At 41.5% G+C, this 144,179-nt stretch overlaps 1 protein-coding gene across 1 annotated transcript; it reads right to left on the reverse strand.

The window, feature by feature from the left end:
- Nucleotides 1–35,541: 35,541 nt before the first annotated feature.
- Nucleotides 35,542–104,325, reverse strand: LOC126256149 (uncharacterized). Its single transcript, XM_049955458.1, has 3 exons — nucleotides 104,062–104,325; nucleotides 102,901–103,066; nucleotides 35,542–36,739 (listed from the first exon to the last, which is right to left on the reverse strand). Exons 1-3 carry the CDS (start codon nucleotides 104,187–104,189, stop codon nucleotides 36,704–36,706), a joined length of 330 nt encoding a protein of 109 aa, XP_049811415.1. The 5' UTR covers nucleotides 104,190–104,325; the 3' UTR covers nucleotides 35,542–36,703.
- Between the last annotated feature and the right edge of the window lie 39,854 nt (nucleotides 104,326–144,179).

Raw genomic sequence — 144,179 nt, forward strand, 5'->3', positions numbered from 1 at the left:
CCATTCCTAGACCGGCAAGGGAACTTGCTGTTCCAACAGGACAATGCACGTCCACATGTATCCCGTGCCACCCAACGTGCTCTAGAAGGTGTAAGTCAACTACCCTGGCCAGCAAGATCTCCGGATCTGTCCCCCATTGAGCATGTTTGGGACTGGATGAAGCGTCGTCTCACGCGGTCTGCACGTCCAGCACGAACGCTGGTCCAACTGAGGCGCCAGGTGGAAATGGCATGGCAAGCCGTTCCACAGGACTACATCCAGCATCTCTACGATCATCTCCATGGGAGAATAGCAGCCTGCATTGCTGCGAAAGGTGGATATACACTGTACTAGTGCCGACATTGTGCATGCTCTGTTGCCTGTGTCTATGTGCCTGTGGTTCTGTCAGTGTGATCATGTGATGTATCTGACCCCAGGAATGTGTCAATAAAGTTTCCCCTTCCTGGGACAATGAATTCACGGTGTTCTTATTTCAATTTCCAGGAGTGTATACATACATGTATATAGAGGTGTAAAGAAAGAATTGTAGCAATCAACTCATGTGCTGAGAGAGAGGTGCAGAAGAGCTTGTGGAATAATTATTAAACAGTGATAAGCAAGGTTGGAGTTAATCGTGATAATCATTTAAGAAAAGTCAGGGTAGCAAACACACTGATGAAGTGATGAGTCATAGTGAAGTGGGACTTGATCATATTTGTAGACATAGTATCTACTAAGAGTTGATTAATACAGGTAGACATTGTATCTACCATGAGTTGAATAATATGTGTAGACACAGTATCTACTAAGATTATAGAAGTTGAAAAGTGGAAGAGGACTCTAGGGTATTAGAGGAGGTACTAAGAAGTGAGAGTGAAGTGTAAAATAGATTTTATTTTTACCAGGAAGTATTTAATAATAGTGTACATAAAGGTGTATACAAGGGCAGTGAACCATGAGGCCTACTCATAAATTTATTATTTATTTATCGTATGGCAATAAAGACACTAAGAAACACACAGACAAATCACTAATATAACAAATGTTAATAATTGCAAACCAACATTACTAATATAACAAATTTTACAGATTACAAACAAACATCAAGTCTATTAATATAATATATCGACTCTGGAGTTGCGAGCAGGAAGTCATCGGGGCTCCCATTATAGGCTCTTCTGGAACACTCCTCAACAATGTGGCTGATGGTCTGACTTTCTCCGCAGTCACACTGAGGGGATGGTATTTTACCCCATTTATACAGGGAGTAAGCACATCTGCCATGACGAGTTCTAATCCTATTTAGAGTGGACCACGTTTTGCGTGGTAGGTCAAAACCAGGTGGCTTTTGTGTGATGCAAGGCATGTTATGATTTTGCCATGCGTTCCATTTTTCAGACCATGCGTTTGTGATACTGAAACCTTCTTGTACACAGTTCCTTGCTGTTCTTGTTGGCGGGTTCCTAGATCGAAGCCTATTAGTGTTTGCAGCCTCAATGTCTTAGTGGATTGGCAAGCTTCGATTTCCCATGATGTTTTTGTATTCACATACAAGGGCGTCAGTACATCGCAGGTGTGGCGGCGGGATGTGGCTTAAAATTGGGAGCCATTGCGTTGGAGTGGGTTTAATTACTCCAGAAATCATCCTTAGAGTGTTATGCAACTGGACATCCACCTTTTTTACATGTGGGCTGTTTAGCCAAATCGGAGCACAGTATTCGGCAGCCAAGAATACAACTGCTAAAGCAGAGGTGCGGAGAGTGGAGGCTGCTGCTCCCCTGGTAGTACCACAGAGCTTTTGAATAATGTTGTTTCTTGTCTTTACCGGCAGTCTTTGTTGTTGTTGTTGTGGTCTTCAGTCCTGAGACTGGTTTGATGCAGCTCTCCATGCTACTCTATCCTGTGCAAGCTTCTTCATCTCCCAGTACCTACTGCAACCTACATCCTTCTGAATCTGCTTACTGTATTGATCTCTTGGTCTCCCTCTACGATTTTTACCCTCCACGCTGCCCTCCAATGCTAAATTTGTGATCCCTTGATGCCTCAGAACATGTCCTACCAACCGATCCCTTCTTCTAGTCAAGTTGAGCCACAAACTGCTCTTCTCCCCAATCCTATTCAATACCTCCTCATTAGTTACGTGATCTACCCACCTTATCTTCAGCATTCTTCTGTAGCACCACATTTCGAAAGCTTCTATTCTCTCCTTGTCCAAACTGTTTATCGTCCATGTTTCACTTCCATACATGGCTACACTCCATACAAATACTTTCAGAAACGACTTCCTGACACTTAAATCTATACTCGATGTTAACAAATTTCTCTTCTTCAGAAACGATTTCCTTTCCATTGCCAGTCTCCATTTTATATCCTCTCTACTTCGACCATCATCAGTTATTTTGCTCCCTAAATAGCAAAACTCCTTTACTACTTTAAGTGTCTCATTTCCTAATCTAATCCCCTCAGCATCACCCGATTTAATTTGACTACATTCCATTATCCTCGTTTTGTTTTTGTTGATGTTCATCTTATATCCTCCTTTCAAGACACTGTCCATCCCGTTCAACTGCTCTTCCAAGTCCTTTGCTGTCTCTGACAGAATTACAATGTCATCGGCGAACCTCAAAGTTTTTACTTCTTCTCCATGAATTTTAATACCTACTCCGAATTTTTCTTTTGTTTCCTTTACTGCTTGCTCAATATACAGATTGAATAACATCGGGGAGAGGCTACAACCCTGTCTCACTCCCTTCCCAACCACAGCTTCCCTTTCATGCCCCTCAACTCTTATAACTGCCATCTGGTTTCTGTACAAATTGTAAATAGCCTTTCGCTCCCTGTATTTTACCCCTGCCACCTTCAGAATTTGAAAGAGAGTATTCCAGTTAACGTTGTCAAAAGCTTTCTCTAAGTCTACAAATGCTAGAAACGTAGGTTTGCCTTTCCTTAATCTTTCTTCTAAGATAAGTCGTAAGGTTAGTATTGTCTCACGTGTTCCAACATTTCTACGGAATCCAAACTGATCTTCCCCGAGGTCCGCTACTACCAGTTTTTCCATTCGTCTGTAAAGAATTCGCGTTAGTATTTTGCAGCTGTGACTTATTAAACTGATAGTTCGGTAATTTTCACATCTGTCAACACCTGCTTTCTTTGGTATTGGAATTATTACATTCTTCTTGAAGTCTGTGGGTATTTCGCCTGTCTCATACATCTTGCTCACCAGATGGTAGAGTTTTGTCATGACTGGCTCTCCCAAGGCCATCAGTAGTTCTAATGGAATGTTGTCTACTCCCGGGGCCTTGTTTCGACTCAGGTCTTTCAGTGCTCTGTCAAACTCTTCACGCAGTATCTTATCTCCCATTTCATCTTCATCTACATCCTCTTCCATTTCCATAATACTGTCCTCAAGTACATCGCCCTTGTATAAACCCTCTATATACTCCTTCCACCTTTCTGCCTTCCCATCTTTGCTTAGAACTGGGTTGCCATCTGAGCTCTTGATATTCATACAAGTGGTTCTCTTCTCTCCAAAGGTCTCTTTAATTTTCCTGTAGGCAGTATATATCTTACCCCTAGTGAGACAAGCCTCTACATCCTTACATTTGTCCTCTAGCCATCCCTGCTTAGCCATTCTGCACTTTCTGTCGATCTCATTTTTGAGACGTTTGTATTCCCTTTTGCCTGCTTCATTTACTGCATTTTTATATTTTCTCCTTTCATCAATTAAATTCAATATTTCTTCTGTTACCCAAGGATTTCTATTAGCCCTCGTCTTTTTACCTACTTGATCCTCTGCTGCCTTCACTACTTCATCCCTCAGAGCTACCCATTCTTCTTCTACTGTATTTCTTTCCCCCATTCCTGTCAATTGTTCCCTTATGCTCTCCCTGAAACTCTCTACAACCTCTGGTTTTTTCAGTTTATCCAGGTCCCATCTCCTTGAATTCCCACCTTTTTGCAGTTTCTTCAGTTTCAATCTGCAGTTCATAACCAATAGATTGTGGTCAGAATCCACATCTGCCACTGGAAATGTCTTACAATTTAAAACCTGGTTCCTAAATCTCTGTCTTACCATTATATAATCTATCTGATACCTATTAGTATCTCCAGGATTCTTCCAGGTATACAACCTTCTTTTATGATTCTTGAACCAAGTGTTAGCTATGATTAAGTTATGCTCTGTGCAAAATTCTACAAGGCGGCTTCCTCTTTCATTTCTTCCCCCCAATCCATATTCACCTACTATGTTTCCTTCTCTCCCTTTTCCTACTGATGAATTCCAGTCACCCATGACTATTAAATTTTCGTCTCCCTTCACTACCTGAATAATTTCTTTTATCTCGTCATACATTTCATCAATTTCTTCATCATCTGCAGAGCTAGTTGGCATATAAACTTGTACTACTGTAGTAGGCATGGGCTTTGTGTCTATCTTGGCCACAATAATGCGTTCACTATGCTGTTTGTAGTAGCTAACCCGCACTCCTATTTTTTTATTCATTATTAAACCTACTCCTGCATTACCCCTATTTGATTTTGTATTTATAACCCTGTAATCACCTTACCAAAAGTCTTGTTCCTCCTGCCACCGAACTTCACTAATTCCCACTATATCTAACTTTAACCTATCCATTTCCCTTTTTAAATTTTCTAACCTACCTGCCCGATTAAGGGATCTGACATTCCACGCTCCGATCCGTAGAATGCCAGTTTTCTTTCTCCTGATAACGACGTCCTCTTGAGTAGTCCCCGCCCGGAGATCCGAATGGGGGACTATTTTACCTCCGGAATATTTTACCCAAGAGGACGCCATCATCATTTAATCGTACAGTAAAGCTGCATGTAAAGCTGCATGTCCTCGGGAAAAATTACGGCTGTAGTTTCCCCTTGCTTTCAGCCGTTCGCAGTACCAGCACAGCAAGGCCGTTTTGGTTAATGTTACAAGGCCAGATCAGTCAATCATCCAGTCTGTTGCCCCTGCAACTACTGAAAAGGCTGCTGCCCCTCATCAGGAACCACACGTTTGTCTGGCCTCTCAACAGATACCCCTCCGTTGTGGTTGCACCTACGGTACGGCCATCTGTATCGCTGAGGCACGCAAGCCTCCCCACCAACGGCAAGGTCCATGGTTCATGGGGGAAGTCTTTGTTAGGTGCTCTTTAAAAGATAGTGTTCTGTCCAGCGTCATGCCCAAGTACTTCGGAGTTTTATTATGCCTGAGAACGGTGTTTTCAAATCGAATGTTGAGTTCCTTTTCAGCGAGTTTGTTGTTGAGATGGAAGCAACTAACCTCTGTTTTGGAAGCATTTGGTTGAAGTCTCCACTTACGGAAATATTCACCCATTATCTTCAGGTCTTTCGTTAGGATATCCTCAGATGCTTGAATTATGCTGCATCTTGTAGCGAGGGCCCAATCGTCAGCATACCGGAACTTTCTCGATTGTGTTTCCGGCAGGTCTGCTATATAGAGGCTAAACAGCAGTGGTGCAAGCGCTGATGCTTGTGGTAAGCCATTCTTTAGTTTTTTGATGGAGCTGTAGTCAGTGTCCATACTTATTTGGAACACCCTATCATTGAGTATGCTGTCTATTAAGCTGTAGTCAGTGTCCATACTTATTTGAAACACCCTATCATTGAGCATGCTGTCTATTAAGCGTGCTATAGATTTGCAAGGAATTACTCGAAGAATTTTGTACATGATGCCTTCTCTCCACACAGTGTCATAAGCTGCTTAGAAGTCAATAAAGGCGACTGATGTTTTCAATTTTCTCTGGAATCCCGCCTCAGTGTAAGTAGTGAGTGACAATACCTGGTCAGTACAACTTCTCCCTGACCGAAAGCCTGCCTGTTCAACTGGGATCACCCTGAACAATTCTGGGCTAATTCTGTTATATATAAGCCTCTCTAGTAATTTGTAAATTACAGACAGCAGGGCAATTGGTCTGTAGTTTTTTGGGTTGTCCGCTGGCTTCCCAGGCTTTAGAATAGCTATTACCTTAGATCGTTTGAGTTCTTGTGGGATATTGCCAGTTTGCATTATGTTTGTGAAAAATTGAGCCAGCCATACTTTTGTATACTTGCCACAGTTTATTATGATTTCAGGGTGAACATTGTCGAAACCTGGTGCCTTTGTTGGTTTGACATCTTTCAGAGCTTTTTCTATGTCTACGCTAGAGAAAGGGTGAGAGTGTTCAGTTTCTGTGGCTTCATGTTTTAAGATTTTGAGTTCTCGCTTCACTTGGATTGTATGAGTTTTATCCTTTGGTGTCCTAGACGTGTTAACTAGATGTGCAGCTATGGCATTTGGTCTTACAGCTGCTTTTTGTCATTGTGCTAGTGGGCTGCTACCTAGTTTTCTCAGCAGAGACCATGCTTGCCTGCTAGATGTTTGGAAATTGAGGCTTTCTACAGTTTCCATCCACTTTTGTCTTCTGGCAGCATCCAAGCTGTGAAGCAGTTCATCCGCTATTTCCTGATCTCCGGATTCAAGGAAGCTCTGGTATAGTTCTTCGCTGGTTTGGGACCATCCAGGGATGTATTCTTTGTGGTACCCTCTTGGTATGTGCTTCTTGGCCATGCTTATCATGGCACCAACAAATCTTTGGTAATTTTTGCTAGTAGGTGGTATCCATCCCAAACATTTGTCCAGATCTGTGGAGAACCCAGTCCAATTGGCTTTTTTAAAATTCCATCGTGGGCGAGGTATAGAGGTAATTAGGGGAACTTGAGATCCTACGTCTATTATGATTGGACGGTGTTGACTGTGCGGAAAGTTGGACAGAACTCTACGCCAGGCCATGAGAGGTTGGTCTCTGTTGTTGGACGAGACGAAACAAGGTCAGGGTTGTATTCCTGTCTCCAGGCAGCTGATCTAAACGTAAATCGATCCTTAGCATCGAATACATGGTATAAGTATTCGTCTTCTGCCCATTTTGCTAGTGCTTCTCCATTTGCATCATTGTCTTTATACTTCCACTGTTCATGATGACTATTGAAATCCCCAACGTATGCAGCAGGATGTGGATGAGTTTGAAGAACGTGGGCTGGCCAAGGTGTGGCAGGTGGCTTATAAATATTGGAGACGGTAATGCTTCCGATTTTTGTGACAACGTTATGAATGTCTTCGTTGGTGGATGTAGAAATTAGGAAAGCGTTTTCAATATCTTGTTTGACATATGTGGCTACTCCATAAGACCTATGATAGGTCGCTCCCAACAGTTCATAGCCTGGTATTTTGCCCCTTTTATTTAGTTGTTGCACTGTATCACAATGAGTTTCCTGTATAGCAACCAAGTCAATGCTGTCATTTTTTAATAGTTTTGATAGAAATTGGCACTTAGCATAGCTTATACCTTCTATGTTTATGTGACAAATTCGAACCTCGGGTCCGAGTTTCCTGGTCAGAGGGACCTGAGAAGGGCCATTTGGTCTGTCTGGTGACATAACTATTACTGAAAGTTTCTTATAGTCAGGAGATCCTCAGATTATCTGACTGCCAGTATGTGCTAGTTCATTTAGCGTTACCCAGGGTGCACATGTAGTGTTACACTACAGACGCGAACTAGCTTTACACCCCCCTACTCATAAAGGATAAGGGGGATGTACCTGGCATTTGCTAAGGATATAGGCCAGGTGTACCTACATAGAGATAGGACGACCTGTGGCCTGATGAATAGGGATGTTTTTATAAAGGGGCGTACCTACCAGAATGGAAGGAGGAAGACGCACTCATAGGGTCAACCCATATGTAAGGTATAGGTACTGATCCTAGGGGAAAAAGATAGTATCACGGCAGAAGCCACTCATTTAATAGGAATTATTCTGGTTAGTTTGAATTCTATATACCACCAGCTTTATTATGTTTTATGTGAGTTTACAAGGGTAGAAAAGAACTCTTTCATTTGCCCTGAGTTCCTGCAGACTACGAACTACTATAAATAATGATACTAGTACATACTAAGGAAAAAACAGCACAAGGAATTAGAATAAAGTAATCAAGTGTCATGAAACCTGGAATTTACGATTGGATAAAGAGCAGAAATAAGGGGGGAAAAATGGTCCTCACGATTTTTTAGATACTGAAAGAGCTAACTCCAACATTGATTGAAATATTTACGTTTTATAATTAACATAAAATGAAAAAAGTACGGAATAGCTAAATAATAAGAAAAAGGGTATTCACAGTTATTAAAGGAACAAGGTATACTGTTGAAATATGAATTGTTGTTATATGTGGTATAAATGTACACAATGATGATGTATAGTGCTTTGAGAATTTCCGTGTGTATTCTAGAACCACTTGTTGGCCTTCCTCCATCTCGAACCCACTACACTTTAAATAGAAGTGTGAGAGAGACAAATCCGACGAAGAGAGTCTAATGTTTGTCGACTTGGTTGACTCGCACGAGTTCGAATATTTATATGAGAATTGGTGAATTTGTTTTTTGTGGAAGTTGAAATATACAATGACTAAACTAAAAGTATTCTTTCAGTACCAAATTATTTCAAGATTAGAGAGAGAGTCTGATAAATTCCCTTAACCAGCATTATTCTTCGGAGAAGAAGTTGTTGGAGATCGACATGGCCAGCTATCCAGAGAAGAAGATCGGCTTTGCATACCAAGTAAGTCAAACTGTGGGAGAGAGGTGGGAAGTTTGCAAACCAGCTCCACATCGCTTCTTGTCATCTAAAGCGTTAGAATGGTACCTAAGAACTGCTTGTGCTATTGAGCTTTAAATGTAATCATTTCATATACTCAATGTGCACTGTTGCTGGGGTAAACTGTGAGTAAATTGGAAACCCTTCAAAAGCTGTATTGACTTTTCCCAGCAGTGTATATGCTTGCTAATAGCATCTATCATGGTGTAGGTTCCAGGGTTTCACAGCAATGTGGAATCCAATTAATGTTCCAAAGGTGAAATATAAAGAACATTGTATGCAATCGAAATCATCTAATTCTCATGAAGACTTACTGTGGAAACATAAGCAGAAATTGTAAATAACTCATGATTCCATGAATTATTGTATGAATGATGATCATTGTGCCAGTAAGAATCCAGAACAAGAATACCTTCCACCCCAAAGAAAACCTTCCAGTGATAGATTTCAGTGACAAAGAAAAGGCTGTGAACTTTTGTGTAAACAAATGAGGGAGAAGCGCTTAAAGTTAGTGTAAAAAACAAGTTTTGTTTCTTAAAATCTGGATGTGAATTGTGTAAATGGAAATCAGACTTATGCGAAGTATGAAATACCCACCTAAATGAAATTTGCAAAAGTGTGAAAGGAAAACTGATTGAAAGATTTAGATTTGCTAGAGAGAGAATGCACCATTACCAATGGAGATCTATAAGACTGGCCCCCCTGAACTGCAAGCAGGATGAACTCTGCTGATTTTCATGCACCTTTTTAAGGACATTCAAGGAATGGTACAATTATGAAGTCACAAAAATACGAAATTTATTGAAAGAAAACATGTAAAGGAGATGTCATTAACAGGAAATATTATAGAGGAATTCATATCTGACATGAAGACTTAAGATGCTGTTACACGAGCATCGGCTGTGTATAAAGCAGATAAGTCAGGTTTCGTGAAAGAACTGCATTCAAACAGCACTACCATTTTGGAGTGTAAAAAGACCTGAATCGTGCATTCGGTGAATGCTGTACATATTCTTATACAATAATGCCAGTGACATGTATGAGTAGATTACTGTTTACACAGCCTTTTATCTGCTTCCAGGAACCTCATGACAAATTAGGACCAAAAATTAAAAAAAAATTACTGTTTCATTTCAGAAATCTGCAAAAATGGGGAAGATTAATATTCAACATGTCTTCTTAAAAACTCCAGAAAATAATTCATTGCTTTAGTTGTACTCTTTGCCCTGGACATAACAAGACCTCTGTCTTTCAGGACAATGGAAAGACTTGATATGACATGACACATTACATATTGACCTACTAACATGATTCACCCTCACAATAAAACTTTTCTCTTTCCTGACAATGGAGAACATTTTTTTGGGGAAACCACTGCACAATATAACTTCCGATAAATCTGTACCATTTCAGGTTTATCAGCAGAACTTGCATTACAACATAATATGATTAGGGTCAAGTATGCCTTGTACCCAGCACAATAAGCAGAACAGCTGGGGTTATTTCTTACACCATCCAAATACAGCCCAAATAAAACTATAGTGAAGACAGTGTAAGAAAATCCCTGACAGCTTGCAGCACTGTTGCCAGCTTTCAACGGCAGGCATGAACAGTAGCCCTCTACAGAGCTGTGACTACACTGAGATGTTGCCAAGGAGACATTTACAAAATCACGTTGCATTATTGGTAGAGGTAGGCTTGCTAGGCTGCCAAACCCAGCCCACTGCAACTGTCAAGGATCAACTTATGCTGAATCAACTATAGTGATTACTGTGAAGTGCTCGACTGCAGTCATTGTTCTTTTATCAGGTATGCCAGTGTAAGGAAAATCAATGTTTTCGCCATTCGACGGAAAGTTTGCTTGTGATCACTACAGGAAATAAACAAGGATCTGTTACATTGTTAGTGAAATACACATTACTCAAAAATTATCATAAGCATTGGGGTACAAGAATTGTTATAAAATTTTGTGTGTATAACAAATATTTAATTTCAACAAATTAAACTACTGATCAGTAGAAGTAGTTTGCAGTGTAACACCAAGCAAATTAAAAAATGCATGTGTGTACCCAAGTTTTTGTATTAAGTGGCATTACACTTGTTGCAACTGCATCTTCTGACTGACTGATTTATAAGTAGGCAATTGGTTATAAACAGGTCTTTGTGCATATTGCATGCACTTTAACAGTTAAAATTTTGTTCATTCCTTTTTTTACCTCTGTATTCTTTGTGTATAAGAAATTTCAGAGTACATTTTGACATATTTGAATAGACCATTTCCTTGTTAAATGAGCACAGAATTTAAGTTTTGTGCCAGAAAGACGGAACTTTATTTACTGTATAGAATCATGACCAAAAATCATTAAAAATATAAAATGAAGTAGAGGAATTTGGAACATTATCAGACATGAAGCCAATGACCTTGTTCCAGTGATCACAAAAGTTCCTGTCAGATCACAGATGTTAAGTACTGTTGGACTCGGGTCTGCCGGGTGCTGTTGGCAAGCAGGGTGCATTCAGCCCTTGTGAGGCTAATTGGGGAGCTACTTTGTTAAGAAGTAGTGGTTCTGGTCATGAAAATTGACAATGGCTAGGAGAGCAGTAGAGCTGTGCAACTGCATGGCCTATCCATGTGGCCTGCACTTGCCTATGGTGTGTGACAGAGAGCTAATACACTTTGCAAACACTGACGGAAGTTGCTGAAGATTGCTGTTGCTAATGACAGCCATGTGAGCACAAGACTTGGGTGATATTTATATGAAACATTACTCATTTGTACAAATAAAAACACTTATTCACCATATGTAATAAAAATGGTAAGAATAATAGATAAATCTGAAATCCAATTGTATTTATAGCTCCAATTCTTTGTCATTTATTAAATGAATATACTCTTCATTTCTCTTAAATTAGTTTTCAGAACAATGTTTTTCTGAAACTTCTCGTAACAAACTTTGATTTACGGATATTTACCATTGTTTACACTAAAGAAAATACATTCTACACATGTAATGCACCCCTGAATTTGTCATTAGTTAAGACTTCAATGTGTGACTTTCAGCTCATAATATTCTTCAGCAAAAATTGAGAAGTCATCACTTCTGCTTTAGTTTTTGGCAAATAATTCATTGTGATTCCACTTTAACTTCACTTTGCACCTCACATTCCAAATAAAGTCATCTTTTTACGTCATAATGTCATTCAAAACTTAAGATCCAATTTAACTAACATTTCTTTGCCAATTATATGTCTGAAGTTTGTTGTAAGTCACCATTGGTCATGGACAGTAATGGATGGGAACTACTTGATTTTAAATCATGTGTAAAACTTTGCTACAATAATTGTAGTTGGTATAGAAAGACGACACTTTCATGATACACAAGTCGCACGTGTGCTGCAATATTACGAACTCTTTTATATATTTGAACTGTCTCTCTCCCAAAATTTTTAAACCTCAAAGCTGTACGTAATTGCATAGACAAAAGTGGAATCAAAAAAAATTTCCATATTCTAATGGTAAGCTCAAGCATTCCATAAGCAATTTAGGAGTCTTTGGATTAAAAGTCCAGTGATGTGAATCATTAGAAACCTCCGAGTTCTTTCTTCGTTCACTCATTCTGTAGCACTGCAAACACAATTTGTGCAATTATATCAAGGAGACACGTCTGTCCTATAGTGTCAGCAATCAAAGAAACGCATTTGAAGATGAAAGTTTTTGTCAGCTGCATTCTCAACATTGGCTGCTTACGTAAAGTTATTGCACCATGTTAGCAGTAGATTCTGTAGCACTGCAAACACAATTTGTGCAATTATATGAAGGAGACACAACTGTCCTATAGTGTCAGCAATCAAAGAAAGGCATTTAAAGATGAAAGTTTTTATCAGCTGCATTCTTAACGTTGGCTGCTTATGTAAAGTTATTGCACCATGTTAGCAGTAGGAAGGGAAACGTATGGGCAAGTGCAGAGACAGATGAAGGGGGTTGAGTCACTAGTATAGTGGTGCTGTAAGGCACTAGGCAGCCCATCTGCGGCAGCCAATAAAAAAATTTCGTGCATTGTAACCCTTGTACTGGGCCACTGTGACAGCCAGCTGGCTCCGCGCTGCCAGTTGTGAGCAGGCTGTCTGGTGGAGAATGTATGTGCCTGTCTTCAGAATCCGTGCATGTGCAAAAACAGCCAGACCTACCTTGCATCCTGAAACATATTTCATGAGTTTTGATAACTTGCCGGCGTTGGGGAATTACCAGTTGTGGAGTGACTTACAATATGTCTTCAAATTTATAGCCATCTTTTTCTTTGTCAGCTCCTCCTTCCATAAGGATTCATTAAATTTTCAGATATACCAAATGCATCAACAGCAATGACGCATGACATCGGCACTCCCTTGTTTGATATGGGGCTTTTCTCTGATATTCATAAATTTCTACTAATGAGATTTTCATGCAAAATTAATTGCATAAAAAACAGATGAGTCAGTATATTTTCCATATGCTTCGATATCTAGGTAAGTGAACTTATAATATGCAGCGCATACAGCAAGTAAAATGATGGAAAAATAATTTTTATAGTTATAATAAAATGTGTTTGTTATGATAAAAAAGCATATCATATTCCATGTCCATCTCGCTCAGCTGATTGGTCATGACTGACTATCAGCTAGCTGCCTAAATTGGCCGCTGAACATTGTGGCTGCCTAGTGCGTTATAGCCCAAACTGCTGAGGTCAGCTGCCTACAAGCATTCTTTACTTTTCATTTGCAATCCTGTAAATGAAGCAAAACTGTGTTCAACTTGGAAGGACGGTTTCAGCACAGCAATGATTTACTGGGCATGGTGGTGTGCCCTTGATTTCTTCCCATCTCTGAACAGACTTACACAGCCAGTTATAGGGGGATTTACGTTTCAACACACACTCTGAAATACAGTGCAACTTGACTTGACACTATTGTCATTGTTACAGGTGAAAGAAGTGACAAGATCAGAGAGAATCATAGGACCAATCGGGGATTGAACCCCAAGGCTAAGTTTTGTAGGCTGGAACAAGCCACTGAGCTACATTTCTGGACAAACCATGAATAAGTTATTTATAAAAGAGAAACTGCATTGGGCCAAGGGAACAAATCTTAATTCTGTAAAAGAAGTAAACAAAGAAAATACAGTGGCATTATATGTTATATATTTTACAGCTAACTTATTGGCAAATAAATCTGTTTGAATGATCCACTTATTTGAATAATTATCCAGATAGAAATCTATTTGAATAATACACACCTCTTTTCACCACTACATCTTATGCTTCCTTTCTGTTCATATTATCAAATATAGGAAGTTCTACACTAGTTCATTTGTTCGATATACTTGTGAAAACTTATGATGTAGTTTAATTTTTTTTGTTAATTACAAACGAAGTTGACAATTATGGTCTGTAATCACACTCCCAATATAAATCTCTTTAATCTGTTCTGTTCATAATACATCTAAATGTTAGTGCGATTTTAGCAGCTGATGGAAAGCGAGCCGTAATTCATCAGATTTATTTGATGAAAATGTACAGTTTCACAACTGAAATGATGACGTTCAGTAACATTCATTATTCAATCATGACTTTAATTTTTGTTATATTGTGGTAACACTTGGTGAAACTCAGATATACAGCACACACTTTCACCATAGAAAACATGAAAAATCAATTGCTAAAAAGAAATTCCAAATGCATTTAAATGCTTGCCGGGCCCATTAGTGCCGCTACATTGTGTCCAAGTTGTGTGCATGCGGGTCTTGCCATCACACTGCAAGAGAGCGCCGTTTGATACTGAGTGAGTGAAATGCCAGCCGCATGCGCGTTCATAGTGAATGATGTAGATGCGCACTACTCACACAGATGCAGTGCTCTAGAGTGGTGTGCTGACCACATGCCCTTCTATATCCACATCCAGTAATGCCTGTTGCCTGAGGATGACACGGCAGTTGGCTAGTACTGTTGGGCCTTCCGAGGCCTGTTTGGATATTAAACTCTCTGACGGCAATAACTGGGATAAGTGGTACTGCATTCAGATCATTGCTCACAAAATTTTATTTCTTCCCAATAGCAGGAAAGTCTGCTACGAAACATGGGCCATCAAAAATGATAGGTCTTGGCAAGCAGTAACTTTCTTCAGTAGGATGGTGTTTCAATCACAGTATTAAAATTTTGTAACTTAACAATGCTGTCTACTATTCCCAGCTTATAACTATTTAACTAGCTTTTGGACAGCCATTTACAAAAAAATCATCCCTACATACAACCTCTTAAATTACCAGGTTATCTATATCTTGATTCCATGGTGCATACCTTATCAGCCTATCCCATTTTATAGTCAGGTTTTACTATTAAGTTCTTTCACCCCAATTTGTTTCAGTACCTTTTCATTAATTTCTCAATATAGCCAGCTAATTTTCAGCATTCTTCTGGAACACTGCTTTCCTAATGCTAATACCCATTTCTGATCTGTACTGTTTATCATTTCAAAAGTTCATCATTCACACTTCAGTTTGGTATAAGGTCCAGACAAATACCTCCCTCCTTTATCCAACATTCTTTCAGTGTCATACTTTGCATCCCTTTTCGCCCTTCTGTCCTTGATGACTTTGATACTGGTCTAATTCTGTCCTGGAAATTTAAAGCTGTCTGAATGGGAATCATGGAAATGCCTACTGTTATTTGGTGTATGAATATCACATTGTAATTGAAAAGGGGGCAACATACACAGCAATATTTAAGAGAAAGCTTGTGAGTGACTATTTTGAGGGGTCATGTAAACCAGACCAGAATTAGGAGAAAAATTTCCTGTGCACAGCTTAAAGGTACAACATATTTCTGTTTGCAGGTGGATTTTTATTATGTTATGATTAATAATTTTCTTGCCGTTTCAAATGCAAGATGCTTCCATTCAGCTTGCCGTTGTACCTATTGCGGTGTAGAAAATATGGGTGTAAACCATAACTTTTTTGGTTACATCCTATGTCATTACTAATGAATGCTCCTTTGTTTTTGTCAGTCATAAGTTTGTAAAGCAATTGCGTTTTTTAACTGGAATACATGTGAGGTTGTGATGGAGCATAGTTGTCATACCAGCATGCTGTCACTGTTGTGATTTGTGATAAGTGCCTAGTGACAGACTATGTCCTGTTGTTGCGAGTAGGGGGAAATAAAATGGGAAATTGCATGTGAATGCTTTATACTAAAGCAGCTTTCAACAAATGCTCAGATTTAATAATGACTGGTGTTTGTTCTGTTTATATTATTATGTATGTGTGTATATGTATATTATATTATATTATATATAATATATATTATATATATTATATTATATTATATTATATTATATTATATGGGATATGGGTGTGTGTGCGAGTGTATACCTGTCCTTTTTTCCCCCTAAGGTAAGTCTTTCCGCTCCCGGGATTGGAATGACTCCTTATCCTCTCCCTTAAAACCCACATCCTTTCGTCTTTCCCTCTCCTTCCCCTCTTTCCTGATGAGGCAACAGTTTGTTGCGAAAGCTTGAATTTTGTGTGTATATTTGTGTTTGTTTGTGTGTCTATCGACCTGCCAGCGCTTTTGTTTGGTAAGTCTCATCATCTTTCTTTTTAGATATATATGTATATTTGTATTTATATGTTATGTTATGTAAATTTAGGATGTCAATACCGCACTTGCACTGGTAAAGCCATACGATAAATAATAGTAAAACAAATGAACTGTTATACCTGTTACTTAAGTTCGCAATGGTACATTACTGTAAGTTGCCTTCCTTTGTTATGATTTCATCCATGTCTTAATTTTTGTGTGTATACAAACATGTAGATAGTGGAACAATGTGTGGTTTTTATGTCCTTGTATTACTGAACAATCCAGCACAAAACGTAACAACTGGCAATGAGAAATTAAAGAACAGCACTATGCACGCACCTTTGTTTATAAATTTTCACTGATATAGTGTGTGTGGGGAAAATTATCTGAATTAACTGCCAGCTGCTGCATGTTGGACAGCAGTGAACATGAAGACAAATAAGCATAAGAAGATCAAAAGTGTTGTGGGTAATCCCAATGGCATTGCAGTGCCCAAGTTCTCAAAACAAGTGCAATGCGGTGTGTGTATTTCTATTATGAAAAATAAGTTCATTGTGCACAAGACTTCAGACAACTTGCAAATGAACTACCTACTGAGTCTCATATTTGAGTATGCAGCTCTTATCATGGACCTAGAATATCCTTAAAAGCCATAGGACATGACTTTTGATGAAATAGTGAAAGACCATATAGAGCCCGCACCTTCAGTGACTTGGGAGTGCCATCAGTTTCACATGAGAAACCTACATCCGGAAGAATCCATTCCACATTACATATCAGTTGAAATCTGTGGCACAATAATGGGAGTTTAAAGATAATCTGCAAGGACCGCTACGAGACAGATTAGTGTGTGGTTTAAGAAGTGAAACAATTGGGGGGGGGGGGGGGGGACTGGAGAATGCAAACTGACAGTCAATAAATGTCAAGATATTGCAGTGACTATGGAGATGCTGCAATGGTTGGTCCTGTATATAATCAGGCTTGTGGGGCAGAAGGTGAGGAAGTAGTATTAAAAATATCATGCTTAGAAAACTGGGTGCCAAAAAAGGTGATTTAAATGAAGAAAATGTCAGTAAGAGTGAGGACTGTTACAGTGTTGTTGTGTGTTCCAATGTATAAAAGTGGTGTCATTGAACAAATAGTTAATAATGATGCATGGGTTTAGAGCTAGTTGTGGCTGGAAATAAAATTTCTTTTGAATTGGACACAGGTGCACATGCCACTTGTATGACATGTCAGAAGTGGTGCAAATATTTCCCAAAGACAAGTTGCGCAAAGAGATAATAAAAAAATTATTCAGTATTATAACACATGCATGAAGGGCTCTGTATATTTAGTTAATGTTGCTGTCGAAGTTGATGAAGAAAGCTTTTCATTGCCTTCATAAGTTGGGAAGCCATCACCCACTTCTACTGAACTGGGGCAATATTGTCAAAATACATCAAGTTAAACAATTATTTTTCCACCCAGTAATAGATTGTGCAGAAAAACTTGTGAAGACATATCCTGAAGTTTTCACAAAAAGGCCAGGGACCTTAAAAGATGCCAATGGTACCCAAGTGCTAATAGAAATGGCTCAAACTGTGCCCTTCATGCCAAGTCAATTCTCCTACTTCTTGTAGAAAATAAAATGCAGATCATGGTTGATGAAAAAACTCTTGTCAATTTGTCAGATGATGTGTTAGGGCACAATAGGTGTACCCCCATTGGCTTTGGCTATCATTCAGCAGGCTAAAGGCCAAACACTTACAAGTAAGAATTTGTGGGGATTTTGAGGTAACTGTGAACCCAAACCTTGTCATTCCTCAATACCCTTACCAAATTTAGATGAGATTTTTGCTAAACTAGGAGGAGGTGAGAAATTCACCAAAATTTACTTAAATATTGCCTGTTTCCATCCCAAGATCTGCAAATCATTCTTACTCCTTGGGGATTGTATAAGTTTACTAGACTTGCTTTTGGAATTGCTTCTGCCCTAGCTATATGGCAAGAAAAAATGGGTAATATTCACCCTGGTCTTAAGAAAACATATTGCTGTCTTGATGTTACTGTCATCACAGGCTTCTCCCTGGCAGAGCATTGGTTCCATTTAGCTGTGTTAAAGGAATGGTATAAGAATGCAGGACTAACAGTGAATATTGAGAAAAGTAAGTTTTTTTCAAAATGAGATGGAATATTGTGGTCAAATTATTGTTAAGATTGGATTTAATACTACTGATGGAAAAGTAGAAGCATGTAGAAAACCCCAAAGCCAACAACTCGAACTCAGATCCCGTCATTTTGTGGTATGGAGAACTATTATGGAAATTTTTTACCAAACTGGCAAAGAATTCTAAGTCCTCTGCATTCATGTGGCAAAGCATCTGAAGAAGCTAAATGTATGTTGCTGTCGCACAGTTTTGTGTTGTCATGACCCATCATTGCCACTAGATCTAGCTTGTGATGCTGCTGAGTCAGTCATGGTTGCATGTATTTCCTGATGGACCTGAAAGACCTCTAATATTTGCTAGTTCCCCCTGAAGCAAAGCAGAAGAAAATTATTGTATCTTGGATAAAGGAGCTAGATACATTGTATGGAGTGTAAAACAGTATGATTTAAGAGAATGTCACTTTGCACTGATAACAGACCATAAACCACTCATCTATAGTTTGTCCCAAAGCTTCGCTATCTTGTATTTGTGACTGGAGATAGCAAAGATAGGCTGAATCTATATCTCTGTATGATTATGACATTAAATATCATAAAACCAATGAAAACTGTAATGCTGACTGTTTTATCAAGATTGCCATTACCTGGGCAGATTGAACCTGATGACGGTGCTGGTATGTAAATTTCCTCATGGCTTGATAGTGCCCTTGTTACAGCTAAAGAAATTTCCAAAGAGGTAGCCAAAGATAAAATACTATCTGTTGTGTTGAATTGTGTCAAAAATAACCAATGATCAGATAAGGTGCCAGACGTTCTCACAGACTATTCAAGGCATTGCAGTGAATACTCTGTTGATCATAACTGTGTTGTCAGAGGGAGAGAGTTGCAATCCCAAGTAGCCTAAAACATTGGATTTTGAAAGAAACTCGGCCCGCTGGGAATCCCAGCTGTTTATGATGGTCTGGATTGAATAAAGAAATAGAACAAATCACAGTTGTTTGCAGTGGATGTTCGTAGTGTCAATAGGGATCAGTCAAGGCCCCTTACCACCCGTGGGAATGTGCTAGTATGCCATGGAAGAGGCTTGATATTGGTTTTGCGTAGTTTTTGAAGACTTTGTACCTAGTCGTAGTGGATGCCCACAGCAAGTGGCCAGAAGTGCTCAAGATGCCCTCTACCAACCTGTCTGCTCTAGCTGATGCATTAATCCCTTTGGTTTGCTCAGTTTGGCCAGCTTAAAGTGGTTGTGTCAGACAATGGGTCACAATTAATAAAAAAGTGAACCTAGGCATTTAACCATTGCACCTTACCATCCTACTTCATATGGTTTAATCTTATGTTGTCCAAAGTTTTAAGCATGCACTGAAAGCCAGTATGTTCGATGAAACATCAAACCTTGATAAATTGTATACACAGTTACTTGTGTACTGGACTGCAGAACACACACTCAGAGGCCCACCCTTGATTACTTTTGGGAGGTACCTAAGCACTCAATTAAGACTAACCAAATCATTTAATATCCAGGCAAAGGAAGATCTGAGATAATACTTGGGAAGAGTCCTACATGCATGCATGCATGAGAAACGGTATTAACTCTGATGCATAAATGACGAGTGGACATATGTACACGGTACAAGATCTTAATGGTAACACTCGTAGGAAATATGGACCAACTCTTCTCATCCATTTCTAGTGATAAGAGTGCAATTTCTGAAACTAATGTAATGCCAGTAAGTGATTATGATGTAGCTGATCAACTCTGATTCTGGAACCAACAGCCTTATTGACAGTGAACCATTACCAACCTCTGTTGTAATGGAGCTACCTGTAGCCATGCAGAATAATGAGCCTGCTGTGACACCAGTTGTTCAGCAAGAAGTCTAGAATATTAACAGTGTTGCAGCATAACTCACAGATTATTAAAAATCAAAGAGACTTAATCTTATGTTGTCCCTGCCTTAGATTGGTAGTTAGTGAAATAAAATGTTTGGCTTTTATATCTGTGTATTACTGAACAAACCAGTATAAAACCTAACATGAATAATTAAATGTACTGTAAATTTTAACAGTAAAGGAAAAAATTCTATTAACTTGAATAAATTTTGCAGGAAAGAATGATGAATGAAATAAAACCTACCTTAATTGCTTTTAATGCCAACTGAGAGCTCTTTGTAACAGTTTTCAAGTTTGTGCACATGACCTAATTCCTCCAGATACTTGGGGATGCTGTCCAGAGCAGAGTGACACAACTGTAAAGTATTATTTGCCTTAAATTCTTGTTATCCTTTGCTATCTTGTTTGTGGCAAACACACAGATAAAGTAAAATATCATTTATCTTGTAATTCTTGTTCTCCTTTGCTGCCCTCTTCTTGGCCATGGACTAAATAAGCTCAGTGGCATTGAATTTGCAGTGCTACACAGGCAACCACAGAAGTTTAATTTTATCATCAACTTATTTCAATATATAATCCAAAAGGTGTTCTTGTAATCTGAAGTGCAGTCGTGCATGTTCCAGTAGTCCTGTTTTTGTAAATTCCTCTTTTGATGTTACCGATGGAAGCTCTACGTTATTACTTTCCTTCCATTCAATAATAGACTCCTTTGTCCATTTCACAAATTGATTTTGTGATACTGGATTTATTATCGTATGGTAAGGAGCCTGATGTATAACAATTGCAATTGCAGATCTGTTGGCAATTTTTCAAGATCACTCCTGGACTAGATTCTGGCATTAATCTGAGTGTTAATCTGTATCTTTTTGCCCAATAAAACATAAGCCTGCATTCTGCATGAACCTCTATTTGTTCCAAATGTGGCACATTGTAAGCCCCTTTCCACGCCCAGATGAAGTTTGAATTCTTCTTTCCAGTCATTACACTCTTCAACACTTCCCCTGTGATAGTTATATGTGTTTCCTGGTGCAAGGCATTTTAGTTCCTACTATCTAAATTTTCTGGAATAATTTGCACCATACCAGATCTCATAAGTGCTGTTTAACTTTTCCAGTACGGCTACTAGTCTACTACTGTTGGAAATTCCTTTTACATGCTGACATCTTGGATTTTCCTTCCAATGACTCTTTGTAAACTCACCCAATGCAAACTTCTGTCATCTGCCAGTACTCGTTTTTCGTGATATACAACATGAAATTTCTGTTTATTCTCTGAAAATTCGATTCACTACACTTTCACATGCACAATTGCCCACACCCTGTTCTTTTCTGGGCCCCAAATTAAGCACATGGTCTGATCACCATGGAATTTTTACAGTTCTGTAAATGATGCAAAGTTTCACACATATAAAATGCAGTCCTATCTTAGAAGATGTGACAAACCTACTAAAGGGACAGCCTACATTACACCTGTCCGTCCTCTTCTGGAATATTGCTGCGCAGTATGGGATCCTTACCAGGTAGGATTGATGGAGGACATCGAAAAAGTGCAAAGAAGGGCAGCTCATTTCGTGTTATCGCACAATAGGGGCGAGAGCGTCACTGATATGATACGCAAGATGGGGTGGCAATTACTGAAACAAAGGTGATTTTCTTTGCGGTGAGATCTATTTACGAAATTTCAGTCACCAACTTTCTCTTCCAAATGTGTAAATATTTTGTTGACACCCACCTATGTAGGGAGAAATGATCATCATAATTAAATAACAGAAATCAGAGCTTGAACGGAAAGATTTAGATGTTCCTTTTTCCCACGTGCCATTCGAGAGTGGAATGATAGAGTAGTAGTATGAAGATGGTTTGATGAACCCCTCTGCCAGGCACTTAAGTGTTAATTGCAGAGTATCCATGTAGATGTAGATGTATGTGAACACTGCAACAATGAACAACAAAATAGAAGTACTGTTCAGAAGTCTGGCAACATTTTATATGCAAGCACGTGACGAACAATCAAATAAATTAAACACATGATGATGGTGCTTTATGCAGAATTACTATAAACATAACCTGTGAAATGCAACAACACAGCTATCAATTTACACTTTTCTTCTTTGTTCTATGTATCATCATTAGGCAAATTGCGGCAGTCTACAAAAACAACTGGGAAGCAGTGCGCCCTTGCAGGTATGGGGGTTAGAATACGCCCGAGGTATTCTTGCCTGTCGTACGAGGTGACTAAACGGAGTCGCCCACTTTTTGGCCTTATACATTATGGTCCCCTTTCACAGTTTGATCTCCACATTGTCTGAATTTTTCCGCAGTGCGGGCTATTTGGAAGAGGACGGCTTATGTGATGCACCATATATCCCTCATGCATTATGATATTGTGCATCTATTATTGTCACGACACTGCTGCTCCACCCATATTCCAGCTATCTGGGCAAGAACACCTTGCAGGATGCATAATCTCCATCGATTGTCCGCTGTCCTGTTTTGCCCCCATGACAATAGAAGATTTCCATGCATGCAGTATCCAGCACAGTAGCCAGTCTGTCATGTGGGGCCATTTTGTACCCTCTTGGCCATAGCCCCGTGACAGCACAGCGACCGCACTGCCGATGCCTGAGCTGCAACCTCCCCACGTATGCCAAGGAGTGGATGCCTGTCTTCTTGGAGCATTGGGACTTCCGGCAACAGCCATCATGCCAGGTGTCCTTTGCTGTGGCTGGATGGCACCCATGGGGAGAGCCCCTGATCGGAGTGGGTGGGATCAGGGTGTATGCCCTGCAATGAAGCGGATCAAGTCCTATTTTGCTGGGGACCAAATGGCCCCAGCAGTCTATAAGAAGGGGAAGATTGAATACAATGCTGCAAGATATTCCCCCAAGCACAAAGAAGGCAGCCATATTTGTCTCATTAATTAGTGTGCAGCAGAACTGATGGAGACTCCTTTCTGGCTGCCAAGCCACTCTTTTTTGTAGAACACCAGGAGGATAAGTTTGATGAAGGTGGCTGCACCGTCCAAAATGCACAATGGGTCAATCCTGATTCAGGCAGCATCTCCAGCTCAGTCATGAGTGTTACTCACATGTGACAATCTGGGTAATATTCTTGTTTCAGTCAACCCCCATAAAAGCCTCAACATAGTCCAGGGGGATTATTTTTCATCATGACCTCCTGTTGCAGTCTGACGATGAGCTACGTGCCAATTTAGAATGTAGGGTGGCATGTCTATAGGGGACCTAAAGACAACGGGGTTGCTACCAGTGCCTTCATCTTGGTCTTTGAGTGTGTTTTGTTACCTGAAAAGGTCAATGTGATGGTCTACTGATGTGATGTCAAACCATACATCTCTCACCCAATGTGGTGCTGTAAGTGCTGGAAATTTGAGCACATGTCTTCCCAGTACCACTCTAGCACCACATGTCGAGACTGCGGACGTCCACTGCATCCGAATACTCCATGTGCCCATCCTCCCACCTATGTCAACTGTGGAGAGCACAGTACTCCCAAAGTAGAGGAAAATTATGGAATACAAGATCCTGGACAGATAACTTACAGAACAGCTACACTGAAATATGAAAGGTTGCACCCCATTCAATTACTCTCATCTTGTGCTGCTGCCATGACGTCGTGCCCCTCATTAGTAACAACACTCTCCTCATCTAAAACTTGCTCAGTGGGCCCTCCCGGCCATCCAGTTCCATCCCATCCCCTGCCCCCCCTCCAACCTCAGTGGTTGGGGGCACTTCTTCCAGTACTCCCAAAACTTCTACTTTGGGGGCAATGCCTTCCCAAACACTCGGGACATTAGTCCCCACACCCCAACCAGAGAAGCAACAGCCTCCTCCGGCTCCTCTTGCACGGAAGTGGTCTCTCAGGACTCTCTCTTCCAAGGTTTCTACAAGTGTCAAAGAGGACGCAGCCAGTGGCTGAAGGAGCCACATGCTACTGGTCAAAGGGCTTCATGCTTTTACTCTGTCCATGATGCTACTTCAGAGAAGCCCTCCCAGCAACCCCTAAAGAGAAGCAAGTGCAAACCGATGAAGAAGAAATCAGTTAAGAAATTTGAGACTCTGGTTCTGTCTGAGGACAAGGTGGACAGTCTATTGTCCCCCCGAGGACCTAGATCTTGCCGACATTTCAGACACAATGGCTGTGGATAACTGCATTCAACTGGTGGTGGCAGGTGACCCTGAGGTGTAAACTGCCTCCTTGGTCCCTTCATGCCTTCCCAGACAACCGACAGTGTCATTCTCCATTGGAACGGCTGCATTTTTTTTCTCCCATCTGGCTGAGTTATAACAAATTTTAAGCATTACAGTTGCTTTTTGTGTTGCCCTTCAGGAAACCTGATTTTCCGTAATGCGGACCCCTGCCCATCGTGGCTATCTGGGGTACTACAAAAACCATACTGACTGTAACAGAATGTCAGGTGGAGTCTGTATCTGTGTCATTACCTTGGTCTGTAGTGAACACCCCCCCCCCCAAAAAAAAAAAAAAAAAAAAAAAAAAAAAAAAAAAAAAAAAATAAATCACCTTTAGAAGCTGTGGCTTTCAGGGTGAGGAGAACGCAGGAAATTACTATCTGTAACATCTACCTTCCTCCATATGGTGAACTGCTGCACTATGTATTGGCTGCACTAATTTCCCAACTCCCCCCATCTTTTCTACTTCTGGGTGATTTTAATGCCCAATACCCTTTGTGGGGTGGAACCAAGATTACTGGCCATCGTAAAGATATCGAGGATCTACTAAATCAACTCGACCTTCACCTCCTAAATACAGATGCTCCCACTCATTTCAGTGTGGCACATGTCACATACTCGGCCATTGATTTCTTTGTTTAGAATCCTACCCTTCTCCCGTCTATCCACTGGAGAGCTCACGACAACTTCTGTGGTCGGGAATCTCCGTTGCATGGCAGCATTGATGAGGTGATCCAGACCATCACTACCACCATTGTTGCCGCAGCTGTATTGGCAGTCCCTTGTTCCTCAGGTTGCCTCCGCAAAGCCTTGGTGTTTGCCAGAAATCACTGCAGTCATCAGAAACAGTAGGCGGGCCCTCCAACATTACGCTGATTGTCCTGACACATCCCCTGGACCAGACCGCATCCATTCCCAAATAATTAAACATCTGTCAGCAAATTACCAGCGCCACCTCCTTGCCATCTTCAACAGCATCTGGAGTGATGGCAAATTTCCTTCACATCGTTCCAGTGCTAAAACCTGATAAAAACCTAATAGATGTGAATAGCTGTCGTCCTATCAGTCTCACCAAAGTTCTGTGCAAGCTGGTCAAACAAATGGTAAGCTGGCAGTTTTCACCGAGGTCACTCCACTACTGACAACTTTGTCTACCTGTAGTCTGCCATCCAAACAACCTTTTCCTGGCATCAGCGTGTTAGTGCCATCTTTTTTGACCTGACGAAAGCCTACAATACCACTTGGTGACATATCTTCATTACATGCATGAGTGGGGTCTCGAGTCCCGCTCCTGACTTTTATATGGAATTTTTTGTCACTCCATACTTTCAGAGTTCGAATCAGTGCTTCACACAGTTTGCCCCACCTCCAAGAGAATGGGGTCCCACAGGGCTCTATACTCAGCGCCCCCAGCCTTCCCCCCTTTTAATTGCCATTAATAGTCTTGCAGCTGCAGTGGGGTCATCTGTATCCCCTTCTTATATGCTGATGATTTTTGCAGTTCCTTTGGCTCCTCTTCTATTGGTGTGGCTGTATTCCGACTGCATGGAGCCATATGAAAGGTGCAGTCATAGACCCTCACTCACGGCTTCCAGTTTTCAGCCGTCAAAACTTGCCGTCATGCACTTCTGCCATCATCGTACTGTCCATCCACATCCGCAACCTTACTTTGATGAACAACTACTTAATGTGGTGGAGACTTACCAGTTTTTGGGACTGGTCTTCAATGCCCACTGAATTTGGCTTCCCCATCTTCGTCAGCTTAAGGACAAGCACTGGCGGCATCTTAATATTATTCGATGCCTGAGTCACACCAACAGGGGTGCTGATTACCCTACACTGCCCTTGTGCAGTCCCGTCTTGACTAAGGGAGCCTGGTGTATGGTTCAGCATCGCCCTCAGCATTGCAGCTGATGGATTCTATACACCACTGTGGAGTTTGACTTGCGATGGGAGCTTTCCGAACGATCCCAGTGAAAGCCGCCTTGTGGAAGCTGGGGTTCCTCCACTGCAGATCAGGTGACAAAACTGCATGTGAATTATACCGCCCATGTTCATAGTTTGCCTCACCATCCAATTGACCGTCTCCTTTTCCCTAAATGGTGATACATCTACCACAATGACGGCCCAGATCGGGGATTCCAATTGCAGTCGGCCCAAAAGGCTCAGTTCCACCTGAGGCCCTCTGCCAGTGATTTTTCTCTATACTTGATGAGTTCCAGGGCTCAGAAATAGTCCACACTGATGGCTCAATGGTCATACTGGTTTGGCTTACGCTTATGTTGGACATAATGAACAGCTCTCCTTGCTGGATGACTGCAGTGTTTTCACTGCAGAATTGGTAGCTAGCTCTCACACTCTTTAGCATATCCCCTCCTGTGCAGGCGAGTCCTTCGCCATCTGTAGTGACTCTGTAAGCAGCCTGCAAGCTCTCAACCAGTGCTTCCTTCACCATCCTTTGGTAATGACTATCTAGGAGTGTCCTTGAGGTTTAGTGTCCATTTTGACCCAGGGACATGTCAGGATCCCAAGCAATTAACTTGCTGTCAGACTGGCCAAACAGGCTACCAGGTAAACCAACTCTCGAGATCGGTCCACCAGATTATGATCTCCGATCGGTCTTGCACTGTAAAGTTTTTGGGATATGGGATACTGAATGGTGCACACTCTAGAGACAATCCATGCAAGCCTCTTGCGGGGACTCCATTGCCCTTTGCTGTCTCCGCATTGGCCATACTTGGTTAACTCATGGTCATCTCCTCCGTCGCGAGGTGTTGCTATGGTTCCCACTTGACTGTCATCCACATATTATTGGACTGCCCAATTTTAGCTGCCCGTCACACTGCCAATAGTGTTTGGAGACAATGCCTCAATGGCTGATATAGTTTTACATATTATTTGTGAGAGGTTTTTATCACACAATCTAATGGTAGGCGTTTGACCTTCTCCCCCAGGCTTCCACCTTTAACTCCTCCTCACTCTGTCTTTGCTGTTTGTTTACCTTGGTGTTCGTCTTTTCTCTATCTATATTCCTCTAGCCTTGTCTTTTAGACGGGAGATTTTAGTGTGTTTCAGAATGGCTGACTCATCCTTGTTTTTTATTGTGATCAGCCACCCCACTTTATCTACTATATTCTTTTAATACCTTCTACCACTTTTTTCCTTTCAGTGCATTTTCTCCCCTTTTGTCTTGCCTCTTTCATTTTCTCTTTCAGTGTGTTTCCCAGTTAGTTTTGTGCCTTTTTTACTTCCCAGACTCTTTTCTTCTCCGTGACCTGTTTGAATGTGGAAAGACCCTGTAGTTTGGTCCATTTCTCTCCGAACCAACCAATCTGAAAGTAGTGAAAATCCTCTTGTAGTACAAAATGGTTATATGTACATACTGTGCAGAGGCTATTGTTAACATAAATAGGTTTCATTTCGGTGACTCTTTGAAGCTGACACTCTACAAAAAATATTAAATATTATCACGTATGTCACCTCTCTTCAACTACAATATTCATACACCAAATAAAAGTAGACACTTATAAGATTCCAGCACGGGACAAAACATCGATGTTTGTCTTAAGATGTAACTACAATGTAAGCTCAAATTTAGGTGTCAGTCATTATGAAATGGATAATACCAGCTATCTTTTTGTGTCATATAATGTATCTTCTTGGCAGATACCTGTGACTCTGCATTAGCTGCTTGTCTCTTGTTTGATTACACAGCTCTAACGATTCCAAAAATGTGACAATTTTGTAATTGAAAGCCAGATGTTCTACCATATTCCTTTTTTCTTGCATCTGTCCTACTCCACTCACTCACTCCTAATGATCCTCGCTGTCTTTCTCTGACCACCTTATCAGGGACACAATTGAAGAACAAAGGGGAGAGTGCCTCCATGGACTCCAGTTTTTATCTTCAAGCACTATGAAAGCCTACCTTAGATGTTGCGTTGCTGAAGGTCTGTTTCCTCCAAAATTTGAAAATTTTTGGTGTCCACTGAATCTGAGACTTTCGTCAAGTCTACAATACAAAGGTGATGTGAAATTCTTACTTCTCTGTTTTTGATATGTGATTACATTTCAGATTTAAAATTTGTTCCTCATACGATCTGCCCTTTCCGACTCCTCCTCGGCACTCAACAATTTCTGCTCATTTTACGCTAATATGAAAAAGTGCATCATGAAGGAATTATCCGATTGGGACAAAAATCAATAGATGAGATGTACATTGAGGTGATAAAAGTTGTAGGATACCTCCTAATATTGTGTCGGACCTACTTTCGCCTGACTTAGTGCAGCAACTTGACGTGGCATGGACTCAAGTCGTTGGAAGTCCCCTGCAGAAATGTTGAGTCATGTTTCCTCTACAGCCATCCATAACTGCAAAAGTGTTGCCAGTGCACGAGTTTGTGCACAAACTAACTTCTAAATTATGTCCCATAAATATTCAGTGATCTTCATTTCGGGTGATCTTGGTGGCCAAGATTATTCATCAATTTGACCGGAAACCAATGTGAACAATTGTGTCCAGCTGACATGGCGCTTTGTCATTCACAAAAATTCCATCATTGTTTGGAAACATGAATGGCTGCAAATGGTTTCCAAGTAGCACAACAATCATTTTCAGTCAATAATCAGGCCTGAGGACCTAGTCAGTTCCATGTAAACACATCCATCACCTGCTTGCGTAGTGCCTCATTGACAATTTGGGCCTACGGCTTCATGGGGTCTGTGCCACATTCGAAATCTACCATCAGCTCTTACCAAATGAAATTGGGACTCATCTGACCAGGCATGGTTTTCCAGTTGTCTAGGGTCCAACTGATACCGTCACATGCTCATGAGAGGTACTTCAGATGATGTGCTATCAGCAGGGCACTCTTCGTCAGTCGTCGCTGCCATTAATGCCAGATTTCACCACACTGCCCCAATGGATACATCCATCACACGTCCCTCATTGGTTTCCATGGTTATTTCACACAATGTTGCTTGTCTGTTAGCACTGACAACTCTACGCAAATGCCACTGGTCTTACTTATTAAATGACGGCTGTCGTCCAGTGCATTGTCTGTGGTGAGATAATGCCTAGAATTTGGTATTCTCAGCACTCTCTTGACATATGGATCTCGAAATATTGAATTCCCTAATAATTTCCGAAATGGAATATCCCTTGCATCTAGCTCCAACTATCATTCCGAGTCCAGAGTCTGTCAATTCCTGCCATTTTATACTTTGTGTCTGCAATACTACTGCCATCTGTATTTACATATTGTTATCCCATGACTTGTCACCTCAATGTACATGTGCAGACAAAAAAATGATTGCAACTGAAGAAAAATTGGATGATTTATGCAAGAGAATGACCTTCACAAATTGAGCAAGTCAATAACGTGCTGGTTCACCCCTGACCATCATGCAAGCAATTACTTGGCTTGGCATTGATTGATAGAGTTGTCGATGTCCTCCTGAGGAATGTAATGCCAAATTATGTTCAACTGGTGCATTAGATCATTGAAATTCTGAGCTGCTTGGTTGTATCCCAGTTGGGGAGAGATCTGATGACCTTGTTGGCCAAGCAAGGCCATTATGGGCAGAGTTCTCCAAGCAGCATGGAATTTTGAAGATCTAACATGTCAGTTGGACAGAATTTAAAATGACATACCTCATGGGGAAATCCAGCAACTCTACCAGCTGAGTAACTGCTTGCATAAGGGCCAGAAGTGGACGACTGCATTATTGACTTGCTCAATTTGTGAAATTCTCTCTCTTTCATGAAATACATTTGCAGTTGTGAATGTCGGCAGCCATCAGCCATATAATGGAATGACAACAATGAATATTTATGCCAGAGCAGGACTCTAACCCAGATTTACCGCTTATTACACGCATGCATGTCAGAAGGAACATTGCATCATACTTCTGAACAACACAGGTACTGCTGTATCATCTCTCTCTCTTTCTCTTGAATAAATCATCCAATTTTTACAAAGTTGTAATCTTTCTTTTTCTGTAGTTGTATATAACATCCACCAATTTCTGTCCCATTTGGATAATTCCTTCATGGCGCATCATTTTTAAGAATCTGTCAGTTCAATGATAACTATCTCTTTTAACATACTTCAGGAGTTATACAATGATCCCACCATCCCAAGGAGATTTACTGTTCTTAAATATACTTATAATGTTCCTTATGTCTTCTGCAATTTGGTGGTTCTGAGTTGTAATTTACTTCTTACGGATAATGTTGAACGTCTCAGTTTAGCAGATCTTCAGAGTACTTTGCGACAGCTGGTATTTTTCCATGTCACCATGTACTAACTTTCAACACCAACTGACTCTCACTTACTGACACTCTGTTTCTCCTCCTGCAGTTGACCACATATATCTCCTTTCCCCCAGGTAAACTGTTTCCTTTGCAGGATACAGGTACACTATGTGATCAAAAGTATCTGGAAACCTGGCTGAAAATGACTTTCAAGTTTGTGGCACCCTCTATCAGTAATGCTGGAATTCAATATTGTGTTGGCCCAACCTTAGCCTAGGTGACAGTTTTCACTCTCACAGGCATATGTTCAATCAGGTTCTGGAAGGGTTTCTTGGGAAATGGCAGCCCATTATTCATGGAGTGCTGCACTGAGGAGAGGTGTCGATGTTGGTTGGTGAGGTCGGTTTTCCAAAACATGCCAAAGGTGTCCTATAGGATTCAGGTCAGGACTCTTTGCAGGCCAGTCCATTACAGGGGTGTTATTGTCATGTAACCATTCCGCCACAGGCAGTGCATTATGAACAAGCGCTTGATCGTGTTGAAAGATGCAGTCGCCATTCCCAAATTGCTCTTCAACAGTGAAAAGCAAGAAGGTGCTTAAAACATCAATGTAGGCCTGTGATGTGATATTGCCATGCAAAACAACAAAGGGTGCAAGCCCCCTCCATGAAAAACACGACCACACCGTAATACTACCGCATCTGAATTTTACTGTTGGCATTTCACACTCTGGTAGAAGATGTTCACCTGGTGTTTGCCATACCCACACCCTGCCATCGGATCGCCACATTATGTATTGTGATTCGTCTCTACACACTATGTTTTACCACTGTTCAATCGTCTAATGTTTACACTACTTACATCAAGCAAGGTGGTGTTTGGCATAAACTGGCGTGATGTGTGGCTTATGAGCAGCCACTTGCCCATGAAATCCAAGTTTTCTCACCTCCTACCTAACTGTCGTAGTACTTGCAGTGGATCCTAATGCAGTTTGGAATTACTGTGTGATGGTCTGGATAGATATCTGCCTATTACACATTACGACCCTCTTGAACTATTGGCGATCTCTGTCAGTCAACAGACGAGGTTGGCCTGTACGCTTTCGTACAGTATGTGTCCCTTCACGTTTACACTTCACTATCACATCTGAAACAGTGGGCCTAGGGATGTTCAGGAGTGTGGAAATCTCACGTACAGACATATGACACTAGTGACACCCAATCACCTGACCATGTTTGAAGTCCGAGAGTTCCACAGAGCACCCCATTCCGCTCTCTCACAATGTCTAATGACTACTGAGGTCGCTGATATGAAGTAACTGGCAGCACAATGCACCTAATATGAAAAACATATGTTTCTGGGGACGTCTGGATACTTTTGATCACTTAAGTGTATCTCAGAGCTGTCATTTTGAATGCCCTTTTCGGCTTGTCTATCACCACGTGATTACCCAAACAAACAATCCTAGAAGAGCATTGGGTGATATCCATGTTTTTGTTAAAGATGTTTAAATTGATATTTGTTGTTTTCTGAAAAGCTTTCCTTGCCATTGGCAGTCCGCATTTTATATCTTTAATTTCGCTGTTCACATAGGGACTCATTTACTGCATTTAGTGCCTCATTTCCTAACCTGATTCCCTCAACATCCTCTGAGTTTATTTGTCTGCACAACATTACCACTGTTTTAATTTGCTGATGTTCACCTTATAACCTCTTTTCAAGATACTATGAATTCCATTCAATCTGCATCCGACTGTTAACACTACCAATGGAAGACCTTTCTCCTCACGGAACTTTAATCAACTTTCTGAATTGCTCTTTGGTGTTATTTACATTTTGTACGTAACGTTTGACTCCCTGTATTCAAAGTTTATTCAAAAGTTTTTTCCCCTAAGTATACAAATGGTATCAATGTGGATCAGGCTTAACCAAATTTTAACAAAACTTGTCAAGATCAATGGGTACACAGAAAATTGTGTAATTCCTTGGCTTATGAAAAGGTAATAAACTGGCCTGGCAACAGCACATCAATTAATGGAAAGTACAGTGTCCCATTCAAAAAAGGTCCCCACAAACATATAGTAATTCCTCCGAAATTGCACCGTGTAACTTTTGACGTGGCAACATTGCAACATCATTTGATGCAACAGGGTGTTTCTGTGCATCACGGGGGCTGGAGCTCAGTGTTTAGTGACAGTGTATTGCTATTTTCTTGAAGGAGTTTCTTGTGAGACAATATTGGATTAATGGTTCCATCAAGGCATGTCAGCGAATTTTTATTGAACCCTTTGGTGACTAGCATATACCATCTAAGTGTTGCATACAAAAGTTAGTGAGCAAGAGTGGTGGAACAGTGTCGAATCTTCAGAGTGGGGGATTGCTGCCCTTATTGGGAAAAAAGTGACTGATGTGAAACAATTGCTGACCTCTCCTGCAATTCTGGTCAACGTTTTATCTCAGGAATGTGGGACGTCATTTTGCTGTTTATTTCTGCAGTTTATTGCTCAAGCCAGGAATATTGTGGTACAAATGGTTCAGTGACGAGGTGGGGTTCCACACCTTTGGCTATGTAAACTCTCAGAATACACGTTTGTTGTGTAACGAAAATCCACATGCATTTGTTGAGAAATCCCTACATTTACAAAAGATTGGCATGTTCTGTTTAATGTCACATCGTCGGCTCAATTTTTTTTTCGACTCTACTGTGACAAGTGAAGTTTGGATCAAAATGCTTCGGGAATTTGTGAACTAGTTGGACAATGAAAAACTTGCCATCTGCTGATACCACCAGGATGGCACAATACACTACATGTCTCGAGTGACAATGGCTGAGGTCTAATCATTTTTCCTCCGCAGAGTGATTCCAAAAAGACTGTGGCCCCCAAGGTCACCTAATTTAAGACTACATGACTTCATAATCTGGGGTGGCCTAAAAGGTGAGGTCTACACGAATAAACCACACAACTTGGAAGATTTATGAGCGATCATGATACTTTAAATCTAGGCAGTAACTCCAGAGGTTCTAGCAGCAATTTTTGAGAACCTGCAGAGTTGTGTTCAACTGTGTTTACAAGTTGAGGGCAGTCACTTCTAGCACCTTTTGTGATTCACCTTTACTTTCCCATGAATAAGGTATGGCAGTATGGCATGTCGATTTTTATGCAAAGCCTTTAACAGATAACGAAAACAAGGTGAAACTACGTCCAGATGACATGAGGTTGGGCGGCCACCCCTCAGTAGTAGATGTCAGATGTAGGCCGGGCAGACTGGTAAAACAGGAGACACAGGAACCTGGGTGGAACTAACATCAGACTTTAATGCTGGTCAGAGTAAAAAATGTGTCTGAACACACAGTACACCCAACACTCCTAACAATAGATCTCCGCAGCTGACGACCCATGCATGTGCCAATGTTAATACCACGACAGCGGCAACTATGACAAATGGGCATGTGACCATTGGCACAGGATGTTGGCACGGTGGCAGAGTGCTGCATGGTCTGATGAATCACAATATCTTCTTCATCATGCCAATGGTAGGGTGCGAACCCTATGTCTTCCAGGGGAAAAGCTGCTTCACACCTATACTGTGGGGCATACATGGGTCCAGTGGAGCTAGCGAAATCCATCATGATGGCCAAGGAGCATCATACACTGGTTGCAGACCAAGTACACCCCTTCATGATGGTCATGTGGCATTTTTCACAAGGCCAGAATTGAGACGGAATGGTTCGAGGAACACAGTGACAAGTTCCAACTAATGTGCCGGCCCGCAACTCGCCAGATCTGAAACTGATCAAACACACCTAGGATGTGATTGAACATGGCATCAGAGCTCACTGGATACCCTCCCCGGCATTTATGGGAATTAGGTAACTTTCGTGTGCAGATGTGGTGCCATCCAGTGAAGTACAAAGACCTCATTGCTCCCTTGCCACGATGCGTCGTCGCTGTTATCAATGCCAAAGGTGAACACACTGGCTATTAGGTAGGTGGTCAAAGTTCTGGCTGATCAGTACATAAGAAACAAAATGTTCACATAAACCATCACTTCCTATCTAGAATTCAGAGTGGAATCTTATTATGGTGCACAAGTCTACCACTTTGCCAGTAAAGATCAGGCATGTATCATTAAACCTCCACTAATCAGAAACAAAACATTTACCAAACACTTGAACTCTGTATTGTAAACCTAGTTAAGATTAATTTTCATATTTAATATGTTTTTAAATTATGTAGTATACAGATGGGTGTTTTGAATCTGTAAAGGTCCATAAACAATTATTACGCAGCTGCAAATAGAAGAAGTAGCTCTTTTTTAATAAGTAACTGCTTTCCTCCTCTAAAGCTGTCTGTAATCCAAAGGTTTGAACACATCACTTTACTAGCCATGGTTCCTACACATTTTCAACATTAAAGATTAAATGGCAAATTGTAGGACCAACTGGGAATTCATGAACCATAAAAGGTTACTGAGAAACGTGAGATAGGAAATTTGAATCCACCAATATTTAAGAAGAAAGTAAGAGTACCTTATTAGCAATTTTAATGTGTGTGTGTGTGTGTTTTTTTTTTTTTTTATTTTTTTTTTAAAGCAGTCAACTTCTTGTTAGCATACTTTACAGAAGTTGCTTGCAAAGGTGACTGCTTCTTTTGATTAATAACTTAACTCATTCCACATCCTAGAAGGTATTTACAGAGTATAATGTGTGACAAAAACACCATCCGGCCACCAAAGGTCCCAAACAATGGAAGAAAAACACCGTTACATCAAAGAAAGACAGGGCTAAAATTTACAACTCCTCTGAGGATACATCAATCCAAGGTGTTCAGTCATTTATTCATAACAATGTGAGGTCAGATAGTGCTGGACACTTACTACGAATGCAATTGGTGTGTCCTCGAGTCTTGCAACATTACACTTTTAATATCTTAAATTCAGACAAAGACACAGTTCAAGTGACATTTCAGAACAATGATATAGGTTTTAGAGAGAGAGAGAGAGAGAGAGAGAGAGAGAGAGAGAGAGAGAGAGCGCTAGTTGGTTATGGTTAGCCATCCTCCCTTTTAATGCAAGTATCAAGTATGAAGGCCTGTTCACACATGCAAACGCTAAGGATTAAGTTACAAGAAACACTCATATCTCCAGATCTGGCCTTTTACACAACTTTTGTGCTAGATGCAGACAATTTCTGCTTTAACTGAGGAATCCCTAAGGTATGACACCACCGTTAGTTAACAGAAACAATGTTGTGTTGTTGCAAAGGCATCATGGTCTACTGCTGGGAAGTAATGGTATTAAAAGAAGATTTACAGATGAAATATTAATACTCATTACCTAGTTTCAAACTGTTTGAGTAATGGATGCTATGCATTGTTGCAAAATATGCATTTGAAGTCCTTAGTTTCAATTTTAGACAAATTATGAGGGTTTTAGTTTCACTAAAAACTATCTTTTTTGTACTAATGCAAACAAAGAATCTTATTTTTTTCTTATCTGGTAGCAATATGTCATCTTAATAACCAGAGAGGAAGCCTTTAATAAAACTAATATTACAATTATTTTGAAATACAATTCAAATATCTCAGAATAAAATTACCAGTTCCATATGACACATACAAATAGTAACTAAAACTTTGTTACTTTCTATACAGTTACAGCTGTTAGAGAATCTATCTCTAAATAGTGACTTACTTCCTAACAGTTTATATTATTTTTACACACAAATGTTGGTAGAATTAACATTTTTAAAAGTTTGTATGCCACATTTGTAAGGAAAAAAAAAAGAGAAGAAGAAATTAAGGAACACTGATGAGCAGCCCAATATAAATGTTGCAAACAAGTATCACAAGTATCACATTATCAATTTAACACAAGTATCACATCAATTTAAATTCATGATATAAAACATGAATTTTATCACTCCAGATGTCAAGGCACTTTGTTTCTCACGCAGGCTTCATGCATAAAGGACAGACCGGTCTCTGGAAGAAGGAAAAAAAGAAATGATAATATAGTATTAATTTCAAGGTGGAAAAAGAAACCTGCAGACAAAAATGTGACCCATGAACTGTTAAACTGTCACTGCATTTGAACAGAACATAAAAATAGTAAGGGTCGGTAAAGCTGAAACAGTAAGAAGTACTTATCCAAACAGAGAACAAACAGCGGTTAAACATTGCATACCTCTTTTTTGCAATTCTGAAATCACAAACTGTACTTAACATAACTGATTCTGAAACTTCTGACTTGTGCCGTAAGATGCAGTTTCTATTATCAAGTCTCAGACCATCTTGTTTTGCAGAAGTGCATAACAGTCACAAAAACTGAGATTAAACATGTGAAATGGCAATGTATAGCTTACTAAAGAAATTTATGTACAGATCCCTAAGGAGGATTTTGACTGTAATTTTAAACTTCAAAGGAAATTGTCATTTTCACAGAAAGGGATTTGGTGAAACTCTCACTCCAGTATCAATATAAAATCAATTTGGTGTTACTGTCTGGGTCACATTTCTTAACCTTGTGTCAGTCAGAAAAGAGTTCAGCATCATCATCTTTTCAACTATTAAAAGGCCTAGTTAAAGTTTTAATTATCACCTCAATGGAAAAAAAAAATGATTTGGTATGTATTTAATTTGTATGTACATGACTACAAGTTCAGGTACACATCAAAATTTGTGCAAAAATATCCTAGTATGTCATTAATGGAGCTGAAACAATACGATGCATCACATTGACAAAGTGGATAATGAGCTGTGCTGTTTTACTTGGACTCCTCTGCTGGCATACTATGTTACTGTGGGTTTCAATGTGTACTAGGCCAGCAGACATGTATCTGCAAACAAACGAAAAAATTACAGTATGGCTACGAAGTCTTTCGCGACGTATTTCTTGAGTAAAAATCTCTCGGTGTACATGACGCGGCATGTACACCGAGAGATTTTTACTCGAAAAAATTACAGGATTTATTTTATTTTATTTTATTTTTTTTAGATGATGCTTAAAACTTAATGAATACCCCAATATTTATTTGCAAACTCAAGTTTGGATTCTTATCCAGACATTTCCAATATGTCTTTGGAAGGAAGAAACATTTCTCTGCTCTTCTTACAACACAATGAGCAATTTTTTTCTCTCCACGTGCAAGAATTATGATAGATGTTTTAACATGTACAATATTTAGTTTGTCTGACATTTACACCAGTCTCAATAAATGAATATTACTAATGCCTGTAAGATGTCCCCCCTCCCCATGGCTTTGTATGGAACCCTATTTGCCTGCAAATGTACATACTTGCAAGTGTTAGTTTACTATTTAAAAGTTGGTCATTGAGACAGAAAGTGAAATTTAAATGGACATAAACTTAAAAACTATTTTGGTGGTATTCATTTACAGCTCCTAGCAACTGACCACTAAACTTTAGAAAAAGGGGATGTGTTCTGAGGAATCTGATGGCCAGTAATTTTGCAAGCCACATATCATGTCATCAATGAAAGTGTTTCATACAACCATAAGAGAATTTAAAAATCTATAAACTGAATTAAAAGCAGATTACAATGCAAAATGGTTGTACTAAACATTGTGAATGCCCTGCAGATTGATGTGGTTGGTATCCTGAGAGGATTGTATTACATTTACATGCTGAGAAAACAGACATCTGTCAACCACAAAAATGCATAGGAACCAATTGTTCAGGTAAATTGATAATTCTGAGAAATATGAATGTACAACATACTGCTCAATGTTAAAGAAAAGCAGCATCCAGTTTTACCATTTAGTCATGCAATATTTTGATTCCAAGACAGCAAACCTCTTTTCCAGCTTTACACACACATTTATTTTAAATAAAAAAAATAATGAAAAAACTATTCCGTATCAGTTACCAACCTGTAGTCACCACAACAGGCTTTAGAGAACATGAGCCTTCTGAAGGTAGAATGCTAAAGGTTGGTACACCACAACAATCAGTTTCTTATAACAGTATGTGTTCAGAAAATAAAGCCTCCTAATTCATTCTAATAATGGAATCTAAATTATAAGAGATTGTTAACTGTTATGCAGTGTTAATATTAGTGCTTCCTCAACATTTCTTCAGCTCCATGTGCAAGAACGTGAAGTAATTGGGGAATATCTTAAGTGGAGGACTTAAAGGAACCATATGGTCAGAGCTCAGGATACGCAAGTCCATGCTTGCATACAGTATGAACAGGAAACATCAGCACAAACAATTCACAACCTAATCCATACCAATCAAATAATGAAATGAATAAATAACTTTGCTGGACCGCTATTAATTAGGGTGTGTAAGTTGCCTTATTTCATAAATATACCTGGAACAGGTAAGAAGGGCCAGCCAATGAAACTTTTTGAACATTATGATCAATGGTCACCAACAATGGCCCAGTTCTCACTGCAATTCTGTGACTTCTGCCAACAATGTTTGCACCTCACTTTTGTTTCATTCCATCTCAAGACCAATAGAAAGCTGGATGTATGGAGTGAGCTTCGAGCGAGTCATGCTGAAACAGTTGCACTTAGAGGGATGAGCCTTACATTAGTCTATTCTGAAACACAACATAGATGCTAAGTACACAGTCAGTCCAGTGGCATATTGGTTAACCTCTTGTTTGGCTTGTTGATTTTTTTTTTATATCTAAGATGGCTTTTGCTAACTGCCCATGCCACACAATTGCTGGATGTAGATTGGTCACGGAGGATTACATACAGTTCACTGTATCACCATGGGCCCATGCAGCAATCTGTACTAATATCATTAGCACCCACTGTGAAAGGGATTTTCCTCTAGCAAGATGCAGCTGACTCTGCTACCACTGAATTTTTATGTCATACCAGCCCTCTACATAAACATCAAAGGCATTGCCAGACCAAGAGCACAACATATTAGAGAAGTCCCATTGCTAAGACTCACATTACAGCCATCGTTTTTGCCATGAGGATACTGCACCTACTCAGTAGAGGAGAATTTTTTTTTTTTTTTTTTTTTTTTTTTTTTTTTGTGGTTTTAGGGTGCACAACGTCAACGGTCATTAGCGCCCAGACTACTTTAGGAATGCACCGCGAGTCACAAGTTTAAAACAGAAACGAAACGGAAAACACGATGAAAGACATACTGACAGGCATAGGATTAAAAAAGAAAACAGCATAATCAAATGTCCTTTGAGAGGGTTGTCAAATTGATAAAATGAAGAACGCGAGCAGCTGCTCGTGGGTCATCTGCTAAAATGGCTTCTACAGTACATGGCAGGCCAAGATCGAGATGCAGGGTGTTAAAATCCGGACACGACGTTAAAATGTGGCGGACCGTCAGCAATTGCCCACATGGGCAGAACGGCGCCGGCGCAGCCGTCAGCAGATGGCGATGGCTGAACCGGCAGTGGCCAATTCGCAACCGGGCCAAAACTACCTCCTCCCGCCGAGAAGGGCGTGAGGAGGACGTCCAAGCCACGGGAAGAGCTTTCAAGGCCCGAAGCTTGTTGCCTGGAAGTGCAGCCCAATCGGCATGCCACAGCGATACAATGCGCCGACAAATTACCCTGCTACAATCTGACGAAGGGACACAACAAGAAGCTGTCCGAGGCTGGAGGACCGCAGCCTTGGCCGCGGCATCTGCAGCTTCGTTCCCAGGGATACCGACATGGCCAGGAACCCACATAAAGCTAACCGGAGAACCGACGTCCACCAGCTGCTGAAGAGAGCGTTCGATCCGGTGCACGAAAGGGTGAACCGGGTACGGATCACCGAGGCTCTGGATAGCGCTCAGGGAATCGGAGCAGATGACATATGCAGAATGTCGGTGGCGGCAGATGTAAAGGACAGCCTGGTAGAGGGCAAAGAGCTCAGCTGTGAAGACCGAACAATGGCCATGGAGCCGATATTGGAAACTTTGTGCCCCGACAATAAAAGAACACCCGACCCCGTCATTGGTCTTAGAGCCATCTGTATAAATGAAGGTCATATTAATGAACTTCGAACGAAGTTCGACCAAACGGGAGTGGTAGACTGAACCGGGGGTAACCTCCTTTGGGAGTGAGCAGAGGTCAAGGTGGACGCGAACCTGAGCCTGGAGCCAAGGTGGCGTGTGGCTCTCGCCCACTCGAAAGGTGGCAGGGAGTGAAAAATTAAGGTGTTGAAGGAGGCGACGAAAGCGAACTCCAGGGGGTAGCAGGGCGGAGACATACAACCCGTATTGACTGTCGAGAGAGTCATCAAAAAAGGAACGATAAGACGGGTGGTCGGGCATTGCCAGTAGCCGACAGGCATACCGACAAAGCAGTATATCGCGCCGGTAGGTGAGTGGCAACTCACCAGCGTCAGCATGAAGACTCTCGACGGGACTAGTATAAAACGCTCCGATCGCAAGTCGTAAACCCCGATGTTGTATGGAGTTGAGGCGGCGTAAGATGGATGGCCGTGCAGAGGAGTATACGAAGCTCCCATAATCCAGCTTGGAGCGGACGATCGACCGATATAGGCGAAGTAGGACGGTTCGATCCGCTCCCCACGACATACCACTGAGAACACGGAGGACATTGAGAGAACGGGTACAACGGGCAGCCAAATAAGACACATGTGGAGACCAACTAAGTTTCCTGTCAAATGTAAGACCTAAAAATTTTGTTGTCTCCACGAATGGGAGAGCAATGGGACCGAGTCGTAAGGACGGTGGGAGAAACTCTTTGTAGCGCCAGAAGTTAATACAGACCGTCTTCTCGGCAGAAAAACGGAAGCCATTGGCGACACTCCAGGAGTAAAGATGGTCAAGAGAACGCTGAAGACAGCGCTCCAGGAAACACGTACGCTGCGCGCTGCAATAGATGGTAAAATCGTCCACGAAAAGGGAGCCTGATACATCAGCTGGGAGGCAATCCATTATTGGATTGATCGCTATGGCGAAGAGAGCGACGCTCAAAACTGAGCCCTGTGGCACCCCATTCTCCTGGCGAAAGGTGTCTGACAGGACAGAACCCACACGTACCCTGAACTGTCGATCCATTAAAAAGGAACGAATAAAAAGAGGGAGGCGACCGCGAAGGCCCCATGTATGCATGGTGCGGAGAATGCCCGCCCTCCAACAGGTGTCGTAAGCCTTCTCCAAATCAAAGAACACAGCCGCGGTCGGGCGCTTCCGCAAGAAGTTATTCATAATGAAGGTCGACAAGGTAACCAGATGGTCAACAGCAGACCGGCGCCTACGAAATCCACATTGTACATTGGTAAGGAGGCATCGAGACTCGAGCAGCCAAACCAATCGAGAGTTAACCATTCGCTCCATCACTTTACAGACACAGCTGGTAAGCGAGATGGGTCGATAACTGGAAGGCAAGTGCTTGTCCTTCCCCGGCTTAGGAATCAGGACAACAATAGACTCGCGCCAGCATGCGGGAACATGTCCCTCAATCCAGATGCGATTGTAAGTACGAAGAAGAAAACCTTTACCCGCAGGAGAAAGGTTCTTCAGCATCTGAATATGAATAGAATCAGGCCCTGGAGCGGAGGACCGTGATCGGCCAAGTGCGTTTTCGAGTTCCCGCATGGTGAATGGGGCATTATAACTTTCACGATTTGAGGAGCGGAAATTAGGTGGCCTAGCCTCCTCTGCCTGTTTGCGGGGGAGGAAGGCAGGGTGGTAATGAGCGGAGCTCGAAACCTCTGCGAAAAAGCAGCCGAAGGCATTGGAGACAGCCTCAGGGGCCACAAGGACGTCATTCGCGACCGTCAAGCCAGAAACTTGTGAGTGGACCTTAGTGCCAGATAGCCGGCGCAGGCTACCCCAGACAACAGAAGAAGGAGTAAAACTGTTGAAGGTGCTTGTGAAAGCAGCCCAGCTGGCTTTCTTGCTTTCTTTAATAATACGACGACACTGTGCACATAATCGTTTATAATTGATACAATTCGCCACTGTAGGGTGGCGTTTAAAGGTGCGTAAAGCACGTCGACGAGCACGTAAAGCGTCTCTACATGCTGCGGTCCACCAGGGGACCGGTACGCGACGTGGAGAAGAAGTAGGGTGAGGGATGGAATATTCAGCAGCAGTGAGAATGACTTCCGTGAGGTGTGCGACCTGACTATCGCAGCTTGGGAATGTTTGATCCTGAAAGGTCGCCCTGGAAGAGAAGAGCCCCCAGTCTGCTTTGGAGATGTTCCAACTAGATGAGCACGGAGAGGGGGTATGCTGCAGGAGATGGATAACACACGGGAAGTGGTCGCTCGAATATGTATCAGAAAGTGCATACCACTCGAACCGGCGTGCAAGTTGGGGAGTACATATAGAGAGATCTAAATGGGAATAGGTGTGAGATGTGTCCGAAAGAAAAGTAGGGGCGCCAGTATTGAGGCAGACAAGATTGAGCTGGTTGAAAAGGTCTGCTAACAGGGAGCCCCTCGGGCAGGATGCTGGAGAGCCCCAAAGGGGATGGTGGGCATTGAAGTCTCCAGTTAACAAAAATGGTGCAGGTAGCTGAGCAATAAGTTGCATCATGTCTGCCCTGGTAACGGCAGACGACGATGGAGTGTAAACGGTACAAATGGAAAATGTAAAAGTGGGGAGAGTAATGCGGATGGCAACTGCCTGCAGGCCGGTGTGCAACGTGATGGGATCGTAGTAAATATCATCCCGGACCAGCAACATAACCCCTCCATGAGCTGGGATACCTACCACAGGGGGTAGGTCAAAACGCACAGAGGTGTAGTGTGCCAAGGCAATTTGATCGCATGGGCGTAGCTTCGTTTCCTGGAGGGCTACGACGAGCGGACGGTGCAAGCGGAGCAGCAACTTCAAGTCCTCTCGGTTGGAGCGAATGCTGCGAATATTCCAGTGAATAAGTGCCATCGTAAAAAAAAAAAAAAGAGGAGATGAAAGAAGGGGTCACCTCGAAGGCCGCTGAGGGCCTGGCTTCGAGCGAGCACTGCCGCCGCTATCAGTAGGCGGACAGTCAGCGTCCATTGGGTCTATAGGTTCATCGGCCATCTTGGGAAGATGGCCGGGAGGGGGAGCTTCCTCCACCGGTGAACGGCCAGATGTTCGGCTACCAGCGGTGCGGCCAGGCGAAATGGATGACGGCCTGGGGCGGAAACCGCTGGGTGGCGCAGGAGAAGAAATGCGCCGCGGCGGAGAAGGAGAACTGTGCTTCCTATTAGCCTTCTTGGAAGGTCGTTTGGTGGAAGTACCGGTCGAAGGCTGGGAGGTCGAAGTACGTAGGAAGTCTGCACGGGACGGTTCCTTCTTGAAGGCCCGTGCATCTGACTTCTGGGTCTTCGTCTTAGCAGAAGCTGATGAAGGGGCTGGTGTCTGTGGGGTGATGGGAGGAAGAGGAGACGTCGACCGCGCGATCTTAGCACTGGCCGAACGGACGACCGTGGTGCTGAAGGTCAGATCGCATGTCTGGGTTGCCACCTCCCTGGTAGTCCGAGGAGAGGCGAGGACAGTACTGTATTCCCCGCTGGGAGCAGCGTGGGCTTCCTACTAGCCAATAGCTTGCGAGCAGCCGAGGTGGACACTATCTCTTTGATCCAAATTTCTTGGATACAGCGTTCTTCCTTATAGACAGGACAGTCGCGGGAGGATGCGACATTGGTCACCCTGACAGTTCACACAACGAGGAGACGGAGGTGGACAGTCACCCTCATGGGCATCCCTGCCACAAGTGACACATTTAGCCGCATTGGAACAAGACTGGCGAGTGTGATTGAAACGCTGACACTGGTAGCAGCGCGTAGGTGTCGGGACATAGGGGCGAACAGAAATAACCTCGTAGCCCGCTTTGATGCGCGATGGCAGCTGAACACTATCGAAGGTCAAGAAAAGTGTCCGGGTCGGTACAAGGTCATTGTTGACCTTTTTCATGACCCTATGGACAGCCGTCACGCCCTGCTCAGCGAGGAAAGATTGAATCTCCACGTCAGTCAAGCCGTCGAGGGATCTAGTATAGACCACACCACGAGACAAATTCAAAGTTCGGTGAGCCTCCACCCGGACAGGGAATGTGTACAGGAGTGTGGCCCGAAGCAGTTTTTGTGCCTGAAAGGCGCTCTCAGTTTCTAGTAATAAGGTACCGTTACGCAACCTGGTACAAGATTTGACAGATCCGGCTATGGCATCGACGCCCTTCTGGCTAACGAAAGGGTTGACAGAGGAAAAATCCTTTCCGTCCTCAGATCAAGAAACGACGAGGAACTGTGGGGCAGGCGGTAGTACTTTTGTCACTGGTAGCTGGTCACGTTTCCGTTTTTGGGCAGAAGTCGAGAGAGATGGAGTGAAATCCATTGCGGAGGAATCCCCCATGATTGCCAGCGTCTCCGATGGCGCGCTCCTTCCTTGTGGGGACCCTCTCAGAGGGCACTCCCGCCTTAGGTGAATGTTTACACCTCAGGTCACACCTCCCGAGAAACAGACGGAGGGACCAATCGGCATGGTCAGAAGGTATCAGCTCAGGCAATCACCCCTCCCCGAGCCTGGCCTTTACCAGGGGGTACGCGCGTGCCTTACATGTCTACCCAGGGCGGGGAATTACGCGTTACCCCGTCACCGGCTATGCGTGCGAACGCGTGGGTCGGCCTTCAGGCGCGCACAGGGAGGAAGGAAGAAGAGGAAAAAGGAGAGAGAGAGAGAGAGAGAGAGAGAGAGAGAGAGAGAGAGAGAGGACAGTGTCTCAAACGCCGAGGCGGAGACCAGAGAAGGCAAGGAGAAGACGGCAATGAGAAGGCAAGGAGAAGAAGGCAAGGAGAAGAAGGCAATGAGAAAGCAAGGAGAAGAAGGCAATGAGAAGGCAATGAGATTATGCAGGGGAAAGAGTAAGGAAGACAGTGAGGTGGAGAAGAGCAAAGAAAGGAACCAACCAAAGGAAGGAAGAAACAAGAAGTGAAAAAGCAAAATGACCGCAAATAAAGATCGTGGAACCGTCCGTCTCCGGACGCAGGCGCTAACTACCCCCTTGAGGGGGAGGGACTCCTTTTAGTCGCCTCTTACGATAGGCAGGAATACCTCGGGCCTATTCTTTCCCCGGACCCGCAGGGGGGAGTAGAGAGGAATGTTCCACATTCTCATTACATGGATAAGCATAACCAGTTCAGTTCAGGCTTCCACCATCAAGTGACCAATATCCACAATGTGCACACTCGGAAATTCGAGAACAAACACTGGAAGTTAAGTGGGCTACTATTTTCTTTTAGCTTAAAAACTACTCCAGGTGGATCTGTGAGCAGAGCACAAATCAAGAGGAGGGGAGGGGAGGTGTTCATGGATGTGTCCTAACAAGAGGCTTCAGTAGGGCATGACGAAGTTCGCAAGAGACTGAATGTGGACTGCTGTTGAGACTCTGTATCCAGGACTCCACTGAGTGGCGTCAAATCCCCCCTCTGGTGCTGTTCACTAAAACGGCCGATAACTCGGATGGGAAACACAAACGGGAACATAAACGGTCAAAAAAGAAAAGGTCATTATGTCAGGAAATAGCGGACAGTTAAAAGTTGGGGGCAATATGCACAAAGTGGTGAGGGAGCGCCATTTAACAAATGGCAATGGCTAAAAAGGCAGTTCCCAATATGCAACATAGTTAAAATGATCTCGCAGCGGGAGAGCTGAGAGGAGGTCATCCAAGCTGCTGGGAGAGGCTTAATAATGCGGAGTTTATTCTCCTGAAGGGAGGACCAGTGGCGATGCCAAAGTGACACCGCTTCCTGACATAATGGCGACACAGAGATCATCAGAGTGAATGTAAGAACCAGCGGGCTGAAGTACAAGGACTGCAGCCTTAGCAGCAGCCTCGTTTCCTGTCAGACTGACATGACTTGGAACCCACATAAACACCACAGTGGCTCCATCAAGGGTGAGATAGTGAAAGCTTTCCTGGACCTGTTGCACTAAGGGATGGATGGTGTACAGCGCACAGAGGCTTTGAAGGGCACAGAGAGAGTGAGCAGGTGACACAATTGAAAAGCCTCTGTCACTGGATGTGCTCCGTGGCCTGATACAGGGCAAAGAACTCTGCTGTAAATACTGAGCACTGTGCCAGAAGCCAATATTGAAAAATGATGGCGCCAACGACGAAGGCACACCCGACACCATGGTCAGTCCGAGAACCATCAATGTACGCACACAAAGGTACTGTCGTGAAATTATGTGTGAAAGTCGTGAAACTAAAGGCAATGGAACAAGGCTGGTGTAGTGTCCCTAGTAAGCGAATGAAGGCCAAAGGGAACACAGGCCGTTGCATGAAGCCAAGATGGTGAAAGGTTCACATCCACCAGGAAAGTTGCAAGGAACATGAAGTTAATCTGCTGGAATAAGAGATAAAACCGAACTCCAGGAGGTAACAGAGAAGAAGAATGCGCCCCGTACTGGCGATCAAAGGAGTCATCGAAGAAAAGGCATGGGATGGGTGGCCATGCATGGCAGACAAACGGCATGCATACCTGCTAAAGAGAAAGGCACGATGGTAGGACAGCAGTAGTTCAGCAGCTTCTGCATACGGACTCTCTACCGGGCTAGTATTCAAGGCGCCAGTTTGACACCTCAGAAAAGTCAGAACGATAAAAGGGAAAAGGCTAAAAAATGTAAAAGTGCAGTCGTGTCATCAATGGTAAAAACAAAATGAGGGAAGTCAGCAAGAGAACGACCACAAGGCCATGCTAGAGGCAGGAAATATCCCACCTCTGAAGCAGTAGAGGCAAGACCACCTGCTATTTAAAAGTGTTCAACCGCTACAATGTAGAAGTGCGTATGGGGAAAGGAGACTAACCAATTCTAAAAAGTGATAAAAACAAAGTAAAAGGGGAAGAAAAGAGGATCTTGGCCAGGGAGGGGCGTCGGGAATCTCCAAACACAGCTTACAGTGGGAGATACCCCAACCCTCACCGCCCTGCCCCAACACCAGAGTGAGATTAAAAACCTTAAAAACTGAGAATAAAAACCACTTTCCCAGAGGAAACAAAGAACCAGTTCGACTATCCGGGAATCATCAGCCAACATTAAAGGTAAAGTGCGGGGAAATCTGTACTTAGAACGCAGAGCCAAAAGGAGGGTGCATTCCACCAAAATGTGGGCTACTGACTGGAAGGCTCCACAACCACAAAGTGGGGGTGGCTCATTACGCAAAAGAAAACCATGCGCCAGCCTGGTATGGCCGATGCGGAAATGACACAGTGTGGTCGAGTCTTTTCAGGAGAGGCAGACGGAAGAACGCCACGGGCCTGGTGTCACCTTAATCACACAAAGTTTATTAGACAGGGAGGTAGCCTCCCAAGAGTTGGCCCATGATTGTGCAGAGTGGGATTTGATGTGAAGCTGTAAATCTGCTGCAGAGGGGTTACAGAGAACGGGGTAAGTGACTGCTCCCTCAGCCAAACGATCAGCAAGCTCATTACCTGAGATACCCACATGGCCAGGGACTCAAAGGAAGTCAACGAAACAAGCAGCACAGTGAAGATCAGCGAGATGGTCATGGATGGCCGAGACCAATGGATGGTGGGAAAAACAGCGGTCAATAGCCAGAAGGCCACTCATTGAGTCCGTACATAACAAAACGCGGTTGTGTTGGGACTGTTTAATAAAGGTAAGGGGCCTGGGAAATTGCCATCAATTCTGCAGTAAACACCCCACATGTAGGTGGCAGGAGATGATTTTCCATGCCAACAGAGGACGTGAAGGCATATCCCCCACGATCAGCAGATTTAGAGCCATCGGTGTAAAAAACAACAGCATCCCGAAACTTCCATAAAATTCGGCGGAAAAAGCAACAGAACACCATCGGGGGGATGGAATCTTTTGGACCTCGGTAGAGATCCATCCGAATTCTGGGCCGAAGAACTAAGCGGGGGAGGGTGGAAGACAGGACTAAGAAGGAAGCTGAAAATCACAGCGAAGAGACGCAAAGCGGAGCCCAACTGGTAAACCCGCCTGAGGGCGGGAATCAGGTGGGCGACGTCCATGGTCTGGGAACAGGATAGAATAGGAAGGATGAGTGGGAGAGGAACGAACAGCGATTGCATAAGAAACCAGAAGCTGGGACTGCTGAACAGAAAGGAGGGGGGGAGGGGGGGGGATCCCAGTTTCAACCAGGAGACTATCAACAGGGCTAGTAGGGAAGGCACCGGTGGCCAAACGGATACCACGATGGTGGACTGGATCCAGCAGGTGCAGTGTGGAAGCAGCAGCCGAACCATAAACTTGACAACCAAGTCCAAGCGAGACAGCAGTAAAGCACGATAAAGGCGGAGAAGGATGGAGCGGTCTGCACCCAAGAGGTGTGGGCGAGGAAGTGAAGGACATTGAGTTTACAGAAACATCCTACCTTCAGAAGTCTGATATGAGGCAGCCAAGTGAGCTTGTTGTCGAAAAGAAGACCCAGGAAACGAAACTGTGGGACCACAAGTAATCGTTGTGCATCGAGATGGAGCTCCGGATCATAGTATGGCGACGGAAGTGGACCACCCACGATTTTAAAGGAGAGAATTGAAACCCATGTGAAAGGGTCCATGCAGAGGCACGCCGAATACCCTGGAGCTGCCGCTCTGCAGAGGCCATCGAAGACGAACTAACCCAAATGCAGAAATCATCCACATACAGAGCAGGGGCCACCGAAGGAACGACAGAGGCCACAAGTCCATCGATAGCAATGAGGAAAAGAAGTACACTCAATACAGAACCCTGTGGGATGCCAGTCTCTTGGGTCCATGGACAACTAAAACCAGTACCAACCTGAACCCTGAACGACCGATGGAACAAGAACTGGCAGATAAAAATCGGGAGTGGGCCCCGAAGACCCCACTGATGAAGTGTAAGTAAGATGTGATGGCACCAAGCCATGTCATAGGCCTCGCAAAGGTCAAAAAATAGTGCAACCAAATGGTGGCGCTGGGAAAAAGTCTGCCGAACTGTGGATTCCAAGCGAAGTAAATGATTGATCGGAGACCGGCCCTCTCGGAAGCCACACTGGTAAGGGGACAATACATCCCGAGATTTTAGGACTCAATTGAGCCAACGGGCTACCATCCGTTCAAGTAACTTGCAAACAACATTTGTCAGACTAATTGGCCGATAGCTTTCAACAAACAGGGGGTTCTGACCAGGCTTAAGCACAGGAAGCACGATGCTATCCCTCCACTGAGAAGGGAAGTCATCCTGGAGTCAAATATGGTTAAACACCCACAGAAGATGTTGCCGTTGTTGAGCACTGAGATGTTGAAGCAGTTGGTTATGAATGGAGTCTGGGCGAGGGGCTGTAACATGAGAAGAATGTGCGGAAAGAAATTCCCATTCAGTAAAAGGTTTGTTGTAAGATTCTGACTGACAAGGGGTAAAACATAAGGCGGAAGCTTCGGCCCACTGTTTCTGTAGGAGGCTGATGCTGATCCCATTGCAAAATGGTTCGCAAGATGTTCTGTGAGAATCAGTGGGTCCGTACAAAGGCCATCCAGGAGGTGAAGGCCTGGGAGGGTGGACTGCTGATGGCAACCTTGGAGAGAGCGAATTGTAGCCCATACCTGTGACGTAGGGACAGTAGAACCAGGGGGAGAAACAAAGTGCTCCCAACACATCTGTTTGCTCTGTTTGATTAAGTAACAGACTTTAGCACGAAGGTGTTTAAAGGTAATAAGGTTGGCAACGGATGGTTGCCTCTTAAGGTGTTGCAAAGCTCGACGGCGATCACGGATGGCAATGGCAATGGCCGTGCTCTACCACGGACTTGCCGGCAGCAAAATGGTCCAGATGAGTGCGGTACAGCAAAGTTAGCAGTGCGAACAATCGCGTCAGACATGTCATGTAGATATCATCAATACAAACTGACAAAGAGAGAGAGAAAACACTACCTGTGCAGTGTATAGAGGCCACTCGGCGCGTTGGAAAGACCAACGAAGTAACTTGTCCATCGGGGAGTGGGAAGGGAGCAGAGAATCAACGGGAAATGGTCACTATCACAAAGGTCGTCATGTGGTGACCAGTGTAATGAAGGGAGGAGGGAGGGAGGAGAAAGAGAAAGATCAATGGCAGAAAAGGTACTATGACTGGCACTGAAATGAGTAGGGGAACCATCTTTAAGAAGGCACAAAGCCCTTGACTGGCAGATGCCGAAGAAGTGGGACACTTCTCTGGCTGGGGAGGGGGAGCAGCACCTGGAGGAGAAGGTGTGGGAGCAGGGGAGGAAGGGGTGAAGGTTTAACTAAAGCATAACTAGACGTCATGGACACAGGGTGAAGATGTGCATACTTCTTACAAGCCTCAGTGTAGGTTAAACGATCAAGGGACTTATACTCCTGTATCTTCTTTACTTTATATACTGGGCAATCTGGTGAACATAGAGAATTATTGCCATGACAATTAACACACACAGGAGGGGGAACATAGCAACTCCCCTCATGGAGTGGATGTCCACAGTCACCACAGAGAGGGGCCTGCGAACAGCGGAAAGACATGTCCAAAACGCAAGCACTTAAAACACCTCATAGGAGGTGGGATGTACGGCTTCACATCAAATCGATAAACCATAATCTTTACTTACTCAGGGAGGGTATTCGCTTCAAAGGCCAGGATAAAGACACCAGTATCAATGCGATTGTCCTTCAGACCCTTCTGAACACGCCGAACAAAGTGAACACCCCGGTGTCCGAGATTGTCCCAAAGTTCCTCATCAGTCTGAAGGATGAGGTTCTGTGAAAAATCACACCTTGAACCATATTTAGAGACTGGTGTGTGGGGCGGGGGTAATGAACACAGGAACTGTGCCAAGATGGTAACAGGCACGAAGCGCTGCAAACTGGGCAGCTGAAGCTGCTTTGATCAACAATGAACCCGACTGCATCTTGCTCAGAGTGTCCACTTCGCCAAACTTGTCTTCAACATGTTCCACAAAAAATAAAGGTTTGGTATTGGTGAAAGTATCCCCATCAGTCCTGGTGCAAACCAGATAGCGGGGGAAAGGTTTCGCTCCTAGCCGACGGGCCTGACCCTCCTCCCAGGGGGTAGCCATGGAAGTGGAGCCCGAAGGGGCAGTAGAAGCAGCACTAAAAGAGGGACGGTCGCACAAAAGAATGGCCTGAGTTCTGGACCCATATGCATTTCATTTGTAAAGTGTCTGCCCTGATACCACCCACTCCGATCAGGGGCTCTCCTCATGGGAGCCACCCAGCCACAGCAAGGGCCGTCTGGCATGGCAGCCATTGCCGTTAGTTCCGATGCTCCAGGACGACAAGCAACCACTCCTAGGCTTACAAGAGGTGGTCACAGCTCACGAATCAGAAGTGTAATCCCTGTGTGTTCAGGGGGCTCAACCAAAAGGGTACATAGCGACCCCACCATACGGGCTGACTACCGTGCTTGCTATGCACCCTAGCATCAGACAACAATGTGAAAGAAAAGGTGGAATGAACTAGGAGGGTACACGTCAGACACTAGGTAAGGTGCTCTTCCCCAAATGGCTCACACTACGGAACAGAAATTTAGTAATGGAGGTCAAACCCCAGAGGGAGACCAGGGAATGCCAAAAGGATGAGGTGATTACGCAACAAAACCAAATTGCAAAACCTACATAACCAGGAGGATAGTGGGGCCAACATAAGCAAGGACACCAAGAGAGGAAGAGGAGAGGGCGAAGGGGAAGGAGCAAGGAGAGGAAAGGAGGGGAAGGGCAAGGAAATGCAGCTCTAGAAAGAAGGAAGGCTGCAATAGCTCGGGGCCTGTGCTTGCCACGCACGTACTCACGAAAGAACCGTGAGACCCCTGGGGCATGTCTGTGAAGAACTGCAATAGATGGCAAAATTGTCAACAAAACAGGAGCCGGAGATGCCCGGTGGGAAACAAGCCATTATAGGGTTAATGACAATACAGAGGATGACGCTCAGGATGGAGGCCTGAGGCTCGCCAATTTCCTGGATAAAGGTGTCCGAGAAGGCAGAACCCACACGTACTTTGAAAACTCTGTCTTTTAAAAATTCCTCCAGGAAATGGGGCAGGTGGCCCCCAAAAGCCCCACGTGTAGAGAGTAGAGAGGGTACCAGTCCCTCGGGTCCCTCGGCAGGTGTTTTAAGCTTTCTCCTTATCGAAAAACACACCCAAAATCTGGGATTTCTGCAGAAAACCATTCATGACCTGAGTGGACAAAGTGATGAGATGATCAACTGCAAGGTGGTGCACTGAAAATCCACACTGTGTAGTGCTTAATAAATTATGAGACTCAAGCCACCATACCAGCCAGGCATGAATCACATGTTCCATCACTTTGCAAACACAGCTAGTGAGAGAGCTGGTGCAGTGGCCACAAGGAAAGTGTTTGTCCTTACCGGACTTAGGTATGGATATGTCAGTGGCTTCACATCAGCGTCTGGGAAATGTGGCCACCTGCTATTGTCAGGCTGGACACTGGGCAATGTATCTTGGTTCCAGAGAGCTGCCAGAGAGGAAGTGGGGATGGAACTGTTAAAAGGACTAGTGAACGAAATCCAGCTAGCTTTTTTGTTATCCTGAATAACATGACAGCACCGTGCATGCGTCTATTTATAATGAATGCAGTTTGCCATGGTAGGATGACAGTTAAAAACACAGACAGCGAACCTCTGCACGTGAATTGCATTCAGGCACTCATCAGTCCACCAAAGGACTGGGACATGGTCTGGTAAAGAGGAAGTGCAAGGAATGGAACTGCGGTGGTAAGGATAATATTTGTACAGCATTCCACCTGGTCATCACAACTGGGGAAATAGTGTTTGTCAAAGGTCATTAGGGAGGAGTAAAGCCTGCAATTGGCCTTAGTAAGCTGAGATTTGGGTGTGCACAGAGGTAGGGTAGGAATCAGCAAATGGACAGCACATGGGAAACGGTCACTCAAGTAGGTATCAGGAAGAACGGACCACTCTAGATGATGGGCAAGATGTGCAGTGCAGAAGGATAGGTCCAAATGGGAATAGGAGTGTGAGGAGTCTGAAAGGAACGTGGGTGCTCCTATGTTAAGGCAGGAAACATTAAGTTGATTAAGGAAGTCAGCCAAGAGGGCACCTTTCGGACAGGTTCTGGGACAACCCCAAATGGGATGGTGAGTATTAAAGTCACTGAGCAGCAGAAATGGATGAGGTAGCTGTCCAATAAGCTGGAGGAAGTCGGCCCTGGTGACATTGAATGGCAGAGGGATGTAAACGGTACAAAGGGAAAAGGTCAAGTGAGGAAAGAAAAGGCAAACTGCAACAGCTTGAAGACAGGTAGTCAGGGAGACAGGTTGACTATGAATGTCATCCTACAGGATGAGAGCATGACTCTCCCATGAGATGGAATGCAGACCTCAGGCGGAAGGTCAAAACGGACCAGGGAGAAATGCGAAAGCTCAAAGCGGCCATGAGAACGCTATTTTGATTTCTGAAGGCAGAATACAAGTCGATGCTGCGATTCTCAATGCAGTCTTAAATCCTCTTTGTTGGATTGAAGGCCACAAATGTTCCAATGGAGCAGAGTCCTGATGAGGAAAAAATGAAGAGGTGACATCTCAGCAGCTGCAGGGTGCCAGTCTGCAAAGACACGCTGCGACAGGACACAGAGGCAGGAAGATTCTGCTCTATGAGGTCCACAGAAGTGTCTGCTTTCTTCTGCTGTCAGCATGTGAAGTCCAACACAGAAAAACGATTGGTGGTGCGCACCGGCGACACAGGGCTGGCCAGGCAAAGGTATCATGTGGCGACACCAAAGAGGATCTTAGTGTCGGTGAAGGAGAAGACTGTGCCTTTGTTGGACTTCTTCGAGCCTTTCCGATTAGCAGAGGAAGACACAGGTTTTGGTTGGCTGGAGGGACATAGGAAGTTTTCACGGGAGTATTCCTTCTGTCCTTTCTGGCCTGCCACTTGTGTAGCTAGTGACTTTGCCCCACGAGGCGAGAGTTTGATGGCTTGTTGCACAGCTGGATGAGGGGCCTGTGATGCTACCATAACACTGGGCGATTTCACAATCTCAGAGGTGAATTTGAGGTCGCATGTCTGCGTGGCCATGACCTTCATGGAGCAAGATGTAACAAGAACAATACTTTTAAGTGCCAGATGGTAGAAAGCAAGGTTTGCGACTAGCCAAGAACTTGCAAGCGACCTGGTAAGGAACTTTTTCCTTTACCCGGACCTCTGAGACAGTCCGCTCATTGAGATACATAGGCCAATCTCGAGAGGAGGTGTCATGGTTGCCATTGCAGTTGATACAGCAGGGAGGAGGCGGCACGCAATTGCTCTCATGCACATACCTACCACAGGTTAACACATTTGGCTGGGTGTCAACAAGACACCTGAGTGTGGTTGAAATGATGACAGCAGCAGTGCATTTGCTTCAGAATGTACAGTCAGACTTTGAGAAGCTCATAACCTGCTTTGACCTTGGACAGAAGCACCTCTCTATCAAAGATGAAAAAAAAAAGAGTGCGTGTGGGCACTAAGTAGGCATAGTCCTTTTTCATCACTTGACAGATGGCAATGACACCCTGATCAGAGAGGTATGTTTGGATATCGGCCTCAGTCAAACTGTTGAGTAGCCTAGTGTAAATAATACCAAGGGAAGCATTCAGAGATCTATGGGTCTCAACACGAACAGGACAGCCATGGAGAAGTGAAGCGGCAAGCACTTCTTGTGCTTGAGAACCACTAGTAGTCAATCAAAGTGCCATTTCATAAACGAGAGCAGGATTTCACAGGGCCGGCAACTGCATCAACACCTCTCTCAATAATAAATGGATTTACCGTTGCGAAGGACTGACCGTCTTTAGTACGTGAAACCACGAGGAATTGTGGAGCTGGGAAGGTCCTTGAATTGTTAGCCTCATTCAGTTTATATATTTTAGACATTGACTGTGAAGATGATTGGCTCATTGTGAGAAAAACCCCACAATTGTCAGCAACTCCAATTGCGCACCCCTTCCGAATGGGGGCGCACCAGCCTTAGGTGATTGTTCACTCCTCATGAGCACCTGACAGAGGGACCAAATCATCAATTTCGGAAGGTAGCAGCTCACGTAATGGCCCCTCCCTGGGCCTGCTCTTTACCAGGGAGTGCATGCGAATCCCACCTGTCAACTCGAGGCTGGGAATTACACGTTACCCAATCACCTGTTACATGTCAGACGCTCGGGCCGGCCTTTAGGGGCATTGAGGGAGGATGAAGAAGAAAGAGGAGCCTCAAACACCGAAGACCGAAGTAGAGGAAGGATAGGAGAAGGCAAACAAAGAAAAGAAAAAAAGAACAAAAAACTGTTCTTATGCCAGCTACAGACAGTGCAGAACATTCCCAAAAACACCCCAGACATGTTCCGAAAGGGATGGGGAAAAAGAATAGCGAGAGGATAGACATGTAGCATGGAAGGGAATAGATGCTGCAAAGGCTGGGGCCCCATGGTAGATTTCTCCCCTGCATGAGCAAAAATCTTAAGTACTAACATCAACATCTTTTGTAATGAACTGTTTTTAGATGTAGAAAGCAAGGCAAATGATACATGTGTTTCATTAAGGTAACTCTTTGTTAATTTATTTCAATAAAACAAAACATTTGTGACAAAAATACGCATTTCCTTCGAGTCGAGAGACAGATTTAAATTACTTTCACTGATTTCAGAAATAACCTCAGAAAAAAGTAGGCCTCTTGAAAGAAGTGCAGGGCAGGAAAGAGTTGTGCAAACAAACACTATAGGTGACCACCAATAAAATGTTGGTTCTACTATGTTCATTATTGTCAGTTATTAGTCACTGCATTATGGCTATTATTTTACAAGTATTAAGTGATTTTTCTTTCAAGACATAAATGAGAACGTAACGTACAAACTACCACAATTATATCCTCCTTATTGCCCATACTTTCTAAAATATGAATTATTTTCCAATGCCAAAATATACTACAATAAATAAAATGTCTATAAAATGCCGCACTGTATAATGTACTTGCGGTAAGACAGTTGCAACTCCTGAAATCCATCGTCTTTGGCAGGAGCACCGCAGTCCCGAGTCCTTTGACAAACCGCAAAAATCCGCTGCATTGTGCCACACACGAACAGACCCAGACTGCAGGCAGATCGATGAAACTAGATCCGATGGGCTGGGCTTGCACATTAGTGAGAAATGATGGGCTTCAGATTGGCAGGCCCGATCCGTTACACACACTCACAGAAATGGCCTGTGGTTTCGGCCCATTGTGGAAGTCCACTTGTGTGGCCAATTGGCTATTCACGTGTCACAGACACCACGTTGTTGAAACGAGACCATGCTGATCAATCCATGCAACAGAGAACTTGCACAAATACTCTGAGAATCAGTACAAATGCGGACAGGTATCAACTCACTGTAAAGGTGATCACTGAGCCGCAGACAGGCACGTAGAAAAGAATCACACTCTGAGAACTAAATTTTCAGCCATAGCCTTTGTCAGAAAACAAGAGCACACACACAATCACAGTGTCACTCAAGACACAACTCATGCATGCAAGACCGCCAACTCTAGCCACTGCGTCAACAATCTGAGAATCAGATCCAAACAAACCACACCTCCTGCCTACCTGCCTCTCATCGGCAGCTGCTAGGCTAATGGCAAGAAGTGGTGGTAGCACTGACTGCAAGCTGAGGGGAGTGGTAGGATGGGGAGAAGCAGTAAGAATGAGGGTGTAGGGAAGTAGCGCACGTACTCAGCTGCGCCCAGCCAGTAACAATGCATGGGACATCTCAGTAAACAAACCATTTCATCTACTGAAACAAAAATGAGATTTTTCCTGTGTTTTTTTTTTCCAAATTTCCCTGAAATGTTTGAAATTCATTGATATTCCTTGATTTCCAGAACTTGTGGCAACCCTGCAATTACAATGTCATTGGCTAACCTTGAAGTTTTTATTTCTTCGAAATGGATTTTAATTCCTACTCCAAATTTTTCTTTTGTTTCCTTTACTGCTTGCTCAATATACAGATTGAATAACATCGGGGATAGGCTACAAACCCGTCTCACTTTCTTCTCAACCACTGCTTCCCTTTCATGCCCCTCGACACATATAACTGCCATCTGGTTTCTGTAAAAACTGTAAATAGCCTTTTGCTCCCTGTATTTTACCCCTGCCACCTTCAGAATTTGAAAGAGAGTATTCCAGTGAACATTGTCAAAAGCTTTTTTCAAGTCTACAAATGCTGGAAACTTAGGTTTGCCTTTCCTTAACCTGTCTTCTAAAGTAAGTCGTAGAGTCAGTATTCAGTATTGCCTCGGGTGTGGCAAAATTTTTATGAAATCCAAACTGATCTTCCCCAAGGTCGGCTTCTACCAATTTTTCCATTTGTTTGTAAAGAATTTGTGTTAGTATTTTGCAACCATGACTTGTTAAACTGATAGTTTTCACACCTGTCAACACCTACTTTCTTTTGGATTGGAATAATTATATTATTCTTGAAGTCTGAAGGTATTTCGCCTGTCTCATACATCCTGCTCGCCAGATGAAAGAGTTTTGTCGTGGCTGGCTCTCCCAAGGCTATCAGTAGTTTTAATGGAATTTTGTCTATTTTCGGGGCCTTGTTTGAATTTAGGTTGTCAGTGCTCTGTCAAATTCTTCACACAGTATCATATCTCCCATTTCGTCTTCATCCTCTCATTTCTATTATATTGCCCTCAAGTGCATCACCTGGTAGAGACCCTCTATGCACTCCTTCCACCTTTCTCTTCTTTTTTTAGGACAGGTTTCCCATTTGAGCTTTTGATATTCATACAGGTGGTTCTCTTTCTCCAAAGGTCTCTCTAACTTTGCTGTAGCCAGTATCTATCTTACCCCTAGTGATATATGCTTCTACATCCTTACATTTGTCCTCTAGCCGTCCCTGCTTAGCCATTTTGCATCTTCTGTTGATCTCATTTTTGAGACATTTGTATTCCTTTTCACCTGCTTCATTTACTGCATTTTCATGTTTTCTCCTTTCATCAATTAACTTCAGTATCTATTCTGTTACCCAAGGGTTTCTACTAGTCATCTTTTTACCTCCTTGATCCTTTGCAGCCTTCACTATTTCATCTCTCAAAGCTACCAACTCTTCTTCTACTATATTTCTTTCTCCTGTTCTTGTCAACTGTTCCCTAATGCTCTCAGTGAAACACTCTACAACTTCTGGTTCTTTCAGTTTATCCAGGCCCCATCTCCTTAAATTTGTACCTTTTTGCAGTTTCTTCAGTTTTAATCTGCAATTCCTAACCAATAAATTGTGGTCAAAGTCCACATCTGCCTCTGGAAATGTCTTACAATTTACAACCCGGTTCCTAAATCTCTGTCTTACCATAATATAATGTATGAGAACCTTCCAGTGTCTCCAGGCCTCTTCCACATATACAACCTTCTTTTATGATTCTTAAACCAAGTAAGTTAGGCTCTGTGCAAAATTCTACCAGATGGCTTCCTCTTTCATATCTTACCCCCAGTCCATATTCACCTACTACTTTTCTTACAATCTAATTCCAGTTGCCCACGACCATTAAATTTTCGTCTCCCTTAACTATCTGCCTAACTTCTTTTATCACATCATACATTTCTTCAACTACTTCATCTGTGGAGCTAGTTGGCATATAAAGTTGTACTGCTGTGGTAGGCGTGGGCTTCGTGTCTATCTTGGCTACAATAATCAGTAATAATCTTTCAGTAATAGCTTATTCTCGTTCCTATTTTTTTATTCATTACTAAACCTACTCCTGCATTAACATTATTTGATTTTGTATTTATAAACCTGTATTCACCTGACCAGAAGTCTTGTTCCTCCTGCCACTAAACTTCACTAATTCCCACTATATCTAACTTTAACCTATCCATTTCGCCTTTTGAATTTTCTAACCTACCTGCCACACTGTAATATAATTTGCATTTAGCAAGGTGATGTACAATCCTCATTTGATGAAAATTTCTTCCCAGCAAGAAAAAGTTTCAAGACAGGGAACAGGAAGAAGTCACTTGGGGCTAAGCCTGGTGAATAGGATGAACGAGGAATCAATTAGAAGCCCAGTTCATGCACTTTCATCAGTGAATTATCCTGGTGAAAGAGGAGTATTTTGCATGCTAAGCTTGGTCTTTTTTAGCCAATGCAAGTTTCAAACAATCCTAAAATGAAGCATAATAGTGTCGAGTTATTGTTCTGCCTTTTTCCAAGTAATCTTTGAGCTTTTTTTCTTTAGGAATCCCAAAAAACAGTAGCCACCACCTTACCAGCTCACAAAAAGTCTTCGCCTTCTTTGTTGAACTTTCACCAGCCTCTGTCCCTTGTTTTTACTGTCATTTTGATTCTGGACTGTAATGATGGCTCCATGTTTCAGTAACAGTCACAAATTGGTGCGAAAGTCTTGTTGACTACATTGCTGCACACAATATTGAAATTTTGTGCCAAATTTGCTTTTGGTCAACTTTGGGCAACTGCAGCCCCCATCTCCCACACAGCTTCTTCATAGCCAATTCTCTGAGCAGGATATTATGCACTCAGTTGAGAGGCCTAGCCTCAGTATCTCACGAATTTTTATTCGGCAGTCTTTCATTTACATATCCTGAATTTACCAATTGTTTCTTTTGTGATGGCTTCAATTGGATGACCAGAGCATGCTTCATCTTCAGTGCTTGTCTAACAACGTTTAAATTCATTACTCCCAAAGTAAATTGTCTTCAATGATGGTGCGAAGTCCCTGTGAACAACATTCTATTGTTCTGATTTGTGCAAAAGTCCAGCCCTTCAAATGAAAATGTTTAATAACAGCACAAAACTCTGTTCTCTCCATTTTCAATCGCAGTCAACAAACTGAAAAATTCATAACGGCCACCATTCTGCATTGTTTAAATGCTTTATACAATCCTTAGAATAATGAATCTTGCCAACCATGAAGATGCAACAAAAATGTTCCATTCTTTCAAGGGAATCTACCACACTTACCAAACCACCGTCGTAACTGTCTCTCAGAAAAATGCAAACTATGTGTTTATATTTCATTAATAATATTGGTAGCTCAAGCAGCGTTATCTTCATAAATCCTGTCAATAATGTTGTTTTCCCTTTAGTGCTTAGCTTTTTCACACCAAGAAACAACTTACTAGCGAATGCATAATCTCAATGTTCACAAGTATTTGTGCGATGAAATTCTCGTTCAGTCATGTTCTCTTCCATTCACTATCATGTAAATGCTTGAGAAACTGACATCAAGTAAAAGAAAAGAATGGTAGAGAGCACTAACAAATTGCTGACTTGAGCCTTGTTTCCATCAGTGAGGTGTAAACGGTGGTCAAGCATGATAAAACATTTGGTCATGCTCATTACGCATTCACTGGTGTTTTCTCACGTTCAGCTAGTTGTCAGTACTTCAGAAAAGCATTGAAGCAAATTCGCATATCCTCCACTTTAGTGCTAGCCTCTTCCTCTGTTTTGTGTGTGATCAGCTTTGTCAGTGATCACTGGCAATTAATGCTTTGGTTTTAAATTTCCTCATAAGTATAATGAGAAACCAGAGAAATGAGAGCTGACATGGGTGCAAAGTTCTGGAATAATGTTAAAGAAGGCTGGAACTGACATTCAGGTTTAAGTGTGCAACCTCAATGCAATTCATGACTGCAAAAATACTTGTTTTCCTACTCCTTTTTTGCTTCCTTTGTCAAAAGCAGCAGGCAAAACAATCTTATCTCAATATCAAAGATTTACATTATAGCTATATCTAGCACTGTTATTGTATGAAACCTATGTGAAGGTTATTAAAAAAGAGAGACAAAGTGTTTGCAGAGCTGGTAAGCTGTGCTTGTCCTCTCCTGTGCAACCGATTGTTTACAGGTACAAACGAATGGTAGTGAATGCTGGCGAACTATCCAAATGCTCGTTCACTTTTGTTAGCTTCCATTCGGTGCAGTGTAAATGAGGCTTCACACTATTTCACTTCCATTCACTGTAGTATGCACCAGGCTTTAGATCATGGAAATGATATCATATGACAATTTTCCCTTGGCTGGGAACCAGTCATCACATACTTTTTACATGAAATCATTGCCACAATTAGACTAAGTTTCTATTGTTCATTTATTTCACTATCACGATTGCAGATGTGGAGCTATTTTCAAGTGCAAGGACAAAAATAAGTACTGCTTCTTAAATTGTGCTGTATATCAACTGTTATTAAATTATGCTTTGCACTTTGTTATCCAAATTTTATAGGTTTCAATTTGAAAATAACTCTACAGCCGAAATCACAATAGCGAAATAAATACATAAATAAATGTCAAATGGCAGCAATGATTTCATTTGAAAGTCCCATATGGCTTCTGTGCAGGAAGAGCAGTTGCTGCATTATATCATCATAGAAGTTCGATAAAATTTGGGCAGTAACGAGTGCTCAGGGTTCTTATCAATAACTAACATACAGAGGTTAGGCCAAATAATGTGAACACTGGTAGTAATGGGATGTTGTGTTTGATAGTCAACAACAGAGGTAAGGTACACGTCATGCTGGACTGTGCGTGTTTAGTACGGACTAGGCATCAGTGCAGGTTGTTTACGAGTAGGGAAGGTCCAAAGAGGGCAGATTGTGGGGGCCCAATTAGCTGGAGCATCAGTAACCAAAACAGCCAACTTTTTGAATGTTTCAAGAGCAACTGTCATCAGTCATGACAGCCTACACAAAACATGGCAAGACAACATCGTGTAAACATAATAGTGAGCACAAATCAAAACTAAATGACAGACCATTGTACGCTAACACAAATGCCAAAAGAAGCCTACAATTCTGGTTGCTTGATTCCAACATTTAAGCATGGTGTGGGCAGCCATATCATGGTATTCTGCTGGCCCCATCATTACTCTCCTAGGCTGTGTTACAGCCAATGATTATGTAAACATTTTAGGTGATCAAGTGCACCCTTTTCACACAGTCAGGACAGTACAATTGTGGTAGGACCATGCAATGAACTGTAGCTTCTTCTCTGGTCAGCAAAGTCCCCAGACTTTAACATTAATGAACCCTTGTGAACAGTATTGGATAGCAGACTCTGGAGCAGGTTTCTGCCTCCCTCATCACTACAGGAGTTAGAGGAGGTTCTGATTGAAGAATGGCATAACACTCCACTGGAGTATTCCAAGAAGAATCACAGCTGTATTACGATCAAATGGGGGTCCAACCCCATATTAACAAACCATTCCACAGTAAGTACAGGTGTTCACATTATTTTGTTTATCCGCTGTAATCTTTCTTCATCTTTGATAGAAATCTGAACATTTTTAGTTCAGGTCTTGTCCATCTGTTCCTTTCAAAACTCAGACATCTGGCAAGTTGACTTTGTGCCCTAGCAACGATACCTCAGAAACAGCTGTCCTTCACAGCTGCCAGCCAGTGGAAATGACTTGCGGCTGTTTGCAATTGGGCAACGTTGCTACAGATTTCACCAAATGGAGTGCCATCTAGTGGTTGATGACAAGTATGAGTGTGGTGATGTCGCTGCCTGGTGGCTGGTCCCTGACAAGGATTGCCTGCCAGAGAAATTGCTTGTTCAATCTGTTTTTTATGTGATCTGGGGTGGCACTGCCATCAGTAGCATTGTCATCACTATCACACCAAGAAGGTATTAACTCTTCCTTGCCGTGGGAATTCCAGAAAGCCATTTTTAATAACTCTGCTTTTGTAGCACCGTGATCTGTAACGTTACCATCACAAGATTCCGAGCTTCTATGAAACTTTGCCAATCCTGTGGATATTGTGTTCTTTTAAATTTGGCATGCTTTTTTTTTTTTTGTAGATTCTGCAACAGATTCTGACCTGTTTTGTGTACCATGAAGTATCAGTTCCATCTCTTATTAATTATTTGGTATAAATCTCTCAATCACTGTCAATACTATTGCTTTGAATTTAAGCCACATATGGTCTACACTTACATGGTTGGTTTGTAAGGAATGAAGACTGTCTTTTAGGAAGATGTCAAACAATTTTTACTGCTTTTTTTAAATAATGTATTTTATGATTATTTTAGGTGGGTTTGGATGTTATGGTACTCAGTCTCACAATGAAGATCTTGTATGTCAGTAATCCCCATATGCATCATAATGCTCCCTATTTGCTCAGCATTATTTGTTGCTAAGAGGTGAAGTATGTTTTTTCAGCCATTTACACTTCAAGTGGACTTCTGGACTAAATGTTCAAAATAATTTTTGGAGAAAGCCTTTACTACAATTTTGGATGATGTTTTGCACCTACCTCCAGCTTTGAACATGTATTTTTGCCAACATATTGAGGGTAGATTGAAGTAACTGCAAAGTATAATTGTATGAAAATGTAAATCAAGGCTTCTTTGAACTGTTCCACAGCTATATCATCTTAAGAGATTGGTAAAAGAAACCAATTACCTTATTCCAGTTGTCAAGCATAAACCTGTACCTACACTAACTCACAGCAACTATCTATGCCAATTCCGCTACAAGATAAATTAATTCTAACAGCAGAAGACAGGCTGCCACCAACTGAATGTAGTCTACCCTTTTTATGTACCACTCAGTCACTTGCAAAAATTTTGGCTGTACTTATCTCTGTCTTTAGCCAGCTTCACTACTTTTTATTAGCTCTGGTATGGTCCTTTCCCAACACAGATATGAAGATTTATTACTATACTACCTATCGTTAAGTGCACAAATCAAAAATTGTGTTGCACTAGTCAAGTGTTGCTTCATTATTGCAACCCTATGCATATTAATTAATTATTGCATTGTCATATGTTCAAGTGAGCAGCAGTAACACAAAGTAAAGAGAAATTTTTTTAAATACTAACTGAAGAGCAACACACAAACAAAGTTTATGGAGAAAATATTTTAACACAAATTTGATTTCTGAAATTCCGAGGAAACAAACCTTCTTCACCACTGAAACCTGGCTGATCACCTTGTGTTTTACCATGACGAGCATGAATTCTGTTTATCAAGATTTATTTGGAAATTTTACACAGTTTGCTAGTCCTGTTAATGCTTATTCTCCATTTCAAAGTTCTGAGAGATGAAGTTCTAAAACCTCCAAGCTATTTCTTCAATTAACCAGATTTACATTCGTACGCACTTTCAGGCATTTTCACACTGACTAGTCTTATGATCTCAATTGTATGATGCAACAAAGAAAACTGTTGCCTAATATGACAAATTCATAAGTTAATGTATAGACAATGCCAACAATAACTTCTCACTCCACTAGTAGACTAGTGTAGAAAATTATTTCTGTATCCACTGTCACAATGTTGCTGTGTTCATTAGCTCACATTTTTGCAGCATTCACGAATGTTTGTTCATAAAAGAACCACTCAAGGAAAGGTGGTCAAATTTGTGTACATTCTACCAAGAATTTGCAATGTTTTATTTATGTATCTACAAATAGGTAAATATAATAGATTGACTTTTGTCACTGCTTTAGTTGTCACTGTGAAGGGACAATGCACAACATACGGAAGACCAAGACAAGGTGTTTTAATACCATTCACTTGAATAAAAGCTTTCGCTTACTAAAAGTTTAAAAAATCAACACTCCAGAAAATGATTATTATTGAGATAGGTTAAGAACTTTTCAACATTAAACATAGTAACTAAAATAAGAGAATTTCCACCACTAATGAATAGGTCTTTACCATAATTTTTATTTTATTTTTTTAAATTTTCAGACAATTTCACCCTATCCGACTTAATGTTTGTCTGTCCAACTTCTGTAATTGCCCTTTTCATCGTTATTTATTCCTCTTCAACTGAAAAGTCCGATGTAGTCATTATTACTGTACATACAGCCTTAGAAAACTTCCAAGGCATTTCGTTACTCTTCAGTACTCCATTTCTTTCCTCACTGATTCTTCCAGATGATTCTCTTAAACTTATATTTACTCTTCATTACTAAATTGTGACCCGAGTCCATCTTCTTCTGGGTGCGCCTTAGAATCCAAGAACTGATTTTGGAATGTCTGTCCAACGATTATGTAACTCAGCTGGAACCTTCCCATGTCTCCGTGTATTTTCCTAGTATACTCTCCTTTTTGTGATTTTTGAATAGTGTATTTGCTATTACCAACTGAAATTATTGCAGAGCTCAATCTTTCTTCCTTCTCATTCATACTACCATGCCAATATTCTCTTAACTATGTCTTCTGTTCCTTCCCTTACTACTGCATTCTTCATAGTTATTAGATGGTCATATCCCTTTACATATTGAGTTACCTGTTCAATATCCTCAATACTTTATCTCCATCAACTGCTTGTGGCATCAGCATATATACCTGAACTACTGTGGTTGGCAGTGGTTTGCTGTTGATTCTGATGACAACACTATCACTGAAATGTTCACAGTAACCCACTCCCTACCCTACCTTCCTATCCGTAACAGATCCTACTCCTGTTATGAAATTTTATGGTGCCGTTAATATTACCTTATATGTGCCCGACTGGAAATATTTCCATTTCACCTCACCTCACTGATCCCGCCCACAATATCCATTTTGAACCTTTCCATTTCCCTTTCATTTTTCCAGCTTCCCTAATTCACTGAAACTTCTAACATTCCATGCTCACACTCTTGCAATGTTACCTTTTTGTTGGTTATTCAATTTTTCTCTCGTGGTTCCTCCCTTAGACAGTCTTCTTACGGGGATCCAAATGGGGGACTATCATGGAATCTTTTGCCAATGGGGAGATGATCAAGACACTTTTTCAATTTCAGGCCACAAGCTCTTTGGATACACATTGCATGTATTTAATGCAGTGGTTTCGATGCTTCTGCCTCTTAGGAGCAGTTTGCCACTCCAAGGGCAAGATTTTACCCTGAAATACTGTCTACAACACTGTCTTCTTCGACAAGACCATTGACAGAATGAGGTGGACTCACTGCACTTTAAGCCCTCAGCTGCCATTGCTGTTGATTTTCATTCTAAATTTAAGCAGTGACTGGGTTCGAACCCAGATGTCAAGACATTTGTTTGCTAGTCCAAGGCACTACCCCTAGACAATGGTTGTGAGGTGCAGTTAAAAAGTGATAAAATTTGGTGTATGCCTTTCACTGCTAAACGTTACAACATTTGATTAAGGCTTTATTAGAACCTGGGGCCAAGATGCAGCACAATTTCAAGTTGATTAGGTGGAGAAACAGTATGTTTGTAGTTGGTGTTTGGTAATGGTCAGGGTGATCATTCTCATCAGCCTCTGAAGTAGATGGAAGGCTACAGCATGGATTCCCAAACTCTTCCTCTGACAGAACACTTTGTGAATCCTGGTACTTTGATGGAACACCTTGCTTATGTTGAAGGTTAGTAAAGAGAGCGAGAGAGAGAGAGAGAGAGAGAGAGAGAGAGAGAGAGAGAGAGAGAGAGAGAGAGAGACTTGTTTTATTTAGTGACAATTTTAAATTATAACTAACACAGAGATTATAATAAAATTTTAAAGAAATAATTAGAAGCATCAAAAAACATTAGGGAAAATGCAATTTTGATTAATACCAGTACTTTTTTGTGGAGTACTTATTTGCTTCCCAAGAACACCAATGTTCCATCAAACCCAGTTCTGGAAATGCTGGGCTAGAGGACAGTCATCTGGCATCCAGTGATCTACATACCTTTGCCAGTACCTAGGAACAGGAAACTTAGGTCCGCTTGGTACCTACCTATTTTTCCACAAATTCTTTCTGACAATTAGTGAGTCTTGGCAGTCAGTATTCTAAAAGCAATTTTGTGATTTCTCCATGGAACTGGTTTTCGACATGTACATCCTTAGGAAATCGTGATGTCTTTTTTGCTGTGAGTAAAACTGCAATAGTTGTACCCTGTACAGTGGTACTAGTATCTTTAGGAGGTACAGTATCAGAAGTTACGGTGGAGATTTTCAGTCAGCTTTCTTAATGGTCCATATAGTTTGGCATCAAGTTGGGTTGCGGAGTGGTACAGACAAGATGAGTGGCACATATGTTCACTGTTGAACAAATTATCAAATTCCCCACTGGATGGAGGAAAGGGGGTCCAGTACACCAGACGAAAAGGCCTTTACCCAAGTGCGTTCCATATGCTGTGTGGGAGAATTGTTATTAAAAATACATGTCATGGTCAGAGTTCTTCAACTAAAATGCCTCAACCTATTTTTGTTCCACCCAACAAGAGTCTATGTGTACTGAAATAAACAAAAAAGTATAGGTTGGGGCAGTCAGTGCTCAGCGAAGGAGGAGGAGGAGGAAATTAGTGTTTAACGTCCCGTCGACAACGAGGTCATTAGAGACGGAGCGCAAGCTCGGGTGAGGGAAGGATAGGGAAGGAAATCGGCCGTGCCCTTTCAAAGGAACCATCCCGGCATTTGCCTGAAGTGATTTAGGGAAATCACGGAAAACCTAAATCAGGATAGCCGGAGACGGGATTGAACCGTCGTCCTCCCGAATGCGAGTCCAGTGTGCTATGCGCCACCTCGCTCGGTAGATCAGCGAAGGTCTTTGTCTGTTACAGCCCTATATGGTAGTAGGTAAATGTTACAAATAGTAAGCTTTGTCAAGTTTGTAATAGTACAGCTACACCTTCCTATGAAATACAAACATTTCCACTCCTGATGTACTTTCAGAGCCAGTTCATTTATTAAAATATGCTCTATACTTATGCAAGACCTGGGTGAAAGTTGCTGGAAAATGCATTTCCTGCATTACAATATACAGCACTAAACAACTTCTGCTGCTTGGTGGCAGTCATTTCACTGGAAAATTTCTGGTGGTAGCACGAGTATATTGTACAGCCGAGGAAGGGAAGGGACAGCCAGCATGAGGATAGTAGGAAATGAAAACTTGCTCATGATCATGTGCTTGTCATGAATGTGACAACAAAAGAGTTGTGAGCCCCCTGGAAGACTACTGTGATGATCATGATGATAGAAGAAAATTTACTTTAAGCAAATGTACACATTGCCTGCAGGGGACACAATAACTGTTTTAATTAATATACAGATAAACCACCATAGTGCATGTATATATAATTTATTTCTAGTTTCACTCATTAGGTACAAGTAACTTCAAATATTTATTAAAAAGTTTAAAGGTCTGCTCAGCACAATCTTCAATACGAAAGTGGTGAGAGTGGGATCTAAATTCCACATCATCAGAGCGGTGACTGAGGCCGTGGTGAGTAATGAGCTTCAAACTGAACTTTTTAAGCTGTTGAATATGTGGCAACCACATCAAAAGGGCATCAAATCAAAGTCCCCAAAAGAGGGAAATGCTACTTTGGACAGTTCACCAAGGATGTATAGTTTTGGATGTAGATGAACAGTTCTATGTCGACAGAAGTGCATAACCAATGTTTCGGCAATGGAAAACTGAAATCCACGGGTGAGAGCACTTTCCTTACTGCACCCTGCAGCTGCTGTTCAGCAACACTAATGGTTGGAGGGTGCCAATTATATTCTTTGAGCAGCTACCTGTGATCTTTGATTGCTTCAGCGATTTCCTGTGTATCATGTTTCTGATGCAGTATTGTCACAGAAATGGGAATAATAAATTGTGCTGCTATTACTGATGCAGTAGTTGTATCCCAGAGTTCACTGTCAATACTCCCCTGAGGAATAGCATCAGGTGACAGAGCAACATTGAAAACAATACAATCAACTTCCTTTACTGTCCACTGTGGTGGGTGGTCAGTCAGTAACTGTAAGAATCAGCATGGGTTTCGAAAAAGACGGTCGTGTGAAAGCCAGCTCGCGCTATTCGTCCACGAGACTCAGAGGGCCATAGACACGGGTTCACAGGTAGATGCCGTGTTTCTTGACTTCCACAAGGCATTCGATACAGTTCCCCACAGTCGTTTAATGAACAAAGTAAGAGCATATGGACTATCAGACCAATTGTGTGATTGGATTGAAGAGTTCCTAGATAACAGAACGCAGCATGTCATTCTCAATGGAGAGAAGTCTTCCGAAGTAAGAGTGATTTCAGGTGTGCCACAGGGGAGTGTCATGGGACCGTTGCTGTTCACAATATACATAAATGACCTGGTGGATGACATCGGAAGTTCACTGAGGCTTTTTGCAGATGATGCTGTGACGTATCGACAGGTTGTAACAATGGAAAATTGTACTGAAATGCAGGAGGATCTGCAGCGAATTGACGCATGGTGCAGGGAATGGCAATTGAATCTCAATGTAGACAAGAGTAATGTGCTGCTAATACATAGAAAGATAGATCCCTTATCATTTAGCTACAAAATAGCAGGTCAGCAACTGGAAGCAGTTAATTCCATAAATTATCTGGGAGTACGCATTAGGAGTGATTTAAAATGGAATGATCATATAAAGTTGATCGTCGGTAAAGCAGATGCCAGACAGATTCATAGGAAGAATCCTTAGGAAATGCAATCCGAAAACAAAGGAAGTAGGTTACAGTACGCTTGTTCACCCACTGCTTGAATACTACTCAGCGGTGTGGGATCCGTACCAGATAGGGTTGATAGAAGAGATAGGAAAGATCCAACGGAGAGCGGCGCACTTCGTTACAGGATCATTTAGTAATCGCGAAAGCGTTACGGAGATGATAGATAAACTCCAGTGGAAGAGTCTGCAGGAGAGACGCTCAGTAGCTCGGTACGGGCTTTTGTTAAAGTTTCGAGAACATACCTTCACCGAAGAGTCCAGCAGTATATTGCTCCCTCCTACGTATATCTCGCGAAGAGACCATGGGGATAAAATCAGAGAGATTAGAGCCCACACAGAAGCATACAGACAATCCTTCTTTCCACGAACAATACTAGACTGGAATAGAAGGGAGAACCGACAGAGGTACTCAGGGTACCCTCCGCCACACACCGTCAGGTGGCTTGCGGAGTATGGATGTAGATGTAGACACGGATACTGGGAATCTACCACTGTAACAGAAATTGTCATGTACCTTCCACTGGATTGAGGTACAAGTCTAAGAGACTGATGGCTGAGTATGTTCAATGTGCTACAGAAACACAAATCTATGATTACTTTTTCTAATACACTGCCTCAGCTGGATGGTGTACCACCACCCCACAATGGGTACTGAAATCACCAGAAGTAAGATGGAGCTAGCTGACAGGCCAGGTTAACTATGTAGGGACTTCAGAAAGGAAGTTACACATTGTCTCTCTCACTAAGGTCACTGAGCAACAAGGACGGTACATTGCTGGAGAGAGTAAATGTTCCAGGTCTCCTGCAAACAGAGTACTGTCACAGTACAGATAACAGCTGCGTGGGATCATGTGCCAACTAGAAACATACTCCAAAACTGAAGTATGCAACAGCACAATTCATGTGGGCAAAACATCTACATTCCACAACGATTCCCTGTGAAATTTTCACAGTATATGGAATAAATGCGATGTCATGTCCAGTCTTAGTGAAATGGTGTAACAACTTGACAAGACATCACACATGTGGGTGACACTTATCAGGAAGTCTAGCAAGCTGAAACAACATTTTGTAGGGTGACGGGAGGAGGAGAAAGAAGAGGAAGAGTAGGAGGAGGAGGAGGGAGATAGATTTGTCAACATGAGGACTTTCACACAAAGGTTCTTGAATGGCTCCATGACGAATGAGAGGATTTCCATATCTGAGTAATTAAATGACTGGTAGAACATTCTGCCCATTGTTTACAGAGACTTTGCGACTATGCTGAAAAATAGTGTCATGGGTCTGTGTCACAGAAGTGTAGTGCAGCATTCAATAAAGTTAAGTTGCCTGATGGGCAATTTCATCTCAAATCGTACAGGTCAAGAGTGAATGTGTCACAAAATATATGTTGAAGTTCCACATGATACCTCTCCAAAACTACAATATTTTGATTTATGACTATTTGTTAAAATGTTACAGACCTCTCTAAGTGAGAGAATTTGTGAAAATGTCATAACAAAAGGGAAAATTGGAAAATTGAAATAAACAAACCAAAAGTGATAAAGATCTGAATTTATTTTGAATAAATACTTTGTTCCCAACATTATGAGGCAGATTTACACACACACACACACACACACACACACACACACACACACAGCTTTTTTTTTGTAAATAAACTACGAAAATTTATAACTTTTTGCGAATTTCAAAATTATGTTTTGAAAACATGAATAGTCGTAGGATGTTAACTGTCTTGGGAAATGATGAAGTGGAAGGACTGCTAACTGTCAGCTATGACATTAATGCATGAAATTCCTGAACAGTCAAAATATTTACATGTAAAGGAAAAAAAAATCTGAAATTTTTTGGTTATTTAGAAATTATTTTTGCAAATACCCCCATCCAAATTGTTCTAAAAATTTCATGCTATGTTAGTTGGTCACTGTACTTAGGGAACGTATAATAAGAGTGGGCAATACTTGTCTGTGCAAAGTGTGAGAAATTTTTTTTGGTGGATCCAGCTTTACTCTCAAAAAATCACGGGCATTGACTAAGTAAATGTTATGCAAAACTGGAATTTCTGAATCAAAATACTTACTCTACAACACATTATAAGTGAGTGGGGAAAACAATTCACGATTTTGTTCAGAAGCTTTATAACAAAAGCAGAGATGCCGAGTCACAGATAGGTGCAACAAAAAGACTGTCACAAATAAAGCTTTTGGACAGCAAGCCCTTTGTCAAACACACACACACAAATGCAACTCTCTCACAAGACTGCACTCTCAGGCAACTGAAACCACACTGCCTAATGTGTTACATTCCATCCTGGATTTTCCATTGCTTGATTTTTGCTTTACAACAAAAAAGAGATACAGAATATTTATATCCATATATATCTTTAGTCATGATTTTACATGATCATGACTTTCCCAGAATTAAAATTGCCTACAATCAACACTGCACACTATTGAAACAGTACTTGGGAAATGGGAATTCCACACTTATCTTTTGATGATGGCCATTTGAAAGAGCTAGCAGGAGCATGAAGTGTCATAAAGGAGATAGTTATATCTTGCAGCTCATGAGAGATACTTATTACCTGTCCCACCAACCACTGATTGTCATAGACACAACAAATGAATTGACTCACCACAAAGTCTTCTAATGTTATTTATTTATTTACATATCAAGTTTTGTAGGACCAAATTGAGGAGCAAATCTCCAAGGTCATGGAACATGTCAGTACATGAAATTACAACATAAAAGTAATAACAGATAAAAATAAAATGTTTATGAACCCAAAAAAGGCAAGCCATAAGTTTAAGTAAATGCAATCAACAATACAACAAGAATCAGCTTAATTTTTCAAGGAACTCTGACAGAATAGGAGGAGTGACCCATGAGGAAACTCTTCAGTTTCGATTTGAAAGCACGTGGGTTACTGCTACGATTTTTGAATTCTAGTGGTAACTTACTGAAAATGGATGGAGCAGTATACTGCACACCTTTCTGCACAAGAGTTCAGGAAGCTCGATCCAAATGCAGGTTTGATTTCAGCTGAGTATTAACTGGGTGAAAGCTGCTTATTCTTTTTTTTTTTTTTTTTTTTTTTTTAATTTTGGTTTTAGGGCGCAAAACTGCTATGGTCATTAGCGCCCGGTCCGTGACTGAGGAAAGAATAAAAACTGAAAATTGAAAACAGCAAAAATGGGAACGAAACTCAAAAAATTGGACACTAAAAGCAGAAACAAGGCTTAAAATTCTACTACAGAGAGGGGTTGATGGTCCCCGATAAAACTTCAAATGACTGATGTCATTTCACTGTCACTAATAAACTGGAGAACGCGGTCGGCTGAGCGCGTGTCATCTGCTAAAATCGACGATAGATCAGGCGATAGCTGTAGACGGGAGCGTAACGGATTAAAATAGGGGCATTCAATTAAAAGGTGTCGTACCGTCCACAGCTGAGAGCAGTGGGGACAGAGTGGGGGAGGATCGCCGCTTAAAAGATGTCGATGGCTAAAAAGACAGTGCCCTATCCGGAGTCTAGCTAAAATGACCTCCTCCCGACGACGCGTTCGGGAGGAAGAGGTCCAAGCGCAAGGAAGGGCTTTCACTTCCCGCAATTTATTGCGGGGAAGTGTTGACCAATGCGCATGCCATAAATGAGCAACTTTGCGACATAAACCGCTCCGTAGATCGGTGAAGGGAAGCGACTGAATAGCTGGCCGAGGAAGAGAAACTGCAGCCTTGGCTGCTATATCAGCCGCCACATTCCCACAGATACCAGCGTGTCCCGGGAGCCAGAGGAACGCCACCGAGACGCCCCCCAGGTGGAGCAAGCGCAGACAGTCCTGAATCCGGTGGACCAGAGGGTGCACAGGGTAAAGAGCTTGGAGACTGAGGAGAGAGCTGAGAGAATCTGAGCAGATTACGTACTGTATCCGCTGATGGCGGCGGATGTAGTGGACAGCCTGGAGAACAGCGAAAAGCTCCGCAGTATAAACCGAACACTGGTCGGGAAGCCGAAAGTGATTTGGGGCGTCGCCAACAATATAGGCACTCCCTACACCCAACGATGTTTTCGAGCCGTCGGTGTAAATAAATGTGGCGTCTGTCATTTGTGCACATAGAGCAGCAAATGCCCGACGATAAACAAGTGAAGGTGTACCATCCTTGGGAAATTGACAAAGATCACGGAGCAGACAGATCCGGGGACGCAGCCAAGGCGGTGCTGTACCCCAAGTTGTCAAGAAGGTTTTAGGAAAGCGGAAGGAAAGAGAATGGAGCAGTTGACGGAAGCGGACTCCCGGGGGTAGTAGGGAGGAGGAGCGGCCTGCATACCCTACATCAAAGGAGGCGTCGAAAAAAGGGTCATGGGCTGGATTAGCAGGCATGGAAGACAGATGGCTAGCATAACGGCTCAGAAGGACCGCTCGCCGATTGGACAGCGGAGGTTCAGCAGTCTCAGCATAAAGGCTTTCCACAGGGCTAGTGTGAAAAGCTCCAGACGCTAAACGTAATCCACGGTGGTGGATAGAGTCGAGACGCCGAAGAATAGACGGCCGAGCAGAGGAGTAGACTATGCTTCCATAGTCGAGTTTCGAGCGCACTAAGGCGCGATAGAGGCGGAGAAGGACCACTCGGTCCGCTCCCCAGGAGGTACCATTCAGGACACGGAGGGTGTTGAGTGTTCGCAGACAGCGAGCCGAAAGATAGGAAACGTGGGAGGACCAGCACAGTTTTCTGTCAAACATAAGACCCAAGAATTTAGTGACGTCTGAAAACGGAAGGTTGACAGGACCTAGATGTAAGGAGGGCGGAAGAAACTCCTTACGTCGCCAAAAATTAATACAAACGGTCTTACTGGGAGAAAAACGGAAGCCGGTTTCGAGGCTCCAAGAGTGGAGGCGATCGAGACATCCTTGAAGACGTCGTTCAACAAGGCTGGTCCGTTGAGAGCTGTAGTAGATCGCAAAATCGTCCACAAAGAGGGAGCCCGAGACGTCAGGAAGGAGACAATCCATAATTGGATTTATAGCGATGGCAAACAGTACAACACTCAGCACGGAGCCCTGGGGTACCCCGTTTTCTTGAGAGAAAGTACGGGAGAGAGTAGTGTTCACCCGCACCCTAAATGTTCGCTCTGCCATAAATTCGCGAAGAAAAAGGGGCAGCCGGCCTCGAAAGCCCCAAGAGAACAGTGTGCGGAGGATGCCTGTCCTCCAACAGGTATCGTATGCTCTCTCCAGATCAAAAAATATTGCTACCGTTTGGCGTTTCCGGAGAAAATTGTTCATGATATAAGTGGAGAGAGCAACAAGATGGTCAACTGCAGAGCGATGCTTTCGGAATCCGCATTGGGCAGGTGTTAAAAGACTGCGTGATTCCAGCCACCAAGCTAAATGGTAATTCACCATACGCTCCAAAATCTTACAGACACTACTCGTGAGAGAAATGGGGCGATAGCTAGAGGGGAGATGTTTGTCCTTTCCAGGTTTCGGAATGGGAACGACGATAGCTTCCCGCCATCGTCTGGGAAAGGTACTGTCGGTCCAAATGCGATTATAAAGGCGAAGAAGGTAACGCAGACTATGGGTTGATAAATGCAGCAACATTTGGACATGGATACCATCCGATCCAGGGGCGGAGGAGCGAGAAGAAGAGAGGGCATGTTGGAGTTCCTGCATGGAGAAAACAGTATTGTAGCTTTCGCGATTTTGAGAGGAGAAAGCAAGAGGTCGCACTTCCGCTGCACGTTTCTTCGGGAGAAACGCTGGCGGGTAATTTGAAGAGCTCGAAATCTCAGCAAAGTGCTGACCCAATGAGTTAGAAATTGCGACAGGGTCCACTAAGGTATCATGCGCGACAGTGAGCCCAGAGACCGGGGAGAAACTAGGCGCGCCTGAGAACCGTCGAAGCCGACTCCAAACTTCCGAGGAGGGAGTGAAGGTGTTAAATGAGCTAATAAAGAATTGCCAGCTTGCCTTCTTGCTATCGCGGATGACGCGACGGCATCGCGCACGGAGTTGCTTATAGCGGATACAGTTTGCCAAAGTAGGATGGTGACGGAAAATGCGAAGAGCACGTCGCCGCTCACGGATTGCGTCACGGCATGCCTCGTTCCACCAAGGAACTGGGGGGCGCCGGGGCAATTCGGAGGTGCGTGGTATTGAACTTTCCGCAGCTGTAAGAATAACGTCGGTAATATGTGTGACCTCATCGTCGACGCTGGGAAAGCGACGGTCATCGAATGTCGCTAGAGACGAAAAAAGTGTCCAATCGGCTTGGGCAAACTTCCAGCGTCGCGGGCGCATATATGGCAGTTGAGGCTGCAGCCTAAGGACACATGGAAAGTGGTCACTCGAGTGTGTATCATCAAGTGCGAACCATTCGAAGCGCCGAGCTAGCGGAACAGTACCGATCGCAAGGTCCAAATGAGAGAAATTTGTCGTGGAGGCAGACAAAAACATGGGGACCCCAGTGTTGAGGCAAACTAGATCCGCTTGGTGGAAGACGTCTAGCAATAGGGAGCCACGTGGACAAGGATGTGGAGATCCCCAAAGCGGGTGGTGGGCATTGAAGTCCCCAACCAGCAAATAGGGGGGTGGAAGCTGACCAAGAAGATGAAGGAGATCAGCTCGTGCCATTGGTGTGGACGATGGAATGTATACAGTACAAAGAGAGAACGTGTATCCAGAAAGGGAAAGACGGACGGCGACAGCTTGGAAGGAACTGTCTAAGGGGATTGGATGATAATGGAGAGTATCATGGAGAAGAATCATGAGTCCTCCATGGGCTGGAGTGCCTTCCACAGAGGGGAGGTCATATCGGACGGACTGAAAATGAGGGAGAACAAAGCGGTCATTAGGACGCAGCTTTGTTTCCTGAAGACAGAAGATGACCGGCGAGTAGGAGCGTAAGAGGATCGACAATTCATCCCGATTGGCTCGAATGCCGCGGATATTCCAGTGGATAATGGACATAGGGTGAACAGAAAATGGAGGAATGTGACCAAGGGTGCTGTCAACTCAACGACTGCTCAGAGCTTGCGACCGACAGCATGGAATGGCATTCAGCCGAAGGCAGAAGATCCTGATCCATAGGTTGGGCAGGAGCAGCTCCTGCCACCAGCGATCGGCCGGTTGACCGGCCACCAGCAGTGCGCCTCGGCGACACAGAAGACGGCCGAGGGCGATTTCCGCCAGGTGGCGCTGTGGATGGGACACGCCTTGGCGGAGAAGGAGAGGAACTGGGTTTCTTTGTAGCCTTCTTGGAAGTATGAGGTTTAGAGGAAGGAGGAACCGATGGTGGTGAAGTTGCCGTACGTAAAAACTCTTCACGAGTATGCTCTTTCTTCGAAGACTTGGTGTCGGACTTTTGGGCTCGAGATTTAGCAGAACCCGACGAAGAGTGAGCCATAGAGTGGGCAGGCGAAAGTGGTGAAGTTGAACGGGCGATCTTTGCGCTGGCCGATCGGACGACCGTGGCACTAAAGGTGAGGTCGCAAGTTTGCGTGGCCGCCTCCTTTGTTGGCCGAGGAGAAGCAAGGACAGTGCTGTATTTGCCTGTCTGAGGCACGGTGGGCTGTCGACTGGCGAACAACTTTCGAGCATCAAAGGTCGACACCTTTTCCTTCACTCGTATTTCCTGGATGAGCTTTTCGTCCTTAAAAACTTGGCAATCTCTAGAGGATGCAGCGTGGTCACCCATACAGTTGATGCAGCGAGGGGATGGAGGTGGACAAGCACCCTCATGGGCATCCCTGCCACACGTAACACATTTGGCCGGATTAGAACAGGACTGGCTGGTGTGATTGAAGCGCTGGCACCGATAGCAACGCGTAGGGTTTGGGACGTAAGGACGAACGGAAATTATCTCATAGCCTGCTTTGATTTTCGATGGGAGTTGCACTTTGTCAAATGTCAAAAACACAGTGCGGGTTGGAATGATCTTCGTGTCAACCCTTTTCATAACCCTATGAACAGCCGTTACGCCCTGGTCTGACAGGTAGTGCTGAATTTCTTCGTCAGACAGTCCATCGAGGGAGCGTGTATAAACGACTCCACGCGAGGAATTTAAGGTACGGTGCGGTTCCACCCGGACAGGGAAAGTGTGTAGTAGTGAGGTACGCAGCAATTTTTGTGCCTGGAGGGCACTGTGTGTTTCTAGCAACAGGGTGCCATTCCGTAATCTGGAACAAGACTTTACAGGACCTGCAATTGCGTCGACACCTTTCTGAATAATGAAAGGGTTGACCGTGGAGAAGTCGTGACCTTCATCAGACCGAGAAACAACAAGGAACTGTGGCAACGATGGAAGAACTGACTGTGGTTGAGACTCAGTGAACTTACGTTTGTGAGCAGACATAGTGGAAGGTGAGGAAACCATTGCGGAAGAATCCCCCATGATTACCGGCGTCTCCGATGGCGCGCTCCTCCCTTGTGGGGGCCCTCTCTGAGGGCACTCCCGCCTTAGGTGATTGTTCACACCTCAGGTCACACCTCCCGACAAACGGACGGAGGGACCAATCGGCACTTTCGGAAGGTATCAGCTCGGGTAATCACCCCTCCCTGGGCCTGGCCGTTACCAGGGGGTACGTACGTGTCCTACCTGTCTACCCGGGGCGGGGAATTACGCGTTACCCCGTCACCGGCTACGCATGGAAGTGCGTGGGTCGGCCTTCAGACACGCACAGGGAGGAAGAAAGAGAAAGGGAAAGGAAAGAAGAGGTCTCAAACGCCGCAGCGGAGAAAAAGGTAGAGAGAAGAGGTAAGGAAAAGAGAAGGACAAAGGAAGGATGAAGACTTACAAGTAAGGAAGGCGAAGAATGTGGTACATTTACAAGCGTCCGTCTCCGGACGTAGGCACAAACCATTCCCCCAGAGGGGGAGAAAAGGAAGGAAAGAGCCAGAGGTGAGGGGGGGGGGGGGGGCGAAGATGGGGGATGGGGAAGGATGCGGAAAGGGAAGGTATGCAGCCCGGAAAGGAAGGAGGGCCACATTAGCTCGGGGTCCCGTGCTCGCTACGCACGTGTCCACAAAAGAGTTGTGGACCCCCTGGGGGGCTGCTTATTCTTGGGAATAAGCTAATATTGTTAACAAGAAATGACAGTAAGGAATATATATATTGAGAGGCCAATGTCAAAATACCTAGACTCATGAACAGGGGTCGATAAGAGGTTTGTGAACTTACAACACTTATTGCCCGATCCACCCATTTCTGAGCCAAAAATATCCTTTTAGAATGGGAAGACTTACCCCCAAATATAATACCATATGACATAAGCGAATGAAAATAAGCAAAGTAGACTAATTTTCATGTCTAACGATAACTTACTTCAGATACCATTCGAATAGTTAAAATGCAAGCATTAAGTTTTTAAACAAGATCCTGAACATAGGTTTTCCATGACAGTTCACTACCTATCTGGACACCTAGAAATATGAAGAGTTCAGTCCCACTAATCATATGCCTATTCTGTGAAATTAAAACCTCAGGTTTTATTGAATTGTGTTATAAACTGTAAAAAATGAGTCTTACTGTGATTTAGCATTAGTTTGTTTTCCACAAGCGATGAACTTGTGTCATGAACTGCACTATTTGAAACCGAGCCACTGTTGCACACAACATCCTTTACTACCAAGCTAGTGTCATCAGCAAACAGAAATACTGGAGGGTATATCATTTATACAAATAAAGAACAGGAGTGGCCCCAACACTGATCCCTGGGGCACCCCCACTCAACCGTACCCCACTCAGATCCTACATCACAGCTATTCTCAAGACTGTGAATAATGACTGTTTGTTGTAGAAGTAAGAGGTGAACCAATTGTGAGCTACTCCCCAGATTCCGTAATGGTCCAACTTCTGGAGCAATATTTTGTGATCAACACAATCAAATGACTTAGTTAAATCAAGAAATATGCCCACCGTTCGAAACCTTTTGTTTCACCTATCCAGTACCTCACAGAGGAAAAAGAATATAGCATTTTCAGTAGTTAGATGACTTCTAAAACCGAACTGTACATCTGATAGCAAATTATATGATATAAAATGATCCAATTAACCTTACATAGTCTTTTCAATAACTTTAGCAAACACCGATGGCATTGAAATAGGTCTGAAATTCTCAACATTATCCCTTTCTCCCTTTTTATAAAGTGTCTGTGCTACTGAGTGCTTTAATCGTTCAGGAAACTAACCATTCTTAAAGAAAAAAACAAAAATATGGCTAAGTACAGGGCTGACATGTGCAGCACCTGCATACCGCGGTCTCTGCGTTTCACACAAAGTAACAAGCCACATTTCATGGAGAACTGTTCTTGCAATGTATGTGCCACTCTGGAGTGCAACTCAGTGGTTACTTGATTGAGTTCCTACCACAGGCTTCACAGCAGACCACTCTTCTCTGATTTTTAAATGGAATTCCCTAATGTACTTTCACTTAGAATTAAGAGTTTCATGTTTGTTAGTAATGGTGATATGGTGCATACAAATCCAGTAGCATTTCTTATAGCAACAACAGCTTCAGGTTGGAGATTAAATATTGTTGCAATATGTTTACAGATACCTCCTACCCCATCACAAGCATTTTTTCCGTGATATGTTACTGAAAATATCCATTATTTTGTCTTAAATCCTGTACTACAGTCTTGACAAAGCTCATAAAGCTGAAAGGTTTTTAAAATGAGATGCTGTACCATCAGTAACATACACATGTTTAGGAAATGCATTGTTTTTACATGCTATGTTATCAATTATCATGCTGACAGAATAGCATGCATGTGCACCGTCATGAGTGAGATCAGTGACAATAGCAAAACAATGTGATGTTCCAAGGAACTGAGCAACACATGTGAATATTGATACCTGTGATGTGTGCCATTGATAACTTTGAATTTTGTTCTGCAAAGCAACAGACCAGTCCTTAGCAAAGTCGAAATGAAGAACTAATGTGTCAGTATTCTGGGATGTGGCTGATATTACTTCTGCTATGTCCTGTCTCTGAATCCTCCGGATACAATGGTGGGCTATTCCTTTAATGACTCAATGCCTAACCTCTGTAACAAACTTCTGTGGCTCTACTGTCTTCATCAACTCCCCTCCCTCCCACAATGCATAGGTAATGTCATTGTCAGCATACTGAAGATGTAATGCTTCAACAGTCATCACTTCAGCACCAGGACACATTGTACACTCCTGCAACCAACATTTATCTTGTGGCTCTTGACACATACACAAAAACATTAGGTCCATCTCTGTGTACCGCCTTCCTATGACACTGCTTATGCGAAATAAACAAGATTCAAATTAGTGCAGTAGATACATGTACATACTTCCTTCACTGGCTGACATTTTATCCATTTTGGGAGTAGAATTTTATGAGACCAATAATTCGGGTTCCCCTTTTTCATTAGGAGATACGCTTCTATTATTGATCTTGTCATATATCTTTTTACCTTTTTAACAATTTTCATTAACAGAGATAAATTCAGCCTGGTTAAGACGTTGCCTGCTACCATCTTTGTCACACTTAGGAAATATTCCAAAGCAACAGTAAGCGTATCATCTTGCAACGGATGCCACAATAAGAATCTGGGCATGCCCAAATACCTTTCTCATTGTTTTATGAACTTTTGAAATCAAATAATGTGAGGAAATGTATATGCTATCTGCTGCTTAGAATACCTATCTGGTATAAGTGTCAGTAACTGTACCTTCTCAATATAGATGGCTGCTGAGATAGCAGTATTCAGGTTTTGAAACCACGTCACATTTATCTACATTACACAGTCCACAGTTTTGTAGATGTTGCTTGTGTAAAACTTGTTTCAATTTCTTCCACTTTTCTTTTTACATGCTGTTTTTTTCTTGTGCTTCTCACCTTTCTTGGACATTAAAGGGGGGATGTAGAAGGGCTACAACAGATATTCTAACACTCAACACAACTTCACAGTCAGGAATATAAACATCTGCACTATCTTCTTTAGGTGACTGATTGTTCAGGTGGACTGTCACTAAATTTCTTCTTGTAGTGAGTGTAGCAATACCTGCAAAATGGATGTCATGCTAATAACATTACTTGAGGACTAAGATATTTCTGCAATACCTCTGACAAATTTCCAACGGCTGTGAAGTGTCTTTCAGTTTTCTTAACCACCACCTTCTTGTGCTATTTTTCATAGCCCACATACCTCACTCTTTCACTATTGTATTTCCCCACCGACATTGTATCTAACAAAAAGTTCAAACCAAACACAAAACGCATTGCAAAATGGTTTATGTGGAAGTTCTCACTTGTTTGTTATAAACAGAAGAGCGCTGGAAACTAATGCCAACATGCATATTTTACACTAGAAATTCTGTGATGCAAAATGAGCAGAAATTTTTAACACTTTACACAGAAGAATATTGCCCACTGTGTTTGCACTGATTACTAACATATTAACCGAACAATATTTTGTGTAATTTTCAAAAGTTTTCGGGGGTGGGGGGTGTTTCAAGTAAATAATTCATAAAACTTGTAAAGATGCAATTTTTTACATTTTTAGTAACAAATATTTACATAATATAGATAGCTGAAGCAGAGAAGATAATGTTTGTAATTACATCTGTAGTATCTCGTAATACAACAGAAAAGATAGCGTTCTGTGACTTTCCAAGTGGAAAAATTAACTTAAATTTCGTATTTTCGTCCTAAATTTATAAGTTAAAGGAAGCCCATAAGTGTGCGAGTTTCAACTATATAGGGGACAAAGAAAGAGCCTTCAAGAGGAGTGAGAAATATCCACTTGGGAGTCCCCTGGGCAACGGCACTTTACTAGCTAATCTTGCTACCTAGCGACTACAAACCTCACGAGAGTGCGGAAAATGAGAGACCACAAAAGGCTTCTTTCAGAGCCAATACTGACAATTATCTCATTCAACACAGAAGGACTGTCACATGCAAAACAAGATCTTATTTCAATCACGTGCAAGGATTATAGGTGCGATGTTCTGTGCCTCCAGGAAACGCACAGAGGGCCAGACTCCACAAGGCCAAGAATACCTGGCATGCAGCTAATCAAAGAGATTCCCCATAACCAATACGGAAGTGCAATTTTTGTCAAGAATTATCTCAAAATCACAGAAGGTAGAACTAATGATCAGAATAGTGTAGAAATAGTATCTCCAAGTCAGGGTAACAAACATCTGTAGATAAGCCCCCCAACATAGGCCTACTGTATCAGTTCAGTACATCCCTGGGGAAAAACAAGGATATACCAGATGTAATAATTGGAGACTTACGAGTGTGGGATTTGTGTCTGTGTTGAGACGCCATGATCAGCCTCATTTGAACTCTTCCGTAGGGAGGGTGAACTTGGAGTTGGAGTGGCTGCTTAGGACGGATATAGGGTCCCATATTGGTTTGATTCCTGTGGATGCTATCGATAGGTGGGACTACACTAGGCATGGCCTTCATCTCAATAGGAAAGGGAAGGGAAAACTGTCTGGGTTGATTGCAGAAAACTTAAGGGGGGACACTGGCACAAGTGGTAAAACACCAGTGGTCACAGGTATCAGAGGGATGCCTTTTTTAGAATAGGGAAGGGGGAAAGAAAATGAGTTTTAAGAGAGATTGGCAGACACACTCAGTTTGAGAAAACAGATGAACAGGAGTCAGATTTTATCATACAGCCTCCATTTACACAGTGTCTAACAGAAAGTAATCAGAAACTGGCAGTTCATCTTCGCCAAAGCAGTTACAATCCCATTAGTATGCAGTATCAGTTATCTTTATTACAGCAGAACATTCCGGGACTTAGAAATAAAGTTGATGAACTACTCATTTGTATCGATGAAATGAATTCATCTAACCAAATTGACATAATCTGCCTCTCTGAACACCTAGTGACCACTGATATAGACATGTTAGACATTTCGGGATTTAAGCTAGCTTCCTACTTCTGCAGAGTGGATATGGATGGAGGAGGAGTTGCCACATTTATCAAAAACTGCCATAAATTCAAGAACATTGACATTAATAAATTCTGTTTAGAGCAGCATCTAGAAGCATGTGCAACAGAAGTAGTTCCATAACAGATCCTATATAATAATAACTATTTACCAAGCACCTGCAGGAAATTATAATCTATTCATAAATCATCTAGAAGCTCTTTTGGGTTATTTAACAGGAAGAAACAAAGAAATTTTGATGCTGGTGACTTTAATACAGATTTTCTAATGCAATCTTCCAGTAAACATTCACTGCAGTTAGTAATGTTGTCTTTCAGTCTAACTCACACTGTAAACTTTACAACTAGGATCACTAAATCCTCAAGGACAGCCATTGATAACATTTTTATAGACAAATCAAAGGAACAAAATCATATCATGAAACCTGTTATAAATGGACTATCAGATCATGACATGCAGCTCCTTGTTTTAGACGTAAATTCTAAGCAGATTATCAAGACTGCTAAATCTGAGTACAGGAGAGTAGTCAATCAACCAAAAATTGAGTGTTTTAGAAAACTGCTCAAAGATATGAACTGGAAAGATGTTTATAGTGCTCATGACATGAATGAAAAATATAACACATTCATGAACAATGTCAGTACCATGTTTGAAAACTGTTTTCCTCTAAAAGTTACTCAAATTAAACAGAAGTCTATAATAAAACCATGGATTACACAAGGAATAAAGATTTCCTGTAAGACAAAAAGGAAAATGTATCTGTCGACCAAGAATAGCTCCAATGCTGATGATTTAGCTAAATACAAGGAATACTGTAAAACATTAAAAAAAAAAGTAATTCAGACATCTAAACAAATGCACTATAAGAAGAAGATAGCAATGTCAGGGAACAAAATAAAAACAATATGGGATGTAGTGAAAGAGCAGACTGGTAGAACCAGAAAGGAACAGGAGCAAATAGCAGTAAGGGTAGACGACAAATTAGTAACTGATGGGCATAGTGTGGCAATTCTATTTAACAAGTACTTTATATCCGTTATTGATAGAATGGGACTTTCAGGATCAGTAAATAATGCCCTTGATTATCTGAAACTAGCCTTCACAAATAGCTTCAAGTACATGAATATATCACTCACTTCACCAAAAGAAATAACGTCCATAATAAAATCTTTAAAAACAAAGCATTCTAGTGGGTACGATGAAATATCAACAAAGTTAATTAAGGCATGTTCTTGTGAGTTTAACACAATTCTACGTTACTTGTGTAACCAGTCAATTATAACTGGGACATTTCCTGACTGGCTAAAATATGCAGATGTTAAGCCTCTATTCAAGAAAGGGGATAAAGAATTTCTGAAGGGTTCTGATATCGAGAAGGCTATTTACACCTACAGTGAAAATGTACTTAATTCATTAAATAACAAATTACAAGCAGCAGGTATTTTCTGTGATTTGTCAAAGGCATTTGATTGTGTGAACCACAACATCCTTTTAAGTAAATTAGAATTCTGTGGTGTCACGGGCAGTGCTGCAAAATGGCTCAAGTCATACCTCACTAACAGGAAACAAAGGGTGTCAGTGCAAGGGACTAGTGAATTAAGTCATCAGTCATCATCAGAATGGGAAGAAATTACATGTGGTGTCCCACAGGGATCCATTTTAGGGCCATTGCTTTTTCTTATGTACATTAATGATCTCTCATCAGTTACACTGCCAGAAGCAGAGTTCGTTTTGTTTGCAGATGACACAAGTATTGCAATAAATAGTATGTCAAGGGTAGTTCTAGAAAGATCTGCTAATGATATTTTCATGGATATTAATAAATGGTTTAAAGCCAACTCACTGACATTAAACTTCGAAAAGACTCACTATATGCAATTCAGAACCTGTAAGAGGTTTCCACCCAGCATATGCATAAAATACAAAGAGGAGCAGATAGAAGAGGTTGACAGTCTTCAATTCCTGGGGTTACAACTTGATAATAAATTCAGTTGGGAAGAGCACACCACAGAACTGCAGAAACGCCTTAACAAATCTGTATTTGCAATTCGAGTGTTAGCAGACATAGGCGACATAAAAATGAAAAAGCTTGCATACTTTGCCTACTTTCATTCCATAATGTCATATGGTATAATATTTTGGGGTAACTCTTCAAGTCAAACAGAAGTTTTCAGAGTCCAAAAGCGTGTAATACGTATTATTTGTGGAGTAAACTCACGGACGTCCTGTAGAAACCTGTTCAAAGAACTGGCTATACTAACTACTGCTTCTCAGTATATTTACTAATTAATGAAATTTGTTCTAAATAATATATCTCTTTTTCCAACAAACAGCTCAGTTCATACATACAATACCAGGAACAAAAATGATCTGCACAAGGACTTAAAAGCACTTACTTTAGTTCAAAAAGGGGTCCACTACTCAGGAACACCCATCTTCAATAATTTGCCAGTAAACATAAAAAATTTAGTTACAAATAAAGATCAGTTTAAAAGGAGCCTGAAAGACTTACTAGTGGCCAACTCCTTCTACTCCATTGACAAATTTTTGTAATAGAAACAAATGATGTATTGTATATATTCATACTATTAGTATTGTTATTTCAACTAAAAAAAAATTTGATATGTTCCACATCCACGAGGATCTCCTCGGCACACGGATCTATGGAACGAAAACTAATCTAATCTAATCTGGGATTGGTGTATATGTGCGGATGGGAACTACTTCAAGGGTGATGGTGACCATTAGTCCAAAGTTAAGGTTTTCAACAGATGGCAGCACCAGTACCGACAATTTTTGATAGCACCTCGTATATCACAATAGTAACCATTACGTTCACGTTGTACGGTAAAATAAAAGTTATTTTCTCCTCTTATCTTATAGCCCCTTCCGAATACAGTGAAAGAGACACCTCATTGTTCCAAGTTTGCATGCAGTTCTCCATTTGTTTGCAATGTGAGGTTGTGATAGAAAATTACACCCTTGAGCATGTTGGGACACTTCTGAGGGGTTATGGTGATGGGAATATCACTAAATGTCTCAAAGGAGATAAATGCCTGTAAATGAGTAGAGATTGCAGTTTTAATCCAGATGGAGCCACTCTGCATTTTGCTAATCAGTTTCATTCCCTTGAATTTTTCCTCAATATATTCACCAAAGAAGAACAGTTTTGTGGTCAAAATGGACTTGCTATCCATTTGGGTACAAATTTGGTACTAAAGGAGCATTTCTCAAATTTTGTTTTCAATCCGATTTCCTCCCATATTGTGGCAGGGAAAGTGGGTTCTAAGTCATACCTTTCTGCACTGATGCAGAGTCATTCCATGCCAAGTGGTCTAGCAGATTCCACATAACCTTAACGGATTTTGATGAAATTTTGTATTAACTTTCACACATGTTCCCAGTGAACACTGGCAAAGTTTCATAATCACTAATTCAATACTTTCAGAGATATAGTCACTTGTTTGACCGTAGTGCAGTTACCAACAGTGCACATATGAATTTTCGACAAATTTGAAGTATAATATCTCTGGCAATATTTTCTTTAAAGAAATAAAACTTAGTAACTTTTACGATTTTTTGTCCCCTCTTAAGTGAAATAACAAGAAAAGAGTTCCTGAGCAGTTTCCATACGGATAATTTGAAGCAAAGTTAGCTGAAAACATTAACACTCGGAAAAAATGTGAAGTTCATTTTTTACATCTCCGGAAGTAATTGCAGGATAAGTGTGAAACTTTGCACATAACAACTTACCCATATGAGATCTTAAAATATAAAATTTCATTCTCCTGTTGCTTTGCAACACTTCACAAATTGAAGGCAAAGTTGACGATTTTTCCAAAAATGCTAAAAATGACCATTTTTTGCCCACTTTTACAAAAAGGCGTCTTCTGCAAACCCTTACACCATTTTCACTAGAATGACCATGTTCTAAACCGCCTAAAAACTAGAGAGGGTTTGCAATGCGAGCATATAAGACCCTGGAAAGCAACGACCATGAGGATGTGCATTGAAAACTGGTCCATTTTCCACTGTTATTCAAATCTGACATCTTTTATTACATTATAAAATTGTTTAGCAGACTCTGGGGACGGTAGTATCAAGTCTTGATGACTAGAAAGTGAGAAAGTCCAAATAACTCTAAAAAATTCAAAAACAAAGTTTCTTGTCATGACTCATTGTGACATTTCAGTCAGTTTTTCTGATATAATTACAATTTCACACTTGTCATGAACTTCACAATTTAACTGTGCATTACCAAGGTGTGCAGATCACAGTAATAAAACTGTTGCACAACAGGTGGAGCGCACACAATATAAATAGCCTTTACATTTTACATCACAGTCATATTATGTATACTTTGGTGAAGTTCATAGCAGTCTGCCTGACATTTTATTTTTTGGAATGAATTTACACTGTAGAAAATTATTAGTATGCCTTTTTATTCATGTGCTAGTTTAATTCTGGTTTTAGATATAGCATATCTTGTGTCAGCATAGTCTGGGGTTTATGTGAAACATTAGTTTACTGATGAAAAATTGTATGAAAGTGTTGCTACAGTCCATGGTGGTTTAACCACTGCTGGTTCCTTTGAAAATGAGAAAACCACTATAGGGGCCACACCCAATAGCTGTGCAACAGCAGCCACTGGTGGGTTCCTCTGTCACAATTTCCCAAACCTGATAAGGGTTTCTTTACACAGGATCCCAACTCTGATGATAACTTTCTGTAAGCTAGAAGAGGCCTCTTATCTTTACTTCAAGCTATTTGAATTTCTTTTTACAGGTTTCATTAATTTACTGTAGAATATCATGAGTAAAACATATATGTCAGCTGCATCATGTCACTGACGGGATTGCTCAGAAAGGAATTTTGATAAGACAGGCTAAAAAAATTAAACAATTCAAATGTGATTGCCTCAAACTGTTAGAGCCACAAAAAAAGAAATGTTCCCACATGACCAACATGGATTTTGATGAAATTTTGTATGAACATTCACACATGTTCTCAATGAACACTGGTAAAGCTTCAGTTTCAGAAATTCAATACTTGCATAGATATAGTCACTTGTTTGAAACCCTAGCACAGCTTCCAACAGCACATCCTTGAATTTTCAGCAACTTTGAGATGAGATATCCCTAAGTATTTGCACGAAAGAAACAAAACTTGGCCATCTTATACAACTTTTAGAGCTCTTTAAAGTAAAATATTAAGAAAAGGATTTCTGAGCAATTTTCATATAGATAATTTGAAGCAAAGTTGGGCGAAAAAATAGCTGTTTTAAAAAATGCGAACTTCAGTTTTTTATATCTCCAAAAGTTAACTGTGGGATGTACATGAAACTCTGCACACCATAACTCACCAACACAAGGTATTAGAATATAAAATTTCATTCTCCTATTGCTTTCCATTATTTCACAAATTTAGGGTGAAGCTGACGATTTTTCAAAAAGTGCTAAAAATGGGTATTTTTAGTCAAATTTTTCAAAAAAGTGTTTCCTCCAAACTCTTCTAAACTATGGTCATTAGGAAGAGCATATTCTAAACTATCTAGAAAAGTGGATTTGGTTTTGCAATGCAAGCATATAAGGCCCTAAAAAGCAGCATCATAAAAGAGGCACACTGGAAGTTTGAACACATTTTTCTGGCACTCAAATTATACCTGAAACCTTTTATTATGCCTAATAAATGTTTATTAGTGCCTTGAATAATTGAAATAAAAAGATGCGGTAAATAGACAATGACACTTTAAAAAAAACTTGAAAACTATGAGAAGTAGCCCTCCTGCTTTTATCGTAAGTGTTCAAAAAAAATCATATTTTTTGTACTTCTCAAAATTGTAAATATTTACAAGTGTAAAATGAAGACCTAATCTTCGGATTCAATTGTATAAAACACTTTTCCAAAAAAGAATCTGTTTGCTTGAATCATTCATCAAGTTATGTAAATTTTCCAATCAATATTGCAGAGATTTTAATACCTAGGTGTTGTAACCTGTGAATTTTTGTCTTAAAGTTATTAGGGAAACATGTGAAATTGTTTGGTTAAACATATAAGAGTTTTAATTTTGTATTTAATCACACTTAAATGTAGCCTACCACCTTGGTAAATACATAACCACTAGTTTCACAGAGAAAATTCACAAGATTCACTGTTTATAGAAAATATAATGGCAACAATTACTGTAACAATCAGATTGTTTCATTATTGTGAGCATTGTTTGAACAATCAGTATTTCAGTGGTGTGTTTGCAGCATAGTGAGTGGGTTCTCTTGACAGTGTGGCTTGTTAAGTGATTCGTAAGACCATCAAAGTTTGTAATCTAATTTACAAAAATTTTTTTTGATTGTGTCTTTTATAGCATATATCTCTTATTAGATTTTTCCATACATTGTGTATAATTTCATTCATTAGCAATTCGTCTGAAATTTAAGCAGATTATAATTTGCACTTGAGGCCAAATACATTATTTAGTTACTGATTAAAGATGGATGCAGAAGGGAACAGCATACCTTCCTGCTCAATTGGGCAAGGAGATAGTGGAACAAAGTGTCATGTCACTTTCTTTGCCAAAAAAGCTGCTTTAAAATGGTTTCGGATTTTAGTGATGAGGAAAGAGTTGTTAGTCCTACGTTCTGAAGCAAAGCTGGACAATACCTCTCAAGTTTGCCTACACCATGAAGCCCTGTTATTGACACAATATGAGAGGTTACAAAAAATGCTTCAATCCCTTTGGGAAGGTGAATCATAATGTTAAGGCAGGAATTCGCACTCTTGATACTGAAACAGCTAATATGGCTTCTGATATGTTGAAGAAGCAGTTTGTTAATAACGTAAAGCCAGGTCAGAAAATTTGTCCGGCTTGCAGGACTACCTTAAATAAACACTTGGACAAAGCATTATAAGCCTCATCATCACATTCTGATGAGGACTTTATACCAAAAGAAGAATTAAATAATAGCTTATTGTCTATCGGTATTTCACCCCTGAAGAGAACAGTAAGGTACAGAGATAAGCCCCAATATGTGAAGAAGAAAATTCAAAATGTGATTAAAAACAGAATTGTAAATGCAATGGGAGTAAACCGACAAATTGAAGATGCTAGTGAAATTAAGGAACGTGGAAACTGTGCCGACTATGCACATTTGCTGACTGAACTGAAAGCCAAGATGCAGAATGCAATTAATAAAGAACAGATGCAAATTTTAACCTTGGCACCTGTAAGTTGGACAGTCAGACAAACAGCAGCTCAGTTCGGCGTGTCCGAAAGAATAGTTAAGAATGCTCGCAAGTTTAAGGCACAGAAGGGCATTCTGGCACTTCCAGAAAATAGGCAAAGCAGGAAATTACCAGCGGAAGTTGCTAGTAGAGTGCGAAATTTTTTTGGAGATGATGAGTATAGTAGGGTGTGCCCTGGAAATAAAGATCACCTTGTGATGGGATTGGAGGTACAACAAAGCGGTTAGCAGCAAGAGCAAGCTTGCAACGACCACTTAATGGACAAATTCTTACTCCCCTAGATCTATTTCACTTCTGCTCTGAAAACATTAATGGAATTAAATTTGTTTTCGTCAGTAAAGATGAAACTGAAAAAAATATTGTGTCACAAGAAGAGAGGTATAAACTTGGACAAACTGTAGCAGGCACTAGAGAAAAAAAATCATCACTTTTTACCTATTGATGAAACAACAATTCAGGTCAGCAGAGTTTCAAATGATTGTTCATCTTTTCTAGCTAAGATGGGTCACAGTAATGAAGGAGGCATATTAATGTCTGCTCTCCAACCAGGACAATATGTTGCATGCATCTATGAAAACATGTGGTGGATTGGGAATATCTGTGAGACCTCCACAGAGCAAAGGGATGCATTAATAAACTTTATGCACCCAAATGGTCCAGCAAATTTATTTTATTGGCCACCAAGAAGTGACAAGTGCTGGGTTCCATAACACCATATTATTGCAGTTATTCCAGCTCCATCAGTAAATTCGTCTAGCCAGCAATACACCATTCCTCTTGATATTCATCAGAAAATTAATGTAGCATATCAAAAATTGAAACAGGTTAGAGGAAACAATATAAGGAACCCAAGAGTGCCTTCTAATTTTACACAGGGTACTTAAATAATTTTACTATCAGGCTTGGGAACCTGTGTAAAGAAACCCTTATCAGGCTTGGGATCCTGTGGTAAAGAAACACACCCGTGGCTGTTGTTGCTAATCTATCGGGCGTGGCCCTTATGGCAATGGGAATGCTGGTTTTCTCAGGTGAAATGAAACTAGCAGTGGTTTAGCCACCATGGACCATAGCAACTCATTTATACACTTCTTTTCCATCAGTAAGCTGGTGTTGTTCATTAAACAGGCAACTAATAGTGTGTGTGTGTGTGTGTGTGTGTGTGTGTGTGTGTGTGTGATTAATAAACATGTATAAAAAAAAAAAAAGATTTCAGGTATAATTTGAGTGCCAGAAAAATGTGTTCAAACTTCCAGTGCGCCTCTTTGATGATGCTACTTTTTAGGGCCTTATATGCTTGCATTGCAAAACCAAATCCACTTTTCTAGATAGTTTAGAAGAGTTTGGAGAAAACACTTTTTTGAAAAATTTGACTAAAAATACCCATTTTTAGCACTTTTTGAAAAATTGTCAGCTTCACCTTAGATTTGTGAAATAATGGAAAGCAATAGGAGAATGAAATTTTATATTCTAAGACCTTGTGTTGGTGAGCTATGGTGTACAAAGTTTCATGTACATCCCACAATTACTTTTGGAGATATAAAAAACTAAAGTTCGCATTTTTTTTAAAACAGCTATTTTTTCGCCCAACTTTGCTTCAAATTATCTATATCAAAATTGCTCAGAAATCCTTTTCTTAATATTTTACTTTAAAGAGCTCTAAAAGTTGTATAAGATGGCCAAGTTTCGTTTCTTTCATGCAAATACATAGAGATATCTCAAAGTTGCTGAAAATTCAAGGATGCACTATAGAAAGCTGTGCTATGATCTTAAACAAGTGACTGTATCTCCGAAAGTATTGAATTTCTGAAACTGAAACTTTACCAGTGTTCATTGAGAACATGTGTGAATGTTCATACAAAATTTCATCAAAATCCATGAGGGTCATGTGGGAGCCTCTAGACCACTTGGCATGGAATGACCCTTATTCTTTTTTATCGGGTTCCTTGTTCCGTATCATTTTTTATAAAAAGAATTTTGCAGAGCTGAATGCTGTAGAAGGGGAAAAAAAGGAGAAAAAAAGCTACTTCTTTGCAGTATTTCAGACTCTGACAATACTAAACAATTGTAGATCATCATAAAAGGTGATAGATTTAATTTGCGTACTAGCAGAATATGGGCCTATTTTCAATGCACCTACTTTTTTTTGTTTTTTACGGCCTTACATGCTCGCACTGCAAAACTACAGCTAGCTTTTAGGTGATTCAAAATATGGTCCCTCTAATGAAAATGGTTTAAAAGAGTTTGTGAAAGACTTTTGCAAAACTGGGCCGAAAATAGACATTTTTGAAGTTTTTAGAAAAATCAGCAACTTTTCCCTACTGGGAAGCAATAGGAGAACGAAATAGCGAGGTCATTGGCCTAATAATATGGGATGGTAGAAATCAATGGAAGAACAACACAAGCACAGTTCAGTCAAGGTCAAGGGATTACGTGCAAAGCAAAGAGGGGAAAAGGGGCGTCAGGGCAGCAGAAAGTGGAAAAAACAGGAGGGGGATGGGTGGAAACGGGGAGAGCAGGGGTGCCCCAGAAACAATAGGCACAGTTGAGCACCGCCACCTGCACCATACCACTATCCGAATACAACAGGGGCAACACCAGGAGAAGGAAGATACAAAAAATGGAGAAACAAAACAGCACAACAATAAATGTGGGGAAAAGGCAGGGAAAAACTGGCCGGTGTGGAGACTAGGTCAAGGCCTCAACGATCGACACGTACGCTAACTGAGGGACTCAAATTCCAGAGGAAAATTCATGGACTTAACCTGAGAGCACCAACCACTTTTGTGACGAAAACCTAGGACAGATGTACGTAAACATGTGAGGTTCATCTGCTAACGCCCGAGACAAGGCAGGTGGGTGGGCATATCTAGTGTGAAGGACCAAAAGGCAGGGGCAGTCCAGCAAAATATGGATCACTGTGAGCGGAGCCCTGCAACTCCAGATCAGGAGGGACCATAGTACGGCGACAGAAATGCACCACCCTCGACTTAAGGGGAAAGAATTGAGAACCATGCGAGTGTGTCCAGTTGGAAACATGCCACATGGCACCCTACTGCTATCGTTCTGCAAATGTCACCGAGTGGGAACTAGCCTAAATAAAGAAATATTCCACATACAGAGCAGAGGCGACCAACGATCCAGCAGATGCCCTAAGGCCATTACCAGCAATGAGAAGAAGATGGACACTTAACGTGGAGCCCTGGAGAGCACCAATCTCCTGGGTCTGCGGAGAGCTGAGAATAGTGACAACATGGACTGTCAGTGACTGGTGGGACAAGAACTGGTGAATAACGATCATGAGATCGTCCCCACTCACGAAGTGTGAGGAGGATGTGATAGCACCAAGCTGTGTAGTTGGGCTTACGAAGATCAAAGAAAAGTGCGACAAGATGACGACGCTGAGAAAAGGCATGCTGAACTCCGGTTTCCATTTGAAGAAAATGATCGGAGACCATCCGTCCTGAAAGCTGCACTAGTAAAGAGATTGAAGGTGCCTAGATTCATGGACCAAATTGAGACAATCCACCATCCATTCTAGAAACTTGCAGGGATCACTGGTCACGTTGATTGGCTAGTAACTACCAAGGGATGACGGATCCTTGCCAGGCTTAAGGACAGAAACCACAACAACATCTTTCCAATGGGAGGCAAAAAAGCCTTGGAGCCAAATACGGTTAAATACCTGGAGGAGTACTGTCATGGAAGACTGAGGTGTTGAAGCAATTGGTTATGCGTAGAATACAGGACGAGGAGCTGAATTATGGGAAGAAGACAGGACCACAAGAAACTCCCACAAAATATAAGATTCACTGTGTAGGATTCCGCTTGATAAGGGGTGAAACATAAGCGGGAAGCTTCAGCCTGCTGTTTCAGGAGGAGGAAGGCAGCTAGATAGGAGGCTGACAACGACACTGTCGCAAAATGGATCATTAGGAGTTCCATGAGAACTGATGGATCTGTACAAAGGCCACCTGGAATGCCAAGGCCCAGAATGGAAGACTGCAGCTGACAACCTTGGAGGGTGTAGACTGTAGCCCACATGTGTAACAAAGGGACAGAAGAACCTAGAGAGAAGACAAAGAGTTCAAAACACACCCATTCACTCTGTCTGACTAGGTAATGGGCTTTGGCACAAAGATGTTTAAATGTAAGAAGACAAGTGGAGGACAGATGCCGCTTAAGACGTTGCAAGGCATGACAACGATCATGGATAGAGGTGGCAACAGCTGTGCTCCACCACGGAACTGCCCAGTGGTGAACTGGTCGTGTCAAGTGGGGAATGGCATTGGCAGCAGTGTGAATTATCTTATTGGACAGATCATGGGCGACTTCATCAATACAACCTGACAAAGAAGGTGAAAACAAGACCTGGGAGGTATATAGCGGCCAATCAGCATGATGAAAAGCACAGTAGGGCAACATGGCCATTGGGAGGCAGGAAGGGAACGAGAGAATCACTGGGAAGTGGCCAGTGTAAGGAAGGAAGAGGAGGAGGGGAAAGAGAGCGAAAGATCAATGGCAGAGAAAGTGCCATATGTGGCACTAAAATGAATAGAGGAACCATCAATAAGGCACAGGTCATGATCGCAAGAAATGGGGCACACAAATGTTTGTCCCATGGCCAAGTTGTGGTAGCAGTCCTCTGGCCTGAGACACACCTGGGGGAGGGGTCGCGGGAGTGAGCCCCATCACTGGCAGATGCTCAAGGAGGGGGGCACTTCTTCAGTCAGGGAGAGGGAGTGGCACCCGGAGGGGAGCATGTGGGAATCACAGGGGTGAGGAAGAGAGAGGGGGACAGGACTGGGTTTAGAAAGAGGGAGGAAGGGGAAAGGATGTAACAGAGACAAAAGTATGTCATTGATAAAGGATGAAGTTTATCAAATTTCTGATGTGCCTCAGTGTAAGATAAACAATTCAGGGACTTATACTCTTGTATATCCTTTCCTTTCTTACACGCTGGGCAATCTGGTGAGCATGGAGAGCGACAATCATGATAATTAACACCTGTGGCAGAACACAGAGGCTCCCCTCATGGAGTGGGTGTCCACAGTCACCACACATCGGGAAGACACATGGCTGAAACGCAAGTATCATGGGTGGCGGGACGTATGGCTTCACGCCACATCAATAACGCACAAGCCTGACCACCTCTGGGAGGGTATCTCCGTCAAAAGCCAGAATAAAGGCGTCAGTATCAGTGAGATTGTCCTTATGACCTTTCTGCACACACTAAACAAAATAAACACTCTGGCATTCCAGATTGGCCCAGACTTTTAGTTTGAAGGGTGAGGCCCCTATGAAAAACAACTGGTGATGTGTAATGGACACTGGAATGTCGCCAAGATGATCACAAGCAAAGAGAGCTGCAGACTGGACAGCAGAATATTCAACAACTGGTGATGTGTAATGGACGCTGGAATGTCGCCAAGATGATCGCAAGCAAAAAGAGCTGCAGACTGGACAGCAGAAATCTTTTTGATCAACAGGGAACACAATCGCATCTTACTGAGAGATTCCACTTCGCCGAACTTCAATATTTTCCGCAACAAATAACAGCCTGGTGATGGTGAATGTACCCCATCTGTCCTAGTACAGATGAGGTAGTAGGGAAAGTTTTTAACCACAGCCAGCGAGCCTGGTCACCCTCCTCCCAAAGTGTAGCCAGCAAAGAGAAGGCCATAGGTCATAAGAAGCAGCATTCAACCATTCACTATGGACAAAGGAAACGGCTGTAAAAAAACAGCTTGATTTTTCTTGTTTGACCTGTTTCATACACAAATCATCTACCCTGATACCACCAACTCCGGTCAAAGGTTCTCCCTATGGGCACCACCCAGCCACAGCAAGGGTCATCTAAAATGGCTTCCATCACCGGGAGTTCTGATGCTCTGGAATGACAAGCAACCACTCCTAGACATACATGGGGAGGCGATAGCTCAGGTACCAGAAATGTGAGCTCTGTCATTAGCGGCTCAGCTCGATGGGTACATACAGCCACACCACACAGACTGGCTACACGTGCTGGTGACCTAGCAGGGCGTAAAGGGATTACGGTGGGGAAGGAAGGGAGAAAAGAATCCATGCCTTAGATCCTAGGGAGGGAGTTTTTCCCAAACTGCTCACACAATGAAGAGAAAATTTAGAGGTGGAGATCACAACTCATAGGGAGACCAAAAATGCAAAAAAGGAAGGACGTAAAAGGAAACGCAAGGGGAACAAAATCAGAAGGAATACAGAAAAGGTGGCTAACCAGGTCAACATAAGTAAGAATACAGAGAGCGGAAGGAGGGGGCTGAGTGGGAGAGGCAAGGACAGGGGGGAGGGGCACGGGAAAAGAAATGCAGCCCAGGAAGGAAGATTGGTTGGTTGGTTGGTTGGTTGGTTTGTGGGATTGAAGGGGCCAGATTACTCAGGAAGGAAGAATGTCCCACAATAGTTCAGGGTCCCATGTGCACTGAGCAATCAAGCACACACTCACAGAAGAACTGTGAGTCCCCAGGGGAAAGAGAGGATTAGTGGAAACTAGATTTTTACTAGACAGCATTTTCATGAATTCTGGACTTTTTGTATTACTTAAAATTTGAAACCAGTTTATGATCACAATAGCCTCTTACTGAAGATGAATTATTCTTTATATCAAAATAATCTCTTTTTAAAGAGTATTTTACATTCAGATAATTTAATGTTTTGTGGACAATCAGATTTACATAACATTCCAAGTAAAAAACCTATGCACCCTGACAACAATCTTGGGCCACTGTGCAACTACTCCTACTTAATATTGATAAATCTTGCTGGCATCCAACCAAATAGTAATAAGAGGGTATATAGCGAGACTTCTAATTTTTTGATAATGAATTAAGGATGGGTTAGTCTTTTTGCCAGTATACTATTGTTCTGTACTCTGAGTTTTTATGTTATTTTCCTCTTATCTTACATTGCCTATGTCTTATAGCTGTGATCCAAAATCAGTCACTGGTCTAAATTGACAACAATATAGGAAAAGATAGGTTGCTACATACCGTAAAGAGCACATGTCAAGTTGCCTTAAAGAAGACATGTAAAGTTGCAAACAGACACCATTAAAAGACACTCTCATACAGCTTTCAGCCACAGCCTACATCAGTACACACACACACACACACACACACACAAGAAGAAGGAGGAGGAGAAGAAGAAGAAGGCAAGCACACTTCACGCATATAAAACCTCTAACTCCAGTGTCTCGGGCCAAGATGCTGGAATTGGCAGTCGTGTGGGTGAGGTGTGCATGTGCTTTGTGTGTGTGTGTGTGTGTGTGTGTGTGTGTGTGTCTTTACTTACAAAGTCTGTGGCCAGAAGCTATATGTGAGTGTCTTAATTGTGCCTGTCTGCAACTTTATGTTTCTTCTTTATGGTAAATAGCACTATCTTTTCCTACATTGTTGATATTCCTACTTCGAGTTTCCATTGTTTGATTTTTGCTGTGCAGGTCTAAATTAGCACATCACGTCATCATTGTGTTGTTTTTGGCTAATCCTGAGCTGTGACAAAGTTTTTTTTTTTCCATAGCATACGTGTTTCTGTGTAGCTGAGCTGTACGTTTTCTCCTGCTTGTTTCTAAATAGGGCATCTTGCTATGTTCCTGTAACTTGGACATGTTTCATAAAAACACATATGTATATAACAACAAACTTGTCACAGCTCAGGACTAGCCAAATACTACACTGATGAAATTGTGTACTAATTTAGAACTGTGGTTGATTCTGGTTGTCTGCCACAACACACACACACACACCGTGAAATAAAAAGAGAAAACAGCCCACTAAAGGTGTCACAACTGTGGTGACCCATGTTTCGGTGATAAAACAATAATTTGTGTGCTTGCAAAAAGAGGGCCCATTCTTAATTATTATTTTCCTGCAAGCATGGGAACTGAGCTTAAAATTCCTATATGATAGTACAATTTCTCACTCCCTCTTTATAAGAATTTAATGAGTGTAAAGAGGAAACCAACAGCGTGTATTTAATCACTGCATGAGGGAATGAGACAAATTAAATATGGCTAGCGATACAAACCAATCTTTTTACAATTTATTGGAATTTTCAGTCTACAATAAATGTACCATAATTTATAAAATGCCACAATCATTGTGCACACTTTGTATTGCAATTACGAACATCAGAAGATGTGAATGATCATCTTCATTAGAAAAAGCAGGTGTCTGTACTAGAAAATGCTGTTGTTTAGGGAGATCCTCTGGATAAGGTTAAAAAATGAGCTTGCAAATACTAGCATCAAACTTTTGGGAACTATAAGTTAAACTGCATTAATGTGTAAGAAATCTAAAAATATTGCTGTTCATTAAGATAATTTCCAAAACAGCCTTGTGTGCACAGCAGGGGTAGAGGAGGGATTTCAGCTGTGTGTCACAGCTCAGCACGAGTTTGGCAGTGGTGTAGAAATGTTATTGAACTCTTGTTTGTGCTCTAACTGTAAATTAGAATGTATACTTATCAAAAATCACACTGCCTGTGAATTACCTGTTGTAACCTGTTTTCTGTGTGTAAGAAACATGCACAGTGAACCCTGTGCAGTGTATGGGGAGAAATTTTAACAGTGATAGAGGTGTAAGAAAATGGTACTGTTTCTTTAGTGAAGGTCAGACAAATGTCCATGATGAAGAAAGAAGTGGACTATCATCTGCTACCAGGGTTAAGCACAAGATCAGACAACCACCATCTATTGCCAAGGTTAGTCACAGAATCAGACAAAATCGTCAGTTCACCATCACAGAATTATCAGTCACTTTCCCCTAGATATCATGTACAGTGTTGTGCAAACCTGTGACTGATAAGCTGGGTTATCACAAATAAGAGGCCATAATGGGTGAGTGGGGCCACACTATTTGCCACACAAGTCAAACATTTTATGGATGAGAACTGTTGACAACTGTTGTCTGGGGTAGAAAGCTAACATGGCCTACTACTAGTTGATTTAAACTCTGAGATTTACTTTAAGACACACCCTGAAGAGTCACCCAGAACAAAAGACAGGGGCTACTAAGTTCTAGAAAACACCCCCCCCCCAAAAAAAAAAAAAAAAAAAAAGTGATTATCACCTGCTTCCAAAGATGAAAAAGTGGCTGGAGTCACAGCAGTTTGATAAGTCAGAGCACATCTTAGCTCACAACAACTCTACAATTAAAGCAATGAAGAGCTCTGAAAAACACATTCCTCAATTTGACACATGCCCTAATGTAGAAATCAATTATGTTTGAAACTGTAAATTCAGAATCAAGTCACAGAATGAGCTAATGTTTTGGAGGGTGTTAACACTTACAAATCTGAGCATTTGAATTTACTCCCATTTTTTTTTTTTTTTTTTTTTGTTTGTTTCAACTCCCTCAGCAGGTAATGATAATCAACACAGTATCAGCATTGTTTTAATCACTAATTTGCAGTATAATGTATATGTCTTAAGCACATCAGAAATTGTGATCTGACTATAAATTTTATTTTCTACTTGCCAAATCTTGCACTTTAAATTTCATAAGGCTAAATATTTTCAAACTGACATTTTGGAGGATGACAAACCTGAAATGACCATTACTGCAATTTCAATTTGTTCATCACCATCAGCATCTGAGACCTTTGAGAAATGCAACAGTAGCCTACAGAAAGATTCTTGTGAATCTCATTCTGGCATACTGGGCACACTTTCTGTGAGCTTTCAGCTATCAAGCCCCTTTCAAATTCATGATCTGTTTTTGCAAAAGGATTAGCAATCAAAGCAGATTACAAAAACTGCTCCTAGGCATAACTGGAGTGTAGCTGCAGAAGTCTCGTTTGATCATGTTGGAATTCACTCAGACTACAGTCTTTCTTAAAATTACCAAAAAAGTCCTGATAGCATTCTCTTTAGTCAAACAACAAACTGAGCTATTTGGTATCAGCACCAGCATTTAGATCACCTATCCTACACTAATCTTAATTAGCCACCCTTTTACAACAATGCTTCGCTGTCTTGGGGAACAAAACAGTTTCATTTTTATTGAAGACTTTACTATAAAGATGGCAATAAACTGCTATGACCCACACATACGTTTCTCAACACAGTGACTGGGTTGACAGAAGTGTCCGATCCCACGCGTCGGCTTTGACCCGTGACGTAACGGTGTTGTGTGCGACGTCATGACGGCGCGGAGTTTGGTTTGAGTGTGGCTGTCTCCAGTTCTGTTTTATCTTATTTTATTTACTTTTCTGATCTGTTCGTTCTATCTCGTGAGTTTTTTTTTTTTAATTTAAAAACACTTATTACTTATTTTAATTATCTGTTTCCTCCAATTTCTCTTTTAGTTTATTATATTTATCTTTCTGATCTGTTCGTTCTATCCCATGACATTTTTTTTTTTTTTTAAAAGACAAAAAACACTAATCAGCTACTGAAGCATCTTTATCTTCTATGTGTTGCAGGCGTTACGACCCCTGGGGAGGTGGGTGGGTAGGGTATTCATGCATGGCTGTCTTCACTTACACGTTGTAGCTACGCAAGGCGTCTAAATTTGTTTATATTTAGTTTGCCCCCCACCCAACACACCTATTTCCCGCGCTTGTCCCGTTAGTGTCATTAGGCTTCTTCTGGAAAGTGCGTGTGTGTGTTTGTTTTTGTTTCCGCCATATTTGTGACGTCATGGGTCAAAGCAGACGGGCGGGATCGGACGCTTCCGTATTTCCCAGTGACTTAATATACTCATACACTAACAAGTGCATTCACTGCCTCAAAAATGGCTAATTACTTGGTTGTGATTCAAAAAGGAGCTCAAGCTACCACTTGTCTATACTAGATTTATACAAATTTAATGAAAAAAGTACTACTTATCCAAGCAGTCATTCTCAGACACGCTGTTTCTAGAATACTCAAACAACTGCTATATTTTAGTAGAATTGCTAATAAGTAACTTCTCACAGAGAACAATTAAAGGGTACTATTTATACCTTGTGAATCTTCAGGTTTTCGCGGCGCAAAGACTGCTCCATTAAGTTTCGGGAATGCAGCCGCATGAATTCTGCTTCTTCTTCTTCTAATATTTCGGCTGTATACTTTTCAGCCATCTTCAGACAGAGCCGTACGGCTCTCTCTGAAGATGGCTGAAAGGTATACAGCCGAAATATTAGAAGAAGCAGAATTCATGCGGCTGCATTCCCGAAACTTAATGGAGCACTATTTATACCTTGTTTGTTCAAAAATTAAAGCAGTCACAAAGTTGTTGCCAAATATGGGCTCACATAGCACTAAAACAGTGAAAGATATGGCCTCAAACTGTTAACAAATACAAAAAGCTGTGTGACCAACCCAAATATTTCACATTTACAGTACTACTACTTTCAATTTCAAGCCATCTTGAAGTTTGGCCAAAAACGTCATGTAACTCTTATGGCATTTTGCAGCCCTATACTAAAATCTACCTAAAATGTTGATTTAATTTTTTTTTCTTTATCTTGATCTCAACATTCGTTTAAAATTTCATTTACATTAGAGATGGTTGGATGGTAATGATTCCTAAAACTGATCTATTTGCTGTCAAATGTAAGCAAATACTGACTGACACTGGACTGAATGCTCTTAATTTATGATCTCACCTCGTTGAACCATCTCATTGCACAGTCATTATGGAGCCAATGATCACATTGTAGTTCCTTTACTTTGGGGCCTGGTACAATTTTCTCTAAACATATCGGACAGACTGTATTTTTCTTCTTTTTCTTGCGCTGCTGTGCACAGCCAGTTGATTCCCTCTGGGGTGTCCTACATGAATATTGAAAGAACATAATGAAAGATTTGTTCAACTGCTAGAATGAGCAGCGTAAGCCTAGTAAAATATATATAACACATTACCGCCCCCCCCCCCTCCACACACACACACACACACACACACACACACACACCAGAGAGCGCAGGGTGAGTTGCACAGAAAAAAAGAACTACTTTCATTTAGTCACTGGGACAACTGTACTTACGGCAGTATGTTTATTTCATCATTACTGAACAGGCAGCGTGTGAGAATAAATTTTAATTCGGTACGACACTTGTAACGGATGTAAGTCAAATATATATTAAAGGTGGATGCTTCTGATTAAGTTTTAATGTATTGACTGAGTAGGTAAAATCATATTACATAATAAAAGTCAACAGTGAATGGATTGTCAGAGGCCAAACTAATAGAAAACTTAGAGCTTACTTATATTCCCGTAACCAAAGCGTAAATTTGAGTCAGCCATACTTTGACCTTTGGCAATTTTAATTCAGAAACTTCGCAGCTAACGATTTCTACGAATCAAATTACTCAGTAAGCCGTCAACTGTAAAGCAAATAAATCAGGAACTAAATCTGCGTCAAGTGAAAAACAATCATTCGCAAACTACTCAACCTCTTAATTAGATTACTTACCATCCTAGTTCGAAATTTCCAATAGTTTCAAAAAACCCAAACTTATGGACGTAATAATGAAGGAGATTAGAATATCACTCTTTTCATCCAACAGAAGAAACAAAAAATGAGACTGAGTAAGGGAAACTGTCCTGTGAAATCTAACAAAGCAACTGTTATACATACAACACAGATTCTAATGTTTTACAAAATTTATTTCTATGGTTGAAACCAGGCAAACGATACATTTCGCATGATTCACACCGCAGTCTAACATGGTAGTACAATTACAATGAAACTAAGCACGCGAATGACAGTTGTTCACTCCAAAACACACAGTTGTAATTCATGACAACGAAAAAGGAATTACTAACCACGAATTTCTTGGTTCATAATCACTGGAGTCAGCTGGACCGTGAGTCAAAGGACGCTGCACTGATGCAAAATACGCAACTGCTGCTAGGCCAATGGCCACAATTACAGCAAACGCTATTCCCTGCATGTTAACTCTTTGTATTGTCCTAACGCTGCTTTTCCCATTCGTGTCACGTTGCTTCACATAACTCGGGGATTGTCAAATTTTCAAAGCATACCAAAACATAATCTCTTCAGTCTTCACTGAATGTATTCAAACAACGTGCTCTGGAGATATCTCTACTCAACTGTACGGAACTTTTTTTGACAGCCACAGAACTGTAAATTGTCAAATAGAAAATTCAAGAATTTGCTCAAACCACGAAAATGAAACTGAGCCTAGTATCAAAGCCTTTGTCAAACAACGATGTGAGAAAATAAATAAAATAATTAAGGTCTATTCACCCTTGCCGCAACGGAAGGGGACGAAACGTCAAAACCTTCCACGACGCATTTCCAATGACAAATTCAAGGAGGCTATTTTTTATAGGACCTAAACGGGTGCTCAAACGTTCCAAAATACTATCAAACTGTAAATATATTGACCGTCTGATGGTGGGTATTGACGCATTGTCAATACTAGAAATACTGATGAGCTATATTGATGAACCCCAAAATATTCTGTGTTGTCAGTACATACTGAATGTGTGAGGTGAAATATGGATGGTTTGACAATATTCTACAGTCAGATGTTGACAGCGCTCCAGGAACGTTAGTGTGAGCTGTTCATTTTTTAAAATTCGCCTTAGTGTATTTCATACCACAGATTCCACTTTTAAGGAGCCTTAACAGACAAGAATTGTAATAGGCTTATGCAAGGATAATCATTGCATACGCTAATATATGATGGTTAACGGAGGATTCTCTACCGCATTGTTTATTTCATTAACTGGAACGTACAGAATATATTTTGTTGCGTAGTAGTTTTGAAAAATGTTCGAAATTCGAAAAATACGTCGTAGTCCTGCAATGATTAGTAAGAGGTCTGCGAAATGCATGTCAGTTTCACAAAATTAACGTAAAGCGTTTAAAAAAATGTTGTACGCTAATTGCCTGAAAAGCTCCTTCCCAGGTAGATATAATTGCTTCACAAGTTTCTATATAATTTTACTAATTGTGCTTCCTGATATTACAGAACTAAACTGCGAGCATTAGTATGGCCAATCTGTCGCCAGACATCTCGAAGTTACTCCTAGTTACTCCAGATCTCTTGTTAAGACCACCTACAATAAATCAGACCTTACGGCAGATATCGATAGTTGACAATATGGCGGCAATCGTGGGGGAAACAAACAAGCCGTGCATGTATTTCCGTAACGTGTGTGTGTGTGTGTGTGTGTGTGTGTGTACGTAACGTTCGAAAGATTATTAGCGAAAGCATTTATTACTACCAATTATTTATGCTATATGCTGTGAATGTCGTCACAAGTGCTACGCTAGTATTTATTTTCTAGAGTCTCTGGTAAGATCGGAATAAATTAAAGTGTAAACTGGAATAAATTAAAGTGTAAACTGGTCTTGCGATGGGTCGTAGCTGTTGTGTACCAGGATGTAAATCCAATTACGGCATAACATACGATGATTCAATATTTAAGTTTCCAAGAGATACAGCATTGAGGAAAAGTACAACACTGTCCATTAAAATTACTAGACCAAGAAGAAATGCAGATGATAAACGGGTATTCATTAGACAAATATATTATACTAGAACTGATATGTTATTACATTTTCACGCAAATCAGTACCCAGAACAACCACCTCTGGCCGTAATAACGGCCTTGATACGCCTGGGCATTGAGTCAAACAGAGCTTCGAAGGCGTGTACAGGTACAGCTACCATGCAGCTTCAACACTATACCACAGTTCATCAAGAGTAGTGACTGGCGTATTGTACTGAACCAGTTGCTTGGCCACCATTGACCAGACGTTTTCAGTTGGTGAGAGATGTGGAGAATGTGCTGGTCAGGGCAGCAGTCGAATATTTTCTGTATCCAGAAAGGCCCGTACAGGACCAGCAATATGCGGTCGTGGATTATCCTGCTGAAATGTAGGGTTTCACAGGGATCGAATGAAGGGTAGAGCCACGGGTCGTAAAAAATCTGAAATGTAACAGCAACTGTTCAAAGTGCTGTCAATGTGAACAAGAGGTGACCGAGACGTGTAACCAATGGCACCCCATACCATCACGCCGGCTGATACGCCAGTATGGCGATGACGAATACACGCTTCCAATGTGCGTTCACTGCGATGTCGCCAAACGGATGCGACCATCATGATGCTGTAAACAGAACCCGGATTCATCGGAAAAAATGATGTTTTGCCATTGGTGCACCCAGGTTCGTCGTTGAGTACACCATCGCAGGCAATCCTGTCTGTGATGCAGCGTCAAGGGTAACCGCAGCCATGGTGTCCGAGCTGATAGTCCATGCTGCTCCAAACGTCGTCGAACTGTTCGTGCAGATGGTTGTTGTCTTGCAAACGTCCCCATCTGTTGACTCAGGGATCGAGACGTGGCTGCACGATCCGTTACAGCCATGCAGATAAGAGGCCTGTCATCTCGACTGCTAGTGATACAAGGCTGTTGGGATCCAGCACTGCGTTCCGTATTACCCTCCTGAACCGACCGATTCCATATTCTGCTAAAAGTCATTCATTGGATCTCGACCAACGCGAGCAGCAATGTCACGATACGATAAACCGCAATCGCGAAAGGCTACAATCCGACCTTTATCAAAGTCGGAAACGTGATGGTACACATTTCTCCTCCTTACACGAGGCACCACAACAACGTTTCACCAGGCAACGCCGGTCAACTGCTGTTTGTGTATGAGAAATCGGTTGGAAACTTTCCAGCACGTTGTAGGTGTCGCCACCAGCGCCAACCTTGTATGAATGCTCGGAAAAGCTAATCATTTGCATATCACTACATCTTCTTCCTGTTGGTTAAATTTCGTGTCTGTAGCACATCATCTTCATTGTGTAGCAATTTTAATGGCCAGTAGTATAGATTAAACTAATTCATAGAGATAATTTTGAAGTGAACGATAAAACTGTGGTATGCGTTAAGTATTTTGAACCTAAGTTTGTGGTTAGGGAAGACATTTTTCCCGTGGAAAGTAGTGAACCCAAACATGTGCCACGAAAAATACCAAAAATAACAAATGATGCAATTTCAACTATATTTTCTAATCAACCTTCGGGTCTAGTGAAGCAGGGATACAACCTGTCGGCTTTGACCAATGACGTCAGAATTGGCCAGAGAGCATTTATTACGCAGATGAAAGAGCTGATAAGAATGTTCAGAAAAAAAGGAATGCGAGAGACGAAAACTATAGTTGACATTTATAAAGGCCAGTAGTATTTTCATGTTAACGATCTCCCGTGTTTGTATCTTATTATTTTTCTGGAAAATAAAATGAAAAAATTAATGAAATATATTAGTAGCAAGGAATACATTATGTCACATATATATGAGCTGTATCCTGAAGCTCATTTGAACTCTATTACTTAAGTGCAGTGCGGGATACAAGTTTAGCGTTCATCGATTTCTTCGTTTTCACTAGCATTACTGTCCTGTTGTCTATTTGAACGATGTATCCTCTGCTTCAGTAAACCCTAAATGGAACACAGGATACAAATTGTAGATGTGTTGTTTATTTCATCCCCACTATAAAAAAAGGCTCTAGGCACTATGGGACTTAACATCTGAGGTCAGCAGTCCCCTAGACTTAGAACTACTTAAACCTAACCTACATAAGGACATCACACACATCCATGCCTGAAGCAGGATTCGAACCTGCGACCGTAGCAGCAACACGGTTCCGGGCTGAAGTGCCTAGAACCACTCGGTCACAGTGGCCGGCCTCTCCACTATCACTAACAGTCTATTCTTGCATACATATCAGTACTATTCATGACAGAAGGGGCTACGTACATAATATTTTTATACCATACTTCTGTTGATCTCTGTATATGTACACTGCTAACAAAAAGGTGGAAATAGACGCACGTTACATTTGTAACCTGTATCGCAGTTGAACTACACGAAGAGGCAATAAGGCGACACATATACAATTTGTATCCCGTACTTCACTATGGGGTAAATTTTTTTTGTCGCCTTAGACGCTAATAGTATCCCATTCTGTACTTGAGCTATATAGCTATGTGCAACATTTGTTTCTTGCTCTCCAATTGACATATATAGTGTCAGTGTAAAGGTGAAGTGAAGGATGGGATACAAATTTTAGTTGTGTGGGGGATTTCGCCTTTAATATAGCAAGTACAGATCCGAAAATATTGTACTGATACTAGATCTGGGAAACGAAAGAAGATCGACAACTGAGAAATCTCTATAGCGTACTTCACTACACAAAAATACACATATTGGAGTAATAAAACAATGAAATACGTAAAAATAGTGAAATACAGTAAAAGAAGCAAATGGAAAAGTGAACTTACCAGACGGAAATATCGTGGAACAACCGAAGTTTGCCTAGAAAGACATTAACGAAAATCACGTACCTACATTCACAACAAACACAACATTACGAAAACTCTCTCTCTCTCTCTCTTTCTCACACACACACACCACACACACACACACACACACACACACACATTCATACTTCCCCCGTGCCCCCCCTCCCCCCAATTGTGAAATTAGCTGAGATATTTGGGATGGTACATTTTGCCATCATGTTTAATAGAACATTTGAATGGGCAATATGTCCGCAGAATACTGTGTCTCCACAAATACTCGTTTAAGTGGCTTTGTAGTGTCGAAATCTGACGTTTCCCTTTCCCTACAAGAGATTTCACTGCTGACCAATAACCCTCTATACTATTTGTGCGGGGACTGATGACCTTCGCTGTTTAGTCCCCCTTACACATCCCAACAACCACCACCACTATTTGTGCAAGCCTCTGTGGATATTGATCTAAACTCAGTGTTGTGATTTACAACAAGATGTTGATAACTCCTATCCCCTAAATCACTATATGAAGAAAATCCATCTGAAATAACAATAGAAACCTCTTCAATGTGATCGTCAATTAAGCTAACCTGAACTTCCTTACTTCTATTCAATACTACTTTGAACACTACATTGTCACAATGCTGACCTGAAACGACTGCCCCCCAAACCCATAATCCCACCGGAGATTCCCCCCTGTTGTACTTACTTTTGCCAAAATGTGATTCGTCAGTTTCGACCATAACACCCGGCCCCCCAAACGGCCCCCTATATTTCATGTATTCCCCACAAACTTCTCTACGAAAAGAGTACCAGTCTACTACCATAGTCACACGACATTCATGCACACAGAGTCATATAGGATACCTTAAACACCAACAGCAAGTGATTTTCATAATGTCTCTCAGGGTGAGCTTAGATTTCCTGATCCACATTCCCCTCCTAATGGATCGCCACAACCTATCTCTGCTGCACCTCTATACAAACAGGTCGTGAAGTATGGCGATACAGTGGTGAAGCGCATATGTTCGCCGCACTCACGACATCGAACGTATTCAGCAATAAGAAAATACATTTGCAAGAAACTAGTTGTAGTCAACATGTCTTCGCCCATAGCTTGTCGTAAATCATCAAGGTTCATTGCAACAGACAAATCCATTCCTACATACGAAAATAAAACACTAAAATTGTTCTACAATAAGAAACTAATAGTCCAAATTACCTCAGTATCACTACAAAAGAAATTAGGTACCGAACGAATAAGAAACAACCAATTAATTTAGTTAAATCACATGAAGAATATTTTCAGCAATACAAAGCAATCACTTTTAGAATCACATTCAATTATTTTAATGTACAATGATACCGCTTATCTGGAACACAGTACTGTTTTATTATCTATACCTCGAAGTGAAGACATTACTATCTATGACTAATGTATGACATCATTGGTCAAAACCGACGGTTTGTATCCCCTGCTTCACTAGACTCCAACCTTCTTATCACCCAGTACCAGTTCCTAAGGAAAGGAAGAATCCTGAAGATCGTGTTCAATAGCTACTGGAATGTGATGAATATAGTTTGAGTAATTGGTGCGAAAATGACAACCTACCTGACTTCCAGCATTTTAAAAGCAAAGTGCAGTAAAGGAATGTTTATCCATTTACATTTTTAGTAAAGGATTACTACGTATCTAATATTAAATTAAAGGATGATTCAGTCCGTGATGTGTCATTAGTTTCTGTGTGCTTCAAGATATCAAGTTCCTTGGAAGTAAAAGAGTTTCACAAAAATGTGTGTTTGCCTACAGAAACCTTGATAGGATATTACAGTCTGGGGAGCAAGAGAACTTGAAATGTGACAAATGGACGAAATTTGACAATCTGGGGAGTCACCTAAATGGTTTCACAATAGTTCTTTGGTACCACTGACAACATTATAATTTTAGTCAATGTTCTCAAACAAGCAATAAAAGCTGGTAGTGATTTTGATGAAGAAATAGCCCCTAAAATAGAATTTTTTGGAGCAATTAAAACTTACAATAACAAAGCAAAGTAGATATTCTCCTGAGCTTTTGACGTGGGCAGCAACCATTTACTTTTCATTTCCTGGTGCCTACCATCACTTAAGAAAAATAAATGTGTTAACATTACCTCATCCTGTCTATTTAAGGCAGTTCCTATGCAAAATTGGTACAAACAAACCTTGTATTAGTCCATCACAGATAGCTTTCTTGAGGGAAAAAAATAAATTTCTTCAAGAAAATGACATGGTAATTTCAGTTTATGTTAACTCAAAATTCTCTTATAAGGCAGGAAAGATAATTGGTGTTGCTGAGAATACTTCAGAAACTACAACAGCAGATACAATGCAGGTTTTCATGGCATCATCTTTACATTCTGATTATAAAGAAGTAATAGCTCTCTTTCTTGTAAAAAAATGTTAATTCTGATACACTACTGAAAATGACAATTGACATATTAAAGATCATGTATGAGCTTGGAAATGATGTAATATGCCTGGTAACAGATAACCATAGCATTAATAGGAAAATGTATCAGCTTATGTGTGGTGGAACTTTACAGCCCTATGTTACAAATCCAATTGCTCCATCCAAATTTCTCTTTCTTCTGTTTGACAGTGTGCACTTGCATAAGTGTATCAGAAATAACTAGTTGAATGGAAAAAATGAATCATTCATAATGCCAAATATTGAGGATACATTTGCTTTCCTCAATGCCTTTCTGCACAGTGAAGAAGGGAATGCTGCATGTGAATATAATGTCAGTGAAGCAAAATTTTCAGATTTGAAGAACCTGTTTCATTCTGAGAAAAATAAACTGTTCAAACTTGCTCCAAAGTTAGTGAGAAAGGCAGTATATCCAACTTCTGTTGAGAGACAGAATGTCACCCTTGCTCTCAGTGTTTTTGATTCTAAAACCGTGGCAACACTAGAAATTTTAAATGTCTGGGGATTGAGATTTCTGATGACACTATTCAGTTTTTAAAATTAATCGCTAAATGGTGGTTAGTTTCTAATGTGCAGCATCCCATGAAAGGCAAATACACATCAGATGATAATGCTAGCCCAATCACTGGACCTACTGACTCCAAACTTCAGTTTCTTGAATATTTGAAAACATATATTGATATCTGTCATGCATTGCCTTCTCATTGAAAACTAACCAATGAAACATATACTGCTTTCTCCCACATACTTGCAATGACAGTTCAGTTATGCAGATATATTTTTAACACATACAACAGGTCCTACATTCTCACAGTAAAATTACACACTCATGCCTTAGAAGCAAGATTTGGAGCTTATAGAAGGCCAGGTGGCTGCACATATAATGTATCACTTGTGCAAATCTAGGAATCTGAGAGGAAACTCAAAGTAGGAAGTCTACTAAAGCTCAGATCTATTAAACATGGCGAATTTACTTTAAATGATCTTGCAGTAACAGTAAATTAACACCAAATGTATGAAAATTTAGATAAATTAGAACCTGGTCTAAAGGAACTAGCAAAAATTCCCATGAAGGATGTAGATTTGAAAGTCGAGATTTGTATTGATAGCTACACTAGCAAAACAGTGCTTGAAAAGCTGAGAAAATGTGGAGAATGTTCAAATTGTGAAGAAATGTTACAGACAGAGGATGAAATTTTGTTGCAGTGTGAAACCAAAGAACTCCTTTCCTATTTCAACCAACTGAATCACGAGGGATTAAAGTATCCTTGCTCTATAATGATTTCCTTATATATAAACTTTTTCAAGTTCTGATTAGCAGCACATATGAATCAGAATTTGTCAAACTTGAAAATCAAAGAGATGCAATACTTGCCTTAGCAACTGAATTGTGTGAAAATGCCATTAGTAACCTCATTGATGTGTGCAAATGTGGCATTCCTTTAAACACAACAATCAAGAAAAGTATTAAAGTGCTTTCAAATATTTTTGTTAATAATTATACAAAAATCTTGAATCAAAAGTGTGTTTTAAAGGAAATTGGTCTTTCACTAGTAAAACGATAAAGAGGAACTCATGGTGACATTGCAGCAAAAATAACAAAATGCAAAGTGGCGAAACTGAGCAGCAAATAAATTCAACAGGTACTCAAAATCAAACCACTTCTAGCATATTACATAATGACAGTGACTAGAATTAACTGCATGTTGTTTAATACAAGTTTGAGCTTTAGCTGCACCCTTCACTTAATATTTCTATGTAGCTTCTATTTTGCAAATTATTGTTAGTGTCCAAATATGTCATTTGCATATGTTGTGTAGTAGTCTGTTTGGATATTATTTTGAGTTGCATATCGAAATTTTACTTTGTCATAGTGATTATTACAAAATTTGTGACTTAAGTACAGATTTTTATTTCAGTTTCAATGTCGAAAAATACAAAACAATATGACATTTATTACGCAATTTAGAATCTACTTTCCATTTACGAAGTTTGTAAACAATTCGTATTAGGGTACCACTGAAATACACACATCAAAAAGATTTTTGCATCACCCCAGTTCCCAGAACTCCTGATGATAGACATTGACTATGGATATTATATCACAGACGCAGTCCCTTTGACTGTTGAGAGATGTCACTAAACCCACCCAAAGATGTAAACAACCATTATTAGATGGAGGGGGTCCGACAGCCGATCAGTTCCAATCATTCCACCAGGAAGGAGGTACACGGCTCTTATTGTCTAGTTCAACCATGCCTAGACGGTCAATACCGCGGTTCGATCGCGTCCGCATTGTTACTTTGTGCCAGGAAGGGCTCTCAAGATGGGAAATGTCCAGGCATCTCGGTGTGAACCAAAGCGATGTCGTTCGGACATGGAGGGAATACAGAGAGACAGGAACTGTCGATGACATACTTCGCTCAAGCCACCCAAGAGCTACTACTGCATTTGATGATCGCTGCCTATGGATTATGGTTGAGAGGAACCCTGACAGCAACACCACCATGTTGAATAATGCTTTTCGTGCAGCCACAGGACGTCGTGTTACGACTCAAACTGTGCACAATAGGCTGCATGATGCGCAACTTCACTCCAGACGTCCATGGCGAGGTCCATCTTTGCAAACAACACCATACAGCGCAGTACAGATGGGCCCAACATGCCAATGGACTGCTCAGGATTGGCATCATGTTCTCTTCACTGGTGAGTGTCGAAAATGCCTTCAACCAGACAATCGTGGGAGACGTGTTTGGAAGCAACCCGGTCAGGCTGAACGTCTTAGATACATTGTCCAGCGAGTGCAGCAAGGTGGAGGTTCTCTGCTGTTTTGGGGTGGCATTATGTAGGGCCGACATACGCCGCTGGTGGTCATGGAAGGCGCCATAACGGCTGAACGATACGTGAATGCCATAATCCGACCGATAGTGCAATCATATCGGCAGCATATTGGCGAGGCATTCGTCTTCATGGACGACAATTCGCGTCCCCATCGTGCACATCTTGTGAATGACTTCTTTCAGGATAACGACATCGCTCGACTAGAGTGGTCAGCTTGTTTTCCAGACATGCACCCTATCGAATATTCCTGGGATAGTTTTAAAAGTGCTGTTTATGGACGATTCACCCACCAACCACTATGAGGGATCTACACAAATCGCCTTTGAGGAGTGGGGCAATCTGGACCAACATTGCCTTGATGAACTTGTGGACAGTATGCCATGACGAATACATGCATACATCAATGCAAGAGGACGTGCTACTGGGTATTAGAGGTACCGGTGTGTACAGCAATCTGGACCACTACCTCTGAAGGTCTCGCAGTATGTTGGTACAATATACAATGTGAGGTTTTCATGAGCAATAAAGAGGGCGTAAATAATGTTTGTTGATCTGTATTCCAATTTTCTGTACAGGTTCTGGAACTCTTGGAACCGAGGTGATGCAAAACTTTTTTGATGTCTGTACTTGGCCTAAGACTCCCATCATCTTGGTGTCTGTGTTGTGGTCTGATATTTTGTAGGTAGTCTTGTCTCTTGTCCAATGCGACTGCCTCTGTCATTAACGTATTTTGCTTCTGTGTTTTATCTCATGTCAACACAAATAACTTGTTGAATAATGCAGATCTCATTGGAAAATAATTTCTGGAAATTTTTCGGATCGGTGGTTCCGATTTCAGTCAGTAAATCAGCATGTGGCCAGTCACTCCTTTTTTCAACAAATCTCGGACCCATTTCGTCATTTTCATTGTTCTTCGTTTCTTGCTAATATGACTGCAGCACACAATTTCTTTTGAGTCTTCGATATCTTAACCTTGTAAAATCGCATTGTCAACTGAAAGTTGTTTTCAGTGTTATTGATAGTGTGAGGTCTCTTTAATATCTTGAAGGTCTAACAAACTAATAATGTCAACAACTATTGAACGTGTGCAGGCTCCTTAAAAGTGACTTGCATAAGTTCAATGTTTAGTGACACTACTAGTTTGTCAAAGCTTAAATATGATAAAGCAACTCACACACCACCAAGATTATTGTCAGTTGGCAACCAGATTTTAACAATTAGAAAGAGGAAATTGGTTAGAAAATGCCTGAAAAAGGGGAGTGAACTGTCACATATTTACTGACTGAATTCAGAATCACATGACCGAAATTTTTCATAAACCATTTTCAAATTAGTGCTGCATCATAGCAAATTATTAACATCGCTATGTAATAACAGTTTCTTACAGTTTTGTTATAATTTGGTGAAATTGACATGCTTTCTGTAGACCTCTTACATTTCATTGCAGATAAATGATGCATTAAAAAAAATCCAACCTGCTATGTTAAGGAAGTTTGAATAAAAGCGCTTTCAGTCACAAATTTTTTCGTGTTTTATTAAATACATGATGCATTTCGGACCCTGTGAGTACATCTTCAGATGTAAATAGTCTAATGTATAATTGACATTTGCACTTGAGTGACATGAAATGCATTTTATGAATGCACAAGGAATAAAATTTTTGGCCTTTTGTGATCGGTATGTGTTGGTTTATTCATTCTGTTGTCGCACACCATGTCACTCAAGGCACACATTTATTTCCAAATGTGTAACTCTCTCTTCCTTTCCTTTTTCTCTCTGTGATTGTGTAGCAGCAGGCACAGTCCCCTAATGTGGACAGCGGAAGATCCTGGGAAAGCATAGTAGTTGCGGTGAAGATAAGCTATCTAAGGGGTAAGGCCCTGAAATGCAATTGGTGTAAACAAATGTGCGCCTTGAGTGACTTGATGTGCGATGTCAGAATGAATAAACCGACATATACTGATATTAAAAGATAAAAAAATGTTCTTCCTTGTCTGTTTGGAAAATGCATTTCACGACACTCAAGAACGAATATAAATTATGCATTAGACGTTTTGCACCTGAGGATGGACCTACTAATTCTAAGATGCATCATGTAATTTTATAAAACATAAAAATTTTTTTGACTGAAGGCTTATTTTTACTTTTTATTACTGACAGTATTACTAAATTTGCATTATTACTAGGATTGTATCACCATAAATGGACAGATTGTACTAAGATTGCATCCATAAATATAAATTATGGATATAAAAGATTATAGCCAAGTTAGACATAAATCCCATTCCTACCATGGTAGTACAATTTTATATGCCAACTAGCTCCGCAGATGACGACGAGATTGAAGAAATGTATGATGAGATAAAATAAATTATTCAGATAGTGAAGGGAGACGAAAACTTAATAATCATGGGGGACTGGAATTCGACTGTAGGAAAAGGAAGAGAAGGAAAAGTAGTGGGTGAATATGGGATGGGGGTAAGGTATGAAAGAGGAAGCCACCTGGTAGAATTTTGTACAGAGCCTAACTTAAAGACTTGGTTTAAGGATCATAAAAGAAGGTTATATATGTGGAAGAGGCCTGGAGACACTGGAAAGTTCAGATAGATTATATTATGGTAAGACAGAGATTTAGGAACCTGGTTGTAAATTGTAAGACATTTCCAGAGGCAGAAGTGGACTCTGACCACAGCCCATCGGTTATGAATTGTAGATTAAAACTGAAGAAGCTGCAAAAAGATGGGAATTTAAGGAGATGGGACCTGGATAAACTGAAAGAACCAGAAGTTGTAGAGAGTTTCAGAGAGAGCATTAGGGACCGATTGACAAGAATGGTGGAAAGAAATACAGTAGAAGAAGAATGGATATATTTGAGAGATGAAATAGTGATGGGAGCAGAGGATCAAGGAGGTAAAAAGATGAGGGCTAGTAGAAATCCTTGGATAACAGAAGAGTTATTGAATTTAATTGACGAAAGGAGAAAATATAAAAATGCAGTACATGAAGCAGGCAGAAATGAATACAAACGTCTCAAAGATGAGATTGACAGGAAGTGCAAAATGGTTAAGCAGGGATGGCTGGAAGACAAATGTAAGGATGTAGAGGCATATATCATTAGTGGTAAGATAGATACTGCCTACAGGAAAATTAAAGATACCTTTGGAGAAAAGAGAACCGCTTGTATGAATGAGAGCTCAGATGGACAACCAGTTCTAAGAAAGAAGGGAAGGCTGAAAGGTGGAAGGAGTATGTAGAGGGTCTATACGAGAGCGATGTACTTGAGGGCAATATTATGGAGATGAAAGAGGACGTAAATGAAGATGAAATGGGAGAATGATACTGTGTGAAGTGTTTGACAGACCACTGAAAGACCTAAGTCGAAACAAGGGCCTGGAGTAAACAACATTCCATTACAACTACTGATAGCCTTGGGAGAGCCAGCCCTGACAAAACTCTACCATCTGGTGAGCAAGATGTATGAGACAGACGAAATACCCTCAGACTTCAAGTAGAATATAATGATTCAAATCCAAAAGCAATCGGGTGTTGACAGCTGTGAAAATTACCGAACTATCAGTTTAATAAGTCATGGCTGCAAAATACTAACGCGTATTCTTTACAGGTGAATGGAAAAACTAGAAGAGGTCGACCTCAGGGAAGAGCAGTTTGGATTTGGTAGAAATGTTATAACACGTGAGGCAGTACTGACCCTATGACTTATCTTCAAAGATAGATTAAGTAAAGGGAAATCTACATTTCTAGCGTTTGTAGACTTAGAGAAAGTTTTGGACCATATTGACTGGAATATCCTCTTTCAAATTCTGAAGGTGGCAGGGATCAAATGCAGGGAGCAAAAGGCTATTTACGATTTGTACAGAAACCATATGGTAGTTACAAGAGTCGAGGGTTATGAAAGGGAAGCAGTGGTTGGGAAGGGAATGAGGCAGGGTTGTAGCCTATCCCAGATGTTATTCAATCTATATATTGAGTAAGCTGTAAGGGTAACAAAAGAAAAAAAATTAGTAGGAATTAAAATCCATGGAGAAGAAATAAAAACTTTGAGGTTCGCCGATGACATTGTCATTCTGTCAGAGACAGCAAAGGACCTGCAAGAGCAGCTGAACGGAATGGAAAGTGTCTTGAAAGGAGGATGTAAGATGAACATCAACAAAAGCAAAACGAGGATAATGGAATGTAGTGGAATTAAATCAAGTGACGCTGAGGGAATTAGATTAGGAAATGAAACACTTAAAGTAGTAAATGAGTTTCGCTATTTGGGGACAAAATAACTGATGATGGTCGAAGTAGAGAGGGTATAAAATGTAGACTGGCCATGGGAAGGAACGCGTTTCTGAGGAAGAGAAGTTTGTTAACATTGAGCATAGATTTAAGTGTCAGGAAGACTTTTATAGGACTATTTCTATGGAGTGTAGCCATGTATGGAAGTGAAACATGGACAATAAATAGTTTAGACAAGAAGAGAATAGAAGCTTTCGAAATGTGGTGCTACAGAAGAATGCTGAAGATTACTAATGAGGAAGTACTCAATAGAACTGGGGAGAAGAGGAATTTGTGCCACAACTTGACTGGAAGAAGGGATTGGTTGGTAGGACATGTTCTGATGCATCAAGGGATCACCAGTTTATTATTGGAGGGCAGAGTGGAGGGTATAAATTGTAGAGGGAGACTAAGAGATGAATACACTAAGCAGATTCAGAAGGTTGTAGGTTACAGTAGGTACTTGGAGATGAAGAAACTTGCACAGGATAGAGTGGCATGGAGAGGTGTATCAAACCAGTCTCTGGACTGAAGACCACAACAGCAATATAAAAGATGAAATACTATTATTTTTTCCATTCACTTTGGCCACTACTGAAGAATTGTCCAATAGAGATTCTTTCAGGACCTGTGCAGTTTTCCTTTTGAAAAGTCCTGATACCAGGGATTACACATCTCAGGGCAATGAATTGACATTTTTAAAACAACCTTTGGAAAACTAACATGTGTTCCTGACAGCCAACAGCTGAGTATATCAGTGTTCCTCTTATTGCGGGTGTCATGATTAAGTATGCCTTGTCTCGTGCTGAGAACCCCTTGAATTTTTTTTACGCTGGGGAAGCATAATACTGACTGACGATTGCCATTATCACATACTGGGTGAATAGGGGTTTGCAGTGCTACAGTCTTTTGCTTGATGCAATAATTATAACTGCTTTCTTTTGTAACATTAGTACATCCTTGCAACCTGCAGAGTGTCCAATAATAGTAGACCATAATTTATGTGGCTATTAAGTAGTGCATAACACACTGTTATAAGGTATGGGTCAGTTAATACAACTTTTAGTCTCCTCAGGTGGTGTATTACATGGGAAAACATGGAGCACACATATATTGTGTGCTTATTCATTAATAGTTTGCTGTCAATCAAGAATCCCAGCATTTTGACAGCCTCCATATTATTGTGGTATCCAACATTGCTAAGGCTGCATGTTAGATTTTCTGCTTCCAGTTATTCAATCTTTGTTTCCAATATGCATTTGAATTACACAATGTCACTTGCTTTTCTTCAGGATGGACCATCCAGACCTTTTATAAAAATCAAAGACATTTCAGGATATCATGAAACAGCATGTGAATAATGATGAAACCTCTATTATTTTTCTTGCTATTACAACTAACAGGTTTCCCAAAATTTCTTTCAGAACCACTGTGATCTCTAAATAATTCCATCACCAGTAACAAAATTATGAGTTAATATGTGTGGTGAAAACCATTTCTTACCAAAAGTCAACACAATATTAAAACAAAACAAATATAAATCACAATAGAATGACGAGAGTGTGATACAACATAATTAAAAGAAACTTTTTACAGTGTTCATTGTGACAGTTCATTAATTCTCCACAGAGGTAATTTACTTCAAGAAACGATGCAGAAACCTTATAGCCCTTCCTGACTTTGATGCTCTGATATTTGGAGGCGATTCCTCTGGAGAATGTTGTGGTCGAATGTCCATGGAAAAATTTGAAAAATCCTTTCCTGATTCCTTTTTTCCCTGCAAGAGATAGGCTGCTTTAAGTCTGTTTGCTGACACTTTTATGTGTTTGCATTTCCTCTCGATGGTGAAATACTTTTCACGCCTTGCTATGACAGGGAGAGAACTGTCCTATGTAGATTCTAATGGTTTTCTAACGCTATCACATCTCAGGAAGACATGTGAATATGTCTGCAAGTCTGTTGGGACAAATACTGATCTTGATGCGTTATATGTAGGTCGACTAGGTTTCAGACATAAAATTTGCTTTTGCAAATGAATCAGAGTCAATCTTTGTTGTTCGTTCTTCAAAAACGTAGCAGGAAGTCTTCTAGTCTTTCCATATACTGCCTGTTCAATGGAGTGGTTTCACATTTTGTATTGTGGCATATAACCACGGTAGAATGGTAGGTGGAATTTCTGTCTCTTAGAAAATTTATAGGCTTAAAGGCAACAGCGATGAATCTAAATGGAATTTTTATATTTTATGAAGATGCCAAGACCGTTAAGAGTTATAGTTCATTACTGATAACATGATGTATTATCTTTAAAAATTTTTTTGTTTGTTTATTCTTCGGTAGCAATGACGTGATGATTCTGAGATGGCTGCTAAGCAGAAGTCAATAAAGAAATCTTAAGCAGGCAAAGTGGCGTGTGTTCTTGGTGATTTAAAATTAGACTAAATATCGCCAAGCTACATCTTTTGGGAACTGCCGCAAATATTACGTTGCGGCAGTTATATTTGGTGACCCCGACGTGATAATAAGAAGATATGACGACAAACGGGAGCGTTTCCGAAGATCGCCTGGAAGCAAACAAGGTTAGCATCAAAATTCCGCCTTTTTGGAGTGAAAAACCCGAAATTTTTTTCTATCAAGTCGAAGCGCAGTTCAGCATTTGCAAAATTGTCACAGAAGAAACTAAATTTAACCACCTAGTGTCACAATTAGAACCAAAATACATCGAGAATATTTGGGACATTATTTGCGGCACAGATGCGAATAAATATTCGTTGGCTAAGGAACGTCTACTGTATATTTTCAAAGAAAGTGAAGATAAGCGTATTAAGAGATTAGTTATTGGAATTGATTTGGGAGACAAAAAATCCTAGTCAGTTACTACGCAAAACGCAAGCTTTGGCAGGTGTAGATGTGTCAGAAAAAGTCCTAAAGACACTTTGGCTAGAAAAACTTCCGGATTCTATGAGGAACATTCTAATCGTCAGTGACGAGGGACTCGAAAAAGTGGCTATACTGGCTGATAGAATAACCGAAATAAATCCCCGTAACGAATTGTTCGTCACAAAAAGTGGTGCTTGTAGCCAACAGGATGTTTCGATAACCATGAGTGACTTGATGACAAGAATTTCGGGGCTATAGCAACAAATGGCCGCGCTGTCAACTGGTTATCGATGTAGGTCTCGTAACAGAAGCTGTGAACGTCAATGTAAAAGAAGTCGTAGTAAGTCTCGTAATAAATACAACCCCAAGGACAAGTACTGTTATTACCACTTTCGCTTTGGGCAGAACTGCAAGCCTGAAAAATGCACACCTCCATGTAGCTGGACTGAAAAGGGAAACGCGACCCAGCAGCTGAATTAGCGAAAAGTCCGTTGCCGCAAAACCCGCTTATTTGTAACCGACAAAAAAAACGGGATTGCAATTTTTAGTCGACAGTGGCCCGGATGTTTCTTTAATTCCCGCTCACGCAAACGTTAATGGAGATTCACCATATAAATTGTGTGCTGCAAATAGTACCGAAATTCCTACATATGGAGTCGAACTTCGTACTATTGATCTGGGACTGCGATGTCAATTTCAATGGCCATTTATAGTTGCGAAGATCAATAAAGCTATATTGGGTGCCGATTTTTTGAATAAATTTCAATTATTAGTAGATGTCCATAATAAAAGATTAATAGATGATGTAACCAAGCTCAATGCTGAGGGTAAAGTTATGTCAATCTCAGAGGAAAACGTCCTGAGCACCATGAGCCAAAACACAAAATTTACAGATCTACTGTTACAGTATCCAGACATAGCTAAACCTAATTTGGTACCTAGTGAAATTAAACACGATGTCAAACACTATATTAACACTGAAGGCCCGCCTGTGTTTTCTAGGGCAAGACAATTAGATTCAAAGTGCATGGCGATGGCAGAACAAGAATTTAAATTCATGTTAGACGATGGCATCATTAGACCATCTAAATCTGTATGGGCAAGTCCTCTCCATATTGTACCTAAGAAGGATGGCTCAATACGTCCGTGTGGAGATTATAGATGGTTAAATGAAAGAACAATTCCAGACCGTTATCCTGTGCCTAGAATAGAAGATTTCCATTGTATTCTTCAAGGCCAAAACATATTTTCTAAAATCGATCTCTTGAAGGCCTATTATCAAATACCTATTGCTGAAGAAGATAAGCATAAAACAGCTGTAATCACACCATTTGGACTGTATGAATTTAATGTAATGAGCTTTGGCCTGCGGAATGCACCTTCAACATTCCAGCGATTCATTAATGAAGTTATGTTTGGGCTAGATTTTGTGTTTCCTTACCTCGATGACATTTTAATCGCCTCAGCCAGTATTGAAGAACACTGAACACACCTGAAACAAGTCCTGGAGCGATTGTCTAATTATGGACTTCGAATCAACTTATCAAAATCAACCTTTGGAGTAAATGAAATTGAATTCCTGGGGTACTGAATAACATCAGAGGGATCCCGTCCACTACCTGAGAAGGTGCAAGCAGTTTTAGAGTATAAATTACCTGACAAACTGCATGAGCTCTGCAGATTTCTTGCCATTGTCAACTACTACCGTCGCTACCTTAAAGATACGGCACAGACTCAAGCTGTTTTGCATGACTATATTAAGGGAGCAAGAAAGAAGGATAATAGACAAATTCAGTGGACTGAAAAAGCAAAGAAAATGTTTGAGAAATCTAAACAAGATATAGCAAATGCTGCATTGTTGGTTCTTCCTAACTCAGAGTTACCCCTAGCATTATGTACAGATGCATCAGATATTGCTGTTGGTTCTGTGCTCCAGCAGCCGGCCGGGGTGGCCGAGCGGTTCTAGGCGCTACAGTCTGGAACCGCGCGACCGCTACGGTCGCAGGTTCGAATCCTGCCTCAGGCATGGATGTGTGTGATGTCCTTAGGTTAGTTAGGTTTAAGTAGTTCCAAGTTCTAAGGCACTGATGACCTCAGAAGTTAAGTCCCATAGTGCTCAGAGCCATTGGAACCATTTTTTTTTGTGCTCCAGCAACTGTAAAATGGAATTGGAGACCTGTTGCATTCTTTTCACAGAAACTGAGTAAACCACAGAAGGGTTACAGTACCTACGACCGAGAATTATTGGGAATTTACCTTTCTGTAAAAAAGTTTAAGCATTTACTGGAAGGAAGAGACTTCATAATCTTCACTGATCCTAAGCCACTCACATTTGCTTTCAAGCAAAACAATGATAAGGCATCTCCTCGACAGATGAGACAGTTGCACAACATTTCACAATTTTCGACCGATATTCGTCATGTCAGTGGCCATGACAATATTGTTGCAGATGCCCTATCCAGAGTTGATGAAGTAGTAATACGGGACTATGATGAAATTGCCAAAAACCAGCAACAAGATCAAGAACTACAGCAACTCCGAACAGGGAACAACTCCTTAAACTTCAAGTCATATCAACTTCCATCAGGGAAAACATTGTGGTGTGACACATCCACTGCAAATATCAGACCTTATATTCCTCAACCTTTTCGTTATCAAAATATATTTCTTCATTTTCATGGTGTAGCTCATCCTGGCATAAAGACAACAGTGAAACTGTTGATTAGCAGAGCCATTTGGTCAAACATCAAAAGTGATATGCGACAGTGGACTAAATCCTGTGTCTGTTGTCAGAAAACCAAGGTCACTCGCCACACAAAATCACCGCTAGAGAAGTTTGAAGAATCTGAAGAACGTTTCAGTGTTGTACACATTGACCTAATCGGACCTTTTCCTCCTTCTAATGGCATGACTTATTGTTTAACTTGTATTGACCGTTTCACAGCTGAAAAAGTGGCAACAGCCTTCTACCAGCACTGGATTGCAAGATTTGATGTACCATCACAGGTAATCACTGAGCAAAGAACGGAGTTTAGATCGCAGTTCTTTAATAATTTGGGCATAGTATGTGGAATGAAAATTCAGTACACAACGCCATGTCATCCTCAATGCAATGGTAAAATGAGCGACTACATAGAACTCTGAAGTCTGCAATCAAGGCCCATAACAGTTCTAATTGGACAGAAACTCTGCCTACTGTTCTATTGGTGTTGCGCACTGCAGTGCGAGAAACATCAAACCATTCCATTGCAGAGATGGTATATGGAAAAACTATAAGACTTCCTGGTGAATTTGTTGAAGAGCCCACTACAAAGATTGACCTTGATTCATTTGCATCTGATTTGCAAAAGCAAATGCTTCATCTGAAACCTAGTAGGCCTGCACAAAGCAAAGCAAGATCAGTATTTGTTCCAAAAGATCTGCAAACCTGTTCCCATGTCTTCCTGAGATGTGACAGGGTTAGAAAACCATTAGAACCTACATATGATGGTCCCTTTCCTGTCATTTCAAGACATGAAAAATATTTCACTATTAAAAGGAAGTGCAAACACATAAATGTGTCAGTGGACAGACTTAAACCAGCTTATCTCCTGCAAGAAAAATGGGAATCAGAGAAGGAACTTCCAAACTTTTCCAAGGACACTGGACCACAACATCCCACAGAGGAACCATCTCCAAATATCAGACTGTCTAAGTCAGGACGGATTATAAGGTTCCGACCTCGATTCTTAGAGCAGTTGTCTCTATGGAGAATTAATCAAATATCATACCAGACATTGTAAAAAGTTTTTGTAATTATTTTGCATCATATCTTTTGTCATTCCAATATGTTTTTTTATTGTTTTATATTAAGGTTGTGCTGATTTTTTTAAAGAAAATTCCTTCATCATCATGTATTAATTCATAACCATGTTACTGGTGGGGGAGTAGAGTAAAGGCAACAGTGATGAATCTAAATGGAATTTTTATATTTTATGAAGTTGCCAAGACCGTTAATAGTTATAGTTCATTGCTGATAACATCATGTAATATCTTTAAAATTTTATATTTTTTGTTTATTCTGTGGTAGCAAAGATGCGATGATTCTGAGGTGGCTGCTAAGCAGAAGTCAATAAAGAAGTCTTAAGCACGCAAAGTGGCGTGTGTTCTTGGTGATTTAAAATATACTAAATATCGTCAAGCATCTTTGGGGAACTGCCGCAAATATTACGTTATGGCAGTTATAAGGCCATGATTATAAACTTCAAAGTTCTCTATAGTCATTCAGCCTTGCCATTTCACTGAGGCTGTGTTGAATTTTCATTCTACATACTGCTCCCAAATTATCAAACAATAGCGATCTAAACTGTGTGCCTTGGTCAGTGATAATCCATGACGGAATGCTGAATCTCACAGTGTAGTGCTGGTAGAAGGCCTTTGCTACGTTTTCAGCTGTTATATCTTTGAGTGGTATGACCTCCATCCAGGATATAAAATGATCAGTACAAGTCAAGCAACACAGCATACCATTAGAAGGAGGCAAAGATCTCATGAGGTCAATGTGCGCAACACTGAAATGGTTGTCAGATTCTACAAATTTTTCGAACTGCGATTTTGTGTGACGAATACACGGGGTTTAGACCAATGTCACACATTATTTTTTTATGTTTGTTCAAATAACTGTACTAATTAGCAGTTTCAGTGTAATCCTCATGCCAGGACGAGCTAAAAAATGAAAATGGAGAAATATTTGACAACTAAAAGCTTAAGCAATATAAAGTCTGATATTTGCAGTTGACATGTCACAGGACGATGTTTTTCCTAATGGAAGTTGGTATGAGTTGAAGTTTAAGGAGTTGTTCCCTGTTTAGGGTTGCTATGATTTTTGATCATGCAGCTAGCTCTTGGTGATTTCATCATAGTCCATTATTGTTACTTTATAAGCTGACATGAGGAAAATCAGAAGAAAACTGTGAAATGCATTGCAGTTATCTCACTGCTTTTCTTAATAGAATATGTGAGATGCTGTTCCAGTATAGTTGGAGAGCCTTTGCAAGTTTTTCATGTCCAGGAAGAATGCCAAGTGAACAGAAGCACAAATGAGAATTTGGATTGAGGAGAGAGGTATGCTAGGGTAGTTCCTGCAGTTGTGCACAGCCGCTGTACCAAGGTGACTTAGTGGTTGGCGCATCTGCCTAATGAGCAGGAGACCTGGGATCCCCAGGGGGCCCACAGTCCCTTTTGTGGACACGTGTGTGGCGCGCACAGGGCCCCAAGCTATTGCAGTATCCTTCCTTTTACCAGACTGCATACCGTTCCTGTTCATCTCCTTCCCTGTCCTTGCTCCTTTCTCTCTGCCCCCCCCCCTTCCCTCTTGGTGGACTTCTTTATATCGACCTGGCTATCCTCCCAGCTTTGTTTTTGGTATGTGCTATTGTTTAGTTTGCTGTTTCCATCTCCTTTTCAGCGTTTTTGGTCCCCTTGATGTTTGACTTCCATTTCCAACGTTTTCCGTTCAGTGTGAGCCATTTGGAGATGAACTCCCAAACTAGTTTCCATTTTGGAGGCTACTCTTCCCCTCCCCTCCCTTTTCCCCATGAACCCTGGCCCCCTTCCTGCTAGGTCTCCAGCACAGTAGCCAGTCCGTGTGGTGGAGCTGTTAAGTACCCACTTGGCTGAGTCCCATGAAAACACAAGGATCACACTGCTAGTACCTGGGCTGTTAACGTCTCATGTATGCCAAGGAGTCGATGCTCATCACTTTGGGGCATCAGATCTCCAAGCAATGGCCGCCGTGCTGGACCACCCTTGCTGTGGCTGGGTGAAGCCCACGGAGCGATCCCATGGTGAGTGGTACTAGGGTGGACGCCTTGCACATGAAGCGACAACAGGTCAACATCCTGGCCATTGTGTGGCCATCTCGAAGAGTGATAGAAGTCATGACACTCCTTCTTCTGATCCTTTGGCCTTCCCCTCCCTTGCCACCCACTGGGAAGAGGTTCAAATGGCTCTGAGCACTATGGGACTTAACATCTCAGGTTATCAGTCCCCTAGAACTTAGAACGACTTAAACCTAACTAACCTAAGGACATCACACACATCCATGCCCGAGGCAGGATTCGAACCTGCGACCAGAGCGGTCGCGTGGTTCCAAACTGAAGCGCCTAGAACCGCTCGGCCACACGCTGGGAAGAGGGTCAAGCTCGCCGGCTTAGGGTGAAACCTTTCCCTCGGTACCTGGTTTGTACCAGGACAGATGGCGAAAGTTTTACCATGACCAAGCCTTTGTTTTTCGTGGAGACGATTGAAGATAAGTATGTCGAAGTGGAATCCTTGAGTAAAATGTGGTCCGGTTCTTTGCTCATAAAGACATCTTCCGCTCCCCAATCTGAAGCCCTGCATGCTTGTGACTATCTCGGTGACATCCCAGTCTACGTCGCACCCCACCAATCTTTGAAGTTGGTACAGGGCATCATTCTCCACCGGGATCTTCATTTCCAAACTGACGAGGAGCTCCGTGCAAACCTCAAGCGGCGAGCATTTAGATTTATCCGCTGTGTGCAATGAGGCCCTAAAAACAATTGCACTGATACAGGCGCCTTTATCCTGGCCTTCTAGGGGGATACCCTTCCAAATAAAGTCAAGGTGATGGTGTATCGGTGTGATGAAGAATCTTACATTCCACCACCAATGAGATGCTTTAAATGCTTATGATTTGGAACCATGTCTTCTCACTGTATCCATGATCCCCTCGGCGGTGACTGTGGGCGCCCCCTCTATGAGGGGAGTGCCCGTACTCCCCTGCCAGTGTGCATAAATTGTAATATGCAGCATCCTTCATGCTTGTCAGCATGCCTGGTGTATGTAAAAGAGCGACAGATTCAAGAGTACAAGACCTTAGATCGACTTACCTATACCGAGGCTTGTCGAAAGTATATCCGGCTCCATCCCATGCTTATAACTTTTACTTTTGCTTCAGTTACATCCATTCCCCCTTCTACCCCCTCCCCTTATCAACCCCACCCCACACCTTCCTCCTTACCCTCGCTCTCCCACTTCCCTTCCTACCCCCCAACAGTACCCATACCCCCCCTCCCCCCCTCGGGTTCTGCTCCCCCTCCCGCGCCAGAGAAACGCTCCCCTTCTTCGGCAGCTGCCAGTGCTGCAGCTCCCTCCTGGAACTCCTCTTCCCAGCACCCCCCCCGAAAGAAGCTCTTCAGCTCCGCATTGGCCACGTGATCTGTGGCTGGTGGGCACCACGATTGCTAGATGTAATTCTGTGATTGACCTCACTGCAGTCTTCCCTTCTCTTCCTTCACAAGAGAAGAAGCAGAAACACAAGAACAAGTGCAAGGACCCCCCGGTACCCCCTGGGATGCCGCCGTCCCCTCCTCAAGCCACTAAACCAACATAGTCTGACCCCACATACACTACTGGCCATTAAAATTGCTACACCACGAAGATGAAGTGCTACAGACGCGAATTTTAACCGACAGGAAGAAGATGCTATGTAAATGATTAGCTTTTCAAAGTATCACACAAGGTTGGCGCCGGTGGCGACACCTACAACGTGCTGACACGAGGAAAGTTCCCAACTGATTTCTAATACACAAACAGCAGTTGACCAGCGTTGCCTGGTTAAACGTTCTTGTGATGCCTCGTGTGAGGAGGAGCAATGCATACCATCACGTTTCCAACTTTGATAAAGTTGGATTGTAGCCTATCGCGATTGCGGATTATCGTATCGCGACATTGCTGCTCGCGTTTGTCAAGATCCAATGACTGTTAGCAGAATATGGAACTGGTGGGTTCAGGAGGGTAATACGGAACGCCGTGCTGGATTCCAACGGCCTCGTATCACTAGCAGTCGAGATGAGAGGCATCTTATCCGCATGGCTGTAACGGATCGTGCAGCCACGTCTCGATCCCTGAGTCAACAGATGCGGACGTTTGCAAGACAACAACCATCTGCATGAACAGTTCGACGACGTTTGCAGCAGCATGGACTATCAGCTCGGACACCATGGCTGCGGTTACCCTTGACGCTGCATGACATACAGGAGTGCCTGTGATGGTGTACTCAATGACGAATCTGGGTGCACGAATGGAAAAACGCCATTTTTTCGGATGAATCCAGGTTCTGTTTACAGCATCATGATGGTCGCATCCGTGTTTGGCGACATCGCGGTGAACGCAAGTTGGAAGCATGTATTCGTCATCGCCATACTGGCGTATCACCTGGCGTGATGGTATAGGGTGCCATTGGTTACACGTCTGGGTCACCTCTTGTTCGTATTGACGGCACTTAGAACAGTGGACGTTACATTTCAGATGTGTTACGACCCGTGGCTGTACCCTTCATTTGATCCCTGTGAAACCCTACATTTCAGCAGGATAATGCACGACCGCATGTTGCAGGTCCTGTACGGGCATTTCTGGATACAGAAAATGTTCGGCTGTTGCCCTGGCCAGCACATTCTCCAGACCTCTCACCAATCGAAAACGTCTGGTCAATGGTGGCCGAGCAACTGGCTCATCACAATACGCCAGTCACTACTCTTGATGAACTGTGGTATCGTGTTGAAGGTGCATGGGCAGCTGTACATGTACACGCCATTCAAGCTCTTGTTTGACTCAATGCCCAGGCGTATCAAGGCTGTTATTACGGCCAGATGTGGTTGTTCTGGGTACTGATTTCTCAGGATCTATGCAGCCTAATTGCGTGAAAATGTAATCAGATGTCAGTTCTAGTATAATATATTTGTCCAATGAATACCCGTTTATCATCTGCATTTCTTCTTGGTGTAGCAATTTTAATGGCCAGTAGTGTATATGGACATTACCCCATCCTTATCGGTGTCAGATGGCGACTCGGTGGCGTGACCAACTCCGGTCCGTTCGCTTCCCATTTGGACTCCAGCTTGAGAATCCTCCAGTGGAATTGTAATGGATATTTGTGTCACCTCCTGGAGTTTCAGCCCCTTCTTTCCTCCTACTCTACTGCTTGCATTGCTCTCCAGGAGACCCATTTTGTCAATTCTTACTCACCCACCCTTTGTGGGTTCCACACTTTCTGTCATAACCAACTTGGCCCCTTGCGGGCTTCTGGTGGTGCCTGCACCATGGTCTGCAAGGACATTGTTAGTAAATGGGTTCCCTCCATACCACTCTGGAAGCAATTGCTGTCAGGGTCCATCTGGCCACTCCAACCACAATTTGTAATGTCTACCTCCCGCTTGACAGGCCGCCAACATCTCTTGCCCTAACCACCTTTCTTGAACAACTCCCTTCTCCCTTCCAGCTTCTAGGGGACTTTAATGCCCACAACCCTCTTTAGGGTAGTTACACGACTACTGCCCTGGGCAGGACAGTTGAAGTTGTTCTGCAGTGCTTGACCTCTGTCTACTAAACACCATTATTCCCACACAATTTAGTGTGGGACATGGCACTTTCTCTGCCGTTGACCTCTCGATCTGCAGTTCCGGCCTTCTTCCCGCCATTCAGTGGGGTGTCTACGATGACGTATGTGACAGCGATCATTACCCAATTGTTTTGACCTTCCTTCAGTGTATCTCACTCTGTCATCCTCCCAGGTGGGCCTTCTCTAAGGCTGATTGGGGTGCTTAAGTTTCGAGTTGGTGTGGCTGCGTTGGGACCTCTCGGCGGGCCGTGGCTCGTCTGCAGCCACAAGGTGCCGGACATTAGCTGGGGTCCCGTGACAGCGTGGCTGGGAATTCCATGGTGATGCTGTGTTGATGAAGGAGACATGCCGGGAGTGCCAAAGATGGCGGACTTTGTGAAAACATCATGGCAGACATTTCACAGTTCGTATAATGAACGATTCTACCTCAAAAAGGAACATGTACATTACCATTATTTGCATTATTAGTTTAAAGTTTAGTATCTGACTAAATTATACAAATAACACCCAGCAACGAATTTCCAAAATCTAAATGGTTCATCATATTTCGTCGGTCTAGGTGTCTTTAGAAAGCTATTAGTGTAAAGCTGAATTGGTATGAATTACAGGCATGTAACTTGAATAGTACATGAGTTATTGGAGGTCAAAGTGGCTGATTACTACTAATCGCGTCAGGCCGTAAGTACTTCACAGTTACACGAAAAAACAGTAGCAGCATGCTTATAAATATATTTATTCGTCTATGTATTTGTTTGTATCCGATATATCTATTGATTCTATTCATGAAGAAGTTGGTTAAATATTTACTGTGTTTTAGAAAGCACAGACATTAGGCTGCTGGCCTACCTTTTATTCTATTCCTTTGATATATTTTTATTTCATTTGTTTATTCATCTAATAATGTGTGTTAGTGCGTGATTATGGTCCAGCCATAGGAATATTTATTTAATTTCAAGTTATTTAAATATAAATCCAGTATTTCGAATGTGTTTCAAAATGTTTGGGAGTGTGCGTTGGCTTGGAGACATGACAGGAGCGCTATCGCCAATCACAGTGCTCATTACTAAAGGGGCGACTACCAAAGTGAATGGAGGTAAGTTCTGGGCAGTGTGGCATGAGGTGTGGCACAGCATATAGGGAGTAAGGCAAAGGACATGGAGGATGTGGGACAGGACGCGATGGACACACAGTCGTGGAAGAGAGACTTGGATAGTGTGGAGCGGTTTGCGCGTGGCTGTGGCGGATAGAAATATTTCGTAGTGCTGATTTGTGTACTAGTGAGATTTCCGTGGCTTCTACAGTGAAGATGTAGTGTGCGTTTAGAAGTGAATATCTCAGGAGCTATGTGGTTGTTCATAACTAATTATGTGTAGTAGGAATCTATTGTTTCCCTGTTATTCAACTTATATTTTATTGAATTGCTGGACCATCGACATCAATAAGTGTTTTGCAAAAATATACCACATTGTCAAAAGTACTTCTACCATCTTACTGATCATTTAAAGTCATTAAGATAGTACCTGCAGATTTTATTTAATTGCATCTTTCATTTATAAATTTCTACGTTACATTCGCAATTGCCAGGCGATGGGAATCTTTGACTATCCAAGATATACGAGGGCTATCCACAAAGTACATTACGTTTTCGTTTGTGTCCGTTAGGGGCGGGGCTAGCGCGGCCATCTTGGGGTCAGGGCATTCCGCCGCTCAGTTGGCATCCTGCCGTGCTAGTGAGAGGTTCGTGCTGTGCTCCGTTGAGTGACTGTGACAATTTGAAATGTCAGCATTAACTGAACATGCCGCGAAGTGAGAAGTGCGTGCTGTAATAAGGTTTCTGACTGCAAAAAACTGTACACCGATAGAAATCTATCGGCAGCTTTGTGAAGTGTATGGGGACAACATAATCACTGAAGGTCGGTGCGTCAATGGGTCATAAAATTTAAAAATGGCCGAACTAACGTTCACGACGAAGAGCGAAGTGGAAGACCCAGCATAGTGACTGCCGAACTTGTCGACAAAGTCGATGCCGCGGTCCGTGAAAACCGTAATTTCACAATAACGGAACCCTCTATGAGTTTTCCACAAATTTCACGAAGTTTGTTGCAAGAAATCATTACCGAAAAGCTTGGTTACCACAAGTTTTGTGCAAGATGGATACCAAAAATCTTCACAGAGATCCACAAAAATCAGCGAATGGCTGCAGCGTTAACGTTTTTGGACGCTTACGAGAAAGATGGCGAGTCATTACTCGATCGCATCGTTATTGGTGACGAAACATGGGTTAAGCATGTGAACTGCAAGACAAAATTGCAGTCAATGCAGTGGGGGCACACAAATTCCCCCCAAAAACCCAAGAAATGCATGCAGACAATGTCGTCAAGGAAGGTGATGGCGACTGTCTTTTGGGACAAAAAAGGTGTGATTTTTGTGGATTTACGGGAATGAGGCACTACAATAAACTCTGAAAGGTATTGCCAAACTCTGCACAACCTCAGAAGAGCAATACAAAACAAGCGCAAGGGAAAGTTGGGCTCAAAGATCTTGCTGATTCACCACAATGCCCGGGCACACACCGCAGATGCCACTCGTGAAGTTCTCGAATCTTTTAAGTGGGAGTTGTTTCCCCATCCGCCGTACAGTCCCGACCTGGCACCGAGTGACTTCCACTTATTCCCAGCAATGAAGAAGTGGTTGGCTATGCAGCGTTTTGATGACGACGCACAGCTTCAAGAAGAGGTAACCATGTGGTTGAAGGCGCAGGCGGCCGAGTTTTAGGACGAAGGAATTTCCAAGCTCGTCCATCGCTACGATAAGTGCCTTAATTTAAATGGCCACTATGTAGAAAAGTAGTATTTAGGTGTGGCTTTCATCTGTATATAATAAACAAAATTTCCAATACTTTATTTATTTTTAATTCCAAAATGTAATGTACTTTGTGGATAGCCCTCGTATTAATAGTGTAAACTGACGTCTCAGCAGTGTTTGGCTTGTAGTGCAGCAACTACGTATCCCAGCCCCTAGACAACGAAACCAGCCAAAACTTTTAAAATTTCAACTTTGAGTCTGAGGGTACATGGTTGAGGGCCACCTCACCAACATCATTTCACATATTATATTTGAAAGCCCGTATACCACACAGCAGTATTGATGAGTCTACACAGACTTTGACTGCCACCCTTTTTTCCACAGCTGTTTCAGCCGTCCCTTCTTCCTCGAGTCCCCGGAAATTGTTGAGGCCATAAAGACCGCCACCGTGCTTCAAGCTGGACCCTTCTACTGTTCTCCTGGAATTTAAACGATTCTGCGCCCAGTCCCATTACCTAATCAAATTTCAGAAATGGATTTGGCGGGAACGATATGTGGCTGCCATAAGACTGCACACCCCCTCTTCACAAATTTGGGCGAAACTCAGGTGAATTTTTGGCCATCGTCCTCCCACTGGCGCTGCAGGAATTTCTGTGCGTGGTGTTGTCCTTACCCATCCGGACATTGTTGCAGAGCATTTCGCTCAACATTTTGCCCAAGCTTCTTCATTGTCTCAGTATCTTCCCACGTTCTTCCTCCTGAAAGAGTGCTCGGAACTGCTGCCTTTGTCTTTCGTTTCTCGCTGCTTGGAGCCTTATAATTCCCCATTTAGCGAGTAGGAATTCGCCAGCGCCCTCGTCCTTTGTCCCGACACTGCTCCTGGACCAGATCGGATACATAACCAAACACTCCAACAGTTATCGGTGGCTGGCCACCATTGTATACTGCCCCTTTTCAACTGTCTGTGGAGTGAGGGGGTATTTCCTACCCAGTGGCAGGAAAGCATTGTTATTCTGGTGTTGAAGCTTGGGAAGGAACCTCTTCAGTTGGATAGCTACCGTCCAATTAGCCTTACCAACAGTCTCTGCAAGTTCCTTGAATGCCTGATGAGTCGGGGGCTGGTTTGGATCCTTGAATCACGCGACCTTTCGTCATAGACTCAAGGTGGTTTTTGCTGTGTCCTCTCTATGGTGGATAACTTGGTCCACCTGGAGTCTGCTATTCTGTCGGCTTTTGCCCACCAACAATACCTCATTGCAGTCTTCTTTGACCTGCATAAAGCCTACTACAGCACCTGGCGCCACCACACCCTCACCATCCTTCACAAATGGGGCCTTCGTGGCCCCCTGCCCGTTTTTATCCGTAACTTTCGTTCTTGTCGCTTTTTCTGGGTCCAAGTTGGCTCCTCCTACAGCACTTCCCATCGGCAAGAAAATGGGGTTCCACAGGGTTCCATGCTGAGCGTCCCTCTCTTTCTAGTAGCCATTAATGGACTGATGGCGGCTGCTGGGGTCCCTCTCTTTGTATGCTGACGATTTTTTTTATCTAAATTTATTCCTCCATCATGGGCGCTTCCGAACGCCGTCTACAGGGGACAATCTACTGGGCGCAATCTTGGGCTCTCACCCATAGTTTTCAGTTTTCAGTGGCCAAATCGTGTATCATCCATTTCTGCCATCGCCCTACAGTCCATCCCCATCTTGACCTGTTCCTCGATGGCCAATCCCTCGAGGTGGTGGACATCCTATCGCTTCTTGGGTCTGGTCTTCGATGCTCAGTTGACATGGCTCCCTCATCTTCGCCAGCTGAAGAAGATGTGGTGGTTACATCTCAATGTTCTTAGATGTCTGTGCAGTACCAACTGGGATGCAGATCGCTCTGTTCTACTGAAATTGTACAAAGTGCTGATCCAGTCTCGTTTAGACTACCTGACTCCTGTCTATGGTTTTGCGTCACCTTCGACATTGCAGATACTAGACCCCATCCACCATTGTGGGGTACAACCTGCGACTGGTGCCTTCCAGACTAGCCCCATGATTAGCCTTCTTGCAGAGGCAGGGATTCCCCTGTTGCAAGTTTTGCACCAACAACAGCTGATATCTTACGTGCTCCACATTTGCTGCACCTCTAAGCACCCTAATTATGGTCTCCTTTATCCCGACACAGAGATGAACCTTCCTCGGCGGCAGCCACGATGAGAGCTTACCATGGCTGCCCACATTCAGTCTCTCTTTTCTGAGCTCCACTAGTTCCCTTTACCACCTCTTTTCTCCGCTCACTCACGTACCCCTCCATGGTTCGTCTCTTGGCCGCAGCTCTATCATAATCTCTCCAACAATTCAAAGGATTCTGTCCCTCTGGAGGCCCTTCATCACCAATTCTAATGTCTCCTCAGTACATTCCAGGGTTCAGAAGTGATTTATACTGATGGCTCCATGGTTGCTGGTCACACTGGTTATGCTTACACCTAAGCAAGACGCACGGAATTTCATTCCCTGCCAGATGACTGTAGCGTTTTTACTGCAGAATTTGTGGCCCTCTTGTGCGCATTGGACCATGTCTGCTTCTGCTCAGGACTGTCCTTCACTATCTGTAGTGTCTCCTTGATCAGTTTACAAGCTATCAGCCAGTCCTTCCCTCAGTGTGGATGCTCAGTGGTTTTCATTGGGATCCCAGGCCCTGTTGGCATCCCTGGCAATGAACTTTCCAATCGACTGGCTAAACTGGCTACTAACAGGCCATCTCTTGTTATTGGCATTCCAGAAATAGACCTTCGCTCGGCATTAAGTCGTCAGGTTTTGGGACTTTGGAATGCAGAATGGTACACTCTTTCTTCGCTGAATAAGCTCAGGGCGATAAAGGATTCTGTAACTATGTGGAGGTCTCCTTATGGGCCTCCTGTAAGGCCTCTGTCGTCCTTTGCCAGCTCCGCATCGGTCGTACTTGGCTGACTCACAGTTATCTCCTCCATCATGAGGACCCCCCCCCCCCCCACTATCATTGTAGATCAATGTTGACTGTGGTTCACCTCTAACCGGACTGTGCCAACTTAACCACCCTGTGATGAACTCTTAGATTTCCTGATTTGCTACCCCTGATGTTAGCTGACAATGCCTCTGTGGCTGATCTCGTTTTAAGGTTTCTTCATGATGGGGGTTTTTATCGCTTTATTTAAGGGTGGGACCTTCAACCTTATCGGTGGGTGGAGGGGATGGCAGGCTGTCTTGCTCCCCCCTTTGCCCCAATTGGACTGACTTCAACCGGGCTTGGTGGTTCACCCCCACCCTCTGACTTCTCACTCCTTTCCTTATAGGGTTTGTTTTATCTTTAGTGTCTATATTGTCTACCTTCTTCCTTCATGCTCCTGTTATTCATCGATTTCTTTCCCTCCTCTATTCTTCTATCTTCTTCCTTCCTTCTCTGTCAATCGTTTGTAATTTTATGGCCATTGTAGTTCCCTCTTAAGTGTGAGGTTTTATTGGTTTTAGTTATTCCAAGGTCGGAGGGACAGATGACCTTGTATTTTGGCCCCTTCTCCAATCCAACCAACCAAGGAGACGTGGGTTCGAATCGTGGCCTTGGAACAAACTTTCATTCATCGTTTCAGTCTGCCTATATACATCATAGATATTTGAGACTTGAAAATGTCTCTGGAATCATATAGTTTCATTTGGTGAATGGCTTATAGTCAATGAAAATTATGAAGTCCCTCCCTTTCAGTAAATATTTAAACATTTTTAATCGAAAGGTATATTCCGAACAGTTCTAGGCGGTAGATATTGTAAACCTTCTGTGAATGACACAGTTTCTGTCAAAAGAATGCAGCTAATTTCCAGTTTTCCTTTTCTAGTTATTGTAATACAGAACCAGTAACAATATCTGATGCATCTGTGCATAGCAATATGTGTAACTCCGAGTTCAGAAAAGCCAATTATGCAGCATTTTTCAATATCATGTTTACATTTCTCTAATTTTTCTTCAGTTCCTCAATGCACTGAATTTGTATGTTATCATTCCTTTTTGATCCCTTAAGGTAGTCATGCAGTACAGTTTGAGCTTATGCTGCATCTTTAAGATACTGATGATAGTAGTTGACTATACCAAGAAACTTATAGGGCTCATGAAGTCTGTCAGGTAACTTGTACTCCAAAATTGCTTGCACTTTCTCGGTATCTGACAGGGCCCTCTGCTGTTACACAGTAACCCAGGAATTCTGTTTCATTTACTCCCAATGTTGAGTTTGAGAACCAAATGGGGTGATTATACCTGGCTTATTCTCACCTTTTTCAGCAATGGGTATTTGATAATAGGTCTTACACAGGTCAGTTTTAGAAAATACGTTTTTGTCTTGCAGAATACAGCAGAAATCTTCTATTAGAGTTACAGGATAATGGTGAGGAACTGTTCTTTCATTTAACCATCTGCAATTTCCACACAGAAATTTGAAGATGACTAGCTCATAGTGATTTAGGTGGCATAATAATGTCATTGTCTAATGTGACTTCTGATTCTTGTTTGGCCACTCCCATGTGCTGTGGGTCTAAGTGTCTTGTCCTAGAAAACAGATGTGGCTTCTGTGGTAACATAGCATTTGATATCAGGTTAAATTTTGGCCAGTGCCAAATTAGGTTTCGCTATATCTTGATACTAAAGCAATAGGTCTGAAAATTTTGTTTTTGACTCATGGTACTTACAACATTTTTCTCTAAGACTGACATAACTGTGCCATCAGAACTGAGCTTGGTTAATCTCTTATTATGGACATCTACTAATAATTCCACTTTATTCAAAAGATCTGCTCCCATTATAGCTTTACTGATTTTTGCAACAATACATGGCCATTGAAGCTGACATTGTAGTCCCAGATCGATGTTATGATGCTCAGTTCTGAATGTAGGAATTCTGGTACCATTATCAGCATACAATATACATGGTGATTTTACACTAACCTTTGAGTTAGATGGAATTACAGAAACACAGCCCCCTGTCAACTAAAAATTGCAGTCCTGTTTTTTGTCGATTACAAGTAGAAGGGTTTTGAGGCAATTGCCTTGGGCAGCAGAACTTTCCGCTAATTCAGCTGCTAGGTCGCGTTCCTCTGGAGAAACTTCTTGGAGGAGTGGATTTTTCACGTTTACAGTACTGTCCAAAGCAAAAGTCGTAATAACAGTGCTTCTCTTGTATTTGTTTCAAGACTTTCTGTGGCTATTATTCCATGGGTGGTCGAAGCTTGTATGGCGAGAACTATCTTGATAACAAGTTGACAGTGCAGGAATTTCTTGCTCTAGCCACAGAATTCGTGTTATTACGTAACTCATTGTTACTGGAACATCTTTTGTAACAATTTTGCAAATGCTGAATGGTGCCTCTATGTGATAGAACGAAATTTTGGGTTTTAAGGATTAATAGGCTCTAAATATATCTTATAAATACTTTTGATGTGTTTGTCTACATATACCATAGTTAACAAATAAACGTTGATGTTCTGAAACGTTTGGACTGAACATTTCCCACTGCTTCGATTCTTAGTAGTTTAGTAAACAAACATTGTCAAGAACATCAATTATGGATATTGCTTTGGCCATTGATAAACTGTATCAATAGTAGTTTCTTAATTCTGATACTGCTATCCAATTGTTTGTATCATGAATGGTGTCTCATTACCTTAAGTGTCCTCACACATTCAGTACTTATTGCACAATAATATTGTGTTAAAATACTGTGCAAAAATGTGAACTCAGAAGTGGCACAATATTACTGTGCAATATTTATGCCTAGAGCACATCAGTTAGAACTTTGTCTTTGTAGCGAACATATCAGCAGTTACATGCATTATGACTGTAATTGCTACATGCTACAAAAAGAAAAACAACAGGTAGCAGTAAGAATAGAATGGTGGCTTGGAAAGCATTCCACACAATGCCATACTAACATGCTAAAAGAAACTTGTGGTACAGCCAGATGACTGTCAGAATTTCTTAAAGATGAACGAAACATCTTTCAACAAACTGAACATTGTTAAACTTCAAATAAACAGAAAGGATACTATTCATATACTCGTCAGAGTTCACTTTCCACAGTGCTGGATGTGATCTATAAACCCGAAAAGAGTAAGATATATGATTGTAAAGGATAGATAGGTAGTGCTATCATGTATTTCTGCAATAAATATTTCAAGCTTCTAAAATGCACATACAAGCAGTTGCAGCGTTATTTCCCTGCACTTAAACAGTTTTGTTGAATGTTTCTGTATCTAATTACTGAACAAGTATGAATATGTAATCAAGTTACCCACCTGAATATGCTTCAATGGCATGATTCCTTTCATCTCTTTTTTTTCCTGATATATTCATATGGTATAGCTGCATGAGTTGTTTGCACCTCCAAAAATCACTAAATCTTGGCAGCAACTGCGGTTTATTGCGTAACATCACCCTTACATGGAAGAATATACTGCACGAAATATTGAGTGAGTGTCTATATTTTTGAAGCTCTGCAGTCTCCTTCAGTATATTGCACAAATCCTCAATAGCACTCTCAAATGGTCAATATTATTGCGGGATTCTCAATATTGCCCCTTTTTACTTTAACTGTTGGCTATAGGACTTAGCAAAGTTATGTACATACATTCCTTCTGATGTAAACACACTATTTCATAGTGACATCACCAGACGTTTTGTTCTGTTTCGTGGAACTCTAGAGTAAATTGGCCTTCATTCGTGACAGAAAAGAATGTTAAAATATTTTACAATGTATTTCTAATGGTAGCTTTCATACAGACCATCAATGTAACAGAATAGAATGGAATGGTATGATAAGATCAAGGTTTCTTTGGAAGAAAGTTTTGATGTTGCTGGTCATGGAAATAGGTGCTGTTGTCTGCTAACATTGGAAGTTAATCAGTTTTCTGTGCGCTTATTCATCTTGTGCTAACGGATTTTATGCTTTTGTATGTTCTTAGTCTTTATTTTATTATTCTGTTTTGTTTTCTCGATAAAGTACAAATGTTCCACAGAGACTTTGATTTTTGCTCCCTGGAATATTCTTCTATAGACCAAATATCTGAAAAAAAGACTTATCTTTTACAACAACTTGGCAGAAAGAGCCTTCACAGTGTATAAATGAGAACATCAGTGACAAAGAAATTTTCTTTTAATAATCTTTTTTAAAGTGGAAAAATCAGCTTTGTTGAAAGAGGAAAATACAATTGTTTTTTACATTATTTGTTACTTAGAAAATAAAACACAATGGAAAGGAAATAGGTTCTTTACATTGCCTTACCATTATTGTCTGAGGTGTTTGTATGCATATATTTTCGCTAGCAAATAAATTTTAACATGTTGAAATTTTGATTCACTTCTTAGCAATTTACCATATTAAAACTATCAATAAAAAGTTTTATTTGGCCATTAATAAACTTTATCATGTATAATTCCTTAATTGTTATATTATTTTCTTTTTTGTAGCTCTGATGGTATCTCATAACCTCACTTTCACTGTTCGGTAGTGGGCTACACATATTAATATTTGGTTCACATTCCATCTACTGTGAACACTCCTCCATCTGATAGTGACAGTGCCTGATGTTTTGTTGACATCTAGAGTGAATCGGCTTTAATAATGGCATGACAGTCCAGAGCAGCAGCTAGATCAGTAGTGGAAGGTAAGTGGACTTTAATTAAGCAAATGTATATATACTTATTTATCATTGGGAAATGTGACTAGATAGGATTTTTTGATTTATTATTCATATTATATTATTTCATTTATATAATTTTTATTTATTATATTATACCACTTATTTATCTTACAAGGAGGACACAGCATTCTACTGTATATTGGATGGAGAATTGTAAGCAGAAGTAGCTGTAACTTCAGGTATGTTCCAAGAAAGTGCCTTGGGACAATTGTTATTTATGTTGGATAGCATATTACTGATCTGGCAGAGAACACTGAAAGATGTTTCTGTTAAATGTAATGATATAGGACCTATTGTCAAAAAAACTGCATAAATGTTCAGCCAGATTCTCACTAGACTTCAAAGTGATGCAGAGAATGGTAACTTACTTTAAAGGGGGTATAGCATCAAACTGGATGTCTGGGAGCAGGAGGAGCACTACAGGACATTTTGGTCTCCACTGTCAGAACTTGTCGAAACAAATTCATAAACCATTTCAGCATAACCAGGAAGGATTCAGGACTCACACTCATAGTAATGGAAGTTCTACAACCTAATAGAAAAATTTTTTGCATGTAAAAAACTCTTCATTTTTTAATGAACTTATGGATGCACCTATTGCTGTAGGTACAATTTTCTTCATAAGTGAGAGAGATTCTTCAATGAATACTGCATAGCGTACAAAGAATACTTACAGGTGTCTCAAACTCTAGAATTTATGTAATTGATGAAAAAATGAATGAGCACTTAAATTTTGAATTTCATATTTAGAAAAGACTCAAAATTTGTTGTTAACTATCTCAAATTCTACCACATTTTTAATAGATTTCGAAAATTTTAGAGTTTTGCATTAATTGAGATGAATTTTACAAGCACACCAAGTTTGAAAGTAATAGGCCTTTTACTTTGGGTGTTTTATGTACCTATGTACACAAATTTCTGTTTTGCATAAAATGCCTGTTAAAGTTTCTGCTTGTATTTGGCACTATTTTAGAACTGTTCAGCACCCTAAGAAGGTTCTTTTTCACTTCTTTTTCCTTCCTTTTTACATTCCTATGGTGCACTCTTCTTAATTTTGTCACCTCCAAAAATGATTTACCTGTTTTCACTACACGCTCTCTGTCCATCGCATAGAAAGCTTTCATAGACTCCATCCCAGGCTTAACTCTATTTTCTTTTAAACATATTTCCTGCTTTTCACACCATCATTAAAACATGAAACTACATCATAAACGCCAAGTACATTTCTTTCCACAAAAATGGTTTTTGGCAATCTTTCCCAATATGCATTGGTTAAAACTCTCATTTGTGTTTTGGGTACTGCCATGAAGACATTTCTTCAATAAATTGTCATTTGAAAGATCCCTGAAAATAGGTTTAATGGCTTCCATTATAGTAGTTGGCAGAGAATTCCTGGAATGATACTCCTTACCATCAGCGATTGACCTTTGGTAACCACATCATGATTCACTTCCCATTGGGCACAAATTGTGGATGGGGTTATTGTGTGTGGACATTTTGTAGAACTGCTTGCTTCATGTTTTTCAAGTTCCTGTATTCCTTCACATTGCCAAGGCATAATATTTCTGTAGCTTGTCAATATCTGCATCAGTCAGTTGTGCTCTCCCTTTCATTCCCTTCCTATCTGATAATTGTTTTCCTGACAAATCTTTCTTCAGCTTCCCATGTCTAGTGCCAAGTCTTTTCTGTACATGCCCCACACATTCTAACTTCTGCACAGTAACATTAGTTACATATGGACCACATTTTTGAACCTCAAGGAGAGCTTTACTGCCGCCATCACTGAGGTACTTTACATATCTCTAGATGTAGGAGGAAACTGATCTGGTAAACAAGCTGACAACTCCCTGCACTTCCATAGCTTCACTTGAACCTTTATACTTCATACTACATTTACTTCATATTACATTCATGGTCTGGAATCCCTTTCACTCAATTATGGCAGAATTAGCTTAAAATTTCAACATCTAGTACTGTGCCACTGTCGACAGATGTTCCTGTAAGAAATCCATTCAATGAAGTGTGTCCTCTTGTTTGCACTTCAAAAGTGGTCACTGTTTCCCTATCGCTATCAGTTTTGGCAACAGATTCCTCAGCAGCACTTTTCATTGATCTTTCTGCAACTTCTTTTACTCCATTAACCAGTAAGCCATAATATGTATCTTTTTTTCTGGAGGAAGTGGAAGATTCATCGCAGCAGAAAACGTTCTTGCTGCTTTTTGTCCCCTATCAATACAGCACATTCAGTATATTCGCCTCACATGCACATCATATCCTTTCTTCATGTTTGTAGATGTCAGGCAGGACGCACCAAGGTTACATTCACTGCAGGGTACAGGTACGTATGTAGCAATTTCTTTCCAGACATTCTCACCTTCCACCACAGAAATACATTGCACACCAAAGCAAATCTTGCACATAATATTGTTCAATATTAACTGTCACACCGTATTAATATCAACAATAATATTGCATGAACCCACGGATTCAGACCCTCCGTTTTCATTAGCGCAAAAAATAAGTATATTTCTTGAAGCAGTAGGCAGTGGTTCGTTTATCAACACTGAAAGGTTCCAGTCTTCTGCCACTGGTGTAACGTTCATCGAATCACACTTTACTGTGTATCTGTTGCTCTGGTGACATTGTTTACAGTTGGAGCAACAAATACTTGACATACATCCTGTGCAATAATATGCCAGAAACGAACACAAGACAACGCAGCCAAATAAAAATCTTTTCGAAATTCACAAAATCACAATGCAAGACTTTCAAAACAGAGAATAAAAGAAATCAGTGGAAAAATCATGCAAGTCGATACACGCGGAAAAAAGTACTGATATCGATAGTCCTTTGTTTCAGTGATGACAGTCCCTGGCAAAAATATATATATTTGAATTCTCCAGAGCGATATGCAGTGACATATGATAGAAGAATGCTGTACAAAGAGGTGTTGCATTGCACTCTGGTACGCTTAAGACCAAATAACATGTCTTATATTTCCTTAATCATTTATTTTCTACGTATCAAACTTCTTAGGAAAATGTGTGCTGTAAAATCAATTTCAAAATTATATTGATGTCCTACTCCCTTAAGGGGAGTCATACTGCCCTATCTCGACAATGTCAAAATTGGCTATATAAATGCCCCATTTTCTCAGTAACTGTTGAGTATATAAATGTGGTGTTTTTATCACATGTTCTCGCATGTTTTGAGACTGTACTGCTCTACAATCACTT

This window comes from Schistocerca nitens, chromosome 1 (genome assembly GCF_023898315.1).
Source record: "Schistocerca nitens isolate TAMUIC-IGC-003100 chromosome 1, iqSchNite1.1, whole genome shotgun sequence".
Taxonomy (NCBI): Eukaryota; Metazoa; Arthropoda; class Insecta; order Orthoptera; family Acrididae; genus Schistocerca; species Schistocerca nitens.

Excerpts from the sequence above, each read along its gene's own strand:
- LOC126256149 (XM_049955458.1), bottom strand. The coding sequence starts at position 104,189 with ATGCAGGGAATAGCGTTTGCTGTAATTGTGGCCATTGGCCTAGCAGCA. Across the intron at positions 103,067-104,061 it reads TATGAACCAAGAAATTCGTG|GACACCCCAGAGGGAATCAA; the intron begins GTTAGTAATTCC and ends ATATTCATGTAG. Across the intron at positions 36,740-102,900 it reads CAATGAGATGGTTCAACGAG|AGACCGGTCTGTCCTTTATG; the intron begins GTGAGATCATAA and ends TCCTTCTTCCAG.